This window comes from Mya arenaria, chromosome 7 (assembly GCF_026914265.1).
Source record: "Mya arenaria isolate MELC-2E11 chromosome 7, ASM2691426v1".
NCBI classification, from domain to species: Eukaryota; Metazoa; Mollusca; class Bivalvia; order Myida; family Myidae; genus Mya; species Mya arenaria.
The window spans coordinates 11,972,711-12,116,889 of NC_069128.1; the positions used below are offsets into that span (position 1 = coordinate 11,972,711).

The 144,179-nt window shown below is 36.1% G+C and overlaps 1 protein-coding gene and 1 long non-coding RNA gene across 2 annotated transcripts; one reads left to right on the forward strand and one right to left on the reverse strand.

Annotated features, from left to right (window-relative positions):
- Nucleotides 1-3,482: 3,482 nt before the first annotated feature.
- On the reverse strand, nt 3,483-99,448 carry LOC128240918 (uncharacterized). Its single transcript, XM_052957912.1, has 73 exons — nt 99,375-99,448; nt 98,486-98,508; nt 97,704-97,739; nt 96,768-96,840; nt 93,841-93,968; nt 93,278-93,373; nt 92,165-92,359; nt 91,487-91,703; nt 89,971-90,214; nt 89,607-89,721; nt 89,155-89,270; nt 88,806-88,956; nt 88,070-88,301; nt 87,441-87,628; nt 86,789-87,043; nt 86,240-86,452; nt 85,578-85,748; nt 85,095-85,338; nt 84,697-84,896; nt 84,356-84,449; nt 83,761-84,008; nt 83,224-83,408; nt 82,772-82,879; nt 81,973-82,127; nt 81,602-81,732; nt 80,859-81,011; nt 79,994-80,141; nt 79,271-79,695; nt 77,913-78,347; nt 76,393-76,601; nt 75,421-75,516; nt 74,439-74,583; nt 73,791-74,195; nt 71,308-73,434; nt 70,844-71,014; nt 70,212-70,421; nt 68,915-69,104; nt 68,518-68,666; nt 67,988-68,279; nt 67,434-67,843; nt 67,037-67,172; nt 66,641-66,767; nt 66,237-66,430; nt 65,401-65,495; nt 64,891-65,020; nt 64,170-64,684; nt 63,729-63,861; nt 63,099-63,559; nt 62,691-62,841; nt 62,294-62,548; nt 61,296-61,420; nt 60,762-60,971; nt 60,116-60,574; nt 58,161-59,454; nt 57,704-57,896; nt 57,206-57,416; nt 55,164-57,000; nt 54,716-54,994; nt 54,193-54,305; nt 53,673-53,920; nt 53,368-53,527; nt 52,864-53,148; nt 51,732-52,645; nt 51,369-51,471; nt 51,016-51,060; nt 49,804-49,973; nt 49,190-49,333; nt 48,699-48,849; nt 48,416-48,484; nt 47,715-48,002; nt 47,256-47,443; nt 45,898-46,005; nt 3,483-3,605 (listed from the first exon to the last, which is right to left on the reverse strand). Exons 1-73 carry the CDS (start codon nt 99,446-99,448, stop codon nt 3,483-3,485), a joined length of 19,371 nt encoding a protein of 6,456 aa, XP_052813872.1.
- Nucleotides 99,449-107,323: 7,875 nt separating this feature from the next.
- LOC128239819 (uncharacterized) lies at nt 107,324-109,606 on the forward strand. Its single transcript, XR_008261934.1, has 3 exons — nt 107,324-107,458; nt 108,049-108,218; nt 108,501-109,606. It is a non-coding gene; the product is annotated as an uncharacterized LOC128239819 (long non-coding RNA).
- The last annotated feature ends 34,573 nt before the right edge of the window (nt 109,607-144,179 follow it).

A 144,179-nucleotide genomic window follows, 5' to 3' on the forward strand; every position in this document is an offset into this window, starting at 1 on the left:
ATGTACTTACGTTTTGTTGAAAATCATAGTATACATGACTAAGTTCAGTCAAAATAAGTTCCATCAACAATACTCATTTTGATATTTAACTTGTATTGTGTCCTTGACATTTGACGTACAGATCAGTGTTTTATGCGCTAAGGGCTTCATGGTGATACATTTTACATGGTAAAGATACAGTTCGGATGAAAGCACTAACACACACTTACCCACTTAGTGATTAACTGTTTTGTATAATCATTATTTAACTTGACACTGACGCTGAGGCACCAGTCATTCAATATGTATGCGTTTTCAGCTATAGGCTATACGGTTATAATCCTGTTATCAGTTAATAATATTTTCCGTAAATGCATAAATAAGTGAATGTCACTTGAAGGAAAAAGAGCTATTGCTGTGCGTTCAAACCGCTTGTAGGCTCGTACTTAGGCGGGATTCCGATCGTTTAAACTACATAAACAGACTGAAAAAAACTACGACATCGTGGCTTAATAAAATCTATCTTGATTAACAGAACAAAATAGACCATTCCGAAACAACAGTATTTCTTAAAAAACGCTTTTCTACGATCATCATAATTATCAAATCACAATTGAACCCTCGGACAAATCCCGCCAAGTATGAGATTCTGCGATGACCGTGATAGTATGCAACTGACTGGTATGTTTTGCCTATTAAGCGAAAATAGTAATCTAAAATCTACAGCGTGCTTAAAAGACGAAAGAGACCGTTTAAAATTATAAACATATTTATATGATATAGCACCATTACTGATGATAACATTTTACTGAAAATAATTTATCTATGTCCTATTCTAGCATGGCACATAGTACTCTTACTGACAATATATTTTCTGATCCCTAAACAATACTTTACTGTTAGGCAGAGATAAAATATAATGTCATGCGTAGGCAATTTAAAAGGCAATTTACTTCTATGCCCTTTTATATTAAAATGTGTTTACACCTCAGAGGAATAATTTTGGACACTATATTAAATCATTTTCTTGCTCGACATATTTTACGGGTAACAATTGTCGCATGTGTCAGGTTCAAACATGCAATTTGCATTGTTGTAATTATATATGAAGTTACATGAATGTGACCCCACCCTACAGTTTGTGGTCTAAGTAGGCACATAACAGGTCAAAACAAGTCCTGAATTGTGCACAAAATGACCCCGGTTTATGGTTGATTCCCTAATAGATACATATTAGGGACACAATAGGCACGAAGTGAACCGATTATGACGTTGCATAATTTGTCGCCCTGGTAACCGTATAAGCTAGAATTGCTAGTCCATAGCTGAATTTATAGCTATATCCGCCTACTGGTTGTTGCCCTAATGACACATCAGAGGGAAATTCCAGTCCTAGACGAAAACCTTTATGTTTATAATAATATATCAATTGGTTACAATCAACTTTGAAAAGCAAACATTTCGAACCTCTTAATGTATTATGTACTTAGTTAATGAATGAATCAACAATACTATTTAACTGTTGACCTCTGAGTGTTACCTTAAGACATGGCTGATGTGTGCACCACGTCGCCTCATAATGATGAACCTTCATGGCAAAGCCGTTTTGAAAATCCTATTATGAATGATCACAATACAGCCAGGACAATGGTCGGTCAGGATGGGTGGATGTACTCACGTTTTGTTGAAACTCATATAATGTATTGTTCATCCCGGATTAGCTTTTGTCTAAATAAGTTCTATCAACAGTGTTCATTTTGATATTCAACCTGTAAGTGTGTCCTAGACATTTGACGTACAAATCTGTGTTTATGCGCTAAGGGCTTTATAGTGATCCTTTATATTGGTTAAGATACAGTTCGGGTGGAAGCACTTACAAACATTAACCCACTCAGTGATCTTTTTGAATAGTTTCCATAAATGCATTAATTCGTGAGTTGTTAAATATTAATCTCTCAATATTCATCTTTGTTATACATGTGTACGGATACAATTTGAATGAAAGTGTCACTTTAAGGAAAAAGAATTATTGCTGTGCGTTCATACGGTATGTAGGTTCGTATGAAGGCGCGCGCCCAATCGTTCAAACTGCATAAACCGACGGAAAAAGGTACATACATTATCACTAAGAAAGTGTTGCGTAAATAAAACCCATCTGTGTTAATTAGACCATTCAAAAGCAACAGTATTTCTTAAAATCCGCTATTCTACGATCATCGTTATTATCAAATCACTATTGAACCCTCAGACGAACCCGTCAAAAAATGAGATTCGGCGATGACCGTGATATTATGCAACTGACTAGTATGTTTTGCCTATTAAGCTGAAACATTAATCTTTAGTCTACAGCGCGCTTAAAAGACGAGAGAGACATTTAGAAAAGTTTAAAATTATAAAAAATAGTATGTGTTGTGGCACCATTATTGATAATTACATTTTACTGAGCATAATTCAGCTATGCCATATTCAAGCATGGCACTAACTACTCTTACTGACCATAACTGTTCTAAACCCTAGGTAATACTTGTCTTTAAGGTCCAGGTAAAATGTTTATGTCATTTATATGCAGCTTAAAAGTAAATATAAATGTATGTCCTTTTATATCAAAATTGTGTTTACACTCATCAGAACATTGAATCTACAAAAAATATAACAAAAATAATAAATTGGATAACATGAAATTCAAAAACAAAAATTTGGAAAAACAAATTATTATTTAACATAATACCGTTTGGATAACAACCGTTTAAACCGTCTGGTAACATACTTTTTAGTCTTCAAAATGTTGCAACGATATAACCCAAAGGTCGGATTGCCAAACCATTTCGGACACTTTTTTTAAAGCATTTTCTAGAAAGATTATTGTTGTTCTTCACATATTACTGACCGAAAATGTCGCGTATGTCATGCTCAAAGTGTTTGCATGTTGGGGGGGGGGGGGGGGGGGGGGGGGTGGGGATGGGGAGAAGGGAAGGGCGACTTTGTACATGTGATATATTCCTTTCTTTTTAGAATGTTTGTTATTCAGTTATAGAATTTACATTGTATACTAACACATAATAGCCTTACTCGGTAACTCGATTTTATCTTAAGTGACAACAGAGTGACATCATCCAACTGTTTGTGGCCCAAGTACCAACAATAGGGACACACTAGTCCTGAACTTCAAGTGACATCCGCATTATGGTATTAAGAATTATGATATAGACATGCTTGTTCTGAATTAAACATATAGTGTTTATTGGCATGCCATGGCGGGCTAGTAGGCATAAGGGGGCTACACTGGTACTCAATTGTACATTACGTGTCATCGCCTTAGTAAGCACACAATATGAACGTACCAGGCACGAACTGAAACTATATTGACCTCATCCTACATTTGGTCGCTCTGATATACATACTTAAGCGATATATTAGTCATGTAATGAGCATCATGTGACATATGCCGACTGGTTATCGTCAAAATAAGCACATATGTAGTAGGGTCAAATCGGACCTAAACCTCACATAGTGGCCTCCTCCTTCTTGTTGTGGCTCCAGAAGATACCTTTAAAATCAGGTTTCACATAGTGAAACCTTGTTATCAGAATGACGAACGTCGTTGTTCGGGAAGGCGGCCCAACGGCCTGCCAGGCGCCAAACATGCACACAACAAACATCAAATCAACTTAACTATAAATAACACAGGCTGAAGCTCTTCTGTCAATCATTAAAAAACAGGTTTCGTCTCACTGTGGCGTTTCTTGTGGTATTTGGCATACTGGTTGTCGCTCTCAGAGGAATATAGTGATATTCTAGACCTAAACAAACCGATTAGTGACTTTCGCCTTACGATTGTATACAAGTTCAAAAATTCTGAACTGACAATAAAGTAATATCTGCCTACTGGCTGCCGTCTTTAAAGCAGACATCAGTGTTTTTACTAGGGATGGCAACGAGTACCCGAGTACTCGAGTACTCGATCGAACGTCCGAGTACTCGAGTACCAAATCACTACTCGAGTACTCGGAAAAAAAATCTCTAAATCACCAAATACACGATTTACAGACAAAATATCAGATCTGGTTAGTTGCCAAAAGGACAATGTACGGTCCCTCTAATCCCCGCTGTGTATACAATTGACCTCAATCAATTAGTTGACAGTTGTTGTGGTAGTTGCAAACTGTCAACAAAGGACCCCTATTTCAAATTAGCACTGATATCAATTAGCGAAGTTTTGATAGCGGTACTTTCACCTACACAATTCTATTATATACCAATTAGTTTAAACATTATATATTTTACAACGATTGTGAAGAAAGCTATGATAGCTTGTACTGAGTCACTCTCGTTGGCACGATGTTGCGCGAGAGTGTGGCCTTGTGTTGTGGGGGAAACCGGAGTAACCGGAGAAAACCCACTTGTCCGGCTTGGTGACCACTAACCAAACTCACATGCGCCCAGGCCGGGAATCGTACCCGGGTCGCCTTGGTGAGAAGTTAGTGCGCTAGCCACTGCGCTAACCGGACAACCAAATACCAATTAGAGACCTTTCACCAAACAATGGACGCTAACGAGCGAAAGGGTATCGACCGTTACGAGAATTGATTTCTTAATAGTCGTATTTTAATTATTTTTGCAATGATTATCACAATTGATTGGTTGATATTTTAAATCAAGAATTATGAATATTAATGAGGTAAACAACAATTACACAGTACGAAAAACTATCATTTGAAAAAGATAATTTGTAGAGTAAACAAATAAAAAACTGAACTTCGTATTGAATTTCGGATTCTGATTGTTGTTCATTTCTGCAGTGCATACTTGTATAAAATGAAACGAATAAAACAAATTAAAAGCCTGAAACAACATTTGTTTTCTTTTTATATCATTTTTTGTTAAAATACGTAATGAAAGTTTACTTTAAAGGTGAAAATGACCAACGACCAACGCACAATATACGCCACTAACGATACATGTATACACAATCTTGTCTTCGCGAACACATATTCAATTTTTCCGAGTAATCGAGTACCCGAGTACTCGATCGAACGATCGTCCGAGTACTCGAGTATTAATTTTACTACTCGTTGCCATCCCTAGTTTTTACCTAAACAGGATATATTGGCCTCAACCTAAGAGTTGTGACACTACGAGTTGTCGCACTAGCGACAAACTAGTTCTGTAATGGACATTGTGACCTCCGCTGACTGATTGTCGCTCTCCATTTTAGGGACAGGAATTCTTTTAAATTTCCTCCTAGGAACCTAGGGACAAACATATTCGTAACTGAACGTTCATCGTCGTGATAATGAGTGATTAATGAGGTAGTATAGTGCAGATATAATGGCATATTTATACAATCTAAATATCAATTAGAATGTATATCTCAAGAAATCAGATCACTCCCTTAACCTGCTATCGAACAATGCTAAGAAGAGACTGGTCAACAACCTGTGAGGATATCTGGATAGGTAACTTCATTTTTAATATATAGATGCTTTTGCTGTCATTTTGATTTACATGTATAACGTTGTTTTAAGAAAGGATTATTATGACAAGTTATTCGTCCTTTATTTAAAAGGTTTTTCAACATACATTTATTCTGAACGATCACTCAACCAAAATGTTTGTAACGTGTTACTGACATTTTAATCTTAACGACTAAACATTTTTACGTGACCAATAATTTGCCAACACTATATTTGCCTAAAAATGTTAATTCATCCGAAATCAATCCGAAAGTTTAATTAGTTTCCCAAGGACTTAAATGTTTATAGTGACATTCGCTGACTGGTCGCTGACATATAAAAGATATATGATTGTACCGAACTGAACTGAACTGAATATATAGTGATCTTTGCCATGATTTGGCGCCCAAGTAGATTCATAAACGTCTCTACTTAGCCTGGGCTAAACATTATAACTGTTGTAGGCGATCTACAAAAAAAGAGTTTAACGAACTCTGTTTTGGACAAGGCATACTTATTTAATGATAATGCGAATATTTAGTACATGTGGAAATTAAGTGCCTTTAATCACATTTATATTTAAGATTGTTTCTTGAAACAAAAGATATAAACGTTATTTCGGTTTTAATGTTGTTTAAAGAATGATTTAAATTGTTGTTCATTTATGCCGTATGTATGTATGCATGCGCGCCCCCGATCGTTCAAACTGCATTAATGGACAGAAATCGCATATGACTAAGATGTCGTTACGTCACAAAATCTATGTTTATAAACTGATTATACCATAAAGAAACACATTGTTTCATGAAATCCGCTATTCATCGATCATCATTATCAAATCACTTTTTAATCCTTGGACAAAAAGTAGCAATATTGTCAGGGTTATTGTGTTACAGCTGTAATCTTACGGTATTAATATACATGAAATGCAGCAGCCCGGTAACCTTAAACTCTAAATGTTGTTACAAGGTTATATTATGTTCGTATTGTCCTGATTTTTCTATCCTGTGATAGATCCCCTCGGAGATGGGATTCTGCGATGACCTTTATATTATGCAACCGACTAGTATGTTTTGCTTATTTCAGCGATAAATTTTAGTAATCTTAAATCAATACTGCGCTTCAATGACGAGTGATATATTTGTATTCGTTTCTAGTTATACACTTATGTATATATAATAGCATCATAACGGATGGTAACGGTATAATGAACATAACTTTATCGGCATATTCTAGCATGGTACATTCTACTGTTACTGACAATATATTTTCTGATCCTAAACGATACTTTACTTTTAGGCAAAGGTAAAATATTCATGTCATGCGTAGGCAATTAAAAAGGCAATTTACTTCTATGTCCTTTGATATAAAAATTGTGTTTACAACTCAGAGGAGTAATGGATCAACAAAAACAAAAATTAACCGAAAATAAATAAGACAACAACGAATAACAAATGCGATTACAGTAAATATTAAAACCCGTATGCAGAACTGTATTCTTTTTAAACACAGTAAATTTCGGGCAATCTGGTAAAATAATATCATGTCTCCCAAAGGTCGCAGCGATGTTACCCAAAGGTCGGATTGTGTTAAACATAACGGACACTATATAAAATCATTTTCTTGAAAAAGCACTGTTGCTCTTCATATGTTATGAGGAATAAATGTCGCATGTGTCAGGTTCAACGCGGGGGAGGGCAACTACTTCAATTTCAAACATGCAATTTATTCATTTTTTTGTAAGAATGTTTACTATATAGTGACAAAAATACCTGTGTATAACAATACATGACAGCCTAAAGCGTACAGTCGATATTATTTATAATGTTATGTGAAGTGACAAGAATGTGACCTCATCCTACAGTTTGTGGTCCAAGTAGGCAGATAACAGGTCAAATCAAGTTATAAGTTGTGCATAAAGTGACTCCGGTTTCTGGTTGATGCCATAATATATACCTAATAGGAAAAATAATGTCCCGAACCGATCATTTAATGTACTTTGCAATGACAACGCGGCAAAGTAGTCAAAATATGGGGACAAACTGGTACTCAGCTGTACATAAAGTGTCATCGCCCAATAAGCACATACTAGGAACATACGAGGTATGACCTTAGGCTATTTATGCGATGTTGGGGAGCGATAAATATTTAAAAAAAAATATGCTCTTTCGTTAGACAATCTCTGTCTATACAATTCATGATTTTCTAAAGTGGACACTCGAGCCTCTTATGACGTTACATCGTGTGACAACAAAGTACTGTTTGTGGTTCAAGAGAGCACATAATAGAAACAAAGTGGCATATCGCCTGACTCTATATTGATCTCCGCCTACTGGTTGTCGTCCTGATATAAATATTATAGCGATAAATAGGTCTTGAAAGGAGCCTCAAGTCACCTCTGCTTTCTTGTGTTTGCCCTAGTAGACACATATTAGGGACATAATAGGCACGAAGTGAACAGATTATGATTTATGTACATTTTCTGAACATATAGTGACCTCTTTCTACTGATTGTCATGTCATGTCATGCGAGTTTTGACAGCCAATGTAATTGGCCCATTTTTCAAATTCTATATAAGGCGAGTTTTGTAGCCAATCAAAACGGAGGAAACTCATATAAGCCGAGTTTTGTTGATATTGGCAGAGTTTGGTCGATATGGAGCGAGTTCTGGAATATATTGTCTTCAATAATCTGGTATTGGTACCGCAAATGTCTTATAGTAATAGTTGATTAATAATCATATATATGCATGCCTTGTTACAATGTTATAGAATAATATATAGAAAATCCCCATTTATGATATAATGTTATTAATTAGGTGATATCATAGTGGCCTAGTTATTTGTCTGAGGTTAGCTGTATTTGCCTGAGCACGAAAGGACGAAGGCATATACATCTGACCGCGGACAAATAACTGGACAATTATGAAGTCACCTAATTAATAAGTTGAGTATTTAATTAATTGACTTTTACCATTTTCGTTAAAAACAATCTTATAACTTACCAATTTACATTGAAGCCATATTTATCCCTTATTCATTCATGGTGTCTGCTTATCTAGAATTGACTTTGCTGATTTGTACATGCATCTTCAAAGTGACATTGCAAATACTTATGAAAAAACTTTGTACATTAATGATTATAAGGAAGCATTTCTTTTCATCTTAATTTCGTAAATCGTTAGCCAAATGTCAAATGTTTAACCTTCGTCGTCCATGTTGTCGGTGTGCACAAAATATTGGTAAAATACAAGTGTAATATCAAACCGTACAAAGTGGTTCAATCATGCAATAGGTATTCAAAATAAGTTAATACGATGCACGCAATTTTCAAAACAGTCAGAAAACGGAAAACAAAATGGCTGTTTTAAAAATGATTCCCAGCATAATTCTCATAATAGACGAGTTTTGAAAGCCAATGAAAATGACCCATTTCTCAAAGCCTATATTAGGCGATTTTTGTAGCCAATCAAAACGATGGAAACTCATATTGACCTAGTTTTGTTGATACTGGCCGATTTTAGTTGAATTGTCTTCAATTGTCTGGTAATGGTACCGCGTTTTCTCTGTATCTCGTCAAGTACGTAATAGTTGATTAATAACAACATATTCTAATAAGTGTCTTCTAGGGTGACGACCGGTCGGCTAAAGTCACTATGTGTTCGGTTCGGACAAGTATGCTTATTTTTAATGGTGACAATCAGTAAGCGGAGGTTATTATTTTCAGTTCAGAACTATTATGTCGCTATCATTTGCCTACTTGTGCGACAACCAGTAGGCGGAGGGCACTTTTTCCTGTTCAGGACTTCAGTGTCGCGTTTAAGTGCATTCTAGGACGGTAACAAGAAAGCAAATATCGCTTTATGTTCATTTCAGGATTTATATGTCCTTGTTATGTTAATTTACATTATGAATGCATGCATGTGCTTTAATTTTGATTTACATATATTTCAAATAAAACAAGTATAATCACAAGTTATGTTTTATGTCACCAATAAATCGCGAATGCTGTTTTGTCTATAAATTGTTTGTTCGACATATCGTTAATCCTTATTTCGACTAAGGATTAACGGTGTATAAATGTGTATATTGGCATCGGCTTACCGATTATTGCCCTAGAAGAAACAAACCCGAGACATGCTAGTACAAATCTGAACTGAACTGAACATAAATGGATATACGCCATGAACTGGCAGCAAAGAATTCTCATAAAACGGACATAGTAAACATCCACTAAACATTAAGTGCTGTAGGCAATCTATATCATTCGAGTTTAAAAGGGATTGTCTCACAGACGAAAAAATAGCGAAAAAAATATAAAATTGTCGAAAAATGACATAAACTTGGCATCGATGTGTACAATGCATTTGGAAAAATTAGACCTTTGGGTAACATCGTTGCGACCTTTGGGAGACATTGAAACTTTTCACCAGAAGGTCATATCTTCTTTCGACCTATAGTCATTGTGTGTTTAATAATAAGATATTATATTGTGTACGTCTTTTTATCTACTAATTATGTTATTCCAGTTATTATTTGATAAATATGTTTGAGTTTTGTTTTGTTTTAGAACCAACGTTCTGATGAAGTGACTACACGCGCTTTGATTCGGATGGAGAAATAAAATTTGCCTTTTTAACTTCCTAGACATGACACCTAATTCATTTTTTACTTAGGAATTGATAATTAAGTATCGTTTGTGGTTACAAACATATTGGGTTGGTAGTCAGGATGAACTATTTATATATTCCTTTTTAATAGGTTTTTACACTGATAGCCAGAAAAAGTCCCATAGTATTTTAGTTCATTTAACATTCATCAACTGTTATTATGCTATTATTTATAAAAAATACTACAGCATAAATGAATAATTGGGATCGTATACCAAATATCTTGCTCTTCTTTGAAGCGCACTTAAGATTTGGAGTTACTTGTGTGGCCTAAAAGAGTCAAAACTTACATAAAAACTATATCACGGTCATCGCAGGACCTCCCATCCGGCAGAATTCGAGCCAGCATTTAGAAATTTAGCTAACCGCGCTGCTGTATTTAGACTATATTATTATGTTGAATTTTATTAGAGAACAGCTTTGACATAATTACACCGTGAATGTGCCTTGTTTTAGCCCGATGATTAAAAGGAATTCGATGATTGTAAAGTAGTGTAGAGTATTAATGATAGATCCAGATTTTCACGATAAATTCTCGGCAATTTTTATTTGCATGATTTTATTCAGTTTTTGTAATAGATTAGGAATGGGAGTTGATAAAATAATGTTGTTTTTGAATGGTTGATTTAGTTATGTTCAACATATATTTTGTGACGTCACGATTAGGATTCGACTGTTTTATTTTTTATTCACAAACATGTGATATTGATCTATGTTTGCCCTCTTAGTGAAAAGGGAATATCTCCCAATTCTGTCATTTTACGCAGTATGTATGATCGTTAGCGTACCTACATACGAGCCTACATCCTGTATAAACGTACAGTAATGTAATAATTCCTTAAATGACTTCGGTGGTCTCTAAATAGTTGTCAAAATGGCGGTCCCTTGTAGATGCGTGTGTGCGTAAGTGTGTCAGTGCTTGTGTAAGTGTGTCCGTTCGGCTTGTCAAGACTGTAAGTTGAATATGCATAAAGGTTCACCATGGCGAGGCGGCGTGCCGCACATAGTATTCTTAACCATGTACCTCAAAGATCAAGGTCAGTTGTTAATTGTCAGAGTACTGTTAAAAGTAGTGATCTATAATGAAGCTTATTCGGGCAGTGTCTTAACCATGCAATATATAATTTTCAAAAAAACGGAAAGTTCAAAATTTATGAATAAACGTGTCGCAGGTCCGTGTATGTACGCGTTGACGTCCGTCTATTTCTACACTACCTTTGCCAGGATGTATGTTTGGTACATCAATTTTCAAATAGAACCAATTGTACGTTCCAGTAATGAAAGTAAAGTTTTGTTTTTCGCATATAGCATTTTTGTCGCAACTCACTTCAAATGTAACAAATATCGGCCGTTAATGCCATACCTTCAACATATGTTCCAACTTTCTTAAAAAACACATCGAAGGGCATAAAAGGGCGTGGAAAATACAACAACAATTAGGATAAACGAAAGGGCACACTGATGTGACATAAGTGACAGACAACTGCAACATCTAAAACATTGTGACAAATAAAGCAAATAGCGGTCACTTAGTAGTCACTTACATAGGGTTTAAAAGGCCTATGCTAAACAAAAATTGACATCCATATACTGGAGGTCGATCTATTAGGCACATAATAGGATCAAACAAGACCTGAACTGAATATATAGTTACCACTTCCTATGCTTTATCGCCCTGGTAGGCACATATAGGTATAAACATATTGGGCACTATCAACAAACATTTTTAGACAGGTCACTGTGACTCGTTTATTAATGAAAGAGCATGACGCATATGGCATTTTTAAATGTGGGTGGGCGAATATGTCATATCTTATACAAGAAATATAATCAATTTTTTTTTATTTTGTGTTATCTATTGATAGAAAAATCTTATGTCGATCAAGGCATACTATCCTAAAGTGGACACTCGAGTGGATTGATTATATAATGTTGTAAATGTTTTGTTGTCTATAATGTTCGTTAATACTGATAAAAATATCTAATGTATAACGAAGCATCTATGCTAAAATGGACACTCGAGTGGTTATATAATTTTTATCTTATTAATGTTTTGTTGTTTTAGGTCATGTCGCCAGAGTATTGGATAACATAACGTTGTAAAATCGTTATAAACCAGTTTATAGCCATGTCTTTCAGGCAGAATACTATTAAAAGGATATAAAATCCTCGTGTCAAATAAAGCATGATATACAAAATTAGACATTCGAGTGTTTACATAATGAGCGTAGTGACTAAAACCTTCTGGTAATCGCCCAAGTAGGTACCTATTAGGGACATAATGGGCCTAAGGTGAAAATCATGTGACCTCTGCCTACTAGTTGTCGACTTAGTAAGCACATTTTAAGGACAGACTGGGCCTGATTTTAACATGGTGACATTCGCCGTTTGGTTATCGACCTAGTAGGTGCATAATAGGAACATAATGAGCCTCAGCCGAGCACAAAATGACCTCCGTCTAATGGGTGATGCCCAAAAAGGCAAATATCTTAAACCATAGCATATTGGTTGTCGCCCGAGTAGGAACATAATAGCGACATTCTATGCCTGAATAGAAGACAGGGACACCTCAGCCAACTGGTTGTCAAAGTTTTGGAATCATAAAAAGGACATTTTCAGTCTTGAACAAAACATGTGCGAGTCTTTACCTTAAAAAAAAAACTTTAATAAACAGTGGTCTTCACCATGACCTGGCGCCCTATTAAAACATGCCCTGAGTCTGAGCATATAATGACCTCATACTTCTGAGTATTGCCATAGTTTACTCATCAAAGGGAGTAACGAGACATGAACTGGGCATAAAGTAACCTCAGACTAGTAGAAACATAAATGAGACGTACTTTATGCAGTGACCACCGCATGACCTAGTGCAGTAGCGGGCATTAATAAGGTTATCAACCAGGCTCAAACGTTCGCATACCATCTATATTATTGGAACATACTGGGCCTGAGTAAACGTATAATGGCCTACACGTACCGATTGTCGCCCTCATGTGCACATCTAGTGAATCAGCCTTCTGGTTGTCTCCCTGGTTGGCACAAATAAAGACATACCAAACCTGATTTGATCATATAATAATTGACCGCCGCCTACTGGTTGTCGCCCAGGTAGGCATTCAATAAGGACATATGAGTACTGAGCTGAACAAACAATTATATCCGCCTACTTGTTACCCCGCTAAAAGACACAGTATAGGAATATACTAGGCTTGAACTAAACAGATTGTTGAGAAGAAATATAGTTGGAACATACTAGGTTGAACTGATCGTTGATCCTGGTTATGCCTGATGCCCTAGCATATGCAAAAAAGAGACTTACTAGTCCTAAACTGAATGTATAGTGACTTCCGGCATGACCTTGGATCATAGCTTATACTAAACCTAATCTGAACATATGGTGACCGCTGCTTATTGGTTGTTGTCCTAGTTTACACGTATAAGGGAAATACTAGACATGAAGTGCATGTACTTAGGCCATAACCCGGGGCCTTTGTTGGCACATATAAGGGACATAAATAACCTGGGCCGAAGACTGGAAATAAAGTAACCTCCTCCAGCTGGTAGTCCACCCATTAGGCACATGTTATGAGAGTATTAAGCTTGAGGTGAACCTTTGAAGACCACCGCCTGCTTGTTGTCGATCTAATACTAGTAAGCACATAACAGGGACCATACTAGTCATGAGTTTAAAATATAGTTACCTAAAAAAACTAATTGTCGACCTTTTAGTTACATACTAGAGACGAGACCTTATGTGAACTAAGCTATGTGTTCTTTACATTTTGTTTCGAAATTATATACCAATTGAATGGATTACATGGAACTTCGAATTATTTTTGTAGCCGCGTACCATATAAGACGTTTTTGATTATCTATACAGTCGAACCCCGTTGGCATGACATTTTCATTAACAGATGTAGAGCAACATTAAGGAAATATTCAAAAAATGCTTGTAAATAATGTCAAAAGTATTTTGACAAATACAACCTTTGGGTAACATCGTTGCGACCTTTGGGAGACATTGAAACTTTTCACCAGAAGGTCATTTCTTCTTCTCGCTAATATAATTGCTAACGTTTTTTATGTAATATGTTTTATTATCCCGGTTGTTATTTGAAAAATATATTTGAGTTTTGTTTTGTTTTTGAACCAACGTTCTGATGAAGAGGCTACACGCGTTTTCATTCGGACGGTGAATTGATTTTTATATTTTTAATTTCCTAGACATCGCACCTTATTAATTCTTTTCTTTGGACTTTAAAATAAGCCATCGTTTATTGCAACAAACAAATACGAATTACATGGTACTTCAAATAAAATTTCTTTGACGCGTACCAAATAAGACGTGTTCAATTATCTATACAATCGAAACCCGTTGGCTCGATATATCAGGGACTGGCATTAATAATTCGAGCCTCGCGAATATTGAGCCAAGCGGTATTGCGTATTGTATGTGTATATTTATACGTTAAAGAAAGACTTATTAACCTCGTTTGTTGTTTGCTACGTTATCTCCTAAAGAGTAATTATTACCGTGTGCATATTGTGCAGTTCACAATATAACATATTTAATAATATGAAATAATTTGAAATTTATTTACGCAAAACAATTATATAAACCCATCCATAGAAAACATAAACAACTAATCTTGATACTAAGTTAGTAGGAATACGTGCGAATAGCTTAGGTTGTCCTCTCAAGATTGCTCACCATTTGACAGTTGTATTAATTCTTTCATTTGGATCAAAACACAATCAGATTTATACCTGTACTGACATTACTTTTAAAACGCACATTAGATGAGTTTGGACATACATACATATATGTCACATAATGCAAATGTTACGAAAGTTGAATTGGAGATGTTAATCCAATGTAATTATGATCAATACGTACTTTGTTGGTTTCAAGATGTTAATAATAGTAAAAAGCTAGAAACGTATGTACTTATGAAAATAATTGTTGTATGTGAACCCAATCTTAACTATATTAATATAATCAAACATAGAATAGCATTTTCACGATTCAGGTGTTCTTAATATAAACTTATAAACTTGATTAAGCTAGTTACAGAGGCATCGATAGAGCAGAAAGACTGTGTACAACGTAAAATATATATGTACTGTCGAAACTGAATATCATGATCTGCTAGTGTGTCCATACTATAGATATCTGAGATCTTTATGTTTACCGAGATATTATTGTTCTTGGCCAACTTTACAATTTTACATGAATTAAAATATTTAATGAATAGTTATCAATTATGTACGCTACATAAACTTGCAAACTGTATATATCTTGCATGTGACCAACGTAATAATTAAGTTGTAAATATGTACACGTTATTGTTATCAACAAATGAACTAGAACAACAAGATTTACCGTTTTAAAAGATAATCCATCAATATATAAGTCAAAACCAGAATTCAAACCAACATTTAGACACTAAAACGTCTCATTCTATTAAACTAACACAGTGGGCGATTTGTTAAACACGAAATCCTCGTGCACGTTCTTATCAATAAAATAGTTATGTCAAATTTGTTCTTATACATGTATTCAACAATATTCAAACCCTATATTTTCATCAGGCACGTTATTTACAAACATAAATTATTATTGTGTAAATGGAAAAGTTAATGATAACTTAGATTTAACTTGTTCATAGATTAGATATTTAACAACATAATTTTCTTATGATTAATAGTTCCATTTGTGTTTGTATATGAATTACTTGCTCACCGTCTTTAAATTGTATTATGTATAATAGCAATGACATTTTTATGTTTATGCTAATAAAACTTAAACTTGACTCTGACATACTTTTAACATCTGTATTCGTACCAGCTAAAGACAGAAATTACAGTGAAAGAATGTTTGCTCAAACTGTTTAACCATTTAAATCTGATAATGATTATAATACCAATCAAGCAAATATAATCAAGCAAACAAGTCAAGGTGTGAAAACTGTCATCGAGTAATACACACAAAACAAAATGTTAAATGTTTACTAGAGACCGGAAAATGACATCCAGCGTTGAGAAATATTTAACCTAAAAAAACCAAGCTAACCGATTTAATTGTATATGAACATATTGAAAAAACAAATACCTTAAATCTTGTTCGAGCTAACGAGGATATCGAACCTTGCGATACCGAGACACCGAGTTTCGACTGTAATCGAATAGTAATTCATTGGCATCAGTGGCCGATCTGCCGACATGAAAACCTATCATATTTATCATTTTATCACTTCCGATTGCACTTATGTTTGGGTCGCAATTTTTACACCTTACTTAATATATTGCTTAACGCTATGCCTCTATAACTTTCATATTCACTCGCGTTACCACGCGTTCTTTTCTGTAATATATTGGTGTTATTATTACCCTCTCTCAATGACTCCGGGTATTCTGCGTTATTTAACATTATGTTTTACAATTTGAGCAAATTTGGCTGAACTCATTCCAAATGAATTCTTAAAAAAAACGCCATTAACATATTGTTGCCGGAGCACTTTCGCTATAGAAGATATAACATTCTTAAATTCTGATTACAAGATTATCCCATCTAGCGACTCATAGGCCTTAAAAGGCACATTGAATTCGTTTTCATTATTCGCAGCACCAACAGTTTTTTTAAAATGCTTATACAACTCATCTATAGATAAGCCTTGTGAGATGGGTATACTTTTCATGTACTGAGTTTTCATTTTTTTCCAGACTGTTTTGTTTTTGTTATTGCCATGTTAGCAATTCTACACCCTCATTCTATGTTATTATTACTATTATTATTATTATTATTATTATTATTATTATTATTATTATTATTATTATTATTATTATTATTAAACGTGGTCAATCGTTACTGTGCGAATGTAGTAAATTTAAGAATGAATTACGTTTATCGTTATCCCACGCAATGTGTATACTGGGGATGTCCAATTGATCAAGTAATTGAATTCCTGTTTGTAAACAAATACCGTATAAACATATTGTTATTGCCGAGTGGTCATAGAAATGTGTGGAAGGAAGTATTTCAAAGTTGCTCAAAAGAGAGAAATATCGATATTTAATGATACAATAATCTACCGGGTTATTTCCGTAAGTATTATGGAAAGTGAAGTCGCTTATTTTACTATCCTTACTAGTAACTTTTTTCCCTGGCTGTCTAAACATTTATCTTTACTTATTATGTTAAGAACATTCGTCAACATTTCTTCGAATTGCTCGTTGTCTATATTATTGTCAAAACTTAAGAAGCCAATTTCATCCGCCATGCGGCCGTTTTAATCGCAATTTAATGCAAGTATATAATCAGTGCTATATATTTCGATTTCCTGTTTAGTTTTACCATTTGTATGCCTTTAAATAATCGTAATATTATCTTTAACACTAGCCTTAAAATAAATGGAGATACATCCACTATAACGATCTTTTTGTATTTTTATTACCAAATAAATTACACTGTGCGAATAAGAAGTTCTATGAAAATCAATGACTAAGTTATGACGTAAAGTAATCTTGCATAAGCGTACACATAACGGTAAGAACAATGTAAGAGAAGGATTATGCAATAAAAGTATTTAAAGATAACCTTCCTTATACAGTCACGGCTTCATCATCATTCATTCCTATTAACAGGCTTTGCGTTTTGAAAACCTTGCAAATCGGGACATTGAATGATAAGATAAAACATATAATCATAACATTTTTAACTGAAATATTATCAATCAAAATAGTTAATTGAAACTTGTCAGCGTTATCGCGCTTATTTGACTGTTAGGTTGTTAAACGTATATTTCGCGTGTCGTCTCCATGGTATTATTATATCAAGCTCAGTTGATACACTTAAGTTTGTTGCCTTTATGTCTTAAATATAAAGATTTTATTAGATCCTGATATTTGATAATTTTGATAATATAATATTAAGTCGAAGTCAAAGTCAATATAGAAACTCAAGTGTTTAGTTTAGGAGATCATTTTTTTGTTATGCTCTAAGACATAATGTCCATTGTAGGTAGAAATGAACATAATGCATATATGCTAAACGTAATACCCCCACAATAAATTTTCATAAACAGATGTAGAGCAACAGTATGGAAATACTAATAAATGCTAATAAATAGTTTCCAAAGCATTGGAATAATCCGACCTTTGGGAAACATCGTTGCGACCATTGGGAGACATTGAAAATTTTCATCAGAAGGTCATATCTTCTTTTGACTAATAGTCATAGTCATATCCCAGTTATTATTTGAAAAAAATATGTTAGGTTTCTTTCGACTAATAGGCATGATGTGTTTAAAGGGACTGTCTCACATATGAAAAAAATAGCGAAAAAAAAAATAAAACGGTCGAAAAATGACATAAACTTGGCATCGATGTGTACAATGCATTGAAACTTAATTATTGAAGTAGCACATAGTTAACAATTAATTTAAAGTTAGCAGTTATTTCGTATTTTTCCATTAAAAAACATACTGGGCCTGAGTAAACATATATTGGCCTGCTTGTACCGTTTGTGCCCTCATGTGCACATCAAGTGAATCAGCCTACTTGTTGTCTCCCAGTTCGGTACAAATAAAGACAAACCAGACCTGATTTGAAGAAGGTCATATCTTCTTTCGACTAATAATCATGGCGTGTTTTATAATAAGATACTATTGCGTACGTCTTTTTATCTAATATGTTATGTTATCCCAGTTATTATTTGAAAAAAAAATGTTTAGGTTTCTTTCGACTAATAGGCATGATGTGTTTAAAGGGACTGTCTCACTGATGAAAAAAAGAGCGAAAAAAAAAAATTGTCGAAAAATGACATAAACTTGGCATCGATGTGTATAATGCGTATAATGCATTGAAACTTAATGAAGTAGCACATAGAGTTCGAACCCGGGTCCCGACACCGTTCATTTTGGTACTTTTTTTACAATTTTGACAATAAAGCGTAACACATTTCTATTAGATAATTGTCCTGAGATTCGTCACAAAAAAAATTGGTGCCAATCTGTTATGACCTAATAATAAAGTATCGTTTATGGTTACAAACATATGGGGTTGGCAGTCAGGATGAACTATTTTTATATTCATTTTTATAGGTTTTTACACTGATAGCCAGAAAAAAGTGCCATAGTAGTTCTGTTCATTAAACGTTAATCAACAGTTATGATGCTATTATTTATAAATATTAATATAGTATAAATAAATAATTGGGATGGTATACCAAATATCTTGCTGTTCTTTAAAGCGCACTTAAGATTTGAAATTACTTGAATGGCTTGGATAGTCATAACTTACATAAACATATAGAACAAAACAGAACAGAACGGAATGTTTATTTAAATTAATAAATCATCATTATAAACACAGAATGAAAAAGTAGCATGCATGTAATAAATAAATAAGTAATGCCTATGGATATTTTGGTAACTATACCAACAATACATATGGTATACACAAAACTAACATATTTAACAGCAATATAATGTGAGAATGTCTTTTAAGATATATAGGATCTGACACTCGTTGTCATTTAATACAAGATTTTATTAAACGAGTTCATGAAATTTGTTAGTAAGCGAGCCTCTGGCGAGCTTACTAAAAACTTTCATGGACGAGTTTAATAAAATTCTTGGATTAAATGACAACGAGTGTCAGATCTTTTTTATCACATGCTTAAAACGGTGTTTTTATTACCAATTAAGTTCCATTTTCTGAACCGATTGTTTGACAGCCAAAGTAACTCAGAGTAGAATGTCAACGATGCGCCATATAAATAGTTCCAAATTAAAATGACAAAAGTAACTAGCAGTTATCAAGTTTTAAAAGCTGATAAAGGGCTTAACAAGTCACAAATACAAAAGTGTGTAGTAAAATATCCAACAACATGAATAACGAACGATTTTAACCAAAAACCCCAATAAGTACACAATTTGATGACGTCACACTCAGAGTACATGCATTTACGCGGTTTATGTGACCTACATCGGTCTGTCAAGTTTTCTGTGTGCCCGGATTTAAAAGTTATTCGCTGTCGCTTTCTACGATGATTTTGCAGCGTTTTCTTGGTATACATGGCGTTTCACAACATGCAGATGATAAAGGCGAAGCCTTACTCTGTACTGCATGGATGTTGCTGTTGAAAAAGTTAATTTCCACCAGGAATGTTTCCAGAGAACATGATTTTCTAGCCGCCATGGGATGTGTCATGAGATGTCCGTGCTGCGGAATTCGTATTTGTGTTTTCGTAACCGACAGCTGATTAAATTGGCAAGCAAATGGCATTGACTGCATATTGCTTGTGTTGGTCAAGATAGAGATGTTTGAAATGTTCTTGTGGTGTTGTCACTATTGTGGCCGTATTTGTTGACTGACTGGATATTTCTGTGACTAGTAATCTGCATTATCTGGTTGGCGGAACATTGTTATCAGAAAGTTTGTGTACAAGATGCTTTCTGGCACTATAATTCGTTAGCCATTTCTCTCCCGAAAGTCTTACAGCTTCATTATTACGGTAAGTATTTGCTGGCATTTAAACCATTTTGTTTACAAACAATGCGGAGGGATATCTAGGTTGCGTGTGATTAGTCTGGCCAATCGAAATGTCTGATAGGTTATCTTACACATGTGTAAGATAAAAATATTCGTAATGGGTATATTACACGGAAAACAAGGGTAAGCATGTGATAAATCATGTATTTATGTCTCTTATCTTAAAAGCCTTAATACAAAAAATCGCTAATTTTATTAAAATAGTTTTTTTCCAGAATTTAGTTATGATATAAATTTTATCATACTAACATAATATCTAGGAATATAGGTCTGTCGGATTTCATTATACATTGGGTAAGCACAAACAAAATGGAACTCGTCTTCTATATCGTTTAGACGGCACAGTGTGCATTTTCTGTCTTGTCTAGGTATATTTTTATAAAAAAAAAATCACGGTCATCGCAGAAACTCCCATCCGGCGGATTTCGAGCCAGCATTAAGAAATTTAGCTAACCGCGCTGCTGTATTTAAACTATACTATTATGTTAAATTCCATTAGAGAACTGCTTTGACACAATTACACCGAGTACCTCGTCTTAGCCCAAGGAATTAAAAGTGATTTGAGGATTGTAAAGTATTGTAGAGTATAAATGATAGCTCTAGATTTTCACGATAAAGTCTCGGCGATTTCTTTGCATGGTTTTATTCATTTTTTGTAATATATTATGAATGGGAGTTCATTAAATAATGTTGTTTCTGAATGGCTGATTCAGTTTTGTTTAACAATGATTTTGTGACGTCACGATTTGGATTCGACTGATTTAGTTTTTATTCACACACATGTGGTATTGATCTTTGTTTGCCTTCTTAGTACCTCAAATATCAGTGGCTATTTGTTAACGGGTCGTTGGAATATTTTATCTACACTAAACCTTATCCGGCTGTATAATTATTTACCATGCAATATAAGATTTTCAAAAAAGGAAAGTTCAAAATTAATGAGGAGGCTTGTCGCTGGATTATCTACTTGTTTTACTTGTTATGTACATCCGATCAGAACCAAGTACCAGCTGTCTTGACGTCATCATTTTTAAGATAGAAACAAATGTACATTCCAGTAAAGAAAATAGAGTTTTGCTACTCATATGTAGCACAAATAAATATCAACCTGTCGTATTTATCGCAACTGATTCCAAATATTACAAACATCGGCAGCTTTTGTCATACCTTCATCAAATGTTTTAATTGTCTTGAAAGAGTCGATATACAACGAAGGGCATAAACTGACGTGGACATTTTTACAAAGATTAGGTCCAAACGAAAGGCACCATGGTGTGCTATATGTGAAAAAACAGGCGCAATTTCTAAAACATTGTGACATATGCGGTAGATGAAACATTTCAGGGTGATATATCACATACAATAAATAAACGACATACACCTTATACAGTCCTCCATTTGTTGACTTTATGCTCAAACATCAAAAACGTCTGTCACGTTTTTCAAACAGAGATCAGACAGTGCGATCTTGTTTATCTTTTTTCTCAAATTTGTTAAATTTACGTCTAAAAGAGCAATGGTTCGGGGGTTACGTGGAACATTTTTTGCTTTTGTTTTACCTTCTGTCGACATATATTTGAAAACAAAAAATAATTATTCACATTCCATGGTAGCATCTAAATGAATATCAAATGCAACCTTTCACCAGATATATGTAAGCCAGTTATTTTATACACGATGTATATTATCTTAACCAGTTTGAAATTAAATAAGAGTTTTTGTTTTTGTTTTAAATACTTATCCAGAACGCATAGTAACATACCTTTTAGCGAGCGTTCTAAGATCGTAAAAATATTTTTTGCGCGCATTTATATTGCTTTAATCAAAATTCTAGCTTTTTTGTATGAACACTATTATGTTTTTCAATGCCCATTCACCTGATCTCCAATTTTTCAAAAGTTTTTCTTTGCGGTGGTCTGCGGTGGACATTTAAATAAAATAATATGGTTTGTGATGATACTGCTGATTACCTTGGAATGTTTAATGATCTTACAAGTATCAAGATTATAAACTTAGTTTTCACAAAATGAGCATTTATAGAAATATCGAAGACTAAACCAATATATTTTTTGGTTAAACGAGAAATGTAAATCACATTAAAATGAAGTTGTTTTAAGACAACATTAACAATCAATTTAAAAGAAGATGGATTAATTGAACAAATAGTTATAAATATTATTACGTATTTTAATTCTGAGATAAGGCTGTTGTGCACATATCTTGAATATCTGAAATACGATCTGTCTTAAACAAATTACATTTCAATCGACGCATTAAATAAACAAGAACAGAAGTACGAGTAAGTCAAGAATTGTGCTAATGAAAAGTCTGTGAGCCTGGGAACTGTTCATTCATAATCGATGGATATCAGAAAACTGCATTGTCAATTATCAAAACGTATTGATCCTGTAAACACTGATATTTTAAAAACATTTCAGTGACCTTTGATACTTTTCACTTTCAGAAGTTCAACTTCTAGTTTTGTTTCTAAACACTGAACCTGGTATTTGTTAAGCTCGAACCATTCATCATCTTTACTCGAAACATACTTTAAAACGATCAGACCAAATGCACGTATCACATATTCAATTATGAATCTTTACAACCTTATATAATGCCTAGTGTGACTGTTTACAGTAATTCCAGTAATCCGCAGTTTGTCTTTATTTTTCTTCAATTTATAATTTCTTTCATGTGAACGTTTCCCTGAAAACAAATATCAGGTTAATTTAATATGCAAATCAATATATTTTAAATTATTTACAGCTATTAAAACAATAGAGTTTGAAAACAACCATGACAAAAGAAGAACAAGGTTATGACGAACAGATTATAACAAAAGTACATGCAAAATAAAGATGTAATAAACACAGACTGTAATAAGATTCAATTAACATCAATTGTACTTTGTTGCCGATGTTAAGTTTTGAAAAGTGAAATTGACATAAAAGGAATGCATAGGAACTATACGATCGGTTTTGTTAAAATCGCAAGTTTATTCTATATTGTGTTTTGTTTATGAAATATTTGTATCACCATCTTAAACCACAAAATAAAACGAGCCTGTCATCATTTTGAAAGTTTGTGTGATTTTCTGTCCTAGAGCTAGATGTTTTGGCTGTTGGTACCGTTATGAACAAAAGAGAGTTTTGACTTAAGCATAACAGGTCATCCTCACATTACACAAATATAAAACAGAAATATAGAACACGCACGCATGCACGTACGCACGCACACAAGAACAAGCACGCACGCACGCTCGCACACACACACACACGCACATACGAACGCACAAACGCACACACACACACACACACACACAAACACTCAAGCAATCAAAACTTAATGTTTTTACATTAGATCGCGTTTTAAATGATTTTTGTATCAACAACAGATTTTTTTAGAAATTACTCAAATGGAAAGAAAATGAAAAACATCAACCACGTTTCACACAAATCAGCGTGAAGGATGGTTGATATGAAAGTTATTTAACACAGGAACCTTGAATATTACAGAAATAAATAAAATGAAATAAGAAAACAGAGGCATAATTGCCGTTTATGAAGGCACCTGATACATATAGATTGGAGGTACACCATTTGTGATAAAACAGCAATAGATAAACATGTAAAAATGGAATATAAGACTGACTGTATGTTGTTTGTTTTAATCATATACCTTGCAGTGCGTTTTTCAATTAATTAATTGAATTAGACTTCCAAACTCTTTCGTTCAGAAAACAATCAGAGTCAATTATTAATGAACAAAGAGATCAAGTCACTCTTGAACAAATGCAAACTTTCCATTAGTTTTTTAACGAAGCCAGCCATTAATTTGTGTCATTTTAACTTCTTTAAATATAGACAATGCAAGAGATTTGAGTAATAAACGCTTTAACCAAGCTGACTTAAAATAGACCGCCTGTGAAAATACCCATCACAAGACGGTAGGCGGAGTCGAAATAACAAGACCGACCAATCAACGATCCGAATCCGCTACAGGGATAAGCACCCTCTATTGAAAAATGCACTGGACGCGTGGCCTCTGTAAACACACACGGGGCTTAATGGTCTTATCCGATAAATCAATACTCAACCACATAGCTACAAATGCATTTGCGTTTACGATTGGGGAGGAATTATAAGCAAGTCATTAGTATGATTTTTTTTTCAATTGCTAAAGTGAATTTGATGTTATATTTTAGATACTTAGACATTTGGTATCTTTATAAATATAAACATAATTCAAAATAAAATACTTAATCGATATTAATGTCATTACTACACACGTTTTTGTTTTTGATTCTGAAAATTGATATGGTTTCCGTTAATGTAGGTCTTATACATTTGACTTAAACATAAACTATTTCAATGAGGCATTCATTTAATGAACGCTACAAATCAATTATGTGTTATTTAATATCATTGTAGTGTCCCAAGTCCTATCTCAAGCCTTCTTTAAGTGACAATTGATCCCCGACCCGAAACTCGTGTGAATAACTTCTGGGTATTGATCTTCTATTTCAATTATCTTGTGTTCCCTATTTTTACATAACATTTATTCAGCATTAAATGGCATTCATAGGAAAAGAGTAAACAAACAAGCTTCACCCAAAGTTAGTAGGAATACGTACGAATAGATTACGTTGTACCGATATATTAAATATTTGATAATATAGTTTATTATTTATAGTTATTTTTGTGTTTGTATATAAATGACTTGTTCACCGTCATTTATATTGTATTATGTATAAAAGCAAGGACATTTTTATGTTAATGGTAATAAACCTACTTGACATACTTTTTACGTCTGTATTCGTGCCAATTAAAGACCAAAATTAAAGTGAAAGCATGTTTGCTCAAACTGTTAAACCATTTAAATCTGATAAAAAATATGATACCAATCAAGCAAATCTAATCGATAAGCTACTCGGCTTAATGAAGAACAAGCAACCAAATCAAGGTGTGAAATTCATACCTGAACCAGCAAAAATGACTGAGAGAAAAGCAAACAAATCGAAATGTGAAATTCTTACTAAGGACAGCAAAATGACATCGAGCGTTGAGATATATCAAACATCAAGCTAGCCGATCGAATTTTATACGAACATATTGTAAATTCAAATACTTTAAATCTCGTTCGAGCCAACGGAATATCGAACCATGCGATACCGAGCCAAGGAGCTTCGACTGTCATCAAATATCAATGCTTTGTCATCATTGGCCGATCTGCCGACATGAAATCCTATCATTTTTATGATTTTGTCACTTCCGAAAGCATTTTCGTTTGGGTCTCATATTCATCCGCCTTTATAAGGCAAAGTTGAATTATTTTAATTATTCGTATTTATTATTATTATTATTATAACCATTATGATTTCTATCATTAAACGTTTTATCATTACTTTAAATATTTTTACCGTATTGAATTATTTACCGTAATTCTACCTGTACCTATTGTGATTTTTTTCAGTAAATGAGTCATCTAAGCTATGAATGTTTGTACTTATAAATATTGTCACACAACGCGTGTGTTTTTCTTATAGCCATATCTCTGTAGAATTACTATATCATATCCTCTTAAGGTGTTAAAAAATTCATAATCGCAAAGTTTTTCTACCAAGTCCATTTATATTCCACGATAGAATGCAATAACCAGTACTACTAAATTCTGAGCTATGTCTTGTTATAAACAATAATCATTTTTTCCAAAAAACAACGTTTGCAATTATCATTGGACTTTTTAAACTATGCGAATAATAAGATTAGTGATGCAAATCAAAAACTATGTTATGATGTACAATAATCTTTCATAAGCGTACACATAACGGTAAAGGCAATGTCAGAGAAGGATCATGCAATGCTAATACATGTTTAACGATAACATTCATTTTACAGTTTCATGCTTATTAACAGCCTTATTGAACGAATATTTTGCATTCAATGTATTATGAGTGCGTCGCCATGGTATTATTCTATGAAGCTCATTGGATATATCATAATATGTTGCCTTTATGTCTTAATTATACAGATTTTATTAGTTTGTGATATTTTATAGTCTGCAGACACAACGTCAAACAACACAACATTGATAACTTTGGACAAATCCGACCTTTGGGTAACATCGTTGCGACCTTTGGGAGACATTGAAAATTTTCACCAACCGGTCATTTATTTTTTCGACCAATAGTCATTGTTTAATAATACATTATTATTGCTTACGTTTTTTATGTGACATGTTATATTATCCCAGTTGTTATTTGATTATTATGTGTGAGTTTTGTATTCTTTTAGAACCAATGTTCCGATAAAGTGTCCACACGCGTTTTGATTCTGATGGAGATTTTTTTTTTTAACTTTCTAGACATGACACCTTGTCACAATGGTGGTCCCGTATAGATGCGTGCTTGCGTAAGTTCATCAGTGCTTCGTGTGTCCGTTCGGCTTGTCAAGACTTAAGTTGAACATGCATGGAAGCTCACTATGACCAGGAGGCGTGTCTCACACAGTATCCTAAACTATGTAACTCAAAGGTTAAGGTCAGTTGTTAATTGTCAGAGTACTGTTGAACGAATTAAGTCTGGAATAAAGCTTATCCGGGCAGTATCTTAACTATGCAATACTCTAGTATACACTTTTGTATACACTTTTTAAAACACGGAACGTTCAAAATTGATGAATAAACGTGTCGTGTTTGCGTCCGTTTATACCGACAGAGCCTTGTCCAGGATGTATCTTGAGTACATCAATTTTCAAATAGAAACAAATGTTCGTTCCAGTAAAGAAAGTAAAGTTTTGCTACTCGCTTGTAGCATTTTGTGGCATATTTATCGCAACTTACTTCAAATGTAACAATCATCAGCCGTAAATGGAATACCTCTTATCATATGTTCCAACTACCTTAAACACACATCGAAGGGAATAACAGGGCGTTAAAAAATAAACAACATTTAGGTTTAAACAAAAGGGCACACTGATGTGGCATATGCGATAGACAACTGCGACATCTAAAACATATTAAAAAAGAGCAAATATTGTGATATTAAGAACTTTACCCCTGAAGTAAATTTTGAAAAATATGCGACATATGATGTAGGTTTTACATAAACGGTAGGAAAAATATTCAAGGATGCTCCATCTCATAAATAATATACAGGCCATACATACAGTTCTCAATGGCAGACTTTATTCCCGAACATCAAAACCTTCTGTCACAGTATTCAAACAATGACATTATCAGTCACTGCGATCTTATTTATCTTATCTAATATTTGTTAGATTTTCGTCTTAAAGATTAATGATGGACCACGTGGGTCAAATGTCGTTTACTTTTATTTTACGTTTTTTGTCGACCTATATTTGAGAACAAAACATGATTAATCACAATCCACGGTAGCATTTGAATGCAGATCAAAAGCAACCTTTCCCTTTAAATATGTAAGCCACTATTTTGTCTATGATATCAACCAATTTCAAATAAGAGTAGGAGTCGATCTCAATCTCATTCAAAAACAGATAATCGAATGTTTGGAAGACATAACTTTTCGTGAACGTTTCTGAAGTAAGCAAAATGAGTATTTGCGGGAATGTAAACTGCTTACAATTGTTAACCTAAATTACTGACATTCTAACATTCCTGTATAAAAGGTATTATGTTTTATCTTTCCCCATAAATACTTTTTAAACATCAAAACATGTCCAGTCCTACTTTTTACACCAGGGCTCCAATTTTTCGAAAATGTTCCTATGCGGTGGCTAGTGGTAGGCATTTATTAACATAAGATGACTTGTCATGATACTGCTGATATCATCATTCTGGAGTGTTTTATGATCATATCAAGTTTCAAAATTATAGTCTCAACTTTGAAAATGAAAGTTTCTTGAAATATCGAAGATAATTATTTTGGTTGAACTAGAAATATAAATCTCAACACATTAACATAATTTCGTTATATGAAAAAACAAATAAAGATAATAGTAGATTGATTAAGTAAAAGGACTTTAATACCTATCACGTACATTAATGCTGAAATAAATTTTATTAGTTATCACAGATATTCAACTCCTAGTTTTTCAAAACTATTTTTTCGCTGGAATCATACATCATCATTATTGGAAAGCATATTTTAAAATGATCAGACTAAGTGCACAAACTCACTTATTTAATGGTGAATTCTTACAACAGAATGCCTGCTAAGACGGTTTATAGTAAATCCATGTGTCCGTATTTTGTCTTTATTTCTCTTCATTATTTTTTTTTTCATTTGGCAGTTTCTATAAAAAACAAATATTTATATAAGATAATGTGCAAAGCAATAGATTTTAGAATTATGTAAAAATGTTAAAAACAATAGATATGGCGTATGAAGAAAAGGATAGTTACGAACAGAATTTGACAAAAAAAACCTATTCATGCAAGATATAGATATAACGCGTTTAGTCTGTATAAGATTCAAACAGCATAAATCTTGCTTTGGTAACGATACATACATAGTCTTTAGTTAATTTTCTCCATCCTTTTTGTGTGGTCTCTTCTTGTGTTCTGGCTTTTGACGTTAAAGCTTTTCGATCACTTCTGATTGATCTCTTTCCAAAATCATACTCTATAATGCCATTTTCTAACTTTTTCATGTAAACACAACTTACTAAGTCAGTGCAGTTATTTATTATGAAAAAGTAACAGAAAATACATGCCATTATGATTTAATAAGTGAAAGTCTGTACTGAAAAAAAACGTCTTAAGACGGATGGAGGATATATGCGCCCGGTTTCGTTACACTCGTCAGTATTATCTGTTTATCATATATTGTATTTTGTCAATGCAATAGCTTTGATCAGCAAGTGAACACTATCTTAAATGTATTTACAATAAAAAGGTTAATACATAGATACATTAACTTGCATAGAAACATGGCATCAACACTACAAAAAGACAGTTAGGTATGTCACATAAATTAATATACAGAAAATGTTTTTGAGCCATACTTGACACTCACTACACTCCCTGCGTTGGGAGTGTTTCTGCATGTTGCCTGAAAATACATCAAGGCAAACTCTGCATTAAAGTAACGTAATAATACTGCCTTGTAACACACAGAACTTTTATTCATTTATTTCATTATATTATTGACGACATATTATTTCAATATGAGATATGAAAACACACACCTTCCCCTCCATTGTTTTGTTATTGCTCCGCGACGTAGTTAAATGAACGTTTTATGTGACTTCGCAAAAGAGCCCTGGAATTCAACCAATTCTTTGAATGTTTGTGTAATGTTCTGTTCTAGGGCAAGACTTTTTGACTGGTTGTTGGTACAGTCATGTTTTTTGTTGTTGGTGGGTTTTTTTATAGTCAGCATTGCAGTGCTCTCTGTGACAACGTGTTAAGAAGAGGTAGTGCATTTTCAATTAATCATATGAATTTGACTTCTCAAAATTTATTCGATCAGAAACGATCAGAATCAATAATGAACTAACAAAGACATTAAAATACTGCCAGCCATGACATAGTATCATTATATGTCTTCAAATTACAAACCATGCGAAGCATTTGAGTAACAAATGATTAAAATCAGCTGAGCTGTGAAAATGCCGATCACCAGACGGAAGGCGGTGTCGAGATACAGAACTGCCTAATAACAATCGTATCCGATACAGCGGTATGCATATTCTGCTGAAGAACTCAGTAAAATGGTCGACTGGACACGTGCCCTGTGTAAACATCCTGGCGATGGGGGTATAAATCAATACACAATTCCATTTAAATGCACTAGACTAAGTGATAAGTATGAAAGTGTTTTCTGCAAGAACATTTATTATGCTTTATTACATTCCAAATTTATTTTTCCATTTTCTAATAAAAGTTCATTTGGTGTTATATTTGGTTATTTTAAAAACGACATACACTTTGCATCTTTATAAATATAGAAGTATTTTGAAATATAACTTAAACGGTAATTTTATTTTTGCTTTTTCTTGTGAAAAAATATTATGGTTTACCTCATTGTTTTGTCTTATACATTTTACTTAAAGATGAAACATTACGATGAGAAAAATCTCAGTGTATGAAGGCTTCAAATATATTATAATCTATTTGCATTCAAATGTTCCAAGCTAAATTTAACACATTATGAACACATGAACACATTATAGGCGCTATAAAATGCTCCTTAGATACAAAATGTCGTCTGAATAACAATGTTAACACAATCTAAAACAAAGTTGGGAACCAAATTTAGCCGAGCTTATTCAAAAGAGATCGCTGTTTATACTGACGTCAAAATCACACCAGGCATACTGGAGGATATCATATAATATAACGTCGTTTCCTCTATATTTCATAATAATAATAATAATAATAATAATAATAATAATAATAATAATAATAATAATAACCATCTTCAAGTTAGTTAGTTTCAAGTTAGTTCTTGAGGCATTTCCTGTCGTTCATATTTGTACAAATCCGATAGTTTACCACTGGTAAACGTTTAACCAATACTTCGAGGAAGTCTGGAAACGGTGCCTTTGATGGTCAACACAATCTAGAAGTATTAACACCAAACAAATATCCACACACTGGCGTATGATAGAAAAAATCTGCGGTCCTTAACACTTATAGTCATTTTGAGTAACCTTCTCAATACTCCATCATTGGCTTGAGTCAGGATTGAGAACTATATGTCCCCTACTTGCCTGTATCCCAATGAATTATAGAGGGATTAGCTTATTATCCACATCAGTAAGCTGTACACTGCGTTTTTGAACAAACGACTATCAAAATACCTCGAAAATAAATATATCCTTGCGGACGAGCAAAATGGATTCCGGATCAATACATCTTGTGAAGATCATGTTTACAAGCCTAATAGTGTTATATGGAACAACAAAAATGCATTTTCAACGTACGTCGACTTGCGACGCTGTTTTGGTAACATTCACAGGGACATGCTCTTATACAAACTACTACTTAACAAAATATATGAGAAGTTTTATATTTCAGTAAAGAATGTTTACGCAAATTCTCTATCTTGTGTCCGGTTTAACACTTCGAAAACGGACTGGTTTTATTGTGTCACTGGTGTGAAACAAGGTTGCACATTGTCACCGACGCTTTTTGCATTTTTTGCCAATGTTCTCGTTAAGGAAATCAACTTCCGAAGATGTGGCATCGCTATCGGGGACAGTCAAATTTGTATCCTCATGTAAGCTGACGATATAGTGTTAATGACACCGAAGAAAAGTAGCAAAACATGCTTGAAGCCCTCAACAGTTACTATACACGTTGGCGTGTCGTTGTCAATACGTCTAAGTCGAAATACATGAACTTCCGGAAAGGCCGCACACAGCGAATTCAACACTCATTTCGAATTGGCGAAAGTGAACTTGAATTTGTTAACAAATATAAATACCTCGGAGTAATTTTCCGACGAAGGCGATTTTATTTTCACATGCAATGGCACAAAGGGCATAAACTAAAAGACATTGGTTTCAGGCCATACGAGAATTAAGTTGTATAATTCTTGTGTTGTACCTGTATATTACTGGACCTCAGTATGGAGATTCAAGCAGTTCCAATCCTCACACAATGTCCAAAAACCGTTGATAAGATATGCCCTTGGCGTACATAGATTCGCCCCTGTTTCCGCGCTTACTGGCAACACTGGCTTATATCCTAACCCGTAATAGACGTTGGATTAACATGCTGCGCCTCTGGAATAGGCTCGTGCTCATGAACCTAAACGGACTGTGCACCCAGGTGTTTTAAATGGACTATAACAGGTGAACTTGTAATTGGTAAAGCGAGTTTCAGAAGATCGTGACACACATAGGGCATATAGACAGTTTCAATAACAAACCACTATATAAACATTTTGTCAAGAGGGGTCTAATCTATGTCGAAATTAAGAACGTATACGGTATTAAAGCTGATACTTTAAATACGAAAGCTATTTGGACTTAGGCCTGACCAAAAATGAACGTTCTTTGCTGGCCCAAACACGTACTGGTATATTACCTTTAAGAATAGAAACTGGGCGGTATCTATCTAGGTGAACCTTTGGATGCAAGATTTTGTAGACTATGCGAAGCCCAAGAGGTTGAAAATGAGTGTCATTCTGTATTAAAGTGCTCATTGTATACTAATACAATAATTTCATGCATCGGTCCTGTGCTTTCTGAAGATCATTTCATTTATCTTACTGACATCGAAAAATTAGCGTTTTTAGTGAATTAAAAAAATGAGGTAGTTATTGAAATAATGTGAAAGCTTATGCTCTAAGAAAAAGTACACTGTATGCATAGCATTTATACTTGTATTAGTATGTCTTGTGTCATTTAATTTTGTATCAAACATGTATATATTTCAACATTGTATAACCGACCAAGTATCCTCATTTACTGAAGTAAGTTAGATTAACACATTAACTGTTCGGTATTCTGGAAATCTTTATGAGTACTTTTAATTTTTAATAGTACACACTATTTGCTTAAGAGAAACAGGGCCGCGACTTACATACTTATATAAGTTAATATATGTACCAATGCTTGAGAAATGTTAACATAAAGGTGACTTATTGTTTTGTGAATATCATTTGTGTTGTGCACATGTCAATGTCAAACTTACTTACTTACTTTCTGACTTATAGTATTACTATACCCGAGTATTATTTAATCCGCTCCCCCCCCCCCACAGAGTCCACATACTTGCATAATAGCTTGGCTTGTATCAGATTGTAGCCCTAAATGTCCCCTTTGTACCAGAACCTGGTCTTTGTGCGTCACATCACCTTCATTTAGTACTTTTAATCTTAAACTTTGCATATAAAGACCATTTTCGTTTAAGTATGTAAAACATGAACTTACACCGTTACCCGTATCGCTATTTCTGAAAAATGACATGGGCGTAAACAAATTAAGCAGAGATATCTAATATTTTAAATGTTATTTAGCATTTCACCATTAAACAGTCTGAGTGCATTTTTTTTCTGATTAGCTGCTACGGTGATATTACTTCCTAATACCGTGGTTATACTTTGTATTTCGGCTTATCCATTCTAGTTATTGACTTCTGGTTGCGGTTATTATCTTTAACATGTTTAGCAGTTATCTTCACTTGATTAAAATAGAGCCTATTTAAGGTTGATGTTGTTCACACATGGAGGGTACCTCAGATACTTTGATTAACTAGTTGACTGCATTTTTAAAACATTCTTCAGATACTCACTTTCATGCGATGGTAAGTAATTATAAAACTTAAATGGAAATATGATTTTGGAACAAGCAACGAAACACTCAAGTTGATTTAAAGAAGATATTAGTAATAATTGATTCTTATGTGTTGTCGACTTAGTTTATTGCAGATACGTCATGTACGCGCATCATGAATTTAGTTTGAATTACTGCTTTAGTTGTCTTGAGGATTTCGAAGAAACTTGTTACATGTGGCGCTTGTATATATATCCTTTAACCATTCATCTTTAAATTCCAGGCCAGACCAGGCTTGGCTGATGCAAGAAGTTGCGACTAGTTCAGTGAAATTTAATGCGTTATTGTTAAAGATTTTACCCAAAGCATTATTATACAGACATTTTCTTATTTAAGAAAAAACACTTTGTTATTATAGACAAAAATAACCCCTTTACGATAGCATATGATAATAGTATTGTCAATTTGGTTTATTTAAAAATGCCATCAATAATACTATAACAGTAAATCAAAATTAATACAATATAATTATCCTGATATTTGCAATAACTCTCAAAGCAGGAAACTAACTGCTAAATGTGCCTACCTATCTGTACCAGCATCTTAAAGATTGAAAGGATACGACCAAGTGTATGTTTATACAGTAGATATCAATAGCAGATATTTGTTTATCTGCCTTTGAGAACATGTTAAACCTCTTGAGAACGAACTATTCTTAATCGGCTTAAACCAACCTTATCTCTCCACTCGAGTGATGATTCTATGCGTTAGAAATATCATTATAAAACCACTGATGAATGAGAATTAATACATACCCAATGTATATAAAACAAATCCTATAATCCGAATGCAGACAGTTTATTTCCCTATCCGGATGGAAATATCATAGCATTTGAATAAGTTAATAACGAAATTCTTAAACATCAATTATTAAAATATATAATTTTAGAAATAAGTCTTTAAAACATTTAATTTAGTATTTGAACGACATACATCACATTGTTAAAGCTTGCGATGCATATCCACGAAGTATTTAAACTATGTTTTACTTTGACGTTTAATAAACGGACTCGTTACGCATTTTTATGTCTCATGTACACGTTTACAAAAAGTCTGTAATCGTGTTAGCTCACTTTTAATCTTTAAGACAAGATATCGCTCATTTTGGGCAAACAAAACGATACAAGAAACACATACGTGCCTTCTGCAGTTTGGATTTTTTTGGAGGTAAACATACTAATTCTAACAACTTGTAAGAAATAATTTATTTCAGTTGCAACAGAGCTGAATATTAACGAGTTACGTATAGTTTACTACATAATATTATATGTTTTTTAATCGACCGATAAACTGTTTTAAATACGTTTTATGTGTGACTGTCTATTAATGAATATCCCTTTAATGTTTTACAAACATAATTTGTGTGCATAAATGATGATAATGATGGATCGATACAAAGTAGATGAATGCGTGTGCGTGTGTGCGTGTGTGCGTGTGCGTGTGTGCGTGTGCGAGTGCGTGAGCGTGTGATTTGCGCGTGCGTTCATATTTCTAATAAATGATTGGTCTGTGTTACATTAATTAATGTGTAAATGCATTTGTCTAGATGGCTTTATTGGGATGAATGAGTGAGTGAGTGAGTGAGTGAGTGAGTGAGTGAGTGAGTGAGTGAGTGAGTGAGTGAGTGAGTGAGTGAGTGAGTGAGTGAGTGAGTGAGTGAGTGAGTGAGTGAGTGAGTGAGTGAGTGAGTGAGTGAGTGAGTGAGTGAGTGAGTGAGTGAGTGAGTGAGTGAGTGAGTGAGTGAGTGAGTGAGTGAGTGAGTGAGTGAGTGAGTGAGTGGGTGGGTGGGTGGGTGGGTGGGTGGGTGGGTGAGTGAGTGAGTGAGTGAGTGATCGATCGAGTGATCGAGTGATCGAGTGAGTGACTGATTGAATGAATGAATGAATGAATGAATGAATGAATGAATGAATGAATGAATGAATGAATGAATGAATGAATGAATGAATGAATGAATGAACGAATGAACGCATGAATGAACGAATGAACGAATGAATGAACGATGAACGAACGAACGAACGAACGAACGAACGAATGAATGAATGAAGGCACGAACGAGCGAACAGACGAACGGACGAACGGACGAACGAACGAACGAATGAACAAACAAACAAACAACAATCAAACAATCAAACAAATAATAATAATAATAATAATAATAATAATAATAATAATATACAATCAATTACTTATAAGCTGGACCCAAATATATTTATTGATTGAGGCGATATAATAGATAATACTGACTTTGCGGTCAACATGAACTGTATATTTAAAAAAAAAAAAGTTAATAGCTGTTTATCTACTTGATTACGCATGTATCACGTCACGATAACAGTATGACTGTGCCATTTACAGTCGGATTATATTTTGAACTTCGCTTGTTAAGATCATCCGTGCAACATCGATGTTATGTAACTAAGTTAGTTTAGAATTAAACTGATATTAAACGTATTGTCAACCAGGGTACGACTGCTGTATATTGATCTGAAAAATACCTTAAATCACAGTACAAATTAATCAATCTTTATACATGAATATTGATTTAAAAAAGGAGAAAATAAAATAGTATCTTTTCATTTTATCACCTTACCTAAATGTGTTTTCGTACATAATTGTTTTTGTGTTTGTTTAGCAAAAACCGGTCTTTAATGTTAAAACACAAAATGTTAAGTCGGAAACACTTAATAAAGAAAAGCACATGGACAGAAATAGCGAATGAATCTATTTCGGGTTGTAAAATTACACCTCGGAGTGAATAACAACTCAAGTGATGTAGGATTTTTTTTTAAATTATCTACTGCTACTACTACTACTACTACTACTACTACTACTACTACTACTACTACTACTAATAATAATAATAATAATAATAATAATAATAATAATAATATTAATGATATTAACAATTATTATATTACTACTACTTATAAGAATAATAATCCAACTGACTGTTCGCTATGAAATGCATATCAATTCCCTGACCACACTCTGAATAATAAAAATGCGTAAAACCTCAAAGCTGCAATGTACGTGATGTTAGCGGCCTATCGGCATTTCGGCCAAGCTGCTTGAAGCAAGCGGCCTGGCGACCAGACAGCCTAGCGGCTTAAATTGCTTCCTAATTATTTTATTTTCGTTTCTTCTAAAACATTGATAAAAATTGATAAATCTAATGTTCCTTTTCACAAATCAATATCCTTTAGCGAATACCAGCATCTTCCCTAGCTGGACTGGTTGATTGAATATTTTTATACTCGCTTCAGAGTGTTGAAGTTTTTAGAAGAAAAAAAATATTAAAGGGGAAAGCTCATATAAAAATGATTTCTGTTTATCTATGAATAAATATGCTTTGATTTATCATTGTTTTTTTCCCAAAACGGATGTTCAATTTCATTGAATAGAGAACAAATCTATGCTGATAGGACCCTAATTCGCGCAATTTGCGCAGCACGGCCGCTCGGCTGCTAACTTCACGAACTTATAGCTAGCTGCTTATTCTTGCATCAAGGGATGTATTGCAACAATCAGATTTGCTGGGCGTTCATAATCAGTACGAAACAAAACAATTATGTGATATGCGCATCCTTTTGAAAATTTGATTTTTATAGAAGTCCAGTGCATGTACATCATGTAGCCCAGTATTTTCAGGTCACTTATATTTCCAAATAGTTTCTCCTTGTCATGTATATTTAACACTCAGACTCATTCGGTTTGTATTTACATCTAATCCTCCGAGGTCGGTTCAAGTGGCCTTGTGAATTTATATGAGATATATTTGGGTGCCATTTATAAAACTTATTCAGTTAAATCTACACATATGTCATTTCAAAGTGAAGAATATTACTGGTCATAAGATTTTCATGAATACAAGCCAATGTGCCTGGTCAGCTTTTTTTCTAGGTGCATAATTTTGACAATTTTGGTCTAAGACTGGACTCGGAAATAAAGGGCCGAATTCAGATTAACCAATCTCGCCCACACACAATGAGTTAATCCTCTGTAATAACGGCTCAGAAATGATTAACACGTAAGTGTTTTGTGTGTGGGACATTTGTAAGTGCAAGACTAGACCACCCATAATGTACATGACAAGCAGTAAAGATGAAATATTTAATAAATTTGGAACGACTATGGGGCATGATCGTTACCAGACAATATTCGATAGACCGGGACAGTCCATTGGAGTACATGTACTTAAAAAACGTGACTTCTGTGAAGACATCAATTTTCAGAAGGATGCACCATTCACATATTTGTTTTGTTTTATGCTGATCTTGACCGCCTTGAAAACTTGATGGTTGTAATTCATCGATGACTGCAATAAAAAACAGCACTATGTACGTGAAAATAGCGGCTTAGTGGTGTGAAGTAAGCGGCCTGGCGACGTTATAATCGGATCGGCTAATGATGACAGAAACAATAATAATAATAATAATGATGATGATGATAATAATAATAATAATAATAATAATAATAATAATAATAATAATAATAATTATTATTATTATTATTTTTATTATTATTATTAATATTATTACTATTGTTTCTGTCATCATTATACGATCTTAGTTTTCCTACATTTCTTGATTTGCTTTCTGTCCGAGTTGTTATTTTTCTTAAGAAGTAGATGAATGCGCCTTTTATATCCATGTGGTTTTTTATAAAGTGCTTTCAACTTCCATCTTTAATTTATTTTCAAACGCTAAGCCCACTTCATGCAGACTAAATTACATTACGATTATATACGAATATGTTCAAATCACGTGATACAATTGAAAACGGTTATATTTTAAAAACAACAGGAAACAGAAAACATGCATTTTAACGAATTTTAGAACTGTTATTTACAATCCAAAATGTTTATTTTTTATTAGCGAACTGTTTTAAAAGGGAAGTTTCATTTTAAGAATAATAATTTTAATTGTCATTTGTTTGTCGCAATTACTGACAAAAAGGTACTCAAATCACATATGTTTACATCGTATACTATAACCACCATGATAGTGAAGCAGCTAATCCGATATGATCATTAAAACATAATATATTTGTACCGTATTGGTCACTTGATGAAGTGGAGTGTAAGCGAGGCATGTGGATATGAACAGGCCCAAATTTCTTGAGACTTCTTAAGCTTAACAGGCTTAAGTAGCTTATTTTATTTATCTAAAATACTGACTTAAATTGATTTTTTATAAATGAACAATGGTGTATTGTGATTATCATAGAGATAATTTCTATTTAAAGTATAAAATTTCTGAAAGAAGTTAATATAATGCAATAAATTGAAAACAAACAATAATGAGATTAGCTCCTAATAAGGGACTTAAAATGTTTGGAGAAATCGGGGCCAGATCACTTGAGTGTCACTTCCCTTTTTCCAATCAATTGGTTACTTGAGTTTCTCTTACAGGAATGTGGTTGGAGTGTGAGTGAGAGTAGATGTCTTGAATTCGGGCAAAGAAGATTTGTAAAGTAAGACAAAGTATATTGAAAACCTTGTACCACACTGGGCCAGTCCGGACAGCAAAAACTTAATTTGAACAAACTGTGTTGAGCACCATTACATAATGGTTAAGATCTTATTTCAAGGGTCTGTGCCTTGCTGTTTCAGAGGAAAAAAGTGTTGTTTTTTTACTTCAGACGTTATAAACGAAGGCCAAGGCATGCTTTGACCAATGGAATATCATTTGATTTTTTTAGTCAACAGCCATAACATGAGGCTACATACAAATTATCAAAAGTCCTGTGATCGAGAGAAAATTTTAAAATACTCGTAAAAAGGAAACCAGGGACAGCTTGGGCATGGTCACTTATGACAACAAAGCTAATATTTTATCATGTTGTTCAATTGGCATTGAAAAAACAACAACATTGAGGCTCCTCGGAAGAGTAAACATCGCGTCCCGCACTCAACCACCAATACTTGGGCCTGACATTTTGGGACAGGCCCTGATCCTAGTTAAGACCACACACACACGTACAACAGCATGCCAATAAGAATAAATTAGTGTTCGGTTTACAGCCATAGTCAGGAGCGTAGCTCTTCCTCTATTCGTGAATGTGTTTGCCTCCACTTCTAAAAATTGTTTACCATGGTGCAATCAGGTGCATTCTGGTAGTTCGTATGTTCTTAATAAGGCTGTAGGCAGCTAGGCCTGCATACTTTTATAACCGTATTCCTGAAATCGCATCGGCAATTCGACATAACATTTTTAACTTTTGGCGAATTAATGCGCGCACAGTCGTATCAACCCCAGCGCGGTTAGAACTGCGGTGGTCACCGGCTTAATTAACATTGACATTCGCATCGAAAATACCTCGAGGGCAAAAGCTACTGCTTATTAATAAGCTTGCTATAAATAACGCTGTAATGAGTTCTCAATCTATGCGGTTAATATGGTTCAAATAAACTGCATTTTACGTAATATAACGCGATTGAAATTGTAAAATAAGCAATTATTTAATTATCTGCGAGTTACAGAACGTAATATAAAAAGCCGAATCCTATATACCTGTGTTTCGATTTTGCGCCGATGAATGATAATATCTGCATGTACAGTGTCGTTAGAATATAATGTGGGTCATCGTTTTCGGACAGGGGTACTCCCTCTGCGAAGTTGTCAAAACCCGGAAAAATATAAATCATATCATGATGCAATTAAATGCTAATTAGGCGTTAAATATAAATTCATAATGTTTTAAATGAATCATTCATTTTATCCTACAAGCATTTTGTTTGTGGGGAGGGGGGGATTTAGTTATTTCATGAGTATATTTTCTATGTTTTAAATGTCTTGACAATTTTTATTGAGATTCTTATTTTATCCTTGTGTTTATAAAATGTGTGTTGCATTAAACCATAATCTTGTGTAAGCACCTACTAACAACCTTTTAACCCTAAATAAATGCATATTATACATTTTTACCACTCAAATTAAATGGCGTAAAACGTTAAAAGGCTATCGACCTGCTACAATTTGTATCATAGTCATGTAATGCCAAACGGAAAGTATGTGAATATTTCTCAGTTTGTCTCAGTAATTTCAGTCCAATATTTTGAGCATGATCAATATTATTTTTTTTAAAAAGAACTGATATAAATGTGTTCATATAAATATGTTCATTTTTTCCACCAAAGATATACGTATAGCGCATAATAAGATACAAGTATGTACATCAAACATATATATATATATATATAAATAGTAAGTGTGTTTTCGAGCCATAGGTATTTGGCGTTGTAGAAAGAAGGCTTTAACATAAACCTAATTAAAATGTCCAATGCATTTTGTTGGGATTCATTTAGTTGAGCTAACATACCCTGGTAGTAAATTAAGTCAGGTTTCAAGAGTAGAGTAGATTCTACTAAAATTTCCTTCATGCCTGATCCGTGGCAGTGCATTGTTCATGAAACCAAAGCTCCAGAAAAGGGTTTAATATGATTTTGAGAATTACTCCCTACCTTATATGTAACGTTTGGCCTAGTCCACATTTCAAGTGACTTATACTGCATGATCTCATTAAGAATCAACTTAAAACTCTAAATGTGTTGGCGAAAAAAATTATGAGCAGGCATATACTATCTTTAAAAAATGATGGTGTTTTTTCGAGAACGTTTAGTTTAATTGAAAAAAATACCTTGTAGAATACATTTGCTGAGTGCAATGAGTGCAGTTGTAATTGTGGAAAGTTGCGTATTGATATAAGAATGCAAATGCAGGTATTAAGTTGATCATTTAATTGACTTACACAGCAGAGTATGTGTATAGCTATAATACGGGGACAAAAATCGTTATTCATCTTTTTACTTGAATTATTTGGACTTTTAAAAAGGTACTAAATGGCAAAATAGTTAAGTACACGAGTCCTGCTTATTTAATACGACATATGGAAATTTCTTTGCTAGTAGTTTTTGCACAATGATGAGCTTGAAATACCAGAACTGAAAGTCTCTGACGTTTTGGCCGAACGAGTGTTAAAATGACCATAGTGAAAATGTATGTTTACCATTACTTTGATTACTCTTTTAAAACTGGTTATTATTTAAGATATTATTTTAGCAAATGATGGTTTGATCAGTTTCGCAAAAATTTAAAACAAGTCTAAGATTTTGAGGACTGCTGCAGCATATATTGCAAGGTCGTACACTGAGGAGCTGGCCGAAAGGATAAGTATTGAAAATGTATCTGTTTACAAACTTTGACATTGGCTCTCCGATATGGGTGCCAGGTTTGTGCTTCGACATTTGAATGTGACGACAATGCTAAAAAGGGCAATTATTATATCTTTTTTATAAAAATGAGTTTTGCCGAACGAATGTTAAAAGGACCATAGTGAAAATGTATGTTTACCATTACTTTGATTACTCTTTTAAAACTGGTTATTATTTAAGATATTATTTTAGCAAATGATGGTTTGATCAGTTTCGCAAAAAATTAAAACAAGTCTAAGATTTTGAGGACTACTGCAGCATATATTGCAAGGTCGTACACTAAGGAGCTGGCCGAAAGGATAAGTATTGATAATGTATCTGTTTACAAACTTTGACATTGGCTCTCCGATATGGGTGCCAGGTTTGTGCTTCGACATTTGAATGTGACGACAATGCTAAAAAGGGCAATTATTATATCTTTTTTATAAAAATGAGTCATTTACCAGGCGGTTGAGCGGCATTGTTGTTTCGCACGAAACCCTGCTTCGAATCCTGGTCCGGAGTGGAACTAAATCCAATCAAGGAAATATGGTCTTCTGATAACTTAATATTGCCACCGTTTAGGGGCCATTTTGAGTTAAAAGTAAACGGTTTCTAACTTATCTGAATGTGAAAATATATCACTTTATCAGTATGACCAGAAGCACATACTTTCGCGGTACTCTCGTGTACAATGCACAAAATACCCTTGACCAACAGTCACACCCAATGCTTTCTTTCTATAGATTTTATCGACATTTCATGATGTTTGAAGTATTTGTCACATTTCAATTTTAACATTAATTAAGTCACTGTGTATTCCAAATAAATTTAAACACTGCTTGCATAAACATATATCGTCATATACTCGACATTAAAGTCATGAGATAACGCGTTGTATTGTCTACATTCAAAAAAATATTTCTAAGACACAACTTTTATGCTAATCTGGAAAATGTACACTCTTACTTACACTAATATAAAGGTGAACACATATCCATGAGTTTTTTACAGCGACTAAAAACTACATGATATGGGTAAAGGGTCTGGCATTAAAAGACAGCACGTTTACGATGTAACCATATAAACACAGTACAGCAAGATTGCTTATGATTGTTGGGATCACATTTTATTTGACCTGTTTTTAACAACAAAACTATTTTATGCAATTGCTCAGTTTAAGTTCCAACGGCAGGACATTCTCAGACGGGACACTAGTGCTGTCTCTTCATCGCTCAGTTCAGGGTTCAAGCGGTTAACTGTTGGATGTTTACAAACATTAGATTTGAGTATACTTAAATTTGGACTTTCTTTGGACATTAAACAGTAGAGAACTATTTTGCGACATTTTATGTGTTACAAATTTAGTAGAAGAGTAACTGACAGGGAATCTCATTTAAAGATGGACTCTCACTCCCACATAAGAAGTACCACCATTTACCGAAACTGAGAAAAATAATGGTTGTTATGAAGGATACCGAGTTAGATATGGAAGAAAGATGCGTAAAACACAGAATTTCCTTATTATGAGATAATAATTGATTACTGTCGGACCCACCAGTCATTCATGTTCAGTGCGTTCTAAGCTACTAAATACATGTTTACAATCCTATTATCATCAATAAATAGTTTCCATAAATGCATAATAAAGCAAGAATAAAAAGTTTATCACTCAAAAGGTATGTTTGTCATACATATGTATGTGTTTACTTTTCATACGATTGTCACCATAATATGATTCAAAACTATTTACGTACATATATTTTTCAGTAATATACCATTTCGCAGTTCTTTTTACCGTTAATAGAAACACACATACAATTACATTAAAACAGTCAGCCATAATAATGTTTTGTCCTAATTCAAAGCTATTGACGTACATATAATTTTTGCAGTTCTTTTCGCCGATAAATGAAACACATATATGATTACATGAAAACAGTCAGTCAACTAATCATTCACAATAAAGTTAATGCCGCTCAACTGCCTGGTAATAGTATTAACGCATCATTACGCGATGAACAGTTTTTCGTTTGCTAAACCGTTCTTTTTATAAAGAAATAAACATATATTAACTGAGCCTGTAACATAATAAAAAAGGTATAAGATAAAAAATAAATAACCTAAACCACTTGTTTTTTTTAATGAATTCCGCAAAATTTGTTGACAACGGAAATAAAAAAGACTGTTATTTAATGACTAGTACGATAAGACCACACATTTTGGAATGGTTACCGGCAGCATGCAGTCTTTACGCATTCCATATAGGAAATTGTTACCTTTGATTTATGTTTCTGTAGATACAGACTGGTCAATTAGTAGCGATTAAAGATTTTAGATACAGCTTTTGTATAAAAGGCCATATATTTTGTAGGCAACCTTATAAGTTTTCATGATAAAATGATATGTGCAGTGAAAAACATTTAAATCTGTGATGGCACAATACTAAAATATGTCAAATAACTGTTATGAATCACTCACGATAGGTCCATGACTAAGATATATGTGCTGTATTTGGCTTGTAATGGTTCACTCTGAGCTTATTAGTTTTATCTGAGAGTTAGCATATGAACCTAGAATTGCCATTCGTTGTTCTCACGTAGTTGCGTCAGGACCGCTACACTGGATAGTTAGGGTGATGCAATTGTTCAATAAAACATTTTAAAATAAAACTATTATGATAAGCACTTTTGACATTTGTGTCTATAAACTTTTAAATAAAGTAACAAATGCAACGAAAAGTACAGGTCTTTCTTATATTTTGTAAAGTATTGCATTCACATCAACCTTTGGGCGACACAATAACACGGAATTTACGCATATTTCGAAACTATTTTTTTGAGGGAATTTTGAAATCTTTTAAGTTGAACACAATTAAATTTTCTGTTAAAAAAAGTTTTGTTTTTCACATTTATGAACTCTTATCTTAAACATATAACTATGACAAGAAAATTATTAATAAAAATATAAATGTATCCCAAAGGTTGTTTACAAAATATACACACTTTTTTTGAAATTGATGATTTTTCCTAAAATGGTATTCCTGCTGATTAGTGCTTAATGACTGAACCTTTTTAAAGCGTTCAAAATCGTTTGCAAAATTGTTTTATTATTTTAAAAAATAAATTAATAGAAAAAAACACAATTACTTTTGGGCGACACAACATATATCCTATGGGCGACACGAGTCTCCCAAAGGTTGCATCAAAGTTACCCAAAGGTTGGATTGTTCTAAATATATATATATATATATATATATATATATATATATATATATATATATATATACATTGTAAATACATTGTAAATTCTGCCATTATCAAACTTATAACAATACTCTGTCATTAAATACAAATTATATTTATCAATGGAACATTGGTTATTATAATATTTGGTAAATACTTAAAAAAGAGACAAGGGGCCACACAATTATTAAAATATCGTCATAAGCAACTGTTGAGGTTACCAGTTACTCCAGCTTTGATTTTATAGATAACGCATTTGTTTTGTTTCTAAGTACCAAATAACAAACCATAAACAATCATTATCCAATATCAGGTGAATGAAACTACAAGCATGCAAGATGATTGGATGCTGACTCGTTTTATTTCTGAAGCTTTTCTGATGTTCGGTGTGCTTGAGGTGTTTGAACGTTGGATGTATCTCTGATCCGTGTATTTTACCCATTAGTCCTTACCAGGGTAACTTCTTAATGTTTTGGATACTGTGCTTGTTTAAGCGTGAAATATATCTGAACGAGACTGAGTCAACACCATTTTACTTACCAACGAGAATCCCTGGAGACAAGGCGAACATTTTTTTGGTTCGCAATTTACTTCGCCAGCGATACATTGGCACGTTTCACAGTTGGACCTCTCCTTGAATCCTCCAGACTGTAACAGATCAATGGTAACCTCTACTTGAAGACGAAACTTGCAAATGCTTTAATAAAACCCCGAACATTTGTCATCAAAGCATTATTTAATTAAAATGTTTCTTTCATGTTTTTTAAAGATACTATGAGTTTAAACAGTGAAGTAACAACAGTAAAAGTTATTATTTTGATATTTTCACTGCAAAAAAGAAGGGGGGGGGGGATTAATTTTAAGAACTACATCTAAAATCCATTGTCGTATATTTCACTTGATCAACACAAAACACAAGACATTTAAACAAGACATTATTGCCAAAATTATAATTTGATATTTGAGGTTGTAGAAGTTATGAAAAAGATATATTTGGAGAAAAGAAATAGTTTCATTTGACGAAACAGGTTTCTCAAATAGGTTTTTGAACTTTGAAGATGAATGTTGTATAAACATTTGCTTTCATTCGAAACAAAATACAGACAAAAAACAACTACTAAAACAGAAATTCGATGTTAAATCATTTATCAAATCCTATTTTTGAAAAATCGTTTAACTTTGTAATGCCAACTCAAAATCAACAAAACAATTAACAGGTTAACTGGTGATGTTTTCACCTAACCCACGCCTCAACTTTTTTCAACAACCTAGCGTGATTTTTAGGATAACTTTATCTGGAAAACAACTCGTCTTCAAGCTAATCAGACTGGTCCCTGACAGTGAGAGATTATTGAATAACAATGTATCATTTAACTAACTTGTAATCCCTGTTATCCGCCATTGTTTTCTAACTCGTTCGATTTTCAAATTGTTATTCAAAAAATGGCGACCAGTGTAGCTATTTAGTCATTCGTGTCCAATTCAACTTAAAAGTGATTGCATGCATAGACTACTATTATTTTAAACATAGATACATATATAAAAGTTGCTGATGAATGTTCATAGAGGGTTTGCACTTAAAAGCGTGTAAATATAAAACTGCATAACAAATGGATTTTTTTCTTTTTCGAACCGGAAATAGACAGTAAAATTTTACGTCATCAGCGGAAATAATTCGAGTGAGTGGAATTAAAATCAAGTATAAAAGAAGCTTGAAAAATGTTGATTTCAGATAAAGATTAAATTTTATTTCACTCGCGATCGTAGAAAAACTACCTGTGTTATTTATGACAGTCTTGAAGAAATTCAATTCAAAACAGAAATCAATATGGATCCTCTCAGTAATTTGTTCTATTTGAATTATTCAATGTGTCAGAACTACTTATATCAACCATTACCATGAGAATCTGTCCATCCATCAAACATGGGCACTTGTCCTTGGTGACACACTGGCGACCATCACAGTAGAGTCCATCTGCACAGCCATCCTTGGGACAGGCGGAGATATCCAGACCTTCGAAGCACCGGAGAACCCGTTTGTTGACAGTGCTCGTCGTGCCGGGTTGAGTGGTACTGACTGAGTTCACTTGTGTGTGAAAGAAAAAGTGGAAAATATAAATTGGATAGTTTTCATATTTCCAGAATTGTCTTACAGAGACTGAATATAACATAAGGAGTGAAATGTTGAATCGCTCACTTACAATCCGATAATTATTGATTTTTCAACATCAATAATATCGTATTATTAGTATTGATATCAAAATATAGACAATTTAATGAAGAATAAAACAGTTTGTTTGTTCTATTTCTGACATGAGGTAAAATGTTATTAATCAAATCAAAGCTTTATTACTCACAACATTCTGTTGTGTTCTTCAGGCAACCTAATCTAGCCTTGTAGTCGTAGCACAGTGGAGAATTGTCCGCATTAAAGCACTGTAGTCCATTCCAGAGGTCGCACTTGACCTTCTGGCCAGCCTGGTCATACGGAAGCTCGTCGCTGGCCCGGACGCAATCGATCATGATTGGAGTTGTGCACCGTTCAGACAAGGATTGGAGTGCGGATATTGGCTCGGAGTCTCCGCCCGAGGTCAAAGTCAGATGACCTTCATTGACCCAGACATCCCAAAAGATACAGATGTTCGCTTTAAGTATGAAACAAGTAAAAGTCACTGAACATATCATAAAAAAATAACATTTTATCGTTTTTATTAAAATGGTATGTATGGTCAGTTAAAGAAAACTATTGTTTTAATTAACAGTATGCGTTTCGGGGTTCCGAAGTATCATTTTCGAAACTATCTTTACTAAAGATAAGTAATGGTGTTTTTGTTTTATTTATTGTTAGACGTACACTTCTCGATCAAATTAAATGCAAATTAGAAGGTTTATTAAATGCAAAATGCAAAATGTATTAAACACATAATAGGTATGATCTGTTGCAAAACATGCACCCACCATGGTATAAATGACATGTTTGAATGTCACTTTGATGCTACGACTGTTGAATTCATTCACATTTTATTTCTACATTGTAAAAATAAAGTATGATACTCACAAACAGTCGGTGGTGTATTTGGTGTAACAACTGATTGAGTGAAAGTTGGTTGAGGTACGGTCGTGACACCTAAAAATAAGTATAATATAATGAAAGACTGAAAAGTTACCATTTTATTTTTCTATTTAAAGTAAAACAAAGCCGCTTGTAATCACCAGGCCCTTTAAACAGAGCTTCTTGGTTTGTAACATCAAATATTGATGCTTACTGATTTGCATCATAATAGGCATTTGCACCCTTCATCAATGATATAGTAGTTAAAAGTAAAACTTAATATGCCTACTTGGGTAACCCTCGTAACAGCCAAGAAGTTCCATCCTCAAGGCAATAACTCCCTTCCAGGTGAGCGGCACAACTCGAATGTACTGCGCTCTGATTGGATGGTCAAACCAGTTGGTAGCCATTGATCCGGAGTTGTTGTTGCCGGAAAAAATCTTGAAACAAAAATAATGTACGTCATATCGTAAGTGTCGTAAACAACATAATTTAGCTTGCTTGTTAATCATATCAAACACATCCAATTAAAACATTGTTATAATAGTTGTGTATTTTTTTTATAACAGGTTTTAACGGTACTATCACCCGTCAAAAGCAAGAATTATATTGCGTTTGATTTTATTTGTGTGTTTAAACTTGTGATAGTATTGAATCCATTACCCAAAATCGTCATTCATTTTGCTGAACTCTGTGATCCGGAGATATGTTAGCTTGTTGGAAGTTCTAAACAAATAAAGATATAGAATTTTAACATTTGGAAGAAAAGTTTGCAGTTACCTTGTCTTGTCCAAAATCCTGGTATGGTGACCAAATGAAGCCGTCATTAGAGAAGAGAACTTTGTATGATGTCACATACGAACCGCTGTTTTCGCGTCCCTGTGTGATTATTCCTGTCAGCAGCATGGGCTTCAGGAAGTTCACCTGTAATTAGATCGGTAGTCAATACATATATATAAAATTATATATAATAATAAAATATTGATAATATTGAATCACATTATCACGTTGTTATTCCGAAGCATAGAATCTATAAATATAATCGTTTTGTGACTATATTGCACATAACAAATACGTCTGGTAACCACTAGTATAGGAATATATTAACTCAGGTCCATATGTGGCTATTCTATATGTATTAGGGGTTTCAAAAATTGTACTCTTATTTTTTGTGTGTCATTGCAAGCAATTTGATGAAGACAATGGTAATTGTTCCATTGTGAAACACATTGTTTTGTAAATGGTCTTGCCACTTGGTGCTTTCTTATGGTTAGACGTCCCTACGGCTTAAGCTGTTGAAGCGAGTAGACACTTCGTATTTAAACCTGGCGTTGACCGTACATAATAACTGACATCGATTAAACTGGTGGAAGACCATATGAATAAGAGCCTACCTGGATATACTGTTTCTGATCGTTATGGTTTGGTGTCCATGCGCCGTGGCTGTTAAGTCGGGCAGAGGCTGGGTTAAGGTTGCCGTCTCGAGATGAGGAGACACTGATCATGTTGGTCACAATATGCCCGTTTTCCATTCCCATTTTCTCACGACAAACGACTGGGGGAACTTAATATGAAACTCTTTACATTATACAATACAAAAGCATAATGTTAAGCATAAACGATTCGTTTATGACATCGAAACGAATAATTGCTTGTCAAATATAAAACAAATGGCTTGTTTCAATGAGAAAACATTATCAAGAATTCGAATAATAGGTTTGGCATGAAACCAACTCTTTAAAAATGAGACCGAATATGCTATGTTTATCCCAAAACATTTGTAATGCTATTCAAAATTTAATTATTTTAGGACAAAAAACAAGTCAACATTATACCCAGTACTCAATCATATGACTACACACGACTGGAAACAAGCTATTATTATTTATATAACATAACACACACACCATTAAGACAGGCAAACCAACTGAATTCCGTTCCCGATCATTTGACTGCACACGACTCTAAACAAGTGGTTCTTACTGATATTGCATTAAACCTAAATCGCTATGACAAGAAACCAGAATACAAACTTTCCGTTCGCAATTATTTCTCCTCAGTTTTCTGGACTTTTCAGCGAAACGCGATCGGAATGAAAGGAAACGGAAGTCTTTCTTTAAAAATAGGAAACAATAACTTCCAGTTCCTTAAGAACATCCTTAAGAGATAGGCGATCCCATTTTTAACATTTGCGAGGCTATTTTCTTGTTAACATGTAGCTTAAGATAACAAAGACAAAGACGAACAATAAATAGATAGATTTTCACACGTTTTGAAACGCAATTTCACTTACAAGTCGTATCCTAAGATTATATATTAGGAAAGTAATATTTGTTTTTAGGATTGGTTGTTTTAGAATTGCGTTTCATCGATGTATGAAATAATTTGGTAATTGCAAGGTTTGTGAAGTTGGTAGGACTTAAAGATTATCTATGTACTGACCGAATAATTTGATACCCAGATAAACCATAATTGCAAACGTGTATATGTTTATTATTACACACATTATCTTATGCTGAAATATGTTCGAAATATCAATGCAAGCATGAAAGATCGTGTGTTCATATAAAAAAGCACAAGAGGAGTGTAAAGAGAATAGTTCTTACTGTAGGGAACGGTGACTGTTGTTGGCGGATTAGTCGGAATAAGGGCTGTAAGACAACACAAATAAGAATATAATAATGATGATACATGCATTTAACACGTTAAGACACATCTGTTCATGTGGGCATTACTATGGCAGTAAATAGATTTATATTATTTCAAATTTAACAGTATTACATCAATTCATCAATCATGTACACATATTAAATTACACTCATGTTTGTGAATAACATATCATTCATAATTTCAGTTAGATTTAAACAAAGAGTAGTATCTAAGATAGGAACTAAGTTATTCATATATCTTTCATAACATTCACCATGTGTTTATCCAAAAATAGTATGCAGTAAATTACCTGGACATTCACAGTGGTATCTGACTTTGTAATCACTGCATGGAATTGGTGCGTTCACAGCGTCCTCACAGATAAGTCCATTTTCCATGGAGCATTCAAGGATCTATGGTTAGAAATGAAAATCTCATATTTCGTTGCATTTTACACGAGTTGAAAACGTTTATTATACCATAATTATGTTAATAAGGGTAGATATGAAAGCATTAATGAAAATGTGTAAAATCATACATATATTTATTTCTAAAACATTTAACTGTTTAACACTTTTTATTCAATCACAATTACTTAAGTGTTACTCTCATAAGTTTGTCGCTAGGTTATCATTCAAGAAAATAAACATTCACCGACGATTTGCATTCATACCTCGCCAGAACTGTAGCTAGCAATGTTATCGATGGTCATACACTCGATTCCAGACACCCTGCCGTCGACACAGAATGTCGCCTTTTCTGTCGCATTCATGTGTTCATGCTCCTTTCCGTCTGGCTGTGTGTCTCTGTTTATCCAAGGCGACCATTTCTCTACGCATTTGCTTGGTGGGTGAGCTGTGGGCAATTTAGTTGACATTCCCGGTGGGAAAGCGGTGGGCAATTTGGCTGACATTCCAGGTGGTTTGTTTGTTGGGGAGCCGTTTGTGTGCTCAGGTGGTGGCAATGTTGGTGTAAGGCTGGAACTGCCGGCTGATGGTTTGCCAGTTGATGTACCAGAACAAACCTGTCCCGCTGGTTCACAGAAAATACGGATTTCGTAGTCCAAGCACCGGCCTGTTGGCTGTTCGAAGCCGAAGCACATTAAACCACCAGATGCAATGGTACACATGACATTAACTTGGTCTGTTTGATTGATCATTGCATGCGTATCTTTTACCCTACATTCAATGCCCTGGATATCAATGTCTTTGCAGAACTGGTATATAGTTCTCAGTTCTGAAAACGTTTCAGATTCGCCTGTGGAAGCATCAGGCTTATGCCCGTCCATCCAAGTCGTCCAACCGCAAAGGACTGGTCCAGCAGTAGATACACCAACGCCTGGTGCCGTTGGTGACATTGTCGGTGTAACTCCACTATGCACTGGTTGTTTTGTTGAATGACTGTTGGCAGTAGTATTATTCATCGTTGGTTGCAGTGTTGGAGTTCCACCAGATACGCTCATGGGTTGTTTTGTTGTTGTTTTGTTGAAGTTTCTATTTGGTTTCTCACTAGGAAAGCCGGTTGAGGCGCTTATCGGATGCTGTGTTGGAGTTCTATTCGAACCTGGGTTGGGTGAAACTGTTGTCGCTGAAATTAAAGAACGTTGTGTAATTTATTAGCAATGATTTCGAATTGTTTACAAAATTAACCCACACAAATTATAATATACGAATGTTTAATTTGCGTAGTTCAACAGGTTATTTTCACAAATCATACATAGCTCTTAAAATTATTCCAATTCAATTCAATAGTGAAAATGTTCATTGAGACTGTCGCGATCTTTTAAACGAAGCGACGAAACTTACAAACGCATGGACAAAAGAATCTGATTTCATAGTCGTTACATCCTCCCGCATTGTCCGTGTTCAAGCACTTCAATCCAGTTGTAACATCACAGGAGACCTTCTGAGACCCGTCTTTCACGGCGGTGTGGGTACGAATATCCCTGCACTCAATAAGAAGAGGACTAACACAGAAATGGTTTAAACGGCGGATATTGGAGATAATCTCAAAATCGCCGTTTCCATACGATGGTCTGTCGCTGTTGATCCAAGCAGTCCAGCCGCAATCGGGATATGTAATAATTGGCCCTGAAATATTGACGCATTTATAACAAAGCACCCGTTTTATGACATTTCACTTACACTGTAGCTTTATTGCCAAATACCTGCAAATTCAATACTGAAACTCTTGAAACAGATATTAACAGAGATACAGTAGTAGTAGTAGTAGTAGGAGTAGTAGTAGTAGTAGTAGTAGTACCACCAAATGTCCGTGGTATAAATCATATTGAGGACAAATCAACATACGGATAGTAGGGATGCTGCCGTTCAACATGGGTGGTATAAGTGTAGTTGTTGTTGCCTGGGGTATGGCATAACAGTTTTCATATGTTTTGCAGTTGATCTCATTGTTCGAACACTGACACAGGGAGCAGTTGTCGGTAGGGCTAGGCCATGTCTCGTATGCCTGCAAAAAGTGAACATTCATCTTTATTCTCTGATTAATAAAATGTTTCCTTGAATTTTGATTCATATTTAAAAGCATATTTAGAAGCCTCTGAATGTGTTTTTATATGTTTGCATGTGTATTGTAATATTTAAATTTGACATACCTGCGCAACGGAACCGTCCGGTTTGATGCAAGGACACATCTGCTTTGCCACACAAGTATTCTTGTCCTTAAGCAGTTCACCGAGGGCGCATTTATGCTTAACGATTGGGTTCCTGCACATTGGTACGCACGGATTTTCCGAGTTACACAGGCCGGTCGACTGGGCGTAACTTTCACAGAGATCGCTGCAGTTCTGTGCACATGATTCCCAGACCTCGCCAGGTGGGCATACGACTGTAAATTGTGATACTAGTAGTTACGCACATTATGAATGCCAGATAATTTAAAATATAAATCATGTATTAATATTAATATGATAAAAAAATAACACACCGTTCACAGAAAAATCAATTTAATCGAGGGTTTTGTATTCTCAGTTCGGTTGTTTGTGTATATATCTATTGACCTACCATCTTTATCTTAAAACGAGATTGTCCCTAGCAGCACTTGCATCATTGTTTTTATCAAAAGGAATTGTTATTCTGTCGAAGACTTGGCTTAATGGAATTTATGTAGCTTACCAGTGGTTCTATTGGCTCCCGTCACTAATGTTGGAGTGACCTGTTGGGAACATTCAGCAGCCCAGCAGAGCACACTGACCTCGTAGTCGTAGCACATTCCTCCCTGCTGGTCTCTGTAAGGAGGAGAATAACAACAAGGTACGCATTTGTACAAACATCTGTCAGTGTGACATAATTGAAGGGTAGGTATTTGGTTACTGTGTTGGCTGGAGGTTTTTTCGGTTTAAATAATGTAATATTAACACTATAAAGAGGTGTTGAAATTAAAAAAAACAAAACAAAAAAACTTCACGATAATCACGATGATTAATGTTTAATCTTGTAAAATAACTAAATTTTATTTTTGTTTATGAAATATAAGCTCAAGCTTGTTATGCTTAAGAACTGTCAAGAAAATGGTGCAAGTTGTTTTGAATGGCTGCTAGTATCGTCCTTAGGTCTGGCAATGCATTGAGATTATCTGCAAGTTCATGCTTGATTAAATATACTCTGCCTCTTACAAGTTGGTCATTCGTGCAAGTACCTGTTGTAGCAACGCAGTCCATTCACCGAATCACAAAGCACCTCCGTCTGTCCTGCAGCATCAGCCAGTGTGTCCGTACCAGCAACGCGACATGCAATATCAACGATATTCTTGCAGAGACCAAACTTGGTTTTAAGAGACCCTATTGTTTCGAGGTCGCCTGCATCTGCGGATCCGAAATTTGGTCTATCACCATTTAGCCACGGAGACCAGCCGCATGTCAGATGCAGGGTCGGGGGTAGCGTACCGTTAAACGGAATGGTAGATGTGGGTTTAACACTTGTGGTAGAAGAGGTTTCTAAAACAGAGATTATTCAAAATGTCTTTAATAATATGTATTTCAAAACATTAATAACGGACTACTAATATGTTCTCTTACAGTAACATTTAAAATACCATTGAAGAGTTTGCATAACGCATAATTTGACTTCTAAGTTTCACTAATCACACGAATGTGAACATACCTTCACACAGGCAGAAGTATCGGATTTTGTAGTCACTGCAAGGGACCGGAGCATTATGTTGATTGTTGCAAGAAAATCCGTTAAGAAGCGTACATGACATTATTTCTCCGGAGCTGTAGGAAGCAACCCCGTCGGTTGTGACGCACTCAATACTCTTGATATTGCCACCAATACAGAAATCAGCCTTCTCTTTGTCAGTCATACTTTCGTAGTCGCCGACACCAATGTTAGGGTTATCTCTGTTAATCCATGAGCTCCAATGACTCTGTGTACAGCGATTGACGGATGGTATACCAGTACGGCCGGTTGATAGATGGGCCGTTGGTTCGCCAGAAACTCCAGTAGGGTGCATTGTTGGAGTACCAGTGTTAGATTCTTTAGGGGTAAGAGTGGGTACCCCACCTGATGATTTCGGTGGAAGGGCCGTTGGCTCACCGGAAATTCCCGTAGGGTGCATTGTTCGAGTACCAGTGTTAGATTCTTTAGGGGTAAGAGTGGGTACCCCGCCTGATGAATTCGGTGGAAGGGCCGTTGGCTCACCGGAAACTCCCGTAGGGTGCATTGTTGGAGTACCAGTGTTAGATTCTTTAGGGGTAAGAGTGGGTACTCCGCCTGATGAATTTGGTGGATGGTCCGTTTGCTCACCGGAAACTCCCGTAGGGTGCATTGTTGGAGTACCAGTGTTAGATTCCGTAGGGGTAAGAGTGGGTACCCCGCCTGATGAATTCGGTGGAAGGGCCGTTGGCTCACCGGAAACTCCCGTAGGGTGCATTGTTGGAGTACCAGTGTTAGATTCTTTAGGTGTAAGAGTGGGTACCCCGCCTGATGAATTCGGTGGAAGGGCTGTTGGCTCTCTGGAAACTCCCGTTGGGTGCATTGTTGGGATATCAGTGTAAGAACGCTTAGGGGTTTCAGTGGGTACTCCGCCTGTTGCATTTGGTGGACGGGCTGTTGGCTCGCCAGAAACTCCAGTTGGTTGCATTGTTTGTGTATCAGTGTACAACGCCTTGTGTGTTACAGTGGGTACGCCGCCTGAGGCATTCTGTGGATGGTCCGTCGGCTCGCCAGAAACTCCAGTTGGATGCATTGTTGGTGTACCAGTGTAAAACACCTTGGGTGTTTCAGTGGGTACTCCGCCTGTGGCATTTGGTGGACGGGCCGTTGGCTGACCCGTTACACCTGGTGGTTGCAATGTCGGGGTTCCTGTATAGGATCCCGGTGGTCTTACAGTTGGAACACCTCCAGTGACACTCGATGGATGGGCTGTTGGTGTACCTGCAGCACTTGAAGGAAGGCCAGTTGGCGTTTGACAGATTTCTTCTATGCATTCATATCGCATTTTATAGTCCATGCAGGTTATCGGAAAGTTCTCTGCCCCGTCACATACAAGACCGTTTTCCATAGTGCAAGTCACAAAGTCTGGAGTTTTATCGAAATTGGTACCATCAAAGGTTTGGCATTCAACACCACTAATTGTTCCTCTAGCGCAAAATCGCTGGAGCTCTGTGGTTGTCATGTATTCGTGATCACCAGTCCCATTGATTCCAGGTGTACTTCTGTCAATCCACATAGACCAACGATTTTTTGTTTCACATATCAACGACGGTGACTGTGTTGGTGTTTGGTTTCCAGACGTGTTTGGGTGGGCTGTAGATGAGGCAAACTTTGGCGGTTTGAAAGTGGATACCGTTCCTGTATGCGTTGTCTCTGTATGAGTATACGTAGTCAGTATCACGCCTTGTCCTGGAGATGTGGTTGTGCGAGAGAACTGTGGAGTAGTGAGTGTAGACTGGCTCTGTGTAGTTGGTGGCAGGGTAGGTCCTGTATTTGTTTATGTAAAACATGAAATAGGGCGTTAGGTTGTAAACACTCTACAGAAGTTGAATTATACTATAACTTAAATACTTATAATTTAATTTTGTATTAATGAGTAAACATGTATGGCAAACATGTGTGCACATCTTATTGATACCATTTAGGCGTCATTTGTTCCACATGCACTGTAAGTCTATAGGTAAACGTGTACCTGTACATGTTGTCTCCTCACACTGGTACCGAATCATGTAGTCTGCACACATTCCCATATTCACACTGTTGTCACAGAAGACTCCAGTAATCGGGTTACAGTCCACTATGTCCATACTCTGGTAAGACGGTACGCCATCGATTGAAGCACATTCCACTGTCGCAATTGCGCCACTTGGACAGAATTTCTGTTTTTCTTCACCGGTCATTACCTATTAAAAAGGTTAACATGTTCACAACCAAAGTAATTGACATTCTAATACGATATATCACAATTTTTAATAAAAAAGAACTTGACAAAAATGATCTGTAATTATACAGAACATTGTACATATTTTATTAATATACAGACACAAAGGAGTAACCAATCTATATCACTATATCCCATTGTAAGTTACTTTATGTAAATCTGAATGCGAGACTTCAAAATCATTTTAACAATCATTCAAATAACGACAAACATAACAATATTAATATAACAACCATGTGTAAACCTAACCTCCTTATCCCCTTCTCCTGTGGTCGGTTTGTCCCGATTCAACCAACTGCTCCAGCGTGTTGTTGTGGCACAGACGGTGGTGGGGACCGCCGTAGGTGTGGCCGTGCTTCCGCCGGATGGTGTCAACGTCGGCGTGTTCTTACTGGGTACCTTTGGACTGAAAGTTCCGGTTCCGGTACCATCGGTGGTTTGGCTTGTTGTAGTTGTTTCTGAAATGTTGATCGAATTCGTCACTTCCACAAATTTGATAAGCTATAAAAAGTTTATGTTTACATAACGTATGTTTAAGGTCGGTCTGCTGTACGTTAAATAAAGGATTTATATTTGTCAACACATTGCAAATAGTTTTTTATTATTCTAATATGGAGATACTGTAAATTATAACTTTAAACCTAAACTTATTAAACTTTTTACATTGATCCTTATATATTTAACCTGTGTGTGGTGGGTTAAGTACTTACCACCACAAATTTGCTCTCGACATTGGTATCTGATCATATAGTCTTGGCAACCAATAGGGAAGTTATCCATGGCTACACACGTGGCACCATTGGTTATGTCACACTTAAAACCAAAGTCTCCCGCACTGTAACTTGGTATGTTATCGATAGTTTTACACTCAACAGCAATAATCTTTCCTAAGCCACAGAATGTTAATTTTTCAGCAGCTGTCATGCTCTCGATTTCATCTGTAGTTGCATCCGGTGTATGGCGGTTGACCCAAGATGACCATTTAGTGACAATAGCACAAGTAGTTGGTGTGACTGTCGGAGGGAGAGTTGGAGTGCCAGTCCCCGTGTAGCCAGGAGGAGTGATTGACTGTGAGCCTTTACCCGTATAACCTGGTGGTATTAAGGTTGGAGTGCCTGTATAACCAGGTGGTCTTTCTGTCCGCGTGCTAGTTCCGGTGTAGTTTGTTGAAGTTATTGAAAGAGTGCCAGTTCCGGTGTTACTTGTTGGAGTTATTGTCTGAGTGCCAAATCCAGTGGAACCCGTTGGAGTTATAGTCGAAGTGCCAGTTCCGTTGTAGACGGGAGGAGTAATTGTCGGTGAACCTGTACCCGTATTACCTGGTGGTGATAAGGTCAGAGTGCCGTTGTCGTTTCTGCCAGGTTTCTGTGTCGGAGTGACACTTCCTGTATAACCAGGTGGTCTTACTGTAGGAGTGCCAGTTCCGGTGTCGCCCGTTGGAGTGATTGTCGGAGAGCCAGTTCCGATGTCGCCCGTTGGAGTTATTGTCGGAGAGCCAGTTCCGGTGTAGTCAGGAGGAGTGATTGTCGGTGAATCTGTACCTGTATTACCTGGTGGTGATAAGGTCAGAGTGCCGTTGTCGTTTCTGCCAGGTTTCTGTGTCGGAGTGCCAGTTCCTGTATATCCAGGTGGTCTTACTGTAGGAGTGCCAGTTCCGGTGTCGCCCGTTGGAGTGATTGTCGGAGAGCCAGTTCCGATGTCGCCCGTTGGAGTGATTGTCGGAAAGCCAGTTCCGGTGTAGCCAGGAGGAGTGATTGTTGGAGTACCTGTGCTCGTATTACCTGGCGGTGTTATGGTTGGAGTGCCGTTGTTGTTAACGTCAGGTTTCTGTGTCGGAGTCGCAATGCCTGTGTAACCAGGTGGTCTTATTGTCGAAGTGACAGTTTCGGAATAGCCAGGAGAAGTTGTTGTCGGAGTGCCAGTTCCTGTGTAGCCCGTTGGAGTTATTGTCGGAGTGCCTGATGAAAAGCCTGTTTGGTTCTGGTGGAGTGTTTGTCTCGCTGCAGGAGATAAAGTACCATTCTTGTTTGAACATTATGCATGTAATTGCGTTACACCAGAAAGATCACACTCTTAGATTAATTCTAATAATCTACAGCGATGACACGGTAAGACACGTATGGCAAATAAATAGCGTAATACTTAAAAAATAGCTATAAAATTTATATTTAATCAAGTATATTTGATCTTTTAAAAAAATAGTATTACCTTCGTTCAAAAAAGTGTTATAATATGAGATTGGCAAGACAGGACATTGTAAAGTTGCAGACATGCATTTTGTGTGAGTTTAGCTAAGCTACAAAGTTCCATCTGGCCAATGTCAGATGAGTGACATATCATCGCGTTGCCCTTTTTCTTTTACTCTTTAGTTAATTATGATTAATAGATTATGTCATTGAAATAAAGCCCAATTAAGTTTATATTCGTTATATAAGACTTTAAATTAAACAACGTTACTCGCAATTTCTCTAGAAAGGTACAAATATGTGTCTTTTACAAAAAACGTTTTCATAAATGAATAATCTAGGGTATGCAAGTAAAAGCAATCATGTATTTCCAGTCCTTAAAAAAGATAAAACCCGACCATCGGGCACGATACGGATGGGTTTATTCCGTACATGAAACTCAAGACATATGGTATAAAAGGCTATGGGTACGTACGCGCACAGTCGCAGTAGTATCGGACCTGGAAGTCATCACATGGAACAGGATAGTTGTCACTGTTTTTGCAGGTAAGACCGCTAAGAATTTCACAGGTAGAGCCTATTGACCCAGCACTGTGGAAGCTAACTCCATATATTGTTTGACATTCAATTCGAGTGATTTTGCCATCGAAGCAAAGTTCTTGTTGTTTCTGAAGGCTCATGAACTCGTGCTCAACGTAGCTTAATTCGTTTGTTGGTGTCATGTGGTTAATCCAAGGTAGCCAGCGTGGGTTACACGTCATAGGAGCCGGTGTTGTAACTGCTGGTGTAGATGCACATTCGTCACAGAAGACACGGATTTCATAATCGAGACAACTGCCGTCGGTTTGGTTCTTGGCGTAGCAAAGAAGGCCCTTCAAATCATTGTTGCAAATCACACCATTCTCGCCAGTCTGATCGTACGGAATGTGCGTACCTAAAACATCGCAGCATCATTTTTGAATGCAATATGTGGGACAACATATTTCCAATATGATACGAGTGTAAGGTTAACGTTTAAAACAATGGAATTGATGGTTAATTTTTCGTTATATGGAATAATGTTTCGGGAATATATATATATATAACATTCATACTAATAAAATATATCAATAAAGTTTAACCTGTAGTCCTACACTCGGTCTGTTGGACGTACTGGTAGTCGCAGAAAGTAACAAGTTGTTTCAACTGCCAGGCTGACTCGTATTCCCCCTCCTTATCTGGCTTGCTGGCGCTCACCCAAGGTGTCCAGTATGCACAGGCAGTTGGGCTAACACTGGAGGCTGGCGTGGTGCCGGTGGTGGAACCGGTACCAAGTGGGCGGGTACCAGTTACTGAAATGGTTGAATGATCTTTCATTAGCAGGTATAGAACAATGTCTTACTAGAAATGATCTTAAGCTGGGCGTTTGTTTGTATTAATTGATTACCACAGTTTCAGATATTGACTGCATACATTATCATAAAAATAACAATTTACAAAAACATGTTGTAAGCTACTCAAGAATAGTTTATATCCAGAATATCAAATCCAAAGGTGATTATGAGTAAACTAGTGTTTGACTATTTCAATAACCATCGTTCTTTAATACGGTTCGTCCTTTTTTCCAGATACTTTCTTTAACTTAAAACAAACAAAAATCCGTATTAAGTGCGTACCAGACATTTGAGAAGTAGGAGTGGTGGGAAGGGCGGTGGTCGAAAGCCGTGATCGTGACGGAGACATGCAGCCCAGAACCTCGAATCTCACAGCAATGGCGTTGTGCCATTCGACTGGGTGGATTCTGTATATATTAAAGAATAGGTTGAAAGTTTTCAGTTAAATGTTGCATTCATCAGGATGAAAAAGCCTTCCAGATACATATTTTGAAGTTGTTTGTGTGTTTGACAACTCTTTTTCTACCTCTTTAAGATTAAAATCTATTAGTGTTTAACTGTTTTCAACATGTTTTCCAATATGGACGGAGCATAGGGGTAATATAGTTTTAAGTATTATTCTTATTTATTTTATAATTGTAAAATGTCCGTAGAAAGTATTGAATAATTGCAACGTAAAATATTGAAACTGCAAAAAAACACCTTATTAAACAATATTGTTTCTGCTTCTGTATCAACAGTAGTCTAGTGCGCATGTGCAAACACTACGGCAATTAAACGTGAACGTAATTGGACGTTTTTGTCAAATATTTTTTTTGCATTTTAAAATACTTAAAAAGGTATGAAATAAGAGAAATTCTACGTGTGCCGTTTGGTCCGGTGGATTATATAATTTCTTGATGCTCGCGTAAAGATTTATTGCACTAGACCTTCGATCGTATGCGATATAGACAATAAGCATGTACCTCGAAAATGCAACAAATTCTTTGAATTATTACATTCCTTATTCATTATCAATTAATCAAACATCTGCAAGCATGTCATATTGTAAAAATAATACAATATGGCCGTTTTAACTCTGATATCGTCGCCGTATAAAAAGTATCATTTAAAGATATTGATATGACGTAAATAGAAAGTAGTGCATCATGAAAGTGCATTTCATTATGTAATGATTTATTTTTATTTCATTTGAATTAAGTCATATTCATAACAAAGGAGTTAAGAGTTCGGCGTTTTCATATACCAGTAGAACAAAATCATCTGTAGCCAAGTAGTACCTGATCCATCGTGCGGCAACGAGGTTAAACAAGTTTGTAACAGGCGTGCCGGAGTCCTTATTTGCGGCGAACACCATTGGCGAGCTATCCAGAAAGGACTTGGGCAGAGCGCTATAGTGTTTCCCATCCGTGCTGTAGTAGATCTCGTACTGCGTAACCCATTGGTCTTTGTCCGAGCGTCCTTCAGTCTTAATTCCACCAACGTAGTATGGTGCCAGAAAATCCACTTGGATGTACTGCTTCATGTTATTTTCTCTGTAATACACAAAATTAATGTTGGAATCATAAGCTTTAAGCAAGTTAACAAGTGTGAATTTTAAGCATTCGGTCATTATAACTCAAACACACGCACACACAACACAATATAGTAGATATATATTTATATTATTTGACTTACCCTGCAACCCAGCCGCCGTAGAAACTACCATCCTTCTGGGCATCAAATCGCGACCTCTCGGCGCCACTGAACATATCCTTGGATGATGAGGCACTCAACTGTTGATCTTTGACTATCAGAGTGTTTGCAACCCCCATTGGTACCGTACACACTGTATTCATTGAGCAATTCAGATATCACTATCATAGGTAAGCCTATCGAAAGCCTTTATAGTAATGGGTTAAGAAGACAGATGAACAATTGTATAACAATTTAACAGGTTGTCAACAGGCTTTTTTGGTTAATTATCATTGAAACGATTTGATTTGTAAGTAGTTAATAGCGGACACGGATTGACAGACAAATAAACGTTTCGGATAACTTAGACTACGCCAGAAACGATTGTCTGTTCATAAACAGTGTACATACGTGAAGGCGGGAACATAACCATTCCCGAGATGGTGCTGATATGCTCGTACCCGGTCGTGGTTCCGACACCTGTTCCGTTGGTTGGTGTGGTGACAGAGGGACTGAGAGTCGTTACAGTCGGTGTCTGTGGACTGTCTGGGTTGCAACCGATGATGTTGAACCGAATAGCTGCTGCATTTCCGTGCCATTCTTTAGGGTGAATACGTATGTACTGCGCTGTGACGTTCCTGTTGAAAAGCTGTCTGACCAGTGAGTTGCTGTCGTTGTTACCGCTAAACACAACGGGTTTGGAGTCGCCAAGAAGGAGGGTGTATGGATAGAAGGTGTTGCCGTCCATGCTGAAATCCACTGTGTATTTGGTGACCCATCTTTGCCCGCCGTTTTCTCCCTGTATCAAAATACCGCTCAGAAGTTTTGGCTTTTCAAAGTTGACTTGGATCCATGGAGATGAGTCGTTATGACTGAAATAAGGTAGCGAATGCATGGTTATTGAGACTTTTCGGCTGTAATATATGTTAGATAGTTGTAGGCAAATGCACATTTCTGTCTAGTTTCACAATATTTTAAATTAAAAAGATTTATCAAGACGTCATTTTAAATACTTGTGTTTGTATAAGCAGATAATCCTACCTAGGTATCCAGCTAGAGTTACTGTGAATTCTGCCTTCTGAGGCCCCAGTGAGCTCATTTATTTTTGAAGAGGAAGTGATCTGATGATCAAACACGGTTCGGGTGTACTCAAGACCCATTGGCGTCAGACACACTGAAATGAGCATAAAGAATGTTAAACACCCATTTACCTTTACTTAGATTATTGGGAACACGTCTATGTTTTAAATTGCATTGAACTCCCAATATACAAATTTCTTGAAAAATGTGTTACGGACGAGCATAATAAAACGTGGTAGATACACTAAATTATTATTTAAATATATCCGAAACACCAAAACGAGTTGATAATTGGAAGAAATAAAAGTGACATTCTTGTTTTGAAACACAAAGTCGATGTTGGTGTAGAAAGCATTATGATTTATTTCGGTTCGAAGTAGCAATGACAGAGTGTGATCCTACCTGTTGGGGGAGCCACGTAGGTTGGAGTTGTAAATGACACAGTCTGTCCAAAGCCTTGTGTGTTTGGGGTACCAGTCCGTGAAGGTGGAGTTATGGTCGGGGTGTTCTTGGAGCCCGCCGGTGGGGACACAGTGGGTGTAAGTGTGCTGACACCGCTTGGAGACTCTGTTGTTGTCATGTTGACAGCCTCTGATGGATTACATCCGAAGACCTCAAAGATCATGGTAGCAGCTGTGTGGAAACTGATTGCATAGATCCTTATAAATCTACCATAGATGTTTCTGTTAAACAAATTAGTAACCTGTCCAGTGTTATCATTGTTGCCTTTGAAAGTCGTAGGTATTTTAGCATTTACGATGTCGGAGTATGGTGTCCATGTATTGCCATCTAAGCTTATGTAAACCTGGTAGGATGTTACCCATTCAGACTTGTACGGGCTGCCTTGAATAAGCACACCAGAGAGAGCTTTTGGCTCCAAGAAGTCTACTTGGACATACGGGTGGGGATCCGTGGGCCTGCAAAATAAGATAATTTTCAATGAAGTTTAATATATTGTTTATAATATAAGGCATAGATGGTGAATGTGTCGTTAAAGCGGTCAAATTCGCTATATATAAGCCAATAAATAAGTTTCGGTTATGATTAAAATCATATTCAGTATTACAAGCGATACATAATATATGCATAAGGCCGCATTCATAATGGAATATAAAGCGCGTACACAGGTGTCCATGGCAACTTGATTCCTGACGACCAAGATGATATCGGCTCGATATCGAGGCTGGAGGAAGCTGAGATCTGATTGGCTCCGATTGTGTAACGGTTGCCAATACCCATGGGGATGGTACACACTGAGGTAAATACAAGTCATTTTTTATTACCAGAAAAAAGTGTTGCGTTATGTCATGGTGTTTTTTTTATTAAAAATAAAACTTAATGAATAAGTATTATCTACATGTTCATAAATTTTACTCTAAGAACTGTCTTTATGAGCATTACATATTGTTTGCAAATGCATAAATAATATCTAGAATCTTCGATTATTTAAATGATTAGTTTAATATACAAATTTGATGACAGATCTTTGTAATTTCAGCACGTCGTGTCGTCAACTTATTATCAAATTGATACCACAGGGAACCTGTGTTGTTGGTACCATAGATTTATAGTAAAACCATTACCTGGGAGAGTCTATGTTGATGTAACGATAGACTTGAATTAAAAACGTTACCTGGGATAATCTGTGTTGTCATGTTTGGGAGGGCGAATGACAGAGTAGGTGGTACCACTGTCTGGGTTGTCATGGGCGGTGCCGTAGTCGATATGCTGAACGGAGATAGAATTATATATATAATATTAATGCTATAGATATTTCTATACGTGATACGTCATTTTGTGAAAGGTCAATTATGAGTGAGGCTATTGTTGATGTGCGTTTGACGGAGACAATACCCTTGGCTAAAACTAAGGAATTTCATAACAAAAAGACATATTATTTGAATCTTGCCGCATTTCATCAATATAAATTCCGTTTTTAGAAACGTTAAATTTTATTAGTGACGACAAATTTATACTAACAAGTGAACAAATAGTGGTTTTGATCAGGTGTTCTTCCAATCACTCGAGGTTTTGCCAATACCTTGCAATTATATTGTTCACCTACCACGATAGACGTCATACTTACACACATCGAATGGGTGGATGTATGTTAATTTAACGAGAACAACGGCACATTCATCAATCAGCGTCGGACCCACTCAGAGTATAAGTTTCTTTAGGCAGTGAGCCATAGTGCGTAGATATATAGTCCTGATAAGGGAATTTCTAGTTCTTCGACATACAACAGTGCATAGCTGTTTTAAAAGGTTTGCTTAGATGTGCTAATTCTAGATCATGGATCTGCTTCGCAGACGTCATTTTTTATTTTTACAATCAAACGAGTTTTACACCGTGTTCGTAGCATGCAGTCGGTTTAAAGACTTACTGCTGATCAGCTAAGAACCTTACTTGCAGCAGCCAATCAGCTATAAAACATAGTTTGAGACGCCAATCAGCTTAACGACTTACTTAAAGCAGCCAATCAGGTTAAACCTCAGTCCGATACCCGCCCAGCCTCCTTCAATAGGCGTGACTCTGACATATCGTCCAACAATGTTTCGGTTAAACATCATCTTGACGATGGAGTTTCGATCGTTGTTGGCATTAAACACCATAGGGAGTCCACCATTCTTTTCCGAGTAAGCGGTGAAGGTATTGCCATCCTGTAAACAGGATAATGTTTATTTTTATTTGACTATTACCCATTTCATAAATAAAAGTTATCGTGGTCCACTCTCAATTTGAAATTCTTGTTTTCAATAGTACGCAGAGCTCTGTATAAATGTAAATCGAAAACACATGGTTTTTGTTTTTGTTGCGGATTTTCAGTGTTTATCATATTTCATTAATATTGAACTCAACCATCCACTCACATTGGAGAAGGAGACAACATATTGTACACTCCACATGTCCTTGTCTGGGATGCCCTGAGTGAGGATACCGGAAACATAGCGAGGCTCTAGTAGATCTACCTGTAGCCACTGCTTACCGGAAGTCGAACTAAAACAGAGTGCAAGGAAAGCGGCTTAAATAATGCATACTTATAACCAGAATGACGGACACATATTGCTGATTGATACATGGTAAAAACCGTCTCGTAATAAATCATCATACAAACCATTTGCTTGACGGGTTTTGATCAAAACCTCAAAATCGAACATTCTAAAAACCAACACGTACCAGGTATTTTAGTATAAATGTAAAAAAAGGAATATCTCCAACATTATATACTAGTTTTAATACACAGTGCAACCCTTCAGTGTACGTACACAGGGGCCCATCCAGTAAACTCGTTATATAATCTGCCAGCAGCCGCACCGTGCATCGAGTCAAGGTTAGAGCTAGAGGTAAGCTGACCGTCTTTTACGAGCATCGGGTTGTCGATACCCATGGGCTCCAAGCACACTGTTGTTGGTGAGGAAAGTACCTTTTAATACTTATCTGTTTCATTTCAAGATGTTACTGCTTTTATAATCAGATAATTTACCACTTACAAAAAGCAACGCATGAGCTCAAGGAAAAATCATTTTTAATTTTAATTATTACAGCAAGATTTAATCAAATTATGCTAAATTTTAGCTGAAATATATATAAAAGGCTTTTGTTTGATTATGGAACGTATACGTATTAAGGCCAAGGTTGATATTAGTCGAATAGAACACTTACAAGGAGGGGGTGTTGGTTCAACTGAGGTTGGCGTGGTGACTGTTGGCCTCTCCGTCGTGTAATGGCCCGGAGGCTGCGTTTTTGACCGACCATAACAAGACAGCACGTCAAAACGAAGGGCAATCTTGCCTTTCCATGTCATTGGTACGATGCGCAAGTATTGGGCGTCTACCTCACGGTCGAAGAAAGACTTGACGGCCGTGTTGCGGTCAAAGTTTGCAGGGAATATGGTGTAGGCTTTCTTGGAATCGCGGTCCAAGTACTTGTACCAGTGAATACCGTCAAGACTGGTCTCGATCAGGAATGATTCCACCCATTGGTCAGTGTCCTGTCGTCCTTGTGTTACCACTCCGGATATTTTTTCGGGGTGACCGAAGTCCACTTGAATGAATTGTTGAGTATCGAAGAATCTGAAGATAATTTAACACATGCGTTGAATAGAGAACAATGGTATTTTAGTTTAACTACTCACAGCATGATTGTGATTTTTTTTCACAAACATATCATAAAAATGAATTATAACTATCTATATATTTTGCTGTAACAACTATAACCTTGGCATCCACGCTCCTCCGTTCGTTCCTGAAGGTTGCTGCATCAGACGACCATTAGTTGCTTCGTAGCTAAAATTGAAGGAAGTCGAAGCTGAAAGTTGGCTATCTGACACGATCTGCCTGTCTGTTACTCCAAGGGGCATATCACATGATTTTCGGGGCGTGACTGGGCTCTCTCCTGGGTGCAAGTTAGGCTTCAGTGTTGGCGTGACTTGCTCGTGGTATGGTGGACGAAGCTCTGGGGTACCGCCTGGTATAATTGGAGGAGCTAAGGTAGTGGTCATCAAGGGGGCTGTGAAATATTCATGTGAAAAATTTAGATGATAAATTAACATCAGAGTTCAAAAGAATAGATCGCCATACACTATTAATATTCATTTTGGGAAATTGGTCGTTCATCTATTTGAATTTAATATTTCGCATTTCATTTCTTATGTGAGCTTCAATTTGAAAAAAAAAAAAAAAAAAAAAAAAAAAAAACATTCTATATCTATTTTTAATACCCTTATGTTAAAATATCCGATATATACCTTCACAGTCGCAGTAAAGCTGCACCGTGTAGTCCGCACACTTGCCACCGGCCTGGTCTGCACCCTTACAGATGAGGCCTTGAATCATGTCACACGTGACCTTTTGACCCAACTCTTCGGCGGTCTTTTCGGAGATCAGATCGGCGCACCTGAAAAAATTGATAACAGGCAAGTAAACGCTAGGGAGAATATTTCAGATGGTTGATGTTTATTCTGAAATACAAAACTGATTTTATCTGTTTAATCACGATGCTCCTATCTTACGAAACTAGTACGCATATTTTATATGCGTTTCAAACGTTTGCCTGCATCACATTGCAATAGTATCTGATTGTTTTAAAATTTGATGTGACTAACAAGCCGAGACTTTGGCAATAATAAAGGAATGCATAATTACCTTATTGACACAATCATCTCGTCGTCACAAAACTCGTATTTTCTCCTCAAGTCACTGATTGTCTCTAATTCGTCCCCGGTAATGGCAGAAGTGGTGACGCTCATAGCGGAAGTCCAACCTTGTGTGCAGTTGTAATGTCCCGTCGTCCCTGGGACACCGGTTACGCTTGGGGGAGTCATTGTCGGTACACCTGCCGGAGATACATTTGAACTACTATAGTGAGGGTTTAACATCGGTTAAGCTTGGAGAAATCATGGTCGGTACACCTGCAGGAGATACATTTGAACTACTATAGTGAGGGTTTGATCTAAAATTACTGAAGAGTGCGGCATCCTGTTATTTTTCGATAGCATGCACCCTGTTGCATTCATAGAATAAAATGCTTAAGACTTAATTTCTCCGGTTTTGATTCTAAATGACTTTAAATACAAACATGCAGCTGAAACCTAATATTTCTTGAATAATCATAATTTATTTCATTACTTTTTGATTCCGTATGTCCAAATTATATTTAGCCCGACACAAAGTGCAATTTTCTCACTAAGCCTCGGTCTCTGTTCTGTAGTACCATTACAGTTTAACACTAGGTTCAAGCTATAATCGTTGAATATACAATTGTATTATTTTTTTGCTGATCAATTCAATTTTAATTAAACCGACATACATGTACGACATATATAGTTGACACTGAGTAGTTATGATATTTGTGGATTTGTTGGTGTTTTTGTAGCAAACGTTGAGTGGCAATGCCAAACGTAAATACTTTCTAATATTCCGACATAATATATACATATGCTTTAGAGTAAAACTATGGTGGTATAGTGCTGCCGTAAGATAACCTAATAGCGTTCGCGAATTGTTTTTTTAATCCTATGATACTTATCCTACCGAAAAGGTTTTGCGAGTATTAACTAGATAGCTAGATAATTATCGCGAAAATTTAGATGTTAATACAAAACAATTCGCGAACGTTAACATATACTCTTAAGGTAGTTATATGCCACCATAACAATCACATCAGACTGTTTTATATGAAATAATTAGAATCCATTTATAAAAGTATATTTCTAACTAATTTAGAGCAAGTTGTGATTTAAACACTTAACGTTTAAATAGTACTAATGTTAACTATAAAACGACTCTGTTACAAGTCATTACAATCTTACAATAATTTCTCTTCGTGGAACGATATAACGCGGCATTATGATCTTGAGTTTTTAGATCAACCGGAGCAAACGACGGAAACGGGAAAACGTGCTAAAGGAATATCTTCTAAAAGTGATTTAATCATATTTACCAGTTTTCTGTGATGGCGGGGTCATTGTAGGTGAACCACTGCCCACGCCTGGCGGGGTCATTGTGGGTGTACCACTGCCAACGCCTGGCGGGGTCATTGTGGGTGTACCACTGCTCACGCCTGGCGGGGTCATTGTGGGTGTAACACTGCCCACGCCTGGGGGAGGCTTAACGATGGTGGTGACACGAGGAGTTGTCCTCTCTAAGGGACCTGCAAATAAAGTTATGGTTAATTATTTCAACGTTACCTTGCTATATATTTGATAATAAAAATAGTGATAAATTATTAATGATACCCATTCATACGATTTAGTGGTGGTTATTATTTACACGAAATACAGAGCAAGAATAAGCTGCAGTGTAAACATTATTTTCATTTACCTTGTAGTATTTCACTTTAACTTTATGTCCCAGACGAAGGAAATAAACGTGTGCACTAATAAACGGATAATTAAGGTATCATAAATAAAAAATTAATTACTTTGAGTACAGAGAAAACAAACTTAAAACTGTTTCAGTAGGTAAACCAGTTTACAGTAATGCGGGTTTATCAAACGGGTTGCAAAATCAATCAAATAAAAAATCGCAAGCCTTCATACATGCATAGTGAAGATGAATTACATTAATGCATACATGAGCAGAAGAACTTAATCTTGTAGTCGACACACTTCTGGGATGGCCCGTCCTCACACATTAAGCCTTCTGGACTACAAGACACAGCCTGGCCTGAGTACATATAGTTTTGACCGGTAGATGCGATCTGACACTCCGCGGCCACGACTTCCTCACAGGTATTTGGATAACCTTGAACATGTGAATGATTTGTTTTACGTTTACATCGGTAAAATGTTTGCCCAGTTCTTTTTTCTGCATACGAAGTATCAATGACCTACACAGTTTTCTCTAAATTTAACTATTTGAATGACAGGTCGTGTTTGCAAACATTTTGGCATGCGTGGTGGTAGTATTTCTATAATACGACAAATGAAAAGAGCCGCCGTGTTACGTTAGCCTATGTAGATGTATGGATTCGACTTTGTTAAACAAAAACAGTTATGACTTCGTTTAAATTCACCAATGCAGACAAACATCCGTACCTTGAATGTTTTTGTAAGTTTCGAAGTCTCCTTCAGATTTTGCTGGATTCCCCAAATTAATCCAGTCCGTCCAGCCTTCCTTGCAAATTAAGTTATACGGTGGTGTAAATGTTGGGGTACCGGTTCCCGGGGGAATTGGTGGACCGGAACGTGTAGGCGTAATGGTAGGTGTTGTCAGGGTTGGTGTACCCGTGTCATGTTCTGGTGGTGTCAGGGTCGGTATGCGGGTGACGTGGCTTGTCGGGGTTAGAGTAGGCGTACCAGTAGAACCACGGACTTGGCCTGTTGGTGACAGTGTTTGTGTACCAGGTGGCGTAAGAGTAGGTGTACCGGTGGCTTGGCTTTGTGGTATTAGGGTCGGTGTGCCATTGGCTTTTTCTGGTGGCGTCACTGTTGGTGTACCGGTGGCTATGCCTTGTGATATAAAGGTTGGCGTACCTTTGGCTTGACCTGGTGGCGCAAGAGTAGGTGTATTGGTGATTTTGCCAGGTGGCTTAAGGGTTGACGAACCGGGTGCTTGGCTTGTTAGTGACAGTGTTGTACCATTGACTAGGCCAGGTGGCGTAAGAGTAGGTGTACCACTGGCTTTGCTTTGTGGTATTAGGGTCGGCGTCACTGTTTGTTTACCGGTGGCTATTCCTTGTGATATCAAGGTTGGTGTTCCTGTGGCCTTGCCTGGTGATGTAAGGGTTGGAGTTCCAGATGACTGGCCGGGTGGTTTTAGAGTCGGCGTAGCAGTGCCCTGGCCTGGTTGTGTCAGGGTCGGTGTGCCGGTGACTTTGCCTGGTGGTTTCATTGTCGGTGTAAGTGTTTGTGTTCCTGTGGTCTGGCCTGATGTAGGTTTGAGAGACGGTGTATCGGTGGCCTTGCTTGGTGGTGTCAGGGTAGGTGTGTCAGTGTGGGTGCCTGGTGGTGTCATTGTTGCTGTGCCATTGGCTTTGCCTGTTGGTGTCAGGGTTGGTGTTCCGGACGACATGCGTGGTGGTGTCAGGGTTGGTGTTCTGGACGAGATGCCGGGTGGTGTGAGAGTCGTCGTATCGGTGCCCTGGTCTGGTGGCGTCATTGTTGGTGTGCCGTTGACTTTGCCTGTTGTCGTCAGTGTTGGTGGACTGGTGCGCTGGCCAGGTGGCGTCAGGGTAGTTGTGTCGGTGGCTTTGCCTGTTGTCGTCATTGTTGGTGTGCCGTTGACTTTGCCTGTTGTCGTCAGTGTTGGCGAACCGGTGTGCTGGCCTGTTGGCGTCATTGTTGGTGTGCCGTTGATTTTGTATGCTGGCGTCAATGTTGGTGTACCGATGCGCTGGCCTGGTGGCGTCAGGGTAGTTGTGTCGGTGGCTTTGCTTGGTGGTGTCATTGTTGGTGTGCCAATGATATTGCCTGTTGGCGTCAATGTTGGTGTTCCGGTGACTTGGTCTGTTGGTGTCAGTGTTGGATAATCGGTGCCTTGGCGAGGTTTCGTTAGGGTTGGTGTACCACTGGTTTTTCCTGTCGGTGTCAAGGTTTGTATTCCCGTGGTCATGCCTGGTGGTGCCAGAGTTAGTGTTCCTGAGGACTGGCCGGGCGGTGTGTATGTCGGCGTATCGGTGCTTTGTCCTGGTGGCTTCAGGGTCGGTGTGGCGGTGACCTTGCCTGCTGTAGTCATGGATGGTGTTCTGTTTGCTTTGTCTGTCGGCACCAATGTTGGTGTACCGTTGCCGTGGCCTGGTGACGTCAAGGTTGGTGTACGGAATGACTGGCCTGGTGGAGTGAGAGTCGTCGTACCAGTTGCATGTCCTGTCGGATTTATTGTGGAACTGCATGCATCAACACAGTACAGTCTTACTTCATAATCCTTGCATTTTCCTCCAGATTGACCGTTGTCTTCACAGACAAGACCCCGGTTGACATCACAAGATACACCTGCCTGACTGATAGTCCTATAGTCTTTTTTCGTTTCCGTATCCCTGCATTCGATTCGCACGGGAAACTCGCAGAACTCATACTTCATCCTAACGTTATGAATCGTTTCGTAGTCGCCAGTGCTTGTCGGTGTTCTAGGATAGCTGTTTATGAAATTAGTCCATCCGCAAGCGGGTTTTGGAGGCGATGGTGTACCAGTTACATTTGAAATTGTCGTTGGGATTTGCGAGGCTAAAACATAGTTAAAATTAAGGTTTTTCGGAAGAATTTAACCCAAGTGAACATTTTCTGGCCTTCGGTATGCTATGCGAAATCGATTGAATGGTATGTATATTTTAAGCAATACTGCATAAGACTAATTAAGGCAAAAGTTGTATACATTATTAATAAAAAAATCTGTATATCAATTCTGTCAATTATTTTGCAAGACTTAAAATAGTTTTTGTTTTCCCTCCTGTTACCACGTCAGATATGGTATAAAGTATAAATAATGCACACACTTGTGCAACGAAAGGATTTTAAGGCAGGTATTTTTTCTGAGTTTGTCGTAAAAGGAGAATTATTTGATATTTCAATTAATGTCTTACTTGTTCCACAGTCGCACTGAAAGCTGACTTCATAGTCTCCACATTCCATGCCATCCTGTGCAGAATTCAGACATTCGAATCCTTTCTCAAGGTTGCAGACAGTATCGAAATCAAGGGACATCGTGTACGGAAGTTTATCGAACTTAGTCCTACACTGGATACCGGTTGGGTAAGCACAGAAGCCGTACAGATTCCGGAGTTCGGTAATTGGTTCAGTGTCACCCGGTCCGCTCTTTTCCCAGGTGTTAAGAGCTCCGGGCGTGTCAACGCTTATGAACGGTGTCCATCCAGGAACGCAGATGAAGGGCATGGGCGTGGTTATGTTGCTGCTCACGGTAGTGACACCGGTGACATGTCCACTTAGAGTAGGCATGGGAGTGGTTGTGGTTAAAGGCGTTAAGGGAACTAAAATTGAAATATGATACTTTATTGAAAGTGATACCACATTGGAATGAGTTTTTAAAATGTTCACACTATTAGTATTTGGGCATATTGTGGTATGTGATATAAGGTTAAGATTGTTGATAAATGAATTAATCGATATATTGCGCGTTAATTGTAAAGCAGTATGCAGGTATACATTTGTAAATATCTTACTGTGTTTGCGGCATCCAGCAGTATAAAAATGTATATAAAAAAGAAACTTACTGTGTTTGCGGCATCCAAGGATATCAAATCTCAGGGCTGGAGCGCCGGTAAATTCAATTGGACTTAACCTTACACATACAGCCCTTATCTCTTCAAGCAAAATATGTTGAACATCACCGGAGCCTCCTGTGTTACCCTCGAAAACCTACAAATGAATAATTTTTAGACATATTGAAGTGTGTAGAAAACGACGATAAATACAGAAAATGTGACCAGTTGCTCAGATATTTTATATTCGATATTGTTCATGTTTCAATAGTTTGGGTATGGTATTAAAAAGAAACAAGGAATTAAATTAACGATGGTGTAAAAGTGTTAAATAACTCGGATATAGATAGTACAATTGTCATAAATTATGTACCTTAATATGATAATATGTTAACATCATATTTATTTTCATCATTTCAGTCTCTACATTACATTGTTTTTACAATTGACTTCAATATTTCCATGTAATACATACATTTGGAAAGCATACACGTTGATTTGTTTTGGTAGGAATGCAATGGTGTCCTAGACTAATAATATGATTGAAAACGCGTTTAATAAAGTTGAGCAGCCGACCAGGGACGTGATTGCTTCACTCATTGGTGTGAAAATGATTTTGAAAGTATTTAAAAGGTATTCTTTATTATATTTAGCAACATTATACATGCTCCGAATGTTCAGAACTGTGTTTAAGTCAACTATCGTTGCCTAACACTTTTTGAAATTAAAAACTTACGTATTTGAAACACTTATAAATCGTTTTAGTTATATGTATTGATTACGAAAGACAGGTAAAGAGTTGCAACGTGTATGAACTGGTATCGCAGTCCATTTCAGAAAATCGTCTGTTTCTGCTTTTTAAATTTCCTTCAATTCAGCTCCTGATTAAAAACAGTGAACTTGCATTTCGAACATGTCGGACAAGATTAGTCTTTATACAAAATAAGGTTTAAATCGGTGACTGGGAACGATTCAGTTACATGTATGTACACACCATTGGTTTCCCGTCGGTATCGGTGTAGGTCTGGAAGTTGGAGCAGTTGAAACTACCGTAGGATAGTGTATACTTGGAGGTGTACGCCGATCTGTCCTGCAAAAGGATTAAAAAAGTGAGCACCTTAAGTAATGCTATGGAAACTAAAGAGAAGCTACTTTGAAGTATGCGAGTTATTTAAGGTCATCGTCGGCAAATACGGTACATTCTTCCGTTACACTATATACAATTGACTGACAAACCCTCGTTTACTGATTAAAGTATCTATTTAAAATTTGTAGTAATCTGGTGGACCGATTTCAAATCAACTTTCAAAATTCACTTTCTTGTGAAAAACATTAGTTTGAGTGTCAGCGAATAATACCACATTGGTTCCTTGCATGACAAACAAAACTGCCCCATTAGTTTTGCTTGATTACGATATCTTCCTAGTCAAATCTCCCAGGGTTCATAACGAAGCAAATCGTAGTAGGGTATCGGGGGTATCCGAAGATTTGCTCAGGTCTGACAAACATTAACAAGCTAAAGTAATTCAAGTGAACAACATGAGTCTTGCAGCTTGATCAATTGAAAATAATAAAACCAAGAACGTTAAAAAATATGGACACAATAATAAATTCACATTTTACTGCGTTGATTTAAACTTCAGTCTGAATTGATAATGATGTCTCTTATTATCCTGTCGATTTATAATTTGTTAATCGTAGCATCATTATATATTTTTTATGGATAAATTGTCTTTGACTAAAGCAGAGCTAATGTCTATATTTTACCTTTAATATGTGTGTTTGATTCTTATTGAATCACCTAAATAAGGTCATGATCAAGTGTAAGAAGTATAGCATACTATATTCGTGTATTCCATTAAGCCTGTTGTTGTTGTTAGTTCTTATGTAATGATTACTTTAAACAAAGAAATCTCGGAGAACATTTTACAACTCTTTAAACAACCCTAGTAAACATTAAATTTACCTTTACAGCCTGTGTAATGACGCCGGCAACGGTGACGGGCTCCTGAAAGTTGACCTGCACCCAGGGTGTTCTGTCGCCGGAAGCCGCCCGCCATCCGCTCACGCTGTCCAGGCGCGCCATGGCGGCAGTTGAGCTGCTAACAGAAGTCGATGCCGTGAACTGTGTGTCGCCCACTGACCGAACATCACTGATGAGCTGCTTGTCACACACTGCGACATGGAAACATATGGTAGTTTTGACTACTCGAAGACACGGACGTATTAATCGTAAGTCCATGTCGAAGGCTATTAGTGAAACTATTTTTCTTCAGCCCATAAATAACATTGAATTTTAACAAATGTACAGCATTATAAAATATATATCTGTTTCCTTATATACTATAAGATTGTTTAAATATGGTAAAAACACCCGTAAGTATTAATCAGGATGGTAGATGTTGCAAACAACTTATTCAGCGTTTACTAATTTAAAATAGTTATATATTCATCGTTGACAGCTGTTAGCTTGTTAGTTATACAGTTTTACACTCAGGGAATCCGACGGTCGGTCTCGGAATAAAATAGTCTTAATGCGTAGTTCAATCCTTTACTTTACCGCACGTTTTAAGGGCATAAGTTTTTGTCCAGTATTTTATCGACGAAACAAAAATGATATTTGTAAAAAACAACAACAAAACAGTATATAATTGATGCAAACAGACTAATCCCAATTTCAGTTAAGGCTTGCACGATAGCACGATTTTACTACTTGGTTCCCCGCTTGCAGTAGATGATGCATTCCGATTTAACCGGGTTAAAAAACTGATCATTTTGCTTACGTGAGCGATCGTTGAGCTGAGCAGATCCAACTGACCTCTGTTAGTATAATATCACAGCTAAACTTACTAGAACAGTTGCTTTCTTAATATATATTTCTTATCCCGATAGAACACGGTGTAAAACAAATAGAATCGACTGGTTGCTAGAGGTTGTATCTAATCCTAAATAACCATTGCATTGATTGTTCCTTGAGCGTTCGAGCCCTGCGTACGCATGTTTAATTATAAAGTTTTATTTCGTTTTTTAATCATTTACTTGGTAACTCGTTTAAACGACTAGCGCATCTCCTTTAAACGACCTACGTATGTCGGTAAAGGACAAACTAGCCACTTAAAATCGCGTAATATTATCACCCGGTTTCGTGAAATTGTAAATAAGGCCGAGGCAAGAGATGATCATATAATAAAATTATTTCCAAGAAGTATTGCATATAATGATATTTTAACAAATCTGGCAACAACACATGAACGTTGTTATAGTTTGCGACATCGTCGACTATGATTGGCCAATTATGTCGTAACACGAGAAACGTAATTTGGTTAAACGAGACATGTTAATCGTTTAAACTATAAGCGTTAGTTCTCAAACTGTATTTGTTTATCAGCCAAACCAATCAAATGTCCGAAGTTTTTTCATAGTTTAATTTGGCAAGTATTAATATGTTTAATATTCAACTATAAGATATATTTTGAAGACACCTACCGCTGTTTTCACATTGGCAGTAAACCCTGAATTCATAGTCGTCACATCGGCCGTCGGGTTGGTTTGAACCATAACAGGCAAAACCAGCCTTAGTGCTACACACGGTCTGAAGGTCTTCGGTGTCATCAAAACTCAGTTTGTCTGAAACTCGTCGACATTGAGTATAGGCGATCTGGTCTTCCCGACAGAATCCAAAGCTCTTGACAAGACCGGGTAGGAATTCTATGTCATTCCCGTCCACAGGTTTCACGCTGTTCATCCAGTTTGTCCATCCGGGCTCTTTACACTCGGTTGATGTCGAGGGAGGCTTAGGAGGCGTGACAAAGGTTTGGTTTGGATGAAGTGTGGTGGTGGATGTGCCCAAGTCCATTCGACGAGGGGTTGGGGAGCCTGTGGGAAGCGTGTTTGGAGCAACAGTGGTGGTGTGTGGCAGACCTGAAAACACAGCCAAATGGAAAGTATGGTGTGTGTTTCTTAAATGTTTAGGATGTGTTACGAGTTCTATTGAGTACTTTGTATTGTTCCATTTGTTTCCTTAGTCTTGTTTGTGAAGTTACTGGTGGGACTGAGCGACATCTGTCTATTTTATCAAAGTAATACATGCATTAAAATTCAGTATGTAAAATAACCCATACTTTAGAATAATGCTGTTGTAGATATTCAATAATTTATGTGTCCAGAACTACTATTAAGCTTTGAAACCTCCGACTGAGACTTCTTAAAGACAATTATCAAAAAACTAAGACATTCATTAATTATGAATTAAGCAAAAGCAGGTGCGTAATGTAAACAAATTGAACATTGGAAGGTCTGCCCGAGGACAAGTCGTGGTGAGAAAAAAAACATTGTTGCTTGATTTTGTGTTTGAAATATGCAGCTCTATAGTACTTAAATACACATTGAATATAGTAAAGAGGTTAACAAATGTCAAATGTCAGCTAGCCTCAATTTTGATTATAAGTTACAATACCTTTAGAAGTAAAGAAACTGTACCGATCATTTAAATGCAGATTCTAATCAAATACTTATTTTAATATAATTGTTAATAAATCGTTTCAGGTTATTGAAGAAATATTAAAAGAAATGAAGCAGTTTTGTTTTGTTTGCACTCTACATAAAATTCCTAATTATAAAACATAGATTAAACCAATACTTAAATGACCAATTAATTTGATTGAAAAAAAAATAAATAGTAAAAGGTATAAATTAAAACATACTCTTGCCTTAATTGTTTTCATTTCCCATACAGATTTATCAAAATGATACATATATTACGTTCATTATAAAACGCTAATTCCACCAATATTCATTTAAAAAAGCAAGCCGCAATTTCGAAGCAGTCCATCACAATTACTTACTGCAGTCACAAGTGACCCTGACTTCGTAATTATGGCATTGTTCTCCCGGATTCTGGTCGCTATGGTAACACTTCAGCCCGTTCCTCAGGTCACAAAACACGCGTTGCCCAGCAGCGGCAGATGACGTTGTTGTTCCAACGACACGACATTCGATAGCTGTCATCTGACTGGCGTCACAGAATGTGTATTGACTTCGGAGGTTCCGGATGGAATCAACGTCACCCTGGTTGTAGGGAGTCGGGACTGATACGCTCATCCAGGCTGTGGAACCATTCTGGACACACTTGGCTGTCATGGTGGGGACGGTCGGGGATGCAGTGAAGATTGGTGTGGAGACGGTTACCGAGGAGGTGACGGTGCTACTTACCGGTGGCGGGGTGCCTGTGCAGACGCCGGTACGCTTCACCTGGTGCTGGTCACAGTAGCTTATAACGGAAAACAAGATTATATTTGAAATATATGAAATGCGCATTGTTATTGCAGTAGGAACATACACTTGTAGCATTTCTATGACAAGGCACCTATGTGCTCATTTACGGCTCATAATGGTCGAAATGCATGTTGTTGTGACAAAATCAAGTGAAAAGGAATTTTGACGATTAAATTTCAACGACGTTTGTGTGTTGCGACTAACGAATTTCAGCCTTAAATAACGAATGACGGGATTCTATATAATTTGAAATTAAACAAAACCCCTAAGATCCAGTAACTAATCCATCTCACCAGACTTCACAGTCCATTCTACAGATGGTTGAATCCAGGATTCTCTCCCCTTCCTTATACTCCTTCCCGTTTAATGTAAGGCAGGTTGTATTACAGAACGCCTCAGGAATACACTTGAATGGTTCCTTGTTGCTCTCATACACTTGACCTAAAAAGCGGGTACCATCAGTTAGTTGTAGTAAAATAAACAAGATGACGATATTATTTAATATTAATACCTATGGCAGGTTGTACAACCGTTTCACAACGCCTCATGGGTACACTTAAATGGAATTTAAAGGCGGGCAGCATAAAATAATAGGGACATATTTCCACGAATTTTCTAAAAGCACATATTTAAGGCAAACAGAGTTAACAAAACACTTCAGTTTGATATACTTTTGAATGGCTGGTTATTGATCTCGAACATTTGACCTAAAACATTTATGGTGTATAGCTCACCATTCATGTATTCACAATTACGTTTGAAATTGGCAATTCACATAACGCCATAGGGGTAAACCGTTCAGTGTTGCCTTTATTTAAATAAACTTATACACGCAAGATAAAGTAGAAACACATTGTGCAACTGGGAGTTTGTCTACTTTTTGGCTAATTATCGAGAGAGATGTCGGTAACACAATGTAGCATAATTGTCACAAAAAGAGGGATGGTAAAGAACGGAAAACTTCTTATGAAAGTCCTACTGAACTACTCAGGCATACGAGTATACCCATGGATCAATGACTCTAACATCCCCATGTTCATCCACATGTTGACCTGTCGCATTCCTCGACACGTTTCCTAACTACAATTATGATAAGGATCTTTCAACACGACGTGTTAACTGGAATTTACTACACAATAAAACATGTTTACAGTCTACCTGGCTGGCAGGGCTTAATGTCGCATCCCTCCACACACGTCTCCTGGCCACAGTCCTGTATGAGCGTGTCGTATACCAGGCGGTTGTCGCACGTCTTCATTGGACAAATCGAGATGCAGGGGTTATACGTCTTGCAGTTCTCACACATGATCGCTGCAAATATTCAAGTGCCTGGAATAAGCATCCACGACACCCCAGCAGATTCATAGCATATGAAATATACTTCGCACTTTGGTACTCATAAAAAATAATAAGGTGAAATCAAGCCGCTTGATTGGTCGCATGCGACACACATCATAGGGTACAAACATTGGCTGGAAAATTGAATGCAATCTCGATTCTAAACGATCCAATGAGATTGCGGATTCAAAACGATTTAAGCCGGATATCGAATATTTTGTCAAAATTGTTGATAGCGGAGGTTTTTTCCTTTTTGTTATCGCCTATTTTATTGGTCGGAAAATGCTTATGAATATGCAAGCTTTACGAAGCAAAGCCCATGTTATCATACATACGAATAAATATCGGGGTTGATAAAGAAATAGCACTCAAACGTATAGCCACACAGACAAGAATGTTTTAATAATGCTATAAAAATGGTATTTATCGCTGAGCATAAACGGGTAAAAATGACAGATCACGTTATATGTATTATAAGAGTAATAAGGAGTTGTCTTGATGTCACCCACATAATTGCATTACAGCAACTTGTTTATTACACTTATGGCATCGTAATTACTTACGGCAGAACTCCTCTGTCCTCCATCTGATGGTGACGCCGCTCATAGAACACTGCTGGGCGTAGGCTGCTACAGCCGTGCATAAACAATCACAGTCCCCGCCCGTGTCACACGCGCATGCGTCAAACACGCACCTACAGAAGAGATAGAGAGAGAAAGTTGTTCAATTTGTAATTGTTTGCTGATTATTATATTGGGAAAGCGGTAAGATGTGGTATGAATAGTTTGTATGCATATTGCTTGCGTGTTTGCTTGGCTGGTCGGCAAATTGCTAGTTTGATGTGAAGCTGAGCAAGAACTTGAAATCTATATATTGGCTATTGATTATGAGAAGTCGATTGTAGGCATATGTATTGATTAATTTATTTTCGTACCTGTCAATGAACTCCTGGTAAGCAACAACAGGATGGCATGCCTCGAACAATTTACTGGACAGGACGCTACACTGCTTCTGAGCCCAGGGGCCGCGTTCCATGTTCGCCGCGCAAGTATCTTCGATTTCCTTTGAGTCGGCACAGTACCCGTGCAACTATAAAAATATGCGAAGATTAAAAATGCATAAACAATTACAAAATATGATTGGAGCCAACTGCCAAATCTTATGACATGAAAGATGTGTATAGAAGGTTGTAATCAAATTCTTGTTTGCAGAATTACTTTTGAATGTTTGGCTCTTACATGAACTGGGTAATAATTTTCATGATGGTACAAATATCCTAACCAATGAAAGTTGTTGGATGTCCTTTTAATTACAACTGATGGAAGAGAAACACTATGTTCATATTACCAACCGGTTATCATAATTGGTGATTCATAACTTTTTTTTACAAATGGTGATTTTATGCCATTGCAATAGTCATGCATTTGGAGTTATGATTTATATGTCAGGGAATATGAAACCTTGTACCGTGCAAGGGTGAGATGAACATTTTTATTTTTTTATTTTTGTATTTCATATTGCAAACTATGAAACATGGCGCGGCTCCTATTTGTGGAACCTTTTAAACAATAAACAAATACAATTTGACAAGAAACGGACCTACAGTTATTACAATATAGGTTAAGATATGCACGACTAAATATAGGAAAACATATTTAATACCTTATAAGTATTTAAAAATATACAATTCAGTCTCATCAGCAACTTAAAACGCAATGGAGCACGAGACATACCTTCCAGCTGTCAGCAAACGAGGTTGCCTTGGAAGCGGAAGGGCCGCCCTGGGGCGTGGAGAAGTCATCCTTCTGGTTCCCGTTAAAATTACCGCATAACCCAACAACCTGAAAACACATTTTTGAATTGATACTGTTGACACGCAAAACAATGTGTTGGTCAGTCGTATTTGTGTTTGATTGAAACGGCCAAATTTCCTTGGCTTGTGTGAAAAATGATTAATTTAAAGCAGTAAGTAATTTTTGGGTGTTTGTGTGAGGTGGGGGGGGGGGGGGGGGGCGGGGGATAAAGTCAGATGAATGCTGTGGAAAGCAATTATTATTTAAATGAGAAAAAATAATAAGCGGACTCAGGTGGAGAACCATCCAGCAGCGAGCAAAACTAAATATTGTACTTACGGCAGAACTTAGTATTGTTCACAAAATAACGTAAAAGTCAAAGGATGTTTCACCTGTCCTTTGTGTTGTGTGCTCAGTTTGAGGTAGAGCCTGGTTCCCTTGTCCCACTCCAGTGTTATCCCCTGGGGCGTGGTTATGATGATGAAGTTCCCAACCTCCCTCAAGGTGAAAGGAGAGTCGGCGTCGGCAATTACTTGTTTTCCCTTCACTAGCTGGATCCGGAAGAAGTTTGCAGTTCCTGATAAATTAGTGGAAATAAAGAATTCATTCATATCGTTTATAGAAAACGCAAATGATATTAAACTCCGTGGTTGTCTCGGAGACCCCGGCCTTGTTTCACGAATTAAATCTTAAATAACTAACGAAGCAATGATGTATATCGACCTAAATGGGTCGTTTTTATTACTGCCTAATCGTATATTAAGATTTTAGGCGTTTAACATATTATTAGGATTGTGCGTAGACCGGCACCTTAACTTAAGTGAAGCATACAGAAACGAGAATGTTCAGTAAGAATACACCAACTGTTTGCAGAATAGGGTCGTAAATGAATTCAGACGACAGATATTTAACATTGATTTGGAACGTACCTTGTTCTCCAATGCTAAACGAGATAGACTTGGTGCACGTGACACCCGTGGTTCCACAAGGAATGTTCTCTGTGGTGATCTCGAACTTTACGGGAGAAGTCTCTGATGATTTCGCGAACACATAGTCACAGCTACCCTGGAACTCGAACGAGCGTCCATCGAACGTGGTATAATGAGAGTCGCCATAAGCGCTACACACGGCGGGGCAATCCTTCTGTTCACAAACCCACATCCGGCTACGACACGTGCTTTACACGAAATGAGGACAGGGACATAAATAGATTGTATATATAGCAATCGATGCTGGCTGGCAACTATTTCATAAAGTGTGTTCTTTACTTACAAGGCTGGATCTCGAGTAATTGTTTGATATTATGCTTTGGGTCGTATTGATAAAGCTTGTAGGTGACTAAGTGATTTTTGTTTTATTTTGGTTGAACCACATATCTTAAAAACTCTCTTATTCATTTCAAGAGACAAGTAAGCACTATTTAGCGCAGATTCAAATTTTAACATGGTATTGAATTTTGTAACGAGTAAAGTATGTTTTCCAGGATAACATGGTAACGTATTGGAAACCAGTAAGCAAACCAACCATTCGTTGCAATCCATGGTGAACTTTTCCCCCTCTTTGTAAGCCTTGCTACCGTGGTAGCACGGACAGTCGGCCTTCAGGACACAGTCGTTACCTAAAACGTTTACACAATGAAAGTACATGTATAAATGACTGCAATAAAGTTCGAGTTTGATGCGAAATACATAGCAGTCCTAAAGTCGAGTTTTAGGTAGAAAATCGATAAGAAATAAGCAGTCATTCTACCCTTATGAAAATAAGATGACATATTTTGCGTATTAAATTGAGTCCTATGTTCTATATAACTATGTATAGAAAGTCAATAGTTTTTGTTTTTTTGCTTCACCTATGTGGGCATATACCTTCTTTCACATATCCGGGCTTACAGATGCACCCTTCTACGCAAGTGGTCGTGTTGCACGATATGGAATCATGCATGTTCTCACATGTCATCGGGCACGAGGATATACAGCTGGAGAACTCTTGATTGGGCTTACAGATGTTTGTCGTCGGAATTGGAATCGTCTTAGCTGCGCATGCCCAACGAGCGTCCAAGCACGTGCTGAAGTTGATAGTTCGATGAAAAAAATGCAAAAATTTAATTGTGACAACGGCTTCAAAAACGTATTCAATCATAGACATGTAGACAATTCCATTAAGAATTCATACTTTTTAGCTTCCTTCACTGGTTGTTAATGTAGTTCACGACTTTTTAAGACGATTCACAAACGTTGCTTGAACAAAAACAAATGACTTTTACCAGATCTGATCGCCACGTCCCACGGTGATGCCGGGCAGGAATTCATTGCCCGCAAACAAACAGGGACATTTGGAGATGGATAAACAGTTGCCATAGTCGTCAAGAGTCTGACCGGCGGGACAGGCGCACCCTTCGGCGCACACAGATGACTGAACGCAGCCCTGGTCGTTGGCGATGTTAGAACACGTGCGAGTGCACTCGTTCGGGCAGACCTGATACTCTTGGCCGCCATTACAGGCCAGTTCTGTATAAGAAATTAAAGACCACTCAATGGCATGACATGTTGAGAAAGTGTTTCAGTATATCATTTGACTAGACCAAAATAGGCTAGAATCACTTTCACAAATGTTAAATCAATATCAGTATTTTGGTTTCTGAGTTTTTCTTTAATTAAAATATATAACGTATAATATATAACATTTTCTGTTATTTTTTTACAAAATTCTAATACGTGGCCACACACACAAATTGTTATTGGCTTACGGCACTCTGGTATAGTTGTTCTCCAGTGGATCTCGACGCCGGCAGCCACGCACTGTGCAGCGTACTCTCCCAGGATCGGACACAGGCAGTCCTTCACGTTCTCTGTACACGAGCACACGTCAAACATGCAAGCGTGGTAAAACGAATCCACGTCTACAGTATTGGCACACGCTGAAAATGACGACGCCAGACGAAAGAAATAATAATAATGTGCTGTAACCTCAAAATCTTAAGGCGTGATATAGCGCATGCTGAATGTGAACTCGAAAATGAAAACAAGCATACTACATAACAGTATCATAATTGTGTTTGTTGTATAGAATCTAACTCTTTTTTGTAACCATGTGATCTGGATGTCTTTCTGCGAAAATACTTTCCATAGCGTTTCATGCAAAATTTACCTGTTGAATATTACCTTAATAGACTTCGACACTGATACAGGACAAATATGCACAAAACGTATATAAGGACAATCCTATTAACCCCTCCGAAAAGAAGACACACCATGGACAACTTGGAAGACTTCAACCCTAAGGCAGGCGAAATATTTCAAGTAGACTGGTTGTTCCAAGTAACGTGTGTGTCATACGTATTAAATGTATATAAAGAGGACCTCACCAAACCATACGAAAAAAAGATAAATACAATTGAATCCAAAACACCTTGAAAGACATCACTTCGGAGGTATGCACAATACTGGGCTGACTGGTTCTTCCGGTTCACATTCGTGTCGCACGGGTTGACGAGCGGTCCGGCATCCTTGCACGTAGGAACCGTCTTCCAGCGGTTTCCAAAGGCACTAGGCATAGTCTCGATGTCGCCTTCCCTGGTTTTAAAGTCGTTCTTCTGGTTAGAGTCGTAAGTTCCGCACAAACCTGCCGACATAGAAGATATGATTTATATAGTTATAAATACTTATAATGACTACGATTATAGATTTGCGGACTCGGTGGTAAACATTCCCCTTTCCGAAATAAAGGTCATTCATATAAACATTTATTATGAAAACTGCGTTTGCAGATCAGCCCAAAAAACTCGTTAGTTTATTTAAACTTTACTACGTTTACTACTGATAAACAAAGATAAACAAAGAAGTCTATCCTTAATCCATACAAAACAGCCGCCATTATGAAGCTCAAATTGTTAAACATCTGGCAACGTGCATAGCATACCTAGTATTTAAAGCAATCCAAACAAAATCGTTTTCTTACCCTGTGTTTTGTTGATAAAGGAGGGTGGGGCGGTGATGTAGGCGCGGGTCCGTCCGTCCCACAGTATGGTGATTCCATTGGATAGCTCGGCCTTCATGAAGAGCGAGGAGACCATAAAGACCTTGGTGCCGTCATTTTCGTGCGGAGTCTTGGTAATTTCCTCGCCGTCCACGAACAGCTGGTGGTTGTGGTCCATCTTGATATGGTGTCCACTGATGTCGATACTGAGACTCTTGGTGCAGGAGTACTCGCCCCCTGCAAGGTTACGGATACAATTCAATATGCTTTTTGGAAGAGTTGAGCAAACAAACGTTTTACAATTAAGCGACCTTTAGTTAATGGGGTGCGTTCACTAAATTCATATTGGAAATCTTTTTTTCAATCTGTTCGAATTGAATTGAATTATTTTGCTTACTGTAATGAACAAACATTAAGACACTTGCAAATGCTCATTTAAATAGATTTGTTTATTTTATTTAAACGCTTATATAATTTTTGATGATTTATTATTGTTGAAAGCCATGTTTTCGTATTCCAAAATACAAGTAGGCTTAAAATTACCTACTTTATGTTTACAAAATGTATTGAAGTCGACAATTTATAGAATTAAGTATAAGAGAACAAGAGAATAAGACATGAATGCATCTCTAACCGTGTCCACACTTGATGTTGTCTACGATGATGTCGAAAGTCCCCGGGTCGTGGATCATGTAATAGGAGCACACTCCCATAAAGTCGTACCGCTTTCCGTCAAACGTCATGTAGTGAGGATCGCCGATAGCGGAACACGTCGCATCGCAGCGCTTGTTCGTACACTGCCACGCGCCGTTCATGCACGTGCTGACAGATATATTTGACATCATTTATGAAAAGGTTTTGCCGGGAAAAAATAAGAAAACAATGAGCACTCCGATACGAGCAATATGATTTGGAATAAAAAACCGATTGTCTGGCGTATATAATGCCTTATGGTAAGCAGTGACGACAAACAAATAACATATTGTATTAATAAAAGAGGCGAGTTAACATAATTCTGAAGGGAGATAATACATTTAATTTACTTAAATTAGGCCATCAAACTTTGATCAAACTACTGTATATAACGCGTACCCAATGCTTAGTATTTGTACACTATGTGCCGGCTGCTCAGCGGTTTCTTATCAAACCCACATGTAGGTTCATACTTCAATAGCTAGTGGCACAAAGCCAAAGGGTAAAACCATTTTTAATTTCGGTAAATTGGACAACAGCCTCGTGTTAAATAGTCAAAAGAACACTCACCACTTGTTACACTCCTTGGGCACCTGTTCGCCGTTCCGGTATTCCACTCCGTTCAGCATGCACGGACACTCGGATTTCTGGACGCACTGATCATTGAGAAGAACCATGCCGTCCGGACAAAAACAGCCGTCGATGCACGAGTGATCTTCGCACGCTGAGCTCGGGGACTGGCACGTCTTCTGGCACATGCTACCGCATTCCTTGTGGATCTGGTTACCCGGGCACTGGGCGTCTGGTGGGGAACGAAAACATGGTGTACTAAGTGTGTATAATGAAATCAAAGCACCGAACGTAATGAGAGATTGGAATGTCTTACTCAGATTGCCAGGGCCTGCAACCCTGTACGACGGGGATCGGGAACAAGTTTCTTTTAAAATACGATGGTAATATAGGTCACTTCATTTTAGTGTCATAGATCATCGATATTTGTAACTTTGTTGATACTAGTCATATATTTCTGATCAATTTTACCAAATTGAACACGTACTTCGTGTGCTTTAAGATCGGGGCATTGAATGTACGCTTATGGGTCAGATATTAGCTGTTTCGCGAAAAACTGATTAATTATTTCGACAATATTATTATATTGTACGATTTCAAGTCGCATCCTTTTTTCATCTTACCGGAGATTATGAAACAAATGAAAGCAGTGTTAAAAGACTGGGAAAATAAAAGTCATCGCTGCCAAACTATGTATATACTGTCACAAGCAGTTGCTTGCGAAAGGGAAACTTACGACATCTGTTATCCGAGCGCCAGTCCAGCCTTATGTTATGTTCCAGGCATGCGCGAGAGTACGCTTCAAACGAGCTACACAGGCAGTCTTGACCGGAAGAGTCACAGCAGTCCTCCTTACAGGCGGAGATGTACGCCGCTGGTGGAACGGCCTTTAGAGAAAAAACAATAACCATGGTATTTGCTTCGGTATTCCATTAATTTATTTTAATATTCGGTTTAATAGTACCTTACCTGTTCGCGTAAGTCAGAAGTAAGGAAATAAAGAAACACATATACACAAAATGTAAGGCATCTTATATGTGACATACAAGTTCCCAATCGCAACACTAATAAGTACACTTTCTTACATGGTGACATATTTCAAATTCGGTTTCCATTAGCGCCTCGCATGTGGAAGTTGCGGTGGCGAAAACCTGGGGAGTTGCGGCGTTGCATCCGGTCTGGGGCAGGTCAGCGCATGTTTCTTAATAAAAAAAATATTTGTGTATATCACTACTAGTAAATGCTTTGTTTTTTTCTGTTCAAATTAAGTCTGTTACCTTTCCAGTTTTTGATATATATTCATTACATTAGTTCAATTAATACATATGTTTTAGTGTGTTTACCTTTCCTATTAAACTGTTGTTTTTTTGTATTCATCCAATTGTTCAATTAATAGATATAAATCAATTTGACAAGAATAAGGTGAGCAAGTAATATGATGCCTGGGCTGAACTATACAACTTATTTAGATTTTTATCTTTATTATATCTAAATTTTCTATTAGATCAAGCTCATCTCTGATATACGACGTACGTACCCCCGGCAAATGAGCGTTTCCACGTGGTGACGAAGGCCGGTGCCTGGGTAACAACATTTCCTGTGTCCGTGGTGAAATCGTTCGTCTGGTCCCCGTCATATGTGCCGCATAAACCCTTGAACCAGCAAGCACAGTCACGCATGATAAATGTTTTAATTTTAAGATTTGATATTTAATAACCAAAATCAGCTTTTGTCGCTATCGACTAATGAAGACGTATCAATTTCAAACTAAGCGTTTCCGACCATAAATTGTTGACGATTATATTTTTTCATTATATTTTTATTACTATTCTAAAGTAGCAAATAATGCCGGTGGATCCGTGTTACGATCACATAGAGATGAAATTTCTCGTCCGTTTTACCTTTGTCTTGCCAAGCAGGACATCCGTGACAGTCACAAACACCATCTCATACGTGTCCCAACGGATCTGAAAGCCGATGCTACTCCTCACCACGATGTACGAGCTGATCTTCTCGAAGATGACCACCCCCTTGCTGGAGGGGACGGGCACCACCGCGCCGTTGTACGTGACGACAGGGCCGCTGGAATCACGCTTCAAAGAGATCCGATCGTTACCCATGTAAATGTCTAGCTCACGTTTACACCTGAAACAGATATAGAAAATCTTGGTGTCAATTTTATTTTAATCAATTTTTAAAGGTAGAATAATAAGAAATGAACGATATATTTCGTTGAAGGTACGTTATAACTAAATGCTTAGTACCGGAATGTGGTCCAGGATCACCTCTCTAAATAGTCTCAAGACAACAGGTATCTCCCCCCTCCCCGTTGACCTAGATCCGGATGTAAATTCAGAAAAAAGAGTGCTTGTGTTCAAGTATCAATATTTTATTGAAGTTGAATGAAAGAAAAGATACATGTGACCTTTTTGCATAGAGCTTAACCTAATTTGACACTGTATTGCAAAAACTGATAGGTTTCATTGTAAAACTTGGAAAACTCTTTGCCTGTTGAACTATGTAAATTGGTTGTTTGTAGCCTTATTCCGTCTTGATCTCAGGGTCATGTATTACTACTCAAATATGTGAGACAACGCATCGGTTAACCTTAGGTTTTCTTGTGATTAAATTGTGTGTCTTGCATTGTTCTACAGCAGCCAGTTTCTTGTTTTTCAATTGGGACAGTTTTAAAGTGAAAAGCCAGGTTAGCGTCTATATGAACATATAGTAAGAATGCTTCTTCCAATTGATATTTTTATGACTGAGTGACCTAATTTAAAGCCGTTATACTTTAATTCCTGCACTCAGAGAAGAACCTTTATTTATGTCTTAGAGATTCAATATGGTGTGCTGAAACATAAACCTGCTGTCACCCAGCCTTATGTAACATTCAATGGATAACTTGAAAGAGAAACGATGCCTATATTCAAACTTTCTTAGACGAAATGTGACATACCTTTTTTGTATAAATCAGCTGGGCTTGAACTGTGTTTTAATGATATGTATATATGTCACATACGAGAAACGCTAGAAATAGCATTTTTTCCAATATGTAATGATGCCCGTTTCATTGAAAGGTATAGGCAAATTGATTAGTAGTGTGTAATCTTAAGCTCGATTAGGGCAAAAGCTAATAGCTTTAATACAATCACGCTCCTAGGAAGTAACCAACATCAGTTTATTCAAGATTCCCGAGAGGTTTTCTGATGTAGTACTGCACAATTGAAAATCTATTCTTCATTTTTTGATGCAACGGCTATTTGGTGTCAAATTTAAGAGGTCACGAGAAAGTACCCATTCTGGGTATCGAAACATAACGTTTGATTGAAGACGGACACATTTACCTCAAAACCCTGGTGGGCTTGAACTCACAACTGCTAGGGTGGAAGATGGCCACCTAAACCACAATTAACGTACCTGTGTCCCTGCTGGCAGTTCTTATCATTGGCCACATGTATTTGGAAGCTGTTGGCGACCGCATCCTTGACAAGCACGTAATTGCACGCTCCCTTGTAGTGGTAGATCTTGTTGTCGAACGTCCGGTAGTGGTCCTGGCCCCAGGCCACGCACCGCGCACTTCCGGTGTGTGGGTGGGTAGGGCTCGGGATGTGGGTCTCGTTGATGGGTGTCGACTCTGTGAACATGCAGTTTTATTTACAATACAAAGGCATGACGTTTACTAGTCAGGTAATTGCGGCGTTAATGGTTAATATTTGTGATGTTTTGTTCTATGTCTTTGGCGTTTACCCAGTGCCATTAAATCGGATTTATGTTTAAACGTTTTGCTACTGAGCTTGTTTTTGCAGCTTTTTGCATAAATATTATTGAAAACGGTTACTAAAGGTCAATTAAGTTAAAACATTGTCATTATCAAACCAATTTAAGGCCGCAACCGGCATTATTCCATGCTTTGTTTGATTAAACAGGCTTATATCGCTAAGATAAAAAAAAAACATTTTTAGATATTAGGAAAAATGCTCACGCAACAAAACGAGCCACAGAATATGACTGATTCCTTATATTGCAGCCATATCTTTCAACAACATTATTTTGGGTTGAAATATAGGCATTAGGAGTGTTGCATAAATGCCCTACCATCCACACAACCCGGGATCTCAGCCAGATCGGGCGACCAAGTTCCGTCCGGGGAACACGTGAAACTCGGGGCGATGGCCCATAGGGGTTTGTATCCCTGGTTACATGCAACTGTGCACCGAGCACCGGAAGTGTCCTGCTGGCACGTGACCTGAGCGTTTTGAGGAGTCGGTGGGGATGCGCAGTTATTTGCCGCTGTTTGGAAAGAAAAAAAAGTTGAATGGCGAAAAAATACTTGAAAACAAAACTTTTCAATAGAAAATGAATCGGGACGACGTAATTTTGGATAACATTTAACGACCTGCTTTTGTTGGTCGACAAGATGTAGGCCTGAGATAAGTTACAAGGGGTGTCTTATAATGAGTCCATCATTTGTTTGACAGTTGCATCTTGCTTGTAGGTTGCGTATCGCCCGTGCGGATGCGTGTCAATGTTATTACATAAGTTTCTCTTTCCTAGTTTTAATAGATTATCCAGTTTCTTATCTCTCAATATGGTAGGTTCTACGTTTGTTTTGTGTCAATGTGTATCACCAGTGGTGTTGCTTGCCAGTGCTATCTCAAATAGATCTCTTCTGACAGAGTGTACAACTCCTCCCCCCCCCTTTAATGTTTTTAGGTTGCACAACTGACTTAAAAAAATTCATCTTGCGCGTTTGGACTATCAAGCATTCCATTATACAATCAAATCATTATGGCAAATCTTATAATGGTAATGTAAAATAGTTGTAAAATATTTTGTGAATAACTTTTTGTAGCTGTTTTCCATAACTTGTTGATGTTATCACTGTGTTCAATGCTATAATACATCTTACTTTTCGTAATTGCATGCATAGAAATTATAAGAAACGTTTTTTTGTAAATATTGGTTAATATTTGTACCTTTTTAAAACTATACGTTTTCATTTCAAGGTCACAAGCTCATTGTCATGTTTTGATATGTTATAGATTTGTGTTATGTATGTAGGAAAATAGCTCAGTTTCTTGCTAACATATACCCGACTTTAAATACAGATTCTTGTATCTTGTATCTCATAGTATATTTAGTCTGTTTCCTCTACGAGTTATGGTAAGTTCTTGCTTTTTTGTGATGGCATAGCAAGAGTTTACTCACGGTATTGGCACTGGGCGCCCATGAAGCCGTTGGAACATCCGCACGTGTTGGGCAGCAGGCACGAGCCCCCGTTCTGACAGGCAGGGCTGCACGACGCTGGATAATAAAATGGTTGGAATCACCTGACTGTCCAAAATTTGAGATCAATGTTTAACTTGGACAAGTCGAAATGAACTAATTACTCTTCAATGAACTTAGTTCAAAATAAAAGGGATCTACGACATGTACTTTATCTGTCGAAATACTAAGACGTATAAGACGTAACGTTTTAATACGATAAAATTCTGAAATAAGCCCTTAAAAAGCACGCCCGGGTTTACACGATATTTAAGTCAAAGGCCAACGATTGCAGCAAGTTATTACAACATAAGTTTGAAGTATTGTGTTGAGAGAGAAACTGAAACATTCAGAGGAAACCAACTGGTCCGGTTTGGTGACTTTTCATTCAGAAAGAAGGGACATCGAACTCAAAGTGCTTTGGTCGGCAGCTAGTCCGAAAACCGGGCAACAAAAGTTTTACGTTAATGATTAGTTTCGACGGATACTAAAAGCTGTTTCCTTACGCTGGCAGTCAGGGATGTCCATTCCGGGTGGGTCGAACCAATCCCCGAACATTTGGTCACACTCGCGTTTGTCCGTCGTCATCTTGTTAGAGAACTCGTACCCAGGGTCGCAAGAGGCCGTGCACTCACTAACGGGGAAAAGGGTTAAAAGCCATGTCCGAATTTGGAAAAAAACACAACCCGGATCAGTTAAAGGCAGCAGCGTGTAAACCAAATCAAATACAGAATAACGCTACTCTATATGAACCGAACGTAATAGTGGTAAGGTTAAAATTAAAATGCAAACTGAAAGGACATGAATGAATTATATAATGTTTTAACTGTATACACAAATATCAAAAACGTCGATCTTAGCCCCTGGTAGATTTCAATTTCAATTGTTTATACTTTATACTTTATGCATATACCGTAAACATATACCGTAAATATAAGTATATATAGAAGTTGGATGCATTAACAGAAATATATATAGAGGAAATTTGTTGATTTCAGAGTAAGATCGTATCGTAGTTACAAGTGTCATAGAAAATATAGTCTGTCCATAATAAGGGGTAAAATGAAATACGATCTTATACTGGAATCAACATACTTTCTTTTATGCTGATTTCCGAACTTTATTGTTATTTAATTTATTTATATCAATTCCCCCTATATTAAAAAGAGCGTTTATACGCAGCTACCCGAGGAACGCCTCCCACGCAAACTTTTGTCAGCTGATGACGTAGCTTTAATTTCAATTTTGGGCTCGTGGTTTTTATTTATCATATATTGGCTATTGGAGCACGAACATTTTGTGACCGTTCATCAATAAGATTTTAGTGCACTTACGTTCCAAAGAATAATAGTAAATGCACGAACGTAATTTTAAATGAACAGGGTTTGAATAAATGATCAAAATAACACAGGTTGCAATTTAATGAATAAAAACTGAAATGGCCGAACGCGTAAATAAAACAAATGTAAATAACCAATTTTACAGTTTTACAAGTTTTTGGGTTTGTTTTTATACACATGGATATTCAATCGCCACTCATTGTCAAAGATATGTTCGATTCGCTCAATAACGGGTCGATTTCCAGATAAAGAGTGATTACCACGCATGGTTTTTGACAAATTTATAGGAGGGTGTGGTAAATCAAATCACATAATTGTTGTGTGGATTTTTCCGGGAAGTTCGTACTTCAAAGTCATACAGTTTAAAAATGTACTTTATAGATAATATTACTTCAAGCAGTTGTTTTCGTTTGTAATTTGTATTGTACGGAAAAAAATGTTCGAATATTCAGCTGTAGGTTCAAGAAAACGTTTAAAAAACAACAACATAATTACCATGTTTCTAATAAACAGAAAGTTATGTTATTTTGCCAAAAAATCTATTTATTTATGTCACATTTTAACGTATACCTTTTGGCAACATTTACTGGTTCAAAAGTGATTATTTTAGTTTTATTCAATGGGAAGTAACTTCCCTGGAATTTAAAAGTTGTTTATAAATTTGATCTTCGCAATCATAAGATTGAAGTGATGACATCTGTAAAATTGATATTTTTACTATTATTATTTCACTGATAAAACTCCATATTTCATCGAAACGGATGAAAGAAATCTAGATATTTATAACAAGTTTATATACAACTCGAATTGAGTTCGACCGATCTTATCTGATGTGAACGGTCATGCTTCATTGTCTATATAGTCGGACTTTCTTAAAAGAACATACTATGCTTAAATTATCAAAATGCTTCTTTTTTCCCTGTAGTTAAAACGAAATTGAGAAGACAAAAACTGTATCCTTTCAAATATAAAAGACATTCGTTGATGAATAATGCTTAAAGTTTTATTGTATATATATATTAGGGATGGCAACGAGTAGTAAAATTATTACTCGAGTACTCGGACGATCGTTCGATCGAGTACTCGGGTACTCGATTACTCGGAAAATTTGAATATGTGTTCGCGAAGACAAGATTGTGTATACATGTATCGTTAATGGCGTATATTGTGTGTTGGTCGTATTATAGGTCATTTTCACCTTTAAAGTAAACTTTCATTACGTATTTTAACAAAAAATTATATAAAAAGAAAACAAATGTAGTTTCAGGCTTTTAATTTGTTTTATTCGTTTCTTTTTATTCAAGTATGCACTGCAGAAATGAACAACAATCAGAATTACGATGAACGAAAATTAATTGCATATATAAAAAGTGAATGAAAGTCAATACGAAGTTCAGTTTTTTAATTGAATACTCTACAAATTTATTTTTTTAAATTATAGTTTTTCGTACTGTGTAATAGTTGTTTACCTCATTAATATTCATAATTGTTGATTGAAAATATCAACCAATCAATTGTGATAATCATTGCAAAAAATAGTTAAAATACGCCCATTAAGAAATCAATTCTCGTAACGGTCGATACTCTTTCATTCGTTAGCGTCCATTGTTTGGTAAAAGGTCTCTAATTGGTATACAATAGAATTGTGTAGGTGAAAGTACCGCTATCAAAACTTCGCTAATTGACATCAGTGCTAAATTGAAATAGGGGTCCTTTGTTGACAGTTTGCAACTATCACAACAACTGTCAACTAATTGAATGAGGTCAACTGTATACACAGCGGGGATTACAGGGACCGTAAATTGTCCTATTGGCAATTAACCAGATCTGATATTTTATCTGTAAATTGTGTATTTGGTGATTTTTAAAGATTTTTTTCCGAGTACTCGAGTAGTGATTTGGTACTCGAGTACTCGGACGTTCGATCGAGTACTCGAGTACTCGGGTACTCGTTGCCATCCCTAATATATATATATATATATATATATATATAAACATACTTTAAAGTCAACTTTTAGTCACCTGGCTACCGGTTTAATATATTGCATTATACATAAGATCAAACGATTTCATGAACGCAGGTGTGTACTCACTAGAACGGGAATCCAGCCCCACAGGCAATTGTTCCATGTGCGGGTGCGTCCAAGGGTTCACACAGGTTCCTCCCTTGAAATGCAAACAATTGTTGGTCGAAAATAAAAACAATTAAGATTGTTTGGGTGATGTTCAACTTTGTTTTGTCATCAGTCTTATTTGTTTCTGTGTGTGTGTGTGTGTGTGTGTGTGTGTGTGTGTGTGTGTGTGTGTGTGTAGGTGTGTGTGTCTGTGTGTATGCGTGTGTGTGTGGGGGGGGAGGGAAGATAATTACCTTAAAAGCAACGAGCAGATATGTGCGCTTAAAGGCTTGTTGAGATAAGAGTGAGGTTTGTGCACATAAACTGGTTTAAACCCCAAGTAAATTTACATTTTACTGACCGTTCCAAGGCGGTACCTAACAATTCTTGATAAAAATACCAATTATTTTTATATATATATAGTATTTATGCACTGTGCTGTTTGTAGAGTTTTGTGCTGTTCTATGTTTCTTGTTTGTGATTTTGTGTTTTATGTCTTTGACGTTTGCCCATTGCCACTAAACCGGGTTTATGTTTAAACGTTTTGCTACTGAGCATGCTTCTGTAGCTTATTGCATAAATATTTGGGTCAATATGAAGTTCAGGAGCCGAAAGGTTGCCGTTATAGTTTCTTCTGACAAAGGATAAAATAGTGGCATCAATGTCCATCGAGTAACATAATTTGATGTCATGGGTAATTTAAAGATAATTTTAGTTTCTTTTTAATGTTAAAATACTTGGCATGATGTCCAAAATACCTCGCCATAAAACCTTTTAGCGGTTTCTTGCAATTTTTCGTATAGGATTGCCTACTTAGTCATCGGAACTCAAAGGGAGAAGTGTAAAAAATGTTTCTACACGATCTAGTTTTAAATATCAAAGGGTTTAGAAACAATTTTAGAAAATTAAATTTACTACAGAAGCCGGGATTATTGACTAGGTTCGATCCGAAACAAGGTTTTAAAAAATGTTGCAAAACTATAAAAAACACACAAAAACGTTTAATAAAATGCAAGGGTTTGTTTAAGTAGTTTTGCAGAAACAACACTACAACGACATTAAAATGTGAGTCATTTACATCAAAACGACTTTATTTTTGCTCTATAACGAGAATAAAAATCGCTTTATGGGAAATCTTGGGACCTTTAAACTACAGGAATTTGTTTCGTAAAAGCGAATTTAAAGTAATAAAATATGGCGGCCCTTATCAAACACTCAGTGTTTTCATTTATGTGGACATATGAAGACACATTATCACTAAAATGTAAGATAAAATAGTTAATAGCAAAAATGTTTAACATTTTCAAATAAAAGGAAAACCTGACTGAATGATCACATGCCGGACACTCTAGAGCATGACATGAGATTTTGCCTGGCTCGAATTTTCCTTCGCTCGACATTTTCTCGACAGACGAGGCAAATTCAAACCGAGGATTTTAAAGGCATGATCAATATATTTTCGTATTCAAATTATTTCGACAAATTAATACATCTACTTTCCGTTTTTTTCTTTAATTTTACGAATCCACAAGCATGTCAAACCAGCAAGGTCCTTGAATGTAGGAATAAATGAAAGGGTTCTATTTAAGTTCTAGAATGAAAATAACTTGTCTTCAGAAAATTATCTAATTCACTGAAAGTTATACAGTTTAGATATGTAACCAATTTCGAGTAATGCAGAAAACATTCCTTACCGATTTGTCTTCTTTTTCGAGCGGTTCTGAAAGTAAACAAGTTGACATTAATTCTAAGTAAAATAAAAAGATAAAATTGATATATACTTTCCATCCACTAAAAGGTTGTTATTTATTTCTTATTTACAGACATTTGTTACCAATTAAATTAATTAAGCAACTATTGCGTGAATCATAAATATCCTTTACAGGAAACTGTTCTTTTCTGATAACAGAAACCCTGTACTTAAAAATTACAAATAAAATAATTAAATGGTTTTGAAAAAGCAGAGCTTTCGAAAAGTGCAAAAAACAATAACATAAATGCTTGTTTTGGGCTAGTAACGACTTAAACAAGGGCGTCGAGGAGCAAGCGCTGACGCTCTTGTGAGGTCATTTATTTCTTTCGATCAACGTTCATAACTCTACAATTATTAATACCAGAATTATTGGCTTTATATATGTGTATTGTTTCTGGCAACATATTTTTTAGTTAAATTATAAGTTTCATTTGAATTTCATTTATGCTTTCTTTCGAGCTATCTCCACGATTCAGTATATGCACGACGCAAACCCAGCGAAAACGACAAGCAATGAAATATTTCCTGATATCTGGATTACTCGTCGAGCTTAGACGTCTTCGCTTGAATGTTTTCACTTTGATTGTATGGTTAAAGTGTTAAACCAATGTCAATGCTTTAGCTTTCCTACAAAGTAAATAAGTAAGGTAATACTTTAGTAATTGATACCATACTTATTCTTTTTTGTAGGATTTAAATGTTTCTCTTACTACTATTTGTTCGGTAATTAAAATAATACAAGCTATTGGAAGTAGTTCTTATTCCTGAAAATACTGCACTGTCGGGAAAGTACCCAAGCGCAATTGTAATTAAAATAAGAATGAAAAGAATACCTTGATTGCACGAGTGCAGCGGTACATATCAGCGCGATGAACGCTGTCCGCAGAATATTGGCACGCGGTGCCATGGTGAGGCTTGCTTCGACCAGCGAAAGCCTGACGTCACTCTTACAAATTCACTAATTTCACGAGTCTGCGGAAAGAGTTTTAAAAATATGTTTCTACTTTTTCAAGAACACGGTGGGCTTCCTAGCCACTTTGGGGTTCCAACACTTCAGGCGCTTTATTTATATTCGTCAAACGTTACCACGTGATATGGGGTGATTTGCGTATTGGGACATGTATGGAACATACGCAATAGGCAAAACAACTTTAAAAGTCCTAACTGATTTTTGTAAGGGAGCTGAGATTACAATACCTCCTGCTAAATCAGGATTGCTTTAGAATTACTCGCTTTAACGAAACTGGATCTCGTCTTTTCATTTGATTTTGATAAATGATCACATCTTTGCAACCGTTCTTTGCATTAAATTTTAAATTAATCTTTCGCATTTATAGAACTTTATGTTTGTCTAAAATCGTGGCCAATCCTAAGACCAGGTATTGTTGGCCGTTTGGTAACTAATTAATTCAGAAAAAAAAAAAGTTTGAAAAACACATTGTAAGAATAAGTCTTCCGGATTACACTTAAAAGGGTTTCGGTTATTTTGCGATAACATTTATATAATGGGTTATTTCGTAATGCAACGATGTTTTATCCTACTTTCATAGACAAAATTCAGCCTACTGAAAGTAAATGTCTGCTAATGCAGAAATTATAAAAAAAAATATTGTTTACTGCACTCAGACAACATTAATTTCAAGCATGCACAACTGATTTAAGAACCCATTGATATTCTTTGACATTTTGCTTCTATCAAAATATATATAGTATCAAACATGTCCAGGGTTTTTGCGAATGACCAGTCGCCAAAGCATTGAAAGACATGCACTTATCGAAATCATTTCGCGACGTGTTTCACTGCATTTACTTATCATGCTTCTTGTTTTTACCTCTAACTAATAGACAACATTAATATCACATAAATAAAATGTCTGTTTAAGCAGAAAATATACAAAAACCAAACACCATTTACTGCATTTGGACAACATTCTTTATAAGCATGGGGAACATTAATTAACAGTCCATTTACATTCTTTGTCATTTATTTTATTGCTACCGAAACACGAAAACAAGTTCTATTCGGTGCATTCTGGACAATACAATACATAAAATCAACAGACAAAATGATAGATATATTATACAAGAATCTTTATTTATAGTTGGGTATATGCTAACTTAATAAAGAAACATTCTCTGAATGACGTTCTTTCCGATATGAATAAAACAAACAAATATAACACATCAAAACATAAGAGCTGGTGACCTGGAAATAAAAACATATAGTTTTGAAGAGGTACAGTATAGAGTATTGGAACAAGTATTTACAAACGCCTTTTCTTTATATATTCATCCATAAAATTACGAAAAAGTGATATGGATTAGAGCACTGTATACAGTGATAACATCTACTAGGTTTCCCGGATGTTCGGTCAATCAACACGCGCATGGTTCTTCTAGTTGACATACCACTGTTAAATTGTTCAAGAGTATAAACTTAGGATAATTGTTAAAGATGCACTATTACTTCCAAATAAGATTTACCATATTTAATACAATTGTTTAAATTCACCAAAAAAGATTAATAAATGTCGAAAACAATGGTTCTTATGAAGGACACTGCGTTAAATTTGAAAGAAAGGTGCAGAAAACGCGATATTGCTACGTTATGAGACTATAGTAGACCACAGTAAATCTTTAAAGCATTTACCAATCATTTAATCTTTTTGCGTTTTCAGTTATTAAATACACGCTTATAAACTTTTAATAAATAATTAATATTTTTCATAAATGTATTATTTAGTAAGTAGTTAAAGGTTTATCACTGAAATATATGTTTGTTATACATGTGTATGTATTGATTTTGAATAAGAGTGTCACTTTAACATTTGTTCAGCAAACGTTTTAGTAGCATTATGTGTGTTTGAATAACAGCATGGTTCAGTGATGTGTAGTTCGTAAAAATGTTATTTAATTAAACTTGTTAGAAAAGAAATCGTTAGAAAGAATTGCTGAGAGGAGGTACCTGATTTATCATATTATTTAAATAATACTAGATTTTGCTGAAATTATAGAAATCTTCTGAAAATAAAATAACACGACTTAAAAGCTACATGGTTAGTAAGATATTCTGGTGAGATACCGTGCAGACATTTGTAAGTTTCAATAGCGATGCATCTTTCTTTCATCAGATGTAATGTTGGCAATTGAACTTTATGAAGAAGATTTTCAAAAGTTGAGGTGTGATATTTAAAACTTTTTTTTTTCAAAGCAAAATGCCAAACAACAGGACAGTAGTTTCAATTTGATGAGATAAAAAATAATGATAATAAGCTAAGTATTGATTGTCAAAACATTGCTTAGTCTTTGAAAGATATTCAGTTGCTTAACATGTTGCGCGTTTTAAAATTTCTCGGCATCATAATTTGATTAATTATCCACCTCAAGTCATAAGTTTAACTTGCTCTTCATAAACAATAGTTTGATTAAGTACTAACCGACGGTCAGACAACTCCGATACAGTACAGAATTTTATCATTGAAACACTTCATTCAGAACCAATGAAACAAAACTGAAATTTGTCTTTGGTGTTGTTTTTTCAAGTAACTGCGTGTTTAAACACATATCGAATCAGAAGTTTGGGAGATTTCAATTTTTAAATGTAAATAATATAGCTTGTTTCTATTGTAAACACATTTGGATCAGTTGCTCGGTCAGTCGGTCTGTCGGTCGGTCAGTCAGTCAGCTGACGTTGATATTATTTAGTTCTTTAGAATGACCGTGTGGGTATACTAATAAAAAACAAAGTACTATAACTTTTCGGCAAAATGTTATTCTTGCCAGGGGTCATTTAAATATTGTTTAATTGATACTTATATAAGTTTGTTCTGAGGCATGATCTAGTTCAACCCAAGCCTACAACTATATCTAATCTCTGTATCACACTTCCCCCCCACTCCAACCCCCCCCCCCCCATTGAACCCTTAACCTTGTCAGAATATAATCCATTTCCGACCAGTTTCTTTCTTGAACTAATTAAAAATTAATTTTAATACTTTGAGAATTTGCTTTCCTTCATTCTTCTACATACTTCAACAGTTTAGGCAAACTGAACCAATGCTTTTTTAGTTTTGCAATCGAATTAATTTGTTTACTTATACTATATAACATTCAAGTGTCTGGATGGGATATTTTCGATTAATCATTGTAATTTCAACTAAAATATGTGAAGAAAAAGAACACGAAAACACCGATTTTGTTTAAATACTGTATTCTGATTTACTATCTTAAGTAAAGTGCATTTTCCAAGCTATAAAGCCCCAACTCAAAATCGGTTGTGGGTGTACAAAGTCCTACGGCGATGAGCTGGACAGGTATGTGAGGTTTTTCAAAATTATCGAATTGCATTTGTTATAACCAAACGATGTCAGTATATCATTTTGTCACAGCTGTCAGTTCAGTTACTGCAATGGTTTGTTTCAAAGTTTCAAAGCACAAACACTATTATAGATCAACTGGGCGCGTTCACCAGCGCATTCCTCAATCCAATGCCGAACCAAATAGGCTTACTGGGCCGTCACGTGTTGAAAATAAGAGTATACGATAGGATGTAAGAGTAAGGTATAGAGTAAATGTTTGTATCCACCGTCAAATCGTCTTTGCATGGTATGGAGGTACAATCAATTGGTCTTGGTTGTGTAATACACCTGTGTCACGTATCAATAAACGAATAGCTCTTTGGGCAAAGGGCAAGGCATGTAGTGCATACAAATCTTGGTTTTATTATGTAAATGAGAAAATGTTAAGCCTTGACTTAGATATATATACTAATATGAATGACAATGTACCAATATCCACCGTTATTAGCCAATTATATGATAAAATGATGTCTGCGTATGTTAATGATTGGCACGATTCTATAAATATACCGAAAGGTATACGTGGAAGGGGTGGACATAAGTTAAGAAACTATTGCAGGTATAAAATTAACTATTCTGTTGAAAATTATTGTAAATTGATTATGCCGCCAAAAGATAGGATAGCGTCGTTAAGTAAATTTGGATGCGGGGTAGCCCCTATTCGAGTGGAAACGGGCCGATATTAAAAGCTTGCCCTAAATGATCGTCTTTGCCCTTTTTGCAACTCTGTTGAATCAGAAATTCATAAATTATTCAATTGTAGATTGTATAATAATATACGATTGCCATTGTTGAAAAAGGCGAGCACAATCAATCCATTATTTCAAAGTATGTCCGATATAGATAAGTTGTCTTATATTTTAGCAAATAACATGTTGTCAAGACTTAGTGCCAAAACCTGCAACGATATTTTTAATCATAGGATGTTTTATTTGTGTAAGTAATACTGTTGTTATTTTAAAACTTGCACTCTTACTCCCAAATAAGATTTACCACAATCAATAATATTGTTTTACTTTTCCTAAAAGGATGAATAAATGTTGAAAACAAAGGTTCTTATGAAGGATACCGAGTTGAATTTGAAAGAAATGAGCATAAGACACGGTATTTCTACCTTATGAAACTATAGTATATCACAGTAAATATTTAGCATTCACCAATCATTTCATAATTTTGCGCTTTCTGCTATCAAAAACACGGTTACCATCGTGGTATCAGTAATTAATATTTTCCATAAATGCATTATTTAGCAAGCAGTTAAAGGTTTATCAGTCAAAAGTGATGTTTGTTTTAAATGAGTATGTATTGATTTTGAATAAGAGTGTCACTTTAAATTATTGTTGAATTTTATGTATGGCTAGAAATAAATGCTAATCAGTTCATCTACGGGGTAATAATCGATTTTTACACACATTTCTTAAGAATGCACGATTGTGCGCGTTAATGTTTTCAGTAGTGTGCGTACGAACACAAAACGTGGCCACCATCCTCCTTAAATGCGACCCAAATGGACCGTTAAACTGACCGACGGATAATTCTTAAATATCTGTAGCCCTCCCTCTGTTGTGACTGGGCTTAATCAATTTCGCAAAATATATTTTTTACAACTGAACCCAAAGACGTATATTTCCTTTTGTACAACTCTTTAGACCAATACTCAGCTGGTCTCACTACACCTCCATACTCATGTTAGACCTTAAAGTTCTTTAATCCAAATCATTATGCCCAACGAAAACATTGCCACTTATCAATGTTCGGTTATTCAAGAGGAATGTTTGTAGTGATTAAAGTTTTTCCTTTTGAAATCAAACTAAGAATTCAAAAAACTATAATATTTCGGTTACTTTGCCAAATTGTAGTCTGCATACATACTGCTTACTGGCATTTCACTACCCATCTACATTCTTACACTTTTGTCTAGCTTTTTTGAAAAAGTGCTTTATCTTGCAAATTAATTATAATTTTCATTTAAGCTCAACTTGAATAATTAAAAAAGCCTTGCATCTTGGACCACCGCTTAAATGACAGTGAGAAACAAATCTCGTCGACCTATGCTGGCACACACAAATAAATCATTTTGTTACCAGTGATATGCAGATAAAACATTTCAGAATGCAGTGCACATTTAGCTGTTGTTATTAAACCGGGGACCAAACTCCGTCGAAGATCAAACTTCTAGGCTCGTTTCCGAAAAAATGTAGGCACTATCAAAATGCTTCACCATTCACCAGGTTTGGCTCAACCAATTCGTAACCAAAATGACAAGACCAAAGATTAATACTTTCCTGTATAACTAGCAGCATTACTGTTAAAATATTCTTCAATCTCAATTGTTCGTTTTATCCCTGAACAATACCGGCTGTTTTCTCATAAAAATATGAAGAAAAACCGTTTGACTCACTGGCACCGGATTTTCGAACTTAATCATTTTTTTAAAAAATCAAAAAAAATCTTATAATTCCTTACCAAAAATTATAATACCGAATATGTGAAAAAATATTGATTTTTTTTTTAAATATGCACTTTGTACTGAATAATATACTAACATGGTATTGAACGCTTCTCTACCCGGATCACGTAATCATTGAGTGCAACGTCTGTGTGTGATTCTTTTGGATCCCCATTTGATCCACTTAATGCATAGCCGGTTAATTCTTTCCAAGGGGAGCAACTGGTTCAAAGTAACACCGCTCCAGAGTTCGCTCCCTTATAGAGCGGATGAGAGAACTTTTGTTTCGTAGATGCGTTTTGAGTTGATTGGGTTTAGCCCGTTTTTACCGGTTCCGCACTTTGTCACACTGAAAAACGTTTTTCGAAGATTATGGCAACTTTCTGTAATGTTTTCATTGATATTTAATTGCTTATTACAAAGTATTCTAAGGTGGTAATATGAGTTTACATGAATCGTTTCATCAATTAATAATCGCCAAGTTTCCATGTCCTAGGGATCTTTTTATTTTCATTTAATACTCACACTTAACATTTTGATGGATTATAGTAATATCTTTTTTTTCCGGCATGGTGAAAACAGACATATAAAAGATCGTCGAGACCCCTTTTTGCATTAGAAATAATGAAAATATCGTCAGCTGATGTAGGGCATGCGCAAACCATGTTATGTATCTTAAAGCTGATGTTGTAGGCGTCAATGTTATGTAGTAAATCATTAATAAAGAGGATATAAAATTGCGGACTATAGCATTGGCCTTGGCGAGTGCCTTGTAGGATCGGGAAAAATTCAGACGAAAATTGGTTTTGACACAACTGAAACTATTTTCAAAGAACGATTTTAATATTCTAAATGGAGAAATGTTAACCCCGGTACAACATCAGAAGAAGCGAAGATAGTCAAGTATGATCAAAGGCCTGTTTGGCGTCAAGAAAACATGTATAAAGTTTCGAATTCTTTTATTTGGCATAGTAAATGCATTCACGTTACATAAATGACGTCATAGAACAATTTACGTTCTTTTGAAAGCCACTTTGAGAGGGGTGTAACTGTATAGAACCGCCTTTTTCAAGAAGGTTTTAAACGACCTTTTCGAAAAAAATAACAAAGTAGAACAAAGGGAGATAGCTCTATATATTGACGGGTCAGATGTTATTTTGTTGACTCCCTTGAAAAGAACTGTAATCATGCCTTTCTTCATCTCTGTTGGAGTGTGTGAGAATTGTGACATATGATTAAACAATTTAGTTATGCATTGATTTGCAGTGATTTCCGCCGTGGATGTAGTTTTCATAAAACAGTCGTATCCACAAGTATTATTGCATGTTTTAGCGCTATGGAAGGGAATATCCGCCAGGACATTCATACTGCTATATGACATTGTGATGTTATTAACTTGCTTATGCGTTCTGCAACATGACAACTGCATTTTAGTTTCTTACATTTGATGTACAAGCAATTCATCTTTCTTGCTTCTTATTGTTAAGGAAACAATCCTTTCATGAATATCATTCATTCTTGCATGATATTGACAAGTGCGTTCAACCTTTTTGTTTGCTTACTGCAATATTGAAATGTTAATTTATACTATTCATAACTGCATTCTATGTTTTTCTTCGCGCCTACTGAATGTAACGAGCAATTAACTTCCTTGTGGATCTTTCGTATTTCTTAACTTGATTGTTACTGCCTTTTGGAATTTACATTATTCATGTTTGCAGCCATTTGGTTCTTTTTTATAAAACAGTTTCCCTGAAAAAAAAAAAAACCCAACACACACGGCAGTAATAAATATGTTAATTTGCAGTACAACGAAAAATTTATTCTGGTAAGTGCATTATAACATTACAGGGAACCAATAAAACTGTCAAATTCTAGCGCAAATTACTATATACGGGAGACCACTCTCGACAGCAAATCCAGGTGTTCGGCAGTTTCCGTGGGTTAAACGGTGAGAGAGTCCAAACTTACCCGTCTACTTCCGTACTTGTGTTGTTTTCGTTGGAAATGATGATGCGGGAGGTTTTGTCTTAAAATGAATAGATCGTTCGATTGAAATTACAGAACATACACTACTACTGACTGACAGGGATATATTATGTCGGCAAAGGTAATTTTACAAGCTTTAAAAGCCTTTTCGATGCCTATTTCTTATTGACATTTTCTGTTTGCATACGGAACACATTATAGAAAATAAAAACAAATGATAGAAATCAATGTGTGACGTTTTATGAGTAGTACTACTGTTTGGTCAACTGGTTCTTTAAAGTTGGATATGTGTGTTGATTATGCACCAGTCAATTGTAACCACGCCCCCCCCCCCACCCCCATGGTCCGGGGAATAGCAGGGACTTTGACTTTCGGTCCAGCCAAGCTCGGGCAAAGTCCTCACCCTGCAGGGACAAACTGCTCGTGAAACCCCGCCAAATGACCCCGCACCCAAGGGACCCTAGGAAAGGCCCATTACCCACTATATTTGGTGGGAAGACAAAACCACCGCAGTCACCTGGCACTGCGGGGCCACCTGGAAGGTAAAAACACGGCCCATTTTCCCAGCTATCCCCGGTATACCCACGGGCCTGGGGGCCCATGGTTACAATTGACTGGTGCATTATTATGTAGTGTTAAATTATATACCCATGTACATGTTAACTAAACAATGCATCTCATACTATTAATTATAATTAAATTTGCTATTAGGAGCTGGTCATGGACCTTTGCCGTCCTTTATCCAGAGCCTTCCACAGCGATGGCAGATATATCGCTGCTTGGATCAACACTTGACCACGCCGTTGAGACCAGGATCTCAGTGGCAGCCATGACAACATCAACAGAATGACATCTGCATACATTTTGCACCTCTTCCTTGTGTAAGAATAAACTTTCCAAGACCTCAGCATCAACATTTCTGTAATATTTAAAATTAAAATAATAACCTGTTTAAAACATAGTTTATAAATAATGATATACAGACAAAGTAAATTATATCATTTGTTTCATAAATGTGTTTTATTTTAAATGCTGTTTAATGATAGTCTGTTTAATCATTTAATTGTATATGGGCAACATTTGATGTAACATCACTTAATGGAATTTCACAAAAAGTCATTGTGAATATGAACAGTTTTCAAATGAGTACATTTAAATTGCAGGCTGTCAGATTGAAACATCTCTACTCTGACAGAATGAAGTGAATGAATCCCCAGGAGTGTTCCTCAGGAAAATCTCTTCAACCGGCTGTTGACAGTTTGCATGCTCTTTGGATGGAATTACCTTAGCTTGGCTTGCAGAGAATCTGTTATTTAAAAAAACTGGGCTGCTTTGTGTTATTGATTTATTGACGTTAAATGTATTTTATATGTATTTTGCCACTATTGTAAAAAACAATGGGCATATACACTAGCATCTGTTTGCAAACAGACACATTTTATTTTTGTAAATATCTTGAAAATACATTTTGTAGGTTGACCTCAGACCATGAAAGATTAATGGTAGGTTATCTTTGACCAGAACATGACCAGTATTGTTTTTGAAGTTTGTTGGTCAAAGGTGATGGTCATGGCAAACAATGGTTATTCTGCACAATGACTCTTAAATTATTTGACCTTATACCATTGATATTTAGTGATTGATATATCAGTCCAACACATATGTAACAGGGTCCTGCTGAAATTCAGCAAGAGCTTATTAGCATTGCAAATCATTATTTGTGCATGTAACTGTAAATACTATTACGCTTTGTGTCAGAAAGTTGACCATCACAAATTAGGGTCATTGTTGATCTTATCTTGTTTCATTATTTTGCATGTTTTGTCTCAGAAGCATCTTTCATTTAAGATTAAACAATAGAACAGATCTCAATTGTGTGAAAAACTGCTGAAAAATTTAATTTTCTTAAAGCGTCTATAAGTAACTTTTGTAGCCATAAAACATCGATTATCAATTCAAGGGGGTGAACTAAAAAGGTTCTATCTGCTTCTTTATTTAATGTCACTTAGAACCTTTTTGCATTCACCCATGTTATTGGAAATTTAAGAAAAAAATATCTGATCTTTTGACAGCAGTCATATATATCACTGTTTTCTAGACATCTAGCAAAAAATACCTCATTCCAAGACAATTAAGATGTCAAATCAGTTGATCTGGCTGTGAGAGAGCAGCTTTAAACAAAGACTATATGATATGTTATGTTTCAGAGCCAATGATTTTGTATAATTATATAAAAAGTTTTGCATTTACATGTTATTAAATCTGTGTAATTTATTCGACTTGCTTATTATGTCAATATTGTAAAAAGGTTATAAAAAAGGCTAAATATGCACCATGCACATGAATTGTTTAAAATCACCCTGAGCCTCACTGCAAACATTTAAAACTGTATAATTTTCATCTCTGAGGGAGAGGCATGTGTCAAAAGGTTGCGTCCTTAATCATCCCCTCTTATATCAATTCCTGCTTGTATTTAATACCAGGAAATCACTGGTATAAATTAATAGTAAAACATTCTTTATGGTCAAAAGTCAATATTACAGTCATTGCTTTTTAACCAAATTATTTTAATAAATTTATGTAAGATCTTTGCACATACTGACATATAAATGTCTTAATTAGTTAAATGAACAATAAAAGGTTAAAATGCAGTCATATTTGACTGACTTTTAAAAAAGCCCAGTGTACAGCTATGGCGAAATGTTTTTTTTGTTTGTTTCCACAAACCTGACTGATCACTATTTTTTCTGCTGGACCTACACTTTTTTGCTGTAGTGTGTAATTGTTTTCTTAATTTCCCCCAAAAACGTGTTTTTTAGTGAACATGTAAAATTTTAACCATGTTGACAAGCTTGACCATTTGAAGAATAAGGAGGCTGTTGGTGTCCAGTTCAAGGTTTGGGGCAAGTTGGCATTTTCACTTAAAACTCCAATACCTGTTACACAGTTGTTCAGGACCATCACACTACATGTACACCCTATAATCTTCAAAGATATCCCAGGTAGTCATGATCAACTCTTCAAAAATACCTCAGGTAGTCACGATCATCTCTTTATAGATACCCCAGGTAGTCATGATTACATTTTCATAGAAACCCCAGATAGTTATGATCATCTCTTCATAGATACCCCAGGTAGTCATGATCAACTCTTAATAGATACCCCAGGTAGTCATGATCAACTCTTTATAGATACCCCAGGTAGTCATGATCAACTCTTTATAGATACCCCAGGTAGTCATTATCACCTCTTCATAGATACCCCAGGTAGTCATGATCACCTCTTCAAAGATACCCCAGGTAGTCATGGTCACCTCTCAAAGATATCCCAGGTAGTCATGATCACCTCTCAAAGATACCCCAGGTAGTCATGGTCACCTCTTCATAGATACCCCAGGTAGTCATGATCAACTCTTCATAGATACCCCAGGTAATCATGGTCACCTCTTCATAAATACCCCAGGTAGTCATGATCACCTCTCAAAGATACCCCAGGTAGTCATGGTCACCTCTTCATAGATACCCCAGGTAGTCATGGTCACCTCTTCATAAATACCCCAAGTAGTCATGATCACCTTTCAAAGATACCCCAGGTAGTCATGGTCACCTCTCAAAGATACCCCAGGTAGTCATTATCACCTCTTCAAAGATATCCTTTTGTAACGATGCAATTGTGCAAGCATACTTTAAGACTACGATCCAATAGGCTGGTCGAGGGGAGATCAATGCAAACTGTACATGGATGGTTTGTGTGGTATTATAAAGGAGCCCGCTTTTTCAAGGGAAAGTTCTGTGATTAGTTAAACAACAGGTCAAATTGCTGATGGTGTTAGCAAAAGTTAGTGTTTTTTTCGATGTATGAAGTTGAATGATAAGCCATAGCTGTTAGACTTTGAAGGAAATTCACTTGGTGGTTTAAGCCTGAACAAACGCCAAGATCAATCAATGCTTCAGATCCTTGATCTAACGTGATTTGCAAACAGAAGTGTATAATAGTTACTGTGTACTTTCAGAAGAAATAATTTGTGACACAATTCTCATTAGTTCCACTTTATGTTGATATTTCCATGCAGATAAGTAACCATACTTGTATGAAAAACTATTTCTTAATTTCACCAAGCATGGAAAACTACCTACAATGGAAGTGTTTTTTGTCACAGACTCAATCATGTCATCAAAAATCCACACAATTCTTTCATATTATTTCAATCTTCTCTTCAACTTTGGCCCATTTCAGATGAACTTTTTTTCAAAGCACAGTAAAAAAGACCTTCATCATATAGTTTCTTGTAATTCCTCAGGTGAATCCAATTCTGTTTATCTAGTAGTTTCTTCATATAATTTCAATATTCTCTTTAATTTTGGCCCATTTCCGATGAACGTTTTTTTTAAAGCACAGTAAAAAGACTTTCATCATATAGTTTCTTGTAATTCCTCAGGTGAATCCAATTTTGTTGATCTAGTAGTTTCTTCATATAATCCAATCTATTCTTGTAGATCTCTTTCTTAATTCAATGGTTTTCTGACGTTTTCTCTACATGTAATTCCATTTATATGTTTTTTTACTAAATTAAAAGTTATCTGTTTCTTTACACAACCAGTTAAGACTTTCTTTCAAGTCTTTACTGATTCTAACCATATTTCTTACATAAATCCTGTGTATTATCTGTAGACTTCAAAATCAAGCAACATTATTTTAATTTCATAGTTTTTTCAACTGAATCAAACTTAACATAACTTTTGAATCCAAAATCCAATCTTAAGGTCAATGATTCCAGGTATTCAGTTGATAAACTGCATTGTTTAAGATTTAGAACTTCACATCAGGTGTCATCACCATAACTATTCATATGAAGGCATATATATACCAAGTTTTTCTAGATGCAGTCCTTTAAAGTGAATCGCTTAAATTATGTTTTTGGACCAAAAATTAGTTTTCCTGGTATTGCATCTGAAAACACGTATTTTATCATTATTTTATGATATAAAAATTGCAGAAAAAAATACAGAGCTTAAGACAGTATTTCGGTTTTAGTGGGGTTCGAACTCACGCTGGTAAAACCAAGAAAACAGTAGAAAACAGCCGGCTAGTCCACAAAACAACCAGGACTTTAACAAAAATGGTGGATATGTTGACCTGTTAAGGAAACCTTCATAATATCATGTGATAACATGACTAATGCGTTTGAAATTTGTTCATCAAAATGATATTTGAGCAAATATCAACATTTGCTGAAGGTTCCAGCTTTTGGTAATTTTGTTTTAACACTCCTTATGATTTGCCACTCTTTATTTCGGAATTAATTAAAAAAAAAGTGCATTTAACAAATCATGAGCAGGTCACTTTGAAACATATCCCCTAGCAATGGTCACCAGTATAGAAATAGACAGTCAGTTGTCTAACAGCAGCACCTTAAAATGTGTATGTCAACTATGAACATCAGTAAAAATGGTCATATGTCATCTACAGTGCTTTAGAATGTGCCCCCAGCTATGATCACCAGTATAGAGATTAGTGTTGTGTTGATGATTGATTATAATCGACAATTGATCAGAAAGACCTACGTCGGCAACAATCGATAGTGAAATTAGAACAATCGATTATGGAAACAAGGGACGTAGTCGCTACTGACTTATTTTCTTTTTCTGGTTAAGTCTAGTTAATGTTGAAATGTAGAGGTGTTACTATATGCTAATTTATTTAGTCAGATTCTAAACAAGGCAGTAAGTCACTACAGACCTTCTTTCAAATTTTCTTTGTAATTTAACTACTAAAGGATTGGTTCTCAACTTCTCATGTTAATGGTTTAAAAGAGGTTTATAAGACATGTTACGGTTTACTTCATACCATGTAACAATTTAGTTTTCTCAGTTTTTTTAAAGAAAATTTCTTGCAAAACATAGAATATTCAACTGCGTGTTGTTATTCTTGTTACTGACTGAATAATAAAAATTATTATAAAATAAAATAATATTATGCATCAGTCAATTGTAACCACGCCCCCCCAGGTCTGGGGAATAGCGGGGACTTTGACTTTCGGTCCAGTTAACCCCAGCTAAAATCCCTGCCCTGCAGGTACGAACAGATGGTAAATTCCCCGACAAATGCCCCAGCACCCCAGGGACCCTAGGTAAGGCCCATTCCCGGTTATATTTAAAGCGAAGACAAATCTACCGCATTCACCAGGCACTGTGGGGCCACCCAAATGCCCCCGCACCCCAGAGACTCTATATAAGGCCAAATCTCCGCTAAATTTGGCGCTATGACAAAACCACCGCGGTCACCCGGCACTGCGGGGGCACCTGGAAAGTAAAAACAGGGCCCTTTTCCCCGGTATACCCTCGGACCTGGGGGGGGGGGCGTTGTTTCAATTGACTGGTGCATTAATAACAAATATAATTACGAAAACATGTGATACCATTCTTCCAAAATTCTTTGTACTCAGTCACAAACAGAACAATGTCTTGAATTTCCAACTCCTGTATTTTCTACCTCATCACATGTGTAGTACACAGAAATCTTTGACGTAATTATGTAAACAAGCATCTGCCAAAATACACACTGTCGTTTTCTTAAATCCACACTGTCTCTAGTTATTTACGAAAACTCTCAACTGTCCGAATTGGGATCCTATTCCGAAATGTTCACAGTGTTTTATGATAGTGTTACTGATACTGAACATATTTCTCTTCCTGACTAGGTTTTATCATTATTGGTACAATTAAATTGCATGAATTTTGCCAAATGAGCTTACCTAAATAAATACTGATTCTTGATTGTTACTGGTTTGGTGTTTTCGGTTTGTTGTTTGGTTGTGGTCGAATCCGCCTGGTATTTTTTTCTAAGACACCGTGCATGGTTCATCGATTTTACGGACACTGCCGGAAATTCTGGTTCCCAGCGTTATATGAATTACATATTACAAATGGTAAAGGCTCATTTGATTAACTTCATGTTGCTTAGTGCTTACTTAGTATTGTTTTCGCCTTGCATAACTTTCAATCATTTAATGCCTAAACTACTATTACTTGATATCTAATAAATATATACGTATATTAACATCCAGCATATCAAAAAGCACAGCTACGCAAGTGAAGATAGCAAAAGTAAGAATCCATTTGACAGATTTATGAATGAAACCTACAACAGGGACCTATATACAAAACAACAACAACGGGCAACAACTAAATGTTAACATGCATGTGTCAGTATTAAATAATGGAGGAACGATTTAATCAATTTCACAAAGTTAAACGTACAAAACAATAAGAACTTGTTCGCATTAACATTTTAAGATGGCACAGAATGGATGCATTTGCCATTTACACGCAAGAATATGTGATTCACATACATCAAATAACACAAGGCAATATGCAATTGTCATTTAGCAGCATGCATGTCCTGGCGGATATTCCCTTCCATATAGCGCTGTTGTAACCATATCGATAGATATTCTTGGAAACTGTATGCACCCTTGACGTGTATTAATTGTTAAGTCATTCAGTTCCCTTTCAACATACGTTTTGTATTCGGTGTCAAAAGATTTTGTCTTCGTTCACTGAGTATAACTTTGAGAAATATGTTCTCCAACCATGGTTAATGCATCCGGGGTCTGAGACTTTATTGCCTTCAAAATTCATTTCAAAGCCGGGTGTAAAGTCCTGTTTTGTTTTGTGTTTGTTAACTAACTTCAAGAATTCATTGTTATCAAGATCAGCGGCACTATCAAACCGGTTTTCTTCTTTTTCTATAAATGCGAGAACTTCATGACGATGAAATCGACGAAATATTGCTTATAACTGTTTGTAATGTTTGTAGCTTCCGGAAGAGACGTAGCGGGCCTGTCCATCGGAAACCCAAGCTGACCGCGCAACTTCCATCTTTTTGTGAAGTGATTTAGACTTACATTCCAAAATTGTTTTAGAGCTCTTGTTACTTTGAATGCTTAGTTTACAAATAAGTGGCCTATGGGTAGAAACATTTGTTGCATGATCCTCTTAACTTTCACAATATGTAAAGCAATCAAGTGCCATTTTGCTACAAAAATATGGTCAATAAACGTTTCTCTGTCAGTATCAGAAGGTACATTGGTAAACTTCGAACCCTGACAAAATGACATTGTATTTAAAGATTTAAGATTATGTCGGTTTGCTATATCTAACAGTTGTACTCCCCTTGATCCTAATATTGTGCTGAAGGGAGCTCAGTGTTAAAGTCTCCTAAAATAATCAATGTTCCCTTATCATTATATTTACATTCATTGTTTTCTAACTCTTCAAGATAGCCATTATACACAGACATTGAATGATTTTTACATGGTACATAGACCTGTATGACAAAGATATGTGCATCTGGGGCTGTCATAATTTGTATTCCATTAATTCTTTCCGAATAAAGTTCCAAAGGCGATATTATGTGGTTAATGTCTTTTTCCAGAGAAAAGTAAGAACCCCTTATACCACCTTCCTTCGGGACATAAAATCTAGGTCGGGATCCGAAAATGCTTAACTCATTAATTTTTATAGAATCGAAAAATGACAAATTTGCTCTGTATAGCCAGTGCTCTGAAAGGCAACACACTTGAATGTTATACGTTTCAAGCAAATGGCTTAAATAACTTGCGATTGACATGATTCCATTGGCATTCCGAGTAGCTAAATTCAATGCTCTAGGAATGCGTGTTGACCTAGTAAACTTCGGAGTCGAGGATGGTAGACGGATAATAGTACTCGTCATTATCGTAACCGCTTTGACTTCCATAATTACTTTGCCCAGAATCAGACCTGAACTGTGTGATCATGGTCTGCTTTACGGTTTCTAAAGCTACCATTAGACATCCATGGACGGCAGGATATGCCGCGGGCCAAAAATATGGATCCTCTATCAGCATATTGGCATATCCGTCGTCCGCGACGTCAAGTCGAACCACAGTTGTTCGCCTTTGTTTATTTCGGAATATTGTAACCTTTGTGGATTTAGGGCCCTTAGTTCTTACGAAAGTTGCATTTTTGTTTTCGGTAATAGTGGGCCTACATCATCCTCCGCTTGCGTACATATTGACTAAAATCATCATGAGTTCGTCAAGTGGATCATGATGAGATTCATTTTGAAAGGGGTGCTCTACATGAGCATGATAGAAGTTCATATTTTGTACCGCAAACCGAGGGCCAATCTCGTTCGAGCTAGAATTCCATGCTTTTGCCGTTTTGAAACTGGCTTATCGCGGGTAGTGATTATGGTTGGGATGCGATTATGTTGCTGTTTGGTCTCTTTCCTATTGCGAGATGGTGAAACATTTGTTGGTTGAGGTTGGGCGGGCGAGTGGTATATGGCGGCCCATTCCGAGGCAGAGATAGTATCCTTTCGCATGGGATGGACAGGTGCGGGGATGATTGTAGGATCAGTCTCGGAGTCAAGAGGGCATTTGATATAATGCCGCTATGGTTTACACATACTTCTAAATGAGTACATTTAAATGACAGACCAATCAAAGACTATTTAAATCATAAACGTTAACAAACATTGTCTGGACAATTTTATTACTTTGCCAAAACAAAGAAAGAATTTCAAACCTTAAATCTGAGGTCACTGACATTTTATTATACAATGAAATATAAAGCAGTATGATAGTTTGTTCAGTGTTAACATCGATTTCCCAATAGCAGATTTGACAGCAAACGGTTTTAACATAGTCAAAATGATGGAAGGACGTTGGCGCATACACTGGCTGCAAATGCACTTATAGCTTAACACCAACATCCGACACAAACATTCCATTTGACAATTCGTACATGTCGTCGCTATGTTCTATAAGTGTTCATAGCCCATTTGAAAAAAAGCATGCCATTCAGACGATGGGTCAAAGATAAGTGCACATATAATCATTCTAATGTTCGCTGGTCCAAGACATGCAAGCCACACAAGAAGCATTGCACATATTTATAAAGACATAAACATATTTTTACAAGTACAGTTTTGACTCATTACTTTTGCCTCAGCGATTTTACTTTATGAGAATACTGTTGGAAAACTAGAGCGATAAATCACCTCTATGGGACAGTAAGACACTGGTAATTTTACCGATAAAACATATGTCATCTATTACTGATATTTTAACATATCAAATTTAAACTAGAGCGATAAATCACCTCTATGGGACAATAAGACACTGGTAATTTTACCGATAAAACATATGTCATCTACTACTGATATTTTAACATATCAAATTTTATACTTCAATTTTTTAAAACTTTTGCCTCCCTTAATTTGAAGTTTTGCACCAAAAATTAAATTCAGTCATTGTATAGATCTAAACAGTTCGAGAACAAAGCACTAAAATACTTGCATACGTAAATAAATATTTTATTCAACGCTGTAAAATGCTTTCTTTCATGCTTTACAATGAAATATGGGGTTTTAACAGTGAAATAACAACAGTGAAAATATCAATTTGATATTTTCACTGCAAAATAAGGAGTGAAAATATCAATTTTCAGAACTACTTTTAAAATCCTTTGTTGTTACATAAAGAAATATTTTATAAATTTAAATAAATATATAATTGGAAATTAACAACTTACCGTTTATTACCGGTTATCCCGTTTATCAAACATTTTACTGATCTTTGAAGCTGAATGTTCGAACATTTGCTTTCATTCCAAACAAATTACAGACAAAAACAACTGTTCGAACATAAATTAAATTTTATAGCATCGATCAAATGTATTTTGAACTGTTAACCGTTGTAGTACGTAAAATGAGCTTCCTGGAGAATTCACACAACAATTTACAGATAGATCCAATATTTTTTTACCCCACCCACATCTCAAAATGTGTCAACAAACTAGCGTGGCATTTACTCTTCTGGAAAACAAACATTTTAAAGCGTAACAGACTGGTCTCTGACAGTAAGATGACTGTATATTAACTTACTATAAAAACACGCGTATATGCAGTCTTAAACTAAGAAGAATGGTTAAAATCCAATGAGTATCCACATTTGTTTTGCTAACACATTTGACCTTCCAAATTTTCATTCTATAAATAGCGGCGTAGTAATTGGTTAAAATAAAAAGTGTTTTCATTATTTTTTGGAACATTTGTGCACTAATAATACTTCATTTTTTACTGTTCATAAAGCTTTGCAATAAAAAACGAGCGAATATTAAGCTATAAGAATGAATAGCAGAGAACTATTTCTCAGCAAACCGAAAGTAAAAAAGTTGACAGCTATAATTATGCATGAGGGGCGCCCCACGGGTAGCGGCGTAAAGCCCACCCTTTTCAAAGAAGGGGGTAATTCAGAAATAAATAAAAAAAACAAATAAAACTCCGAAAATAAGCATAAAAGAAACAGAAAATTTGTTTATTTCAGTGTAAGATCGTATTTAATTTCACTCGTGATCATAAAAAAACTACATTTTCACTCGTGGCTTCGCCACTCGTGAAAATATGTTTTTCTATGACACTCGTGAAATAAAATACGATCTTACACTGAAATAAACAAATATCCTCTATATATTGCTTATTGAATAGTAAATTCACTTCAAAATGAAAATAATAAGCACATGTGTAAAATAATTTGAACATTAGAACATAAATTACAGGCCACCATCGCTGGAATTAAATCGGTTCTGAATACAACATTGTAAGCACTCGAACATTAAATTGTTACATCAACTTGTTCTATCTTACAGGGGTCCGTAAAGAATAAACATACACATTGGTAACCTTTGACTTACCAGTTGTAGCCCTAGCAGCCGGTGTGGGTCACTTTGTAACCATTTGACACATCATGTTATATTCAGTTTCTTTTGTCAAACTTTCGCTTTACCATAAGGTAATATTCTTTGCATAAGATATCTGTATATTTCTGTCGACGATATCTGACATATTCAATCTTTTCAGAGGCTTTCCAAATTCAATTGTCTATACCCCCTAACATTGACAGTGTTACAAACCTGTATGTGCTGCCAGCGATTTAATATGTTTAAGCCATCGTGAATGCACCTTAGCAAATACTCTTGGCCAATACCATAGCCGAGCTTTATGGTTTAGAGAGCCGTCTTTTGTCTATGTTCCACATTAAATGCGATGCGCCACACATTGAAAAAAAACGGCCGCAGCTTCGAGGTCGATAGATATCTCCTACCGGCAACACATTCTTACGTCGGGGGTGGGGGAGGGGTTCGGCTCTTTTTGTTTAGGGGCAGTCTATTATACCAATCAACTCCGTTAAGATTCGATTTCACTTCATCTTTGGTGTGAGGTGGTAACTTGGTAAGTTTCACTTATCTATTCAAGGCATTTCCTTTACAGTAATCTCCCATGACGAGTGGAATAAATGGAAAAAAAGGAAGTTAGTACAGTTACACACCCTTTTAATAATTTTGTTCCATATCATCTCCTTGCTGTTTATGTCAATCTTTTTTAAAAAAGCGCATGTTTTATACCAATATAATATTATATAATCTGATTTTTGCTTGCGTAAAAAGGTTGTTGTTTTCCTGACAAGACAGAAAAACGGATGAAAAGAAAACAAGTTACAGGGTAAAGGTGTAACTGTAGGGTTAAGGAGACCGATGTCGATTTCGGATGTGATTTTGAAATACATGAACTTGTTGATAAAGTTACAAAGTATGGACGTAGGTATAGAGTAACTGACTCATGTTGACCTGTAAAGTGAAGAAGAAAGATATTGTAAAATAATGTTCAGAGAATGGGTTAGATATAGAAATACTGCTTTTTATCATGCTGGCTATATGAACGAAAAACATTCGAGAACTTAACGACACAAACAATTCGAATACTTGTAATTTACTGTCACATAGAACCTTTTCATATTCATCTCATGTGTGTTTTTAATACCGCAAGTCAAAAGATGCACAGTGATTCTCATATTACAATAAACGTGTGTGCTTTTTTACCGCCAGTCCAAATGTGGTAGTCATAAAACTCAATATTGGTTATATTAGTACACAACATACACAACAAGGAACCCAATCCTTGATCAAGGTATTATCATTTTGGGTTAAAACAACATATTGTCAGTGTTAGTATACATGTGTGTTGGTGTGTATACTGCGAGCAAGAGTTTAGACGTTTAATCAGAAAATGTGTTTGAAAATGATGACCATTTATTATTCTTAAGTGCCTGTTCAGTTGTGGATTAACAGGTACAATTTACGTTTGTAGTGTACACATCCTCATTGGTAAGCACACTAGTTTTTATATATTGGAAACGAAATTGTTATATTATTTACTTTTTTAAGATATTTACAATAACTGCATATTCCACCTCATATCAGTACAAGTTTAGCTAAGGTGTTCTCAATTACAAAAATGGAGGTATACATGTATAAGCATGTACTATGAAAACCTTAGCGTTGTCATGCTGTACAGACATTCTGCCATAACTCAAAACATGTTGAGGACGCTAACATGTAACAAGGTACAATTGGCATGTGATTTGAAAGTAGCATTCGTTTGACATATTTAAACGTTTCTGGATAAACTCAGAGTAACGGACGCGCATTGTCTTCCGCTTATTACTCCTTATAGACATCTATATACATTTATTTTGTCACCAGGGACCGTCTGAGATTTACGTTGAAGATGAATGATAAAAGTGTGATCTGGTTGTTTTGATTGGACTATAAGATTAATTTACCAGTGTTTACACTCCGATTTTGATTTCCTAGACCAATCTAAGATGCCTATTGAATGAGGCCCTTTCTCGAGTAATGTATCAGCCTTTATTTTCTTGCCATATTCTACTAGAAAAATAACGTGTTTGAAATAGAAGGCTAGTCGATGTTTCATCAATATGCTTTATTTCCACATCACAACAAAATGGTAGAAGTCAACAAAACATTGTAACAATGCACTGCATCATCCCAAAATGTTTATCAATATGAACATGACTAGAAAAACCACTTGCATATTTATTATCACAACAACAGGATATTACTTGCAAAAGGTAAATAAAACGTTAACATATGCCTAAATGTTTATTTTATTATGATATGGAAATTTATAAATAAACTATAAGTCCATTATGGAAGCCAGTTGCGTGTCAAAGCAATGTAAAGTTAATGCCAAGTTAGTGTCTTTTACATGAACTTATTTTTCTCCTGAACATGCATTGTAGCCACACGATTTCGGTACAGAATATGACTTGGTGATTTTCCTGCCACTTTTGCACGTAAGTTGAACGTTCCTTGTCTCACTTCCGGTTGCTTGACAACAATTGCAGCGATTGGTTAAACCCTGCATCACGTGACTATAAAAAGAGCGCGAATTGCAGAAACCGGAACATTCAAGCAGGTCGGGGATAGGTTCAACATCTTTTGCAAACTTCCATGTTGTCCATTATCGTGAAGTAGCCAATCGTATCGTTGGGGTTTCCAACAACGAGACGTGGAGCGCATGTCTGACATGTAAGGCTACTGCTTGTGACGTTACCTGAAATCACCATTTGTAATGTAATTGCTGGAAAATCAAACACTTTTGGAGTTCAGTAGATTTGAAGTATAGAACAATATTCTGTCCTACATTAGTGTTGGTAAATGAGAAAGGCTTTACTCCTGCGTCAGCCTGCCAATTCAAACAAGGGCATGCTTCCACAAAGTCATTTTCACTAGTTTAAAGTAAAGTTATCAATAGCAAAAACAGTGTTGTGGTTAAGAAAACATGTATCCTTTAAAAGGGCTACAGTTATAAAAGTGAATGCTTTATGCTTACGTTCAGGTAAACACTTCATGCAACAGCCTGTGGCGTCGTATGCTTCCTCGTTCTGAAATTAATAATATAGTTTAGTTCAATGTCTTCATCAAATATCAAATCAATGGATAGTTCCCTTTAACATTATTTTTACAATTACTTGAGCGTTTATTCAAAAACTATACTAAGATATCACAAGCTTATTGGTTGACCTGGTTTGCACAAAAGAACGCATGGTTTGGTTTATGCGCAGTTGATAGAGATAAAATAATCTTACAAGATTTTATAAGCGTGAATGTTTGTAATGGCCGAAGCACTCCCATTATATTGTTTATCAATCACGTGTAGATCAACAAAAACTATTCCGTAAACCTGTATGGACAAGATGGTCTTTTTGAAAACAAATCTAAAGTGAATGGTCGCAAGCAACTTACAAGTTATCCCATTACATGACGCAAAAATGCCTACTCACCGCCTTGCACTCGGTCAACTGCTCATAGGCAGGACACTGCACGTGGGTCTCTGACACAATAAACATGCCGATTTCCGCATCGAAGGTGCACGTTTTGTCGTAGCATTTCCTTGACGTCGGGATGGTCGCCCCGTCCTGGTTTTAAAGGGAAAATATTGTTTAAAAAGTCCTTTCAGATAAGATAAATACTGTCTTTAAATCAATATTTTATAGGTCATTGTAAAATATTCTGACAAGATATGTCGTTATTCATACGAAAATAAATTACTATTAAGCACATAGTTGGACAAATCAAACTACAGCGAAAGTGTTATCGTTAAAATGTAGATTCTGAAAGGTTATGATTACCTTGTAAATAGTTCCGTTGACCACGCATCCATTGGGCTGACAGTCTCCGCAGCATTGGTCAGGTCGGGCAATTGTCTTGTAACCCTAGTAGATATAAAGTTTATACATTCAAAAATGCATTTATATGTTAAAATTCTTAATAATTTAATATATGTATTATACAAAATTGTTATTGTCTATTTATAGTGTGCGTCACAGCATCAAAAAGATATGCGGTAAAGGCGTTTCGATTTTGTAATGTTATTGTTTTAGCTAACTGTTGGAGAGGTCACAGGTACCAACCGAATGTCAAACAACAAGAACATTGAATATCAGCATATTATTGTCAAGAAATGCCAGTTGTATAATGGCAGGAGCTAAACATGTACTAGTGGATTAAATATATTACATGCACAATTATAACGCTTCTTGAATAACACCAGAAATAACCATTTAAAAAGACAACTTCGTTCTACAAAATTATTACTTTCATGAAGTTCCTCTTTGTATCAATTTGTTGCATTTATTTATGACATAATTTAGGTAGGCAACACATCATATGGCAGTTTCATTTTATGGCTTATATTTATTATTGTATAGAAATGTCACCTGTGGACATGAAAGGCATGTTTCATTCTGACACACAATGCCGGCCACACCCTCTTTGGCGATACATGCGCAGTGGGTACAGAAACCGTCAGACCAAGTCTGTCCAGTCTGAAATATAGTAATCAGTTAGATTTTACTCTTTATTTTTGCCAATTTGTTGGACAACTACAGTTCAGTTCAAATCTTTGGTAGAATATAATATTCGTGCATTATTTATTTGACTTGATGAGAAGGACAATTTGACCTCAGAAGAAAAGTTCTAATATATATTTCACGAAAATAACATACAAACTATTATTAAAACACATTGACGCTTCGTACTGTATACACTTATACCTGGTAGGTTTGTGTCGTGTTGTCCGCTAGTTTGTATTGACACGTGTTCTGGCCCGGTGTCGGCAACACGAGCATTCTTGTCATACACGCGAACGAGGTCCAGTTACACTGTCTGTATCTCAACAGCTTCTTTGCCCTGTTATCGAAAAATATTACTTATAAATGGAAAAGAACGTAAGGTTTATGCGTCTTTATCAATAAGACGAAGCTGGCCCCTGACCCTATTGTGTTGAAAGGTCGATATATGAAATGGCATTTCCTCCCGTCCTCGCGTACTGAATGTTTCAAATTTTACCAAAATCCGGCGTGACAAAATAACAGTTTACTATTTTGAGAGCTTGCGGCTAATTTCTCGTATTCCGCGTATATCATATTTAGCATATTGCTCTAACAGTTATTGTTGTTTTTTTCAAGCAAAGACACAGAAGTATTACAAATGTACTTCAGTATTCAAAAATATAATGTCACTTTTATGCCAGCAATTGAACCACCGGCGATTTAATGCATCGGCTTCAAGTCATTTGAGAAATGCGTGTTCTCATACGTATGGATAGATGAATAACAAGAGGAAAAGATATACCTGTTTGCAAACAGGTTTCGTCGTTGTTGGACATATGGCAGGGCACACTGGAAAGGAAATTGTGTAAACGAGGAATGATTAACAATTTATATCAATCATGATATTTATAGATATGCATATAGAAGCATATATATATGTTTTCGATAAGACTTATATTTAACACAGAAGATGAAGTCACACCAAATAATAAACGTTAATTTACAATCTCGAAATACCGATCTAAAATACAATTAAGAATAATGAGCGCTACTCACTGCATCTGTACGTAACACAGCAATCAGACTCTCCACCGGCTTGTTCCAGTGACATTGGGGCGGGGCAGTTGAGAATTGGTGGGGCACAGAGGTTTGGCTTACACACGACGATGTTCTTGGAGCAGCAGCCATTCTCGTCTATCACAGTTTGAAGCTCCTCCCCTTCCTTCGAAACTGGCTTCACCATTGGTGGACATTGCTCCGGTATACACGGGCCTTTAGTAACTGAATAATACAAGAAATGTAATAGTATTGAAAAATGCTGATAATAAAAATATATCCATATAGAACATAATAAATAAATATTGCAGTTGATATGCAATATGCAAATATACCGATAGGCTTATACAATTCACTTCCAACTTGTTATACGCGCATATCATTTTGCATTTATTTCAATTGTGATCTCTGACTAGAAACACATGAAGGACTTAACACGTTAAAACATGAGTTGCCATAACATCTACATATTAGAATATACCAATTCACGATTTTAAACACTTCCTCAACACACATCACCGTATGTTTTTTTCTGTAAGTTCAGGCACCATACCTGGAACAGGCGTAATGTGGTTTGCTTGTACTGGTGGTTTTGAGGTGACCGACAGCGGAGAAACTGGAGTCAATCATAAATTGCTAGTAAAATGAATATTATCATAAATCAGAAAGCGGACGAAAATAAAGTGCAAAGCATAGCAAAATGAGCAAAGATATTGTTATTGTTCACTTAAACATCTAATCGTAGATACATGCTAAGTGAGGATTACAACATGCACTATACTTAGCTTTTACATACCAATATATGACAGTGAATCATTACACTTGTATATTGCCTTTAAATAAATACCTACGCAGTCACAGTGGTATCGGATCTTGTAGTCACTGCACGGAACTGGGAAGTTGTTGTCATTCAAACATTCAAGTCCGTTGTTGATTGAGCAAGACAAAATCTCCCCACTGCTGTAAGACGCTATTCCGTCGACTGTGACACATTCAATACCCTTGATACGACCTTCACGACAGAACACGTTCATCTTCTCAATATCATCCCTTCCACTGTCTGGATGGTCCCGGTTTATCCATCTTGACCAGCGCGTAAGGCAAGGAGCGATCGACGGCCCGCCGTGAGTGTGCGTGGTGTGGTCGTGATGGACAGTTGGTGGCACTGAAATAGTTAATACATTTACAACTATTTTGAAGTGTGTGTTGTGTAGCCTTGTGTTTCTTTTTCAGTTTCGTTTGGCGTTGGGCCATTAAACTTGGTTAAAAAGGGCTATTAGGCTAGTTCAGGTATTTTAACGTTTTTACAAGAATTATATTTGGTGTCTATATTGATAAGGGAATAGCTACACTATGCCTTAGAATGTTATGTGTAATAGAACACTATACAAGGGATTGAAATAGACTATCGTCTTTCAATTTAACTATTTCTATGTGTATTATCTTGAAATTGGCCTTTTTGAAAGCTAACACGTAAATTTAATTATTCCCGGATTTAACAGCTTACAACATGACAGAACAATGCGAGTCGTATAAATACTTCTCTGTCTCCATCGCCACTATCGGGAGTGTCTGTGTTAATCCACGATGACCAGTTGCTAGTACAATGGACTGGGGCTCCAGTGGTCACTTGTCCTTGCGATGAGATGGTCGAACCATGAACTGTAAAACGTGTATTAATGTGGTATGATATAATGGAAATGCATATAATGCCGCATTTAATCAGATGAACTGCAAGCATTGATACTTACCCTTTATGGACTTAACATGTTAAATATATTTTGTTCGAATATTACGCATATATTGTAAGTGTGCCTTAACTATTTAGTATACACTTCCATTTGCATTTAATACAAACCTTCTCAATGAATTCACTTTAATTAAAATTAACAAAGGTCATACCAAGGTTTGGATTCTGTGTTTTTCCGCTAGGCGGTGTAACTGTCGGTACGCCCCCAGATACGCCAGCTGGGTGCAACGTCGGTGACCCTACAATTGTTGATAAATGATTCAGTCAAAATTCAGAATGAAGTGTTCAAAACTTACAAATATATCTTAATCGCCCTCCGTGTCAAATACAAATACAGAAACAACGTATCTACACATACAATTTTGTAATTATAGTCTTTATACTGTTGTTTGTCATACCTGTACATTCGCGGTAGTATTTGATCTTGTAGTCACTGCACGGAACAGGGAAGTTATCATCGTTCAAACAGACAGCTCCGCCCTCAATGCTACACTGCATGATTTCTCCGGTGCTGTAAGATGCGATATCGTCCGTTGTCCTGCACTCGATGCGCGAAATCTTACCGTACGGACAGAATGCAGCTTTCTGGGCAGCCGTCCAGGACTGAATGGTAATATTAGATGGATAATTATCCTATGGCAATTCATATGCTGCTGTCGGTGCAAGTTTCAGCGATGACAAAACAGAGGATTTAACAACTAACAACAAGTCAGTTCAACGATAGGCAAATACATACTTCTCTGTCTCCATCGCCATTATCGGGAGTGTCCATGTTGATCCAGGATGACCACTTGCCAGAACACTGGACTGATCCTCCAGTGGTCACTTGTCCTTGCAATGATGTGGTCGAACCATGAACTATGAAAAGTGCATTTATGTGTTATTATTCTTTGCAATGCAGATTCGACTATCAACCGCAAATTGTCATCACGTATCAATTCCATTTTACATTGAAAAGATATTGTTTCGAGTCTTGCACAAAAACCAAAAAAAGTTCGATAAGACTAATTTCTTTAATATTTGATATTCAATTATGTCCTTTTTGGCATAATGGTTACGTATAAAACTAACGCTTTTCATACCAAGATTTGGGTTCTGTGTTTTTCCGCTAGGCGGTGTAACTGTTGGTACGCCTCCAGATATGCCAGTCGGGTGCATCGTTGGAGTAACTATAATTGTTAATTAAGTTGATGGATCAAAATTTGGAATAAGGGGTTTAGATCGACCTAAATATCTTGGTCTTGAACGCGTGTCATATACGAATACGATATGACAGGAAGAATGTACCAACACATACTATTGTAAATATATTATATGTATACAGTTTTTCTCATACCTGTACATTCACAGTAGTATTTGATCTTGTATTCACTGCACGGAACAGGGAAGTTATCATCATTCGAACAGACAGCTCCGCCCTCGATGCTACACTGCATGATTTCTCCGGTGCTGTAAGATGCGATATCGTCCGTTGTCCTGCACTCGATGCGGGAAATCTTACCGTACGGACAGAATGCAGCTTTCTGGGCAGCCGTCCAGGACTGAATGGTAATATTAGATGGATAATTATCCTATGGCAATTCATATGATGCTGTCAGTGCAAGTTTCAGCGATGACAAAATAGAGGATTTAACAACTAACAACAAGTCAGTTCAACGATAGGCAAATACATACTTCTCTGTCTCCATCGCCATTATCGGGAGTGTCTGTGTTGATCCAGGATGACCAGTTGCCAGAACACTGAACTGGGGCTCCAGTGGTCACTTGTCCTTGCAATGATGTGGTCGAACCATGAACTATCAAAAGTGCATTTATGTGTTATTATATTTTGCAATGCAGATTCGAATATCAACCGCAAATTGTCATCACGTATCACGTAATTTTACATTAAAAATATATTGTTTCGAGTCGCACAAAAACTGAAAAAAGTGTGATAAGACTAATTTCTTTTTAATATTTGATATTCAATTATGTCCTTTTTTGAATAATGATTACGTATAAAACTAACGCTTTCCATACCAAGATTGGGGTTCTGTGTTTTTCCGCTAGGCGGTGTTACTGTCGGTACGCCTCCAGATATGCCAGTCGGGTGCATCGTTGGAGTAACAATAATTGTTAATTAAGTTGATGGATCAAAATTTGGAATAAGGGGTTTAGATCGACCTAAATATCTTGGTCTTGAACGCGTGTCATATACGAATACGATATGACAGGAAGAATGTACCAACACATACTATTGTAAATATATTATATGTATACAGTTTTTCTCATACCTGTACATTCGCAGTAGTATTTGATCTTGTAGTCACTGCACGGTACAGGGAAGTTATCATCATTCAAACAGACAGCTCCGCCCTCAGTGCTACACTGCATGATTTCTCCGGTGCTGTAAGATGCGATATCGTCCGTTGTCCTGCACTCGATGCGCGAAATCTTACCGTACGGACAGAATGCAGCTTTCTGGGCTGCCGTCCAGGACTGAATGGTAATATTAGATGGATAATTATCCTATGGCAATTCATATGCTGCTGTCGGTGCAAGTTTCAGCGATGACAATATAGAGGATTTAACAACTAACAACAAGTCAGTTCAACGATAGGCAAATACATACTTCTCTGTCTCCATCTCCATTATCGGGAGTGTCTGTGTTGATCCAGGATGACCAGTTGCCAGAACACTGAACTGGGGCTCCAGTGGTCACTTGTCCTTGCAATGATGTGGTCGAACCATGAACTATCAAAAGTGCATTTATGTGTTATTATATTTTGCAAATGCAGATTTGACTATAATACGCAAATTGTCATCACGTATCAATTCTATTTTACATTAAAAAAATATTGTTTTGAGTTCCAGTAAATTTACCTTTTACTGACCGTTCCAAGGGTACCTAACAATTCTTGATAAACATACCTAGGTTTTTATATATAGTACATTTTACTGTGCTGTTTGTGGAGTTTTGTGGGACCGACTGGGTTCACTTGTGTGTGAAATAAACGTGGAAAATATTAATAGGATATTATATCGTTTTTCCAGAAATCTCTTACAGAGGCTGAATAGAAGGGAAGGATATGAGTGACATGTTGAATCGTTCACTTACAATCCGATATTTATTGAGTTTTCAACATCAAATAATCGTAACAATCGTATTGATATCAATATATTTCCAAATTAATGAGGAGTAAACATTGTTCTTGTACTTTTCTTACATGAGGTAAAATGGCATTCATTTAATCAGTTATTACTCACAGCATTCTGTTGTGTTCTTCAGGCAGCCTAATCTCGCTTTGTAGTCGTAGCAAAGTGGAGGATTGTCCGCATTGAAACATTGTAGTCCATTCCAGAGGTCGCACTTGACATTTTGACCCTCCTGGTCATACGGAAGCCCGTCGCTGGCCCGGACACATTCAATCATGACGGGGGTGGGGCACTTTTTAGACAAGGATTGGAGTGCAGATATTGGCTCGGAGTCTCCGCCCGAGGTCAATGTCAGATGACCTTCATTGACCCAGACATCCCAGTAGATACAGCTGTTCGCTTTAAGTATGAAACAAGTAAGTTAGTCATCAAACATATCATTAAAATTTAACTGTATATAGTCCAAAGTTTTTTTGTTATGTATGGTTTGTATGTATGGCACATAGTATGTATTTCGAAAATACCGCTTTGTTGCTATGGCTGTTAAATCGACGAGCATTCATTCACATTTTATATCCACCTAATTATGTAAAGTATGATACTTACAAACAGTTAGTGGTGTCTTTGGTGTAACAACTGGTGGAGTGAATGTTGGTGGCGGTACTGTTGTGACACCTGAAAATGAGTTTAATATAATGAAGGACTGAAAGGTAACCATTTGTTTCTATTTTGTTAAAAACAAGAAAAGCATTAAAGTCACACAAAATTATCAGACTCTTTAAACAGAGCTACTTGGTTTGTAACATCAAAATATTGATGCCTAATTAATCAGGTTCATAATATACATGTGTAGTCATTATCAGTAATACAGTAGAATTAAAGTTAATGTTCCTACTTGGGTAACCCTCGTAACAGCCAAGAACTTCCATCCTCATGGCAATAACTCCCTGCCAGGTTAGCGGCACAACTCGGATATACTGCGCTCTGATTGGATGGTCAAACCAATTGGTAGCCTTCGACCCGGAGTTGTTGTTGCCGGTAAAATTCTTGGAACAAAAATAGTGCACGTCATATCGTAAGCGTCGTCAACAATATAATTTAGCTTGCTTGTAATTCATATCAATCATAACCAATTAAAACATTTTTATAATAATTGTAAATTTTAATAACAGGACTTAACGGTACTATAAACTGTCAAAAGCACAAATGGTTTTACACTCTATGTTGCGTTGAATGTTCCTTTTGTTTAAATGTGTTATAAGTATTTTATCGTTTTCCCAAATCTGTCTAACTTTTGCTGAATTCTGTGATCCGGAGATCCGTAGGCTTATTGGAAGTTTCAAATTAAGATATAGTATAATAACCTTTGTAATTAGTTTGCATTACCTTGTCTTGTCCGAAATCCTGGTATGGTGACCAAGTGAAACCGTCCTTAGAGAAGAGAACCTTGTATGATGTCACATAAGAACCGTTGTTCTCGCGTCCCTGGGTGATTATTCCTGTCAGCAGCATGGGCTTCAGGAAGTTCACCTGTAATTAGATCGGTAGTCAATATGTTATCGCTATAGTAACTAGAACATATCTGACGACCGAAACGCTGTTCTCGTGGTCATCAAGCAGAATAGGCTTAAGGAAATCGTCTGGATACTAGATTGTACATAAAAAATAGTTCTGTAACCACTGGTATAGGAACCATTCAAGGGTTTCAAAAGTGTAAACACTACTTTGATAATCGATCAATTGAAATGAATGTCTTATTGTAAATGGTGTTTCAACAACTACACGTTGCCACTTTCGTAAATGTGGTGTTTTGGATTGATATGGAGAGACGACTTTATATCTTGGGCTGTTGGGTCGAGCAGATCCATTATATTCAAATATTGTCATCAATAAAATCTACATGGTGAAGAACCATGCAAATAAGACCATACCTGGATGTATTGTTTCTGGTCGTTGTGGTTGGGTGTCCAAGCGCCGTGGCTGTTAAGTCGGGAAGAGGCGGGATTAAGGTTGCCGTCTCGGGATGAAGAGACAGTGATCATGTTGGTCAGAATATGGCCGCTTTCCATTCCCATCTTCTCGCGACATGCGACTGGAATGTATGGAACTTGATGTGACGTTTACAACATTATTTCACCAACAAGTTATATTCTCAAAATATTTATTAGCAAAGTAACATCATTTATTTACATGAAGTACTAAAACACGGTAAGAGCATGGCTAGTGAAGTCCGAAGGACTTAACGATTATCTGTACAATGACCGAATGTTTCTAATCATAGATAAGCTGCGATTAAATTATTCAATTTTCATATTTAAAGATATATTTTTTAAAACATCTCCGGCAAGTAAATTGTTAAGCTGACAGAATAGCTTCCGAGATAATTGAAGAAAGTGAAAATTTGATTTGACCAATCTAAAATTACGTTTCACTAAGATTAAAGGTATTCTGAAGACATTGCGTTCTTCGGAATATGAATGCAATTGAAGGACCTCGCGTTCTGCGGAGTTAATAGGTTCTTACCAGGGACGGTGTGGTCAGGTGTTGGCATCATTGTGACTGTTGTCGGAGGCAAACAGACCAGAATACTAATATAATTGATAATATTAATTATATATCTTTGTTTAATGTAGATAACATTTAAAGGTTCATCCGTATCTTGTTTACATATAGATATAGTACAATATATTAACAAATCATAAATCATTTACACATATTCAAACACAAGCATGCATGTTCATCACTCAGATTGATCGATTTCAGTTGGATTAAATTGAAACGTATTATTTAAGACAGGAGGTAGAATGTAATATTGCACTTACCATCATAAGGTCTAGTAGGTGTATATTCAAATAAATAATAAAGATTATTACCTGGACATTTACAATAGTATCTGACTTGGTAATCACTGCATGGCATCGGTGCGTTCGCAGCGTCCTCACAGATCAGACCATTCTCCATGGAGCATTCCAGAATCAATGGTAAGAAATGAAATATAATATTGCATTTTATTTTACACAATTGGAAATCGCCTATCATTACATCTGTTACTGAAAAGCATACTCTTTATTACGTGACTCACAGAATTGACATAATTATTATTCTGCAAGTCACATGTTTTTTTAACTCAATTGCGTTTACCAACATATGCCCCGTAGTAAGTTTATCGCGTTCAAGAAATGAAAAAGTAAGTGACCAGCAGCACTCCATACCTCGCCAGAGCTGTAGCTAGCAATGTTGTCGATTGTCTTACACTCGATTCCAGAGACCCTGCCGCCGACACAAAATGAATTCTTCTCAGTCGAATTCATATATTCACGCTCCCTTCCGTCTGGCTGTTTGTCTCTGTTTATCCATTGCGACCATTTCTCTACGCATTTGCTTGGTGGGTGAGCTGTGGGCAGATTGGTTGACATTCCTGGTGGGTGACCAGTTGGAGTTCAGGTCTTCATTGGACGAATTAAAATATCTATATGGCTTCGCAATCAATACCTATTATGATAAAAAACAAGAGGCAAGTAAAGGTATTCAAGGAAGTGGACAATACAGTCATAATTATGTAACTTAATAAAGTTTTATGTTTTTTCAATGAAGAAATGAAAAGTTTTAAACCTCGTTTTAAGATCGAACTCACAGTAAATATGTCACTCTAGCACTGCGGAAAATGGGTAAATATACGGGAATGTACTGAAACCCGTATATCCATCGTGTACGGTAAGTGTACGGGATGTTGAATATATGGGAATGTTCGGACCCGTATATTCACAAAACTCCTACATCTTGAGTATACGGGATTTGATGTACGGGCGTGTACTAACCCGTACATTAATGTTATAATAAAAACATGAATTCTGTAATCAAATTAGGTCTCTTCGTGTTTGCCATGACTTAACTATATTGTGGCCACGACATAATCAACCAATTAGAAAATAGGCGAAAAATCATATCTTTTCGCGATTCCTGTTTGCTGATGTTTGCTGATGTTGTCATCCAAGCTTTGAAGAAAAGTTTTCAAAAACAAGAAAAGGTAATTGGCTTATTACATCATCCAACATCACCCACCGTAGATTAGTGCACTTGCCACATGAGCTATAACAATATGGTCGTCTTAAAGAATGCGGAAAATAAATTTGCAATGTTTAGTGTTGTCTTTTTATGTAACAATTCACATTCGCATATGCATCTTATGTTCTCTTATATATTTACTATTAAATGCTGCTCTAGTCTTTGTATTTCAAGAAGGCTACAGCATTGCACTAAGAACCGAATAATCAGAATCTGTACCCATAACAGACTGTTAAACAATATTCTTAATATCCTGCAAAGTGTTACAACCTCAACCCGATTCTTTGGGTTAACATAGTTAGTTTCGACCATTACGTTGAGACGTAGTTGGTAAAATTCAGAATCATAGCAAATGGATGAGCGATATTCAACTTCATCACAATATTATGCTTTAATGTATTCCGTTGTCACTGAACAAATTTAGTTTCGAACGTCCAAAGCTGAGGGTAGTTTGACATTCTGTTCGGCTGGATAAATGGAGATGAGAGTTTCTAGACCTCCAGATGGTATGCTCATTCCATATAGTCACTGATAAATGTAGCTCTCTCCGAAACAATAAGTGTGTGCAACTTAAGTTGTAAGCAATGTTTTCTGGTAAGAAACCAACACTTTTTGGGCTAAGGACGGTGGCTCCAACTCTAGTTGGTGTATCGTCTATTGTTTGACATTTTCTTTGCAGTATAATTATGGTTGAAATCTCCTTATGATGATGTGTTATTTTATAAAGCAGAGTCTGATGTTAGTACATTGATCAACATAATAATAACAATAATGATAACTTGAACAACTTAATGGTAATTGCATTTTTTTAAACTAACGTTACGCCTTTATCAATAACAGATAAACTGGCAGTTTAGGTTATAAATTGTATAACGTTGCGTTAACAGACAAACATAAAAATAAAACATTTTGCTAATGAGCTCAAGATGCAGAACATGCAGAGAATTCAACCAAGATTTCAGGCTTTTAAACTGAAAAAGGTAAAACCTATATAAACACATTTTAATCCCAAAAAATAACTTGCCCTCACGAGATTTTTTGACAACAAACAGAAATCTGACAGCCGTTCACAAGTGTTTGTTCTTGTAACTTACATGAGCGAATATAACTATCTTTAAGCTATTTCCTTAATTTTATTCTTTTAAAACCAACATATTAAGATACATTTGCAATATATTATAAGTATATAGAATGTTTAACATAGGAAATAGTAAGATCTGTGTTTTGTTGTTATTAATATGTGCGTGAAGTTAGCAGCACGGCATCATAGCAGCTAGCTACCAGCAGCATCAGCAGCAAGAGCAGTTAGCTGCTATGCTGGTGGCTGCTAGCCGCTATATCATTTTACTATGAATGTAATAATATATACTTAATTATTACTTCTATAGTTTCTGATTGTATGCTTTCCAGTTGTATAGAAATATATCATTATGAGAAAAAAATGAGATTTCAATGTTTTAGCCAATTCTGTAAAATTAAAATAACGACAGGTTTTTTTTCTAAGCGGCTCTCCAATCCAAATTTTTAATGTGAAAGGCCAATTTTTCGTCGTACAAAAATGGGCAACGGGACCATACAGTCTAAAGTAATCTATATTCATAGTATCATAATGATTATGCCTCCAATTTTGTTTGACGGATTACCATTATTAATATGTTTGATAAATGTTTAAAATCCCTTATATATCTTTATTTGATGAATACCTCCGAAGTGCCATAAAGTTCAATAGTTTATGCTATTACAAATATGCGTTTCTTCTGGAAGAGTTATCATAAACAACACGCTGTAGGTTAAGAAAAGTATTTCGAGCCATATAGAATCACGATCCAAGGTCATTATTGTTTAAAAAAAAAAGAACTGTCGTAGGCGAACGCGCTCGACTATTCGCCGCTTTGTCTTAGATATGAATACAATAATGATGTATTTTGTGCTTGTCAAAGCAATAAAACTGTCAAATTAAGAAGTTAACTGAAGAAACGCCACATTTCGACGAAAAAAGATTTTCAATGATTAACAGAAGAACTTCAGACTTCATTGTTAAATTCAGTTTCAACTGTATCTTCTTTCTATTTTTAATAATATTCAGTTACCTGAGCCTTAACCCTAGGGGCCTGAAATGCAATTCCATGGAACTCCTCCATAAACTATTCTTACAAACTAAGTTTGGTCACAATTTATCAACCCTAACTAAAACCATCATCTGTCATCTATTTTAAATAAAACAAAACAGTGACCTTTACCCTAGGGGCAGCAAACGCGATGCCATGAAAGGTCTCAATTACGTATTCATATATACCAAGTTTGGTCGCGATATGTCAACCCTAACAAAACTATTCAGTACCAACCGTTTTTCTATTTTAGTAACAATGACATTGAATCTAGAGACCACAAACACAATCCCATGAAAGGTATCCGTTAACTTTTTGTTTCAAAAAGAAATGTTTTGTCAATATTTCAACCCTAACTTAAGTTATGCATTGGCATTGTGTCCATTAGCTCTTCATATATACCAAGTTTAGTCACCTTATGTCAAATATAACTGAAATTATTCGATACCATATGTGCGTTTGACGCCACCCGCCCCAACAACGGAGTATTTTAATAACCAGGTTTCATTATAAAAATGTGCCTGTAAAAGGCCAGAAAAAAGTAAAGAAAATGTTAATCAAGGGCCATCATTTGTATTTCGGGTTAATATGGAGTTACCTAACCGAACTGTGTGATGGCAACTGTGTCAAGTATGGAAGCCACTGAATGAACAGTATTTAAGGTCTGAGTTTAAAACCAAAGATGCCCAAAACATTAACCAAACTTTTTAAGCCGATCAAGGGCCATAATTTGTATTAAGAGTACTATGGAGTTATGTAACCTAAATATGTTTAAGGCGTTGAGGGTACTCCAATAAGATTTGCTATTGCAGTCAGAGGCGGAGTCAGCAATATTCCCCTGGAAGCCCACAATATGCTGCATAAATGAATAAGCGCAAATAAAGGCCCTCCCACTGTACTATTTCGTCTAATTTTAGTCTTGACCTGTGCACTTTGGTGTAATATTTACATATTCATAAAGACATGAAAATCTAGCTTTATGGCGCCACTTTGGTCAGGTGACGTCGTCCATGAAGGCCCTAAATATGTACTCCCCGAAGAAAGGCTCGGCTGATTGTATTCTTAAACAGTGCTTTTTGTAATATTTGCTAAATGTGTCTACCATAATGATATTAAAAGTTAATTTCGGACATTTTTAGGGGGATTGTGCGCCTACATATTTAGATAAAACACAATCCGGAAAGTTCGCGGAAATATACTGTAAAATGCAAATATGTTCTTCTATTTCTCTAAAATTGTATGTATCAGTAACTGAGCCATATTGATTTCTGACACACGAAATAACTGTATCCATGGCGACGCACTGACAGTAACCCGGAGCACTTACACATTTCAAACACTTTATGCGATAATCATCACGGTTTCTATCGTATAAACTACCTAATGTTTACCAAGTATACAGATTGCCCAAATCAAATAATGTAAAAAGGAACAATATTTCAATATCTGTTAATATCACTTCAAATCATGCTCCAATATAATTTTAATCAGGTGATTTTCTATGTTACGACTTTTCTCATTTAAGTGCCTTAATTTGTCAAAGGTTTTAATAAGGAGTTTAAATTTGTAACAAAATGAGTTCCTATAAAATGCTCAGAAAGTCAATGTTGTGTACGTTAATCAACTGGTCAAATAAGCATACATAAACACGTATTAATTTCTTACAATTTGCACATATTGTGTTATATTATCACTTTTTCGTTCATGACTGTGCATCTTTATTGATTCCAGTCAAGTTCAATAAAACTGTAAAAGAAATCGCCCGCAATGTTTAATGCAGCATGTGATAAATAAATGAGCACCTGTGTCCAGTATTTTATATTTCTGGTAAATATTGCCCCAACACCTAAGTCAAAGGATGCCATGCGTTATGACAATGTCATACAGTTTTCTATAAGCAAGTTACTGATTTATGAATAGCCTGATACATGTACATGTTGTTAGGGGTAGAAAGCAGACATTAAGTTAAAGTACTGTCTAAGTGAAGTAAGCTTTGTTAAAGCTATGTACAACACATCCACATTCAACGGAGTGTTATCAGTTTTGGGGCAATACCATCGAGATTGAAAGCTTGATCATGTGCTCAGTAGGAAGACATGGGAACTTTGAAATTGAATGAATAATGGACATATTTATTTTAATATTTTTTTGATCTTCAAATTGAAGATCTGGTGAAACACAACATGACACTGACAGAACCTTTATACTGCTTACAAAAAACAGTTTTGGGTGTTTTAAGTTTTGTTGAACTTTTTTGTAATTAGTGGTGAATAGTGGTGGCTTTCCTTCATACAGTTTATCAATATTACCGTTTGAATTAAAATAAAATACTGGTTGGCGAACTTAATATTTGCCTCATATCTGGAATTGCTATGGTTTTTGAACTATTTTGATAATATTGTTTCTTAATTATTGATGTACGTTATGAAACATCATGTATAAACTATCCCGAAATACAGAACTGATGTTTAGCGTTCCATGATGTCGTATCCCGGATTAAAATGCTGATTTGTGATACATATCTATGTAGATACAAGTAAAACGAGAAACTTGCATTGAAATGAGAGTGGCTTTGAACTATCCCGGAAAACGATGATGATGTTTAGCGTTCTGTGATGTCATATCCTGTCACTTCACAAAATGTTATTTTATTTTATTAATATAATTTATTCAAGAATGTACATATCTGTTACATCAGTTTATGGACTTAAACATAAAGGTGATGTTACCTCATTTAAACTAAACACTAAAACCCTCTGTTCCCCACACATTTACAACCGTTTACTCTCCGATACCTCTTCAATCATCCCTAATGTAACCCGTCTGTACCCTCCGTTAATACGGACTTTCGCTAGCAGTCAATAGTTTTTGCCATCGTTAGAAGCGAATTATCTATGATCGTTGAATCCACCAATGCGAATTGGGCATCCCAAATTTCTGTCCATAAGGCATTGGAGATAAATTTTAGCATTATCGGTCTCTTAAAATTATATAATGCTATTGTTTCTATTGAAAAGCTACTATTCTGCTACTGTTTCTTCAAATTTGGCAGTTTTAATTCGAAACAGTGCTGGGCACACCCTCAAATTCAAATCTGCGCCTAGGCTGCAAACCTGTTGTCTGCTTGCGGGTGTTTATCAATCTTCTACGCAGTGTTCTCCATTGACAAGCAGAATAGATATCTGTCTAAAGCTGAAATTCAGTTGTAAACATGTTTTTAAATGCTTTCTCTTCTCTCTCCTTTTTGATATTTATTTTCATCAAATTGCAATTATTCAATGTGCAGTTCGTTAAAATACAATAAAACATTATTATACAGCTAATTAACCTCTAACGTACCGATATAATATTTTATTTTCAAAAGACACGTGATTTGGATGGGGTGTTCTCAAACAACTTAGCGATGAATCAGGGAATGTTCCTGTGCTTAACGTGCCCAAACCAGCACAATGGCCTTTGTAAAGTTGAAGTGATTCAAAATGCCTACCACCCTTGCATACAATGCCTCGAACATGAGAAATAACAGCATATTGAGTGATGCATAAGACAATGTTCACGTTCTTGATGTACCCAAACCAGAGTTTTTCAAGCACAATGGCCAATGTGAGGTGACGTATTTCCAAATACATATAACCAGGGCATAGTTGCAATACCTATGGTCATTTCGCGATGCATGAGGCAAATTTTGGCTACTCAGGTCAAAATCTCCAGCGATCTAAATAGCTCATATTGTAGGTAGTGTGGCCTAGTTCAAACCTTTACTTTTCGTTATGGTCCCCTTAGTCGAATTTTCGGGTCACACGTTCAAAGTTGACCATACTTTTGGCTGCTGGAGCCCTTTTTGCCCCGTACTGCTGGACTCGTATATCATCTAATCTCTAATGTGCTTATATCAAGATGCTCTGCTAGTAACTGGCTTTCGCCCAGTATATCACACTGCTATGGGAAAACCCGTTAAAGGCTGTGCCACACGTTCAAAGTTGACCATACTTACCCGCATTTTGGCTCCGGAAGCATTTTTTGCACCGTACTGCTGTATATCATCTTCAGTTTTATTTTATATATTTCGCTTAAAAGTATGTGGAGATAACATTTAAAGCGTAATATTTGTTGTTTTTTTCGAAGAGTTTTTGTACATAATTCAAACAAAATTCAATTGTTTTGCTGATATAACAAGTTGATGACTAAATGGCTCGACTTTAATTGCACAAAGTTATTTAAACAAGACGTTTCAGACAATGAATTGAGTAAAACTTTTCAATATCTTAGCAACTTCATATGGATTTAAAAGAAAAAAAAAGGTTATAATAGTCTTCATTTCAACTTACCAGTAGGAAAACGTTGGACAAATGCAAATTGGTACATTGTGTGTTAAGATCTTAGAAGGAAAAATACGTGGGTCTTTTTGTGCAAGGTTTGCAGTAACATGTTCTATATCCGAAAAAGTACTCAAAAGTACTCACTCAAGTACTTAAATATAACCAAACATAATACTATTTTAAGACATTAAAGAACAGCTACATGACATACAAAATGACCATCGTATTATGAAGTGATGTTATATGAAACTGTATGTAAAAACCATCTATAACAAGCACGGTCATCCGTGGTGGCCTTCAATTTCCAGTAAAAGAAATCCGTTGTCATATCAACATGGCAACTTTTTTAAAACTGTATAAGTTGTCGTCATTTCATCAATTTAGAAAAGAAATATGATCTGCAACTATCAAGTCCTTTCTTAGACTTACTTCATCTATTACTATGTAACTGTATTTTCATTCTAACGTGGTAAAATAGTTGTCTGTTATAATCATTACAATTCATAACATAATTAGAGTTTAAATGTAGTATTTAACATCTTGTAAAAAAAACTACAAAAAGTCGATATTTCTCATTACATGTTCTTCCAAGTATGTAATAATAAAACAATTTGTAAACGAAAATAAACCTAACGTTTTCATAATAATTAAATTGATCTTATACTGCATCACGAATGTATACGATGTACAATGTCATTTATTATAATAACAAGGGGAGTAATAAAAGAGTAAATATTGTTTCTATTTATTTATATAATACTGACTTTCTGTCCATAACAGTATAGATTAATTTACATGTAATATACATTAATAAATTATTTCCATTATAGTTTTAATTCCATGATTCACAGTTCATGTTTCCGAATAGTAATGTATTTTCACTGCTGTACTGTCAGACTGCTAGACTGCAAACTTCACATCCAGTTATTTCCTAATAACAAAAAAAGATCAGTAAAAAGGTCAATTTACAAACAATGAAATTTGTACTGTAATCCTAAATATACCAGAATGGATGATGATTATATATTCAGATTATAAACCGAACGAAAAATCAATGTTGGGCAGCAGGCACGAGCCCCCGTTCTGACAGGCGGGGCTTCACGACGCTGGATAATAAAGTGGTGACCTTCCAAACTTTGAGATCAAAGTTTAACCTTGGACCTAGCGTTTATTGATAGAATCCATTTCGGGCCAAATGCATTTGCTCTTAAATCAACTGAGTTCAAGATAAAAGGTATTTTCTGCATGTAATTTCTCGGTCGGCATACAAAGACGTATGAATTATGTTTTTATACGATGACAGATATACGGTCGGATCTACATTAGCCAACCATTGTGTCAAGTTACCACAACTTTATATTGAAGTAATGTGTTGTGAGGGTAACCGAAGTACCCGGAGTTAACCAAAATATCCTTGTTAAGTAACAAGTTAACAGGACAATTAAAGCAGTACGTTGGTGCTTGAAATTGGGCCTGGACTTTATAAGCTGTTTCCTTACACTGACAGTCAGCGATGACTTTGCCAGGTGGGTCAAACCAATCCCCGAACATTTGGTCACACTCGCGCTTGTCCGTCGTCATATTGTTAGGGAACTCGTAACCAGGGTCGCATGTTCCCGTGCACGAACTGGAGGAAAAAAACGGAATAAATGACACGTTAGAAATTTGATAACAAATAAAATGATCACCACAAATGTTTCTTTTTACGCAATTACATACAAATTAATGGTACACTTCCTGTACCGTACATGACATAACTAGCCGTATGGCTAAAAGATAATTGCAAAATAAAACGACACAAATGAACCTCATAGTGAAACGTTTAACTTATTTTTTCATGTTTCTGTTTTGAAATTAGAACAATATACATGGCATTCACTTGTACCAAATACATCTAAAAAATATTTCTTCAATCTAAGCCTGATTGGAAGAGGATTCTTTACGTCTTGTACGGTGCAATCAGGCCGATTTCGATTTTGATTTTTGCATACTTTATACACTTTCACGCATATGTATCTATTTAAATAGAAAAAAAATAATCATAAATATATTCTACGTTTTATTGTATATAAAAACTAATGTTTAAATCAACTCGGTAATTATATGTCACCGGCCCAATGTATTTTAACATACATTCAATAAAGCGAAGATATTAGAGCAAGTGTGTACTCACTAGAAAGGGAATCCAAGCCCACAGGCTATTGTTCCATGTGCGGGTGCATCCAAGGGCTGACACAGGTTAGTTTCTTTAAATGTAATACAGTTGTTCGGCTAACTGGTTTGTACGACTTTTTATGTGATGTTTTCGCTTTATTTGGGAAGCATATTATTTTTTTAAGAAGTCTTTAGTCAACATGACGTCGTTTACAAACAGAAAATACGACATCATCGTTTCCCTTGACTAAAGTAGAATGGCGGCACCTTATGTTGGCTGTGCCTTATAAATCGTGATTATCTCATGTTTTTTTTACCAAAAATGAGTTTTCCCGGTATTGCATCTGACAACCCTTTTGTTGTAATCATTATACTCTTTGATAACGAAATTGCAGGAAAAAATACAATTTAAGTATAAAAGAGCTGGTGAAGTGGGGAGCGGAGCAACGTTGGTACATGCGAAAACAAAATTAGAAGAACCATTTTTACTCGCCCAGTTGGACTTAACGTAAGCTGACGAATATTTAACCTTTTATTCAATATGCAGCATTTCGAGATAATGTCAATCAACCACTCACAATACAGCCTTTTGCTGAATAGCGTTACTAACTCTTTTCAAAATCGTGGACTTCAAAGACAATATTGGTGCATATATCAACATTTGTTGAAGGGGTCCAGCAGGTAGTTTCTTAGTTTTACCACTCCTAATTATTTGCCTCATTTTATTTCCTAATAACAAAAATCCGTAAAAGTGCATTTTACCATCCACGAAATTGTTCTTTTAAAGGGACAACAATTCTTAAATGTTTTAATATGCCACCATTTGAAATATCAAATATTCTAAAAACAATACTAAAAAAAATTCTAACCAGAGGATCCGGTATTGTTGACTAGGTTTGAATCTGGAACAAAACATTACAAGAGTTGTAAAATATGTAAAACACATTAAACAAAAAAGTAAAACTGAAAAAAAAAATCACAGGTTTTATATGGTAGCTTTGGGAAAATAATTTAGTTTCATCGATCTTGAATAATATTCTTCACGCCAAGTACAAAATAAAGATATGATTCGTGCATTTCAGAACGACTTTAGTTCTGTTCTTGAATAAGAACATAAAGATCGCCTGCTCAGCTACTAGTGTGAGGTTTTGTGCCCATTGAAAGACTGGAATTTGTTACTCAACAACGCATTGAAGTCCTTACCCTGACAGTCAGGGATGTCCTTGCCAGGTGGGTCAAACCAATCCCCGAACATTTGGTCACACTCGCGCTTGTTCGTCGTCATATTGTTAGGGAACTCGTAACCAGGGTCGCATGTGGCCGTGCACAAACTGAAGGGAAAAAACGGAATAAAGGCCACGTTAGAAATTTGATGAAAATAAAATGATCAGCAAAAATGTTTCTTTAAACACAATTACATTCAAATTAATGATACACTTCATGTACCGTACATTACATAATCAGTCGTATGCTTTATAGATAATTGCAAAACAAAACGACACAATTTAAACTCAGTGAAACGTTTAACTTAGTTTGTATGCGCAGTTTCTGTTTTGAAATTTGCGCAATATACATGGCATTCACTTGTACCAAATACATCTAAAAAAAGATTTCTTCAATCTAAGCAACACATTGGAAGAGGATTCTTTACGTGTTGTACGGTGCAATCAGGCCGATTTCGATTTTGATTTTTGCATACTTTATACACTTTCACGCATATGTATCTTTTTAAATAGATAAAATATTAATCATAAATATATTCTACGTTTTATTGTATATAAAAAATAATGTTTAAATCAACTCGGTAATTATAGGTAACCGGCCCAATGTATTTTAACATACATTCAATAAAGCGAAGATATGAGAGCAAGTGTGTACTCACTAGAAAGGGAATCCAAGCCAACAGGCTATTGTTCCATGTGCGGGTGCATCCAAGGGCTGACACAGGTTAGTTTCTTTAAATGTAATACAGTTGTTCGGCTAACTGGTTTGTACGACTTTTTATGTGATGT

What these genes read in the sequence shown, in the direction of transcription:
- LOC128240918 (XM_052957912.1), bottom strand. Translation starts at nt 99,448, where the DNA reads ATGGCACCGCGTGCCAATATTCTGCGGACAGCGTTCATCGCGCTGATA. An exon ending in AACTGCCAGCAGGGACACAG is followed by an intron (nt 90,215 to 91,486) that starts GTACGTTAATTG and finishes TATCTGTTTCAG; the next exon opens with GTGTAAACGTGAGCTAGACA. An exon ending in AATTTGAAATATGTCACCAT is followed by an intron (nt 88,957 to 89,154) that starts GTAAGAAAGTGT and finishes TTTTCTCTAAAG; the next exon opens with GCCGTTCCACCAGCGGCGTA.